Source organism: Azolla caroliniana, unplaced genomic scaffold (genome assembly GCF_043228905.1).
Source record: "Azolla caroliniana isolate FFs.n. ecotype wild unplaced genomic scaffold, voAzoCaro1.0.p SCAF_4, whole genome shotgun sequence".
Classification (NCBI taxonomy): domain Eukaryota; kingdom Viridiplantae; phylum Streptophyta; class Polypodiopsida; order Salviniales; family Salviniaceae; genus Azolla; species Azolla caroliniana.
The window spans coordinates 19,015,818-19,143,272 of NW_028230439.1; the positions used below are offsets into that span (position 1 = coordinate 19,015,818).

At 39.7% G+C, this 127,455-nt stretch overlaps 8 protein-coding genes, 1 long non-coding RNA gene and 1 other non-coding gene across 12 annotated transcripts; 3 read left to right on the forward strand and 7 right to left on the reverse strand.

Moving 5' to 3' along the window:
• Positions 1-28,330: 28,330 nt before the first annotated feature.
• LOC147865249 (putative calcium-binding protein CML28) lies at positions 28,331-29,920 on the reverse strand. Its single transcript, XM_087318038.1, has 2 exons — positions 28,989-29,920; positions 28,331-28,423 (listed from the first exon to the last, which is right to left on the reverse strand). Exons 1-2 carry the CDS (start codon positions 29,773-29,775, stop codon positions 28,362-28,364), a joined length of 849 nt encoding a protein of 282 aa, XP_087174164.1. The 5' UTR covers positions 29,776-29,920; the 3' UTR covers positions 28,331-28,361.
• A 9,932-nt stretch (positions 29,921-39,852) lies between these two features.
• LOC147865250 (uncharacterized) lies at positions 39,853-42,944 on the forward strand. The gene is made up of 2 exons (XM_087318679.1): positions 39,853-39,934; positions 40,748-42,944. Exon 2 carries the CDS (start codon positions 40,749-40,751, stop codon positions 42,807-42,809), a length of 2,061 nt encoding a protein of 686 aa, XP_087174805.1. The 5' UTR covers positions 39,853-39,934; position 40,748; the 3' UTR covers positions 42,810-42,944.
• An 8,904-nt stretch (positions 42,945-51,848) lies between these two features.
• Positions 51,849-63,763, forward strand: LOC147865251 (putative protein S-acyltransferase 14). 3 transcript variants are annotated; one of them, XM_087318041.1, is made up of 10 exons: positions 51,849-51,896; positions 53,005-53,107; positions 53,211-53,483; positions 54,165-54,423; positions 62,141-62,232; positions 62,318-62,444; positions 62,583-62,668; positions 62,750-62,815; positions 62,908-63,284; positions 63,396-63,763. In XM_087318041.1, the coding sequence occupies exons 3-9, from the start codon at positions 53,280-53,282 to the stop codon at positions 63,034-63,036; spliced, it is 963 nt and encodes a 320-aa protein (XP_087174167.1). In that variant the 5' UTR covers positions 51,849-51,896; positions 53,005-53,107; positions 53,211-53,279; the 3' UTR covers positions 63,037-63,284; positions 63,396-63,763. The 3 variants fall into 3 exon arrangements, with proteins under 3 accessions (XP_087174167.1, XP_087174168.1, XP_087174165.1); XM_087318042.1 differs by lacking the exon at positions 51,849-51,896 and having other exon boundaries at positions 52,905-53,107; positions 53,242-53,483; XM_087318039.1 differs by lacking the exon at positions 51,849-51,896 and having other exon boundaries at positions 52,908-53,107.
• A 4,065-nt stretch (positions 63,764-67,828) lies between these two features.
• On the reverse strand, positions 67,829-67,901 carry TRNAK-CUU (transfer RNA lysine (anticodon CUU)). The gene has a single exon. It is a non-coding gene; the product is annotated as a tRNA-Lys (tRNA).
• Positions 67,902-68,986: 1,085 nt separating this feature from the next.
• On the reverse strand, positions 68,987-72,352 carry LOC147865253 (pentatricopeptide repeat-containing protein At5g27110-like). The gene has a single exon (XM_087318045.1). The coding sequence runs from the start codon at positions 72,095-72,097 to the stop codon at positions 69,803-69,805; it is 2,295 nt and encodes a 764-aa protein (XP_087174171.1). The 5' UTR covers positions 72,098-72,352; the 3' UTR covers positions 68,987-69,802.
• A 3,958-nt stretch (positions 72,353-76,310) lies between these two features.
• Positions 76,311-81,964, forward strand: LOC147865254 (proton pump-interactor 1-like). The gene is made up of 9 exons (XM_087318044.1): positions 76,311-76,538; positions 76,682-76,757; positions 77,035-77,621; positions 78,248-78,454; positions 78,565-78,744; positions 78,982-79,176; positions 79,650-79,748; positions 80,010-80,600; positions 81,294-81,964. Exons 3-9 carry the CDS (start codon positions 77,148-77,150, stop codon positions 81,627-81,629), a joined length of 2,082 nt encoding a protein of 693 aa, XP_087174170.1. The 5' UTR covers positions 76,311-76,538; positions 76,682-76,757; positions 77,035-77,147; the 3' UTR covers positions 81,630-81,964.
• A 2,872-nt stretch (positions 81,965-84,836) lies between these two features.
• On the reverse strand, positions 84,837-87,134 carry LOC147865255 (transcription factor MYC2-like). Its single transcript, XM_087318043.1, has one exon. The coding sequence runs from the start codon at positions 87,080-87,082 to the stop codon at positions 84,971-84,973; it is 2,112 nt and encodes a 703-aa protein (XP_087174169.1). The 5' UTR covers positions 87,083-87,134; the 3' UTR covers positions 84,837-84,970.
• Positions 87,135-92,124: 4,990 nt separating this feature from the next.
• On the reverse strand, positions 92,125-98,633 carry PFD1 (PREFOLDIN 1). Its single transcript, XM_087318047.1, has 5 exons — positions 98,510-98,633; positions 98,319-98,372; positions 98,083-98,185; positions 92,713-92,807; positions 92,125-92,356 (listed from the first exon to the last, which is right to left on the reverse strand). Exons 1-5 carry the CDS (start codon positions 98,528-98,530, stop codon positions 92,246-92,248), a joined length of 384 nt encoding a protein of 127 aa, XP_087174173.1. The 5' UTR covers positions 98,531-98,633; the 3' UTR covers positions 92,125-92,245.
• An 8,358-nt stretch (positions 98,634-106,991) lies between these two features.
• GOS12 (golgi snare 12) lies at positions 106,992-111,055 on the reverse strand. The gene is made up of 6 exons (XM_087318046.1): positions 110,803-111,055; positions 108,536-108,723; positions 107,956-108,045; positions 107,813-107,884; positions 107,609-107,738; positions 106,992-107,420 (listed from the first exon to the last, which is right to left on the reverse strand). The coding sequence occupies exons 1-6, from the start codon at positions 110,912-110,914 to the stop codon at positions 107,323-107,325; spliced, it is 690 nt and encodes a 229-aa protein (XP_087174172.1). The 5' UTR covers positions 110,915-111,055; the 3' UTR covers positions 106,992-107,322.
• On the reverse strand, positions 108,842-110,661 carry LOC147865258 (uncharacterized). The gene is made up of 2 exons (XR_015529638.1): positions 110,325-110,661; positions 108,842-110,292 (listed from the first exon to the last, which is right to left on the reverse strand). It is a non-coding gene; the product is annotated as an uncharacterized LOC147865258 (long non-coding RNA).
• Positions 111,056-127,455: the final 16,400 nt, after the last annotated feature.

Consider the following 127,455-nt stretch of genomic DNA (forward strand, 5'->3'; position numbering starts at 1 on the left):
TTTGCATGTGCATTGAGAATTTCGTGCAAATTGATGTTAGAGCGATGAGTTTACATTACATACCTGGATCGCCGATGCATTTCTCGCTCAATTACTCTAAGCTCTATTATGAGTTCCTCATTATGATGTTCTAGGATTTTTACATTGCTCTTGACTTGGTCACATCTAGAAAAGGTCATTTAGGAATCAAGTTGACAATCGATTAAAACAAGAAATAAACAATCAAGGCCATGTATAGTTTAATTTTTTATAACTTAGCACTAAAAATTAAACAATCAATTAGCACAAGAAATAAGCAAAGAAATAAATTTGAAAAATTGAAAAATGAAAATACATAACGAATTGAAAAATAAACGACAATCATAGAACGATGCTCTATAACCACACATTTAATCATATGCTAAGATTTTTGAGCCTACTAAGAAATACCAGTAAAGCAAACCCTAAACTTAACACTTACTCACACAATCAAGAGTTAACCTAACATGCTTGATCACTTACATATCGATCACAAAGCAATTAACACAATAGACAAGAAAAACAATGAAAGAAAATGATAAATTACTCAATTGAGAGTGTTGAGTGAGCAAGCTCAACTTGTGTTGGATCGGCAGACGAAGCCGAGTGTTGGATTAGATGGAAACTGATCGGCTAGGCCCAAATCGGTTGAATAAGCCGAAAGCCAAATCAGTTGCTAGGCCAAATTGGATGATCGAGTCGGATGGAATCCGATAGGCCATTAGGGCCTATATTCCTACTATAGTAAATAGGAATATTATAGGCAGAGTTAGTGTTAGGCTCATCTATGAGCATTAAAGTACTAATAGTACTTGTGTCAACCCACTCATCAGGGCTTATATAAAAAATACTCTGTGAACACATTGTATGTACTGAGTCTTTTTTAATAGAATTGTTTTTCGTCTGTTTGCTCACTTAGTCTCTCTCCCTCTCTCTCTCTCTCTCTCTCTCTCTCTCTCTCTCTCTCTCTCTTACATTCTCTGTGGTTACCTAATTGTTGCATTCCGGATAACTGATTGTGTACTCAGTGTTTTGCATAAGCTTTCACACATATTCTTTTACATGGTTTCAAAGCACAAGGGTTGAGAATCCTCTGCAGTCAATAGAAACGCGACCGAAAGTCAAGACTGTCATGATATAGCATGGTATGACTTCAAAAGGATTTGAACCCATGACCTTGTGTCACTGAGTTGAAGCCCTACCATTAAGCTATATATTGTAATAAACAAAATATTATTTCCATTGATTATTTCACTTAGGAAATCCATACTAGATTTCTCTGGAACATTCTAGAAATGTCAATAGTACTCCTAAGCATACTAGAAAAAGAGGCACATGGCATTATTGAGAACCAATTCGGTTCAACGCTAGTGTTAAGTCTTCTAGCTATTCTTGTATATTCTCTTCATATAATATAATATATCGTTTGTTATCATCATTCTCTCTCTCTCTCTCTCTCTCTCTCTCTCTCTCCTTCTCTCAAGAATTCTACACCCTCTTTTCCTCTTAGTACTAATCCTCATCTCTAGTACTAATTCCCTCTCTATCTTAGTACTATTCCTGATAGTTTGAACCAAATTGCCTTCGTTCTCATCTTCGTATCCCTCATTCCCTTCATACAAATCTTCTTATCCTTCCCTTCTCCAATACTATGGCAATTGTTAGTGCTCAAGAATACCAATTTGTCCTCTCGGCGCTGTAGTGTTTGAAAGAAAAGTACATAGCACTAGAACATGAAAAACAACGGCTGTTGGGGGATCTTCAACAAATCTCTCTAGAGAAGCAGCAAACGCAACAACAACACAGAGAGTTCGCGTTACACGTACAACAGCTTGAAGCAACCAGTGTGTCCTTGCAACAACAAGGACCAAGTATTCAAGGAATTCATAAAGAATCCATGATCGGTCTTCCTACAAAATTCAACGAAACACAATCACAATTCAAAGGATTCCTTAATCAAGTATGTCTCGTGGTTCAAATGCATCCTTCCTGATATCCCATTGATGCATCACGAGTGGGATTAGTAGGCACGTTGCTTAGTGGCCTAACTTTGGCATGGTTCACACCTTTATTAGAACAAAGATCTCCATTGTTAAATAATTTTGAGGAATTTATTAGCGATTTTAAAGTCTGTTTCGGGGACACCGATAGCGTTAGGACGACAATCAATAAAATCCGAAGATTGCGTCAAGGTGATCATCCAGCCTCAACCTATGTTGCGGATTTCCGTCTACTCGCCGCCGATATTCCCTATGATGATCTAACATTGATAGAGAAGTTTCAATATGGCCTTTGAAATGATGTCAAAGATTTACTCCTGACTTTTCCCGAATAACCAAAGTCGCTCACAGAGGCAATCAGTCGAGCGGTGCGTTGCGATAACAGACTTTTCGAACTACGTTCGGAACGTCAATTACAATGCCAAGAACAAGGTCGGAACCCACATATGCCTTAGTCGTAGCAAAACCATTTGCAAGGGATTCATATAATGCATCTCCAACAGTCGACACTACACGTCATCACGAACTGTTATCGGAAGAGGAAAAGCAGCGACGCCGAGCAAATCGACTATGTCTTTATTGCGGTGGACCGATGCATATTGCAGTGAACTGTCCCCATAGGCCAAGAAGACAAGTAAATCAAATAGCCACTAGTACTAATAGTATTAAGCCCGAATCTATTTCATTAGGAGTGTCTGATAGTTCTAATAGCCCAAGCCTATCAAACAAATTTGAAGTCCTTAGTCAACTAGAAGAAGAGTTAAACAACTAAGTTCAATCAAAATAGGAGCCGTTTGGTTGGACATCCCTAGATTTGTGCAACCCATTAGTGGTTCCATTCCCTCTAAGCAAGTTAGCAATGTCTTCCTAGCTCAAGTAACAATTAGTACTAAAACTACTCCTGCAATACATGCCTTAGCACTCCTAGATTCCGAAGCTAATTCTGGCTTCATGGATAAGAATTTTGCCCAAGCTCATCTGATATCCTTAAGAAAACTCCCTTGCCCAACCTTTGTAGTAGTCATTGATGGTCGCCCCATTGCTTCCGAAAATATTGTAGAAGAATCAGAGCCAATTAGTGTTGTCCTAGATAATTTGGCATGTGTAGTATCATTCAATATAATTAGTAGTCCAGAACATCCCATTGTTTTGGCATTACCATGGTTCGAGTTACACAATCCGGACATAGATTGGAGAACAAGAGAAATCCGGTATCGACAACCTTGAGAATCTACTCATAAGGTTTGAACCATTTCACGACATCAACTACGTGAGGAAGGACGCCAGGAATCAATGTTTGTATTCGCAGTATCAATGAAACCTTCCAGCACCACTAAAGAGGAATCCATAGTTCAACTTCTAGAGAAGTATCGTCATTATGCCGACGTGTTTGATAAGGTACAAGCCAATACTCTTCCTCACCATCGACCGTATGATCGTCCCATTGATTTACAACCAGGAAAAGAGCCACCATGGGGACCGATCTACAACTTGTCACCAACCGAGCTAGAAGTCCTTCGAGCCTACATAGAGGAGAATTTGGCAAATGGGTTCATTCGACATTCGAAATCTCCAGCCGGCGCACCCAATTTCTTTGTCCTGAAAAAGGATGGATCACTTCGTCTTGTCGTGGATTACCGTGGCTTGAATAAGGTCACCATCAGGAATAGGTATGCGCTTCCCCTTATCTCGAGTCTTTTAGAACGGATTAATGGTGCAAAGTTCTTCACAAAGATCGACTTACGAGGCACATATAACCTCACATGAATCTTATCGGGAGATGAATGGAAGACTTCTTTTCGCACCCGATACGGGCACTTCGAGTATACGGTTATGCCATTCGTTCTCACCAATGCGCCAATAATCTTCTAGCACATGGCAAATGATATATTCCAAGATCTCGTGGATATCTATTTGATCATCTATTTGGATGATCTACTAGTTTATTCGAAGATTCAAGAAGAACATGATTCTCATGTACTATTAGTACTAAAACAATTTCAAGAACATGGTCTTTATGCAAAACTAGAAAAATGTAGTTTTGAGTGCAACCAAGTGGAATTTCTTGGCTATTTCATCTCCTCGGAAAGAATCTCTATGGATCCAGCTAAAGTCAAAACAGTGGTAGAGTGGCAGACTCCCCGTTCGTTGCGAGATGTGCAATGTTTTTTAGGCTTCGCAAATTTCTACCGCAAGTTTATACAGGACTACTCAAAGCTCATTTTGCCTCTCCCACAACTTACCAAGAAGGGGCATTCGTTTGTTTGGTCTAAGGAAGTGGACACGGCTTTTGTAAGTCTTAAGAAAGCATTTACATCAGTTCCTATTCTAGCTCATGTTGATCCGAAAAAACCGTTCATCATGGAGGCAGACGCGCTAGATTTCGCCCTTGGTAGCATTCTGTCATAACAAGGCGATGATGAAAAACTACATCATGTGGCTTTCCACTCACGCAAGTTTGACGCCGCCGAAATCAACTACGAGATACATGACAAGGAGCTATTGGCAATAGTCGCAGACTCTTTTGCACAATGGAGGCATTTTTTAGAGGGATCTTCTCATCAAGTCGTCATGTATTACAAAAACCTTGCCTATTTCAAGAATGCCCATGTATTAAATCAACGACAAGCTCAATGGGCCCAATTCCTCACTTGTTTCGACTTCAAAATTACATATCATCCTGCGAAGCAGCAAGGGAAGGCAGATGCATTATCGCGACGCTTATATCGAGCACCTCATCGAGGTGATCTAGCATTCGATAATCAAAGGCAAGTCATCCTAGGACCAACACGATTGCAAGCAACGTGGGTTTTTGACACTCCATTGGATTCCCGCATTATCGAGACCATACGTGAAGACTTGAAGACAGATGCTATCGCTCAAGCCATTCTAGCACAAATTGATCCCTCGGGGGCAACTTGTTCACACTCACAACAACCAGGTACAGACTATCGACAATTCAAATGTCATGACAGATTACTATTCTTTAAGAAACTCTTGACATATGTTCCCAATGTTTCTTGTTGCCTTCGGGTAGTCCAAAACTGTCATGACACATATACAACTGGACATTTTGGTAGTACTAAAATGTTGGATTTAGTACAACGATCATTTTGGTGGCTTCATGTGCCACGATTTGTCGAAGACCATGTTCAGACATGTGATACATGTTGCAGAGCAAAGATGCCAAGACATCATCCATATGGTTTATTGGAACCATTACCAATTCCAAGCAAACTGTGGCAGTCCATTTCTCTAGATTTTATCACAAATCTTCCAGCTTCAAAGGGATTCGATGTGATCTTAACAATAGTAGATCGGTATACTAAGATGGCACATTTCCTGCCTTGTACTAAGTGTTACCGGCCGGCAAAGGAGTCCAGAGTGGGAAACGGAGAGTTAATTAAGTAGTAGGAATGTGGTTGTAATTAAGCTATGAGTGTGGACGGACGGACCGGAAACGGTATGCCGTTCCGGATCCGGACCGATCCCGAACAGGTGCGGATGGCACCATTTTGTAATACAAACCGGAAACCTATTTAAAGGCCCGGATACAATGTAATAGTTAGCGGTTAATTAATGAAAGCTTAAGCGTTGTTATCTCTCTGTGTTAATTGCCGTTCTGTCTTAATTGTTATATCTTACGCGTGTTATGAAAGACGATCCTAATAAGTAACTTAATTAAGTCGGATTAAGCATTGAAGTCAAATCCGATTGCCGTAACACCCTTTGGTGAAGTGTCTCCCGTAGACACCCTGTGTTAGGCCATTGTCCGGCCCGAAGAGTTAACACAGTTTTTGGCGACCACGATTCCTGTTTTTGCAGCGAACGACGACACGGATGGATGTCTAGATCAATGCACGACCTGGTTACAGATCGAACTCGACGCCTTGCCGAAAGGCAAAGGAGACGCGAGGCTTTCCAGCAAGCGGCGCAGGAAATTAGAGCGGATCGCTCGTTTTCCAACGTAATCCGGAGAGTAGCGGAGGACTCCCTCTGGTTACAGCAAACATCGCACCCGGACGACGGCAGCAGCCTAAGCAGCCTCCGGGAAACCGAATCCCTTCTCCACACGTTGGCAAACGGAGAAGGCGAAGCAGAAGCCTTTTCAGCATATGAATCGGACTCCGAAGGGGAATACAGCATGCACACGAACTACCGTAGCAGCAACGAAACCCCAGGCGGACCGGAGGATGAAGGATCAGATACTTTACCGACACCGGAACCGGAAGTGCTAACGCTGGAACCCCCGAAACCAGCAGAGGAAGAACGACCTCTGACACCGGAAGTCGAAGAGGAGAGGCCTCCGTCACCAAAGGAAGAGGAAAAACAACCGACGCCGGAAATAAATCGGGAAAGACCACCGACGCCGGAGAAAATTCCGGAACGAGCACCAACACTACCAGCCCGTGCACCGATACCGGACGACGACATGTCGTTCCAGTACTCCAAGTATAGAGATGATTCGGACGCGGAAGCTCATGTGCACGCCTTTGAACAGACATGGGAAGCCAACCATGTGTCCCAGCGATTGACACCGGAGGAAGAAGAACGCTCTAAGATAGCGGAATTTGGCGTCACATTGGAGGGACTGGCAGCAAGATGGCGCCGGACGTAGGACCCGTCTACCATCAACACCTTTGCAGATTTAAAAGCTAAATTCTTGCATTTTTTTCAAAAGGAGGTGGACCAGACCGTAATGGTAGGCTTATTTTATACCATCCGGCAAGAGGCAGGGGAGAGCATTCCCCAATTTGTCATCCGGTTTCAACGGATGCATAGTCAGCTTGCCCGCGCACCTCCGGAAGAGGAATTACGGACTATATTCCTAAACGCGGTCCGAGAACCCCTACGCACGGTTTGCACGGTAATCGACTTTCGCACAAGTACCATCGACCAGGTCATTGACCGGGTGAGAGAGATGGAAAAGACAAGCTCCTGGCTCACACTGGGAGCACTTCAACGGGCGTTACCGTCCGATGAAGACCTCCGGTTTCGGCAAGCAATACAGTGCACAACCTGCTTGAATTCCGGACACTCGGCTCTAGAATGCACTATGAGGACGCAATGTGTAATCTGTCAATCCAAGAGCCATACGACGGATAGGTGCGAGTATAATCTGTTGAATCGGCAAGCACCGCCCGTCCGACAAATTGAGCCACGCAGCAGCCGGGATGAAGAAGACGAACGCTGGCGGCGAATGGACCGTGACCGACCGGCACAGGATGTCCGGTATGGCGAGCGACGGGAAAATGATGTTCGGTATGGCGATTGACGGGAAATTGATGTCCGGTACGGTGATCGGCGGGATAACTATGACCGGCATGATCGGTACCAGGATTACAATAGACAATACGAACATTACGACCGGGAGCACTCCCCCAGGTATCGTCAGCAACAGGAGGAATACGACAGATATAACGGGCAACCCCGTCAAGAGTACCATAATAAGAAGAGCTATAACAAAAAACGGCATTTTAAAAAAGGCGGCTACCCCCGAGATCCGGAACAAGGAGCTCCAAGTAGCCAACCGGTACAAAACCCCGCGCGTGCCGTAGGACCTGCCCTGGGTACAACAGACAATGCCGAATCTAGCAATACCTGGAAGGCCTACTACTACTACTACCGACAGGAAGGCCATTATAGTAACCAATGCCCGGTGAAGAGCTATGAAAAACGACCGGCGGTAAATATGGTAGTCCCTGAGGTGGCGGATCTGCAGCAGGTGACCACAAGGTCGAAGGGCATGGCCAAAGAATGGGAGACATAGGAGACCATCCGGAAACAAGCAACGGAATGGGTAAAGAAAGCAAACGAGCAGAATGTCATAGACTTACAGCAGCAAAAGGAGAACACCGCAGGGCTTGCCGGCGGTAGTCAATCCGAGAACGAGACATGGCAGGCGTTGCAAGAATGCCAGATTACGTTACCACTAGGAAGACTCCTACAACTCGTGCCAAGATTCACGGAAGGACTGAAGATGGCCATGACGGCAGGAGAACCATCACTGACACCAGTACTCTTCTCGAATCCGGAGGAGGGACCAACGGTGGTGGACACCAGCAGTTCGGTAATCACTGCCATTGTGAAAGGGAAAGAACTCCCCGGCACAGTTATAGACGGAGGCTCTGGGGTGAATGTAATAAGCCTCCGGACGTGTGATGACCTAGGAATCCACGAGTGGGAGCCGTTTCCGTTCTGGTTGCGGATGGCCGATACAAGCTCAATGCGGCCGACAGGATTAATACGGAAATTAGAAGTCACCGTCGGCGGTCATACATTTCACATCTCGGCCGTAGTGCTACAATTACAGGCACAAGGCGCATACCCGCTATTGCTGGGGCGGCCATGGTTGAAAACGGCACATATCAAACAGAATTGGCGAAAAAATATAATTACCTTCCGGCGAGGAAAAGCCAAGGTACGGGTACCAACACAGCCAAGGACGAGCACTGGCAAGGAATGTACACCGTTGTATGCGGAATGCGTCAACATGCTAGAAGGGTTAGCGGACGAAGAAGAAGCTCAATACCTGCAGGAAAACCCGAAGATCATACCCCTCTTCGAAATTGACATTGCCGAAGCAGTAGCACCATACTTACCGCAACCGGAAGAGGCTGAAGCAGAACCGGATAAAGACGCAATCTGGGAGTTACGGCAAGCGCAGGAAGCGTTGGAACGGGAAATGGCCGTTTCACAGCGCGTGAAAGCGTCGCAACTGGAAGAGGTGAACCTAGGCACCACGGACGAAGCACAACCGGTGCACATCCTCAAGGAGATGAAGTCGAAGACAAAACGGCGATGATAACACTTCTCACGGAATTCCACGATGTGTTCGCCTGGTCATACGAAGATATGCGAGGACTCGACCCTCAGTTATACCAGCATCAAGTGCACTTGAGCAAGGACGCAAAACCAGTTGCACAAAGACGGTACCGGATGAATCCCAATTATGCCGCCAAAGTCAAGGAGGAGATCGACAAACTACTAAGAGTTGGCTTTATCCGTCCGGTAAAGAAAGCGACATGGCTGAGCCCAATCGTAGTCGTACCGAAGAAGAACGGAAAAATTCGAGTTTGCGTGGACTACCGGAAACTCAATGCGGCTACGGTAACGGATGCGTTTCCACTTCCGTTCACAGATGGAGTGTTGGATGTCGTCGCCGGCCATGAGGTCTATAGCTTCTTAGACGGATTCAGCGGGTATAATCAGATCCGGATGCACCCCGACGACCAAGAGAAAACGACATTCGTCACCGAATGGGGGGTCTTTGTGGCCGTGGTGATGATGTTCGGACTCAAAACGGCACCGGCAACATTTCAACGAATCATCATGGAAATCTTTGGTGAATATATACCGGCTTTTATGCAGGTTTTCCTTGACGATTTCGCCGTCTATAACCGGGAGGAGGACCATTTTCAGCACCTCTGTCTTTGTCTAGAAAAGTGTAGAGCGTACCGGCTAAGCTTGAATCCGGCAAAGTGTGTATTTGGCGTGTCCAGTGGAACTTTATTAGGACATATTGTGAGCCAGGAAGGTATTGCAGTCGACCCGGACAAAGTGAAAGCCATATTAGAAGCACCGGCGCCGGCAACGGCAAAGGCATTAAGCCGGTTCTTAGGCCAGATCCGGTGGCACAGCCAGATGCTCCGATACTTGGCCGACCTGGCTACACCGTTGCATGCCGCCGTACATCGGACACCATTCCAGTGGACCGACACTGAGGATAGGGCGTATAAGGCCCTCAAGGTACTATTGTCGCAGGCACCGGTAGTACAACCTCCGGATTGGAGTAAAGAATTTCACGTGTTCGTGGACGCCTCCGACATCGCAATCGGAAGTGTACTTATGCAGCTTACGGAGCCAAAGTGGTACCGGCCAATGTACTATGCCAACCGAAAGCTATCCCAAGCAGAACGAAACTACTCTACCACGGAACGGGAAGCTCTAGGGATGATCTACAGTGTGACAAAGTTTCGGCACTATTTATTGGGAAGGAAGTTTTCCTTCCATGTAGATCATTCGGCACTCCTTTACCTGGTGTCCAAGGCGTCACTCACCGGCAAATTGGCCCGGTGGACCTTATTGTTACAGGAGTTCGAGTTTGAAATATTCCACCGACCCGGTATACAGCATGCCGTAGCGGATTACTTAAGCCGATTGGAGTTCGGAGAGACGGGTGACAGAGTACCGGATGAGTTTCCGGATGCGGAGCTGTTTCGAGTCACTACGGAGACGGCAGCAGATGAGACGGTGGCCCAGGAAGATAAGTGGCTCACAAATATGCACCAGTTTCTAAGCACAAGACTGCCTCCGGAAGAGCTGAACCGGGACGAACGGAAACGCCTGGCTGCTTACTGCAAGACACACTGTACCACAAGGGCGCGGACGGCATATGGAGACGGGCGGTGCGCAGCGATGAAAAGGAACTGATACTGAGGGAAGCCCACTGCGGAGTTGCCGGAGGTCACTATGCCGGAGATGCAACAGCCAGAAAAATATGGCAAAGTGGCCTATGGTGGCCAACGACATTAAGAGATGCGGTACGGTACGCAAACGAATGTGACCTATGCCAGAGAATGGGCCAGCCAACGGAGCAGGCTCGTATGCCACACCAGCCGGTACTACCACTCGAGCCATTCCAAAAGTGGGGGCTGGACTTTGTAGGACCGTTCAAGCCACCGGCAATGAGGACGGGTAATCGGTACGTTATCGTTGCTACGGATTACTGCACGAAATGGGTGGAGGCCAAAGCTTTACGGGATAACACCGTTGTGTCAACGACAAAGTTTCTATATGAGTACATCTGGTGCCGTTACGGATGCCCCATTGAATTGATAAGTGACCAAGGGGGGCACTTTCTCAAACAAGTAGTGGAAAGCCTAACGACCTTCTATGCCGTTGTACACAAACGGAGCACACCTTACTATCCACAGGCGAACGGTTTAGCGGAATCAACAAACAAGACGCTCCAGAATATCCTCCGGAAGATCGTCAACGAAAACCGGACGGATTGGGACACAAAGCTACATAGCGCGCTTTGGGCATACCGGACGGCATACAAAACGAGCATCCGAACAACACCGTTCCGGTTGGTGTTCGGACTCGAGGCGGTCATGCCGGTAGAATTCCAAGTACCTAGCTTACGGATCCAGCTACGGGAAAGGCTGAACGAGAAGGAGTCGGAGGCAATAAGGTTGACAGCGTTGTGTGAGCTCAAGGAACAACGACTGGCCAGCATCCTACATTTAGAATTGGAGCAACGCAGATGAAAAGCATTTGTCGACCGACACAGGAAAGGTAACGAAAAAATGTTCGCAATCGGCAAACCAGTGTTAGTATTCCAAACTCGGATGGGCAAGATGCCAGGTAAACTACGGTTTAGATGGACCGGACCATATTGGCTAACACGGGAGTATAATGGGTCCTACCAGTTAGGGACACTTGCCGGCGAAGTGCTAGGCAAATGGGTCAACGGATTCCGGTTAAAGGCATATAGAGGACCGATGCCTAAGAACCCATTTGAGCGAAGGACCGACACCAGTGAGGGAAACGGCAACCACCAAGACGGCATAGAAGCCGAGCCGGTAACTGGGGAGAATGAGGCCGGTAAGGGTCCGAGAGGACCAACCGACAAGTGACGTCACACTAATAATAATAATAACTAAATCAAAAAAAAAAAAAAAAAAAAACCATCATGCAAAAGCGAGGAATGAATGGATGAAAGAGTGTGGAGCGAAAAGGTACGTAGTGGGCATTTAAAGCGCCACCACAGGACATAATGCTATTTTAAGTACGCGACATGCACACACTCGAAAAAGGCGCCAGAATGCACAGACAAAAACCATTGCGCGTAGAGACCCTCTACTTTCGCGAACCCAGGAGCACAGAAGCACCAAGACGTTGCAAGATCATCAGACGAGAACCTTCGCACAGAGAACCCCCGCCTTTTGAACTCTCTCTTTCTCAACCCCACTCTCATCACCATCCATCCTCGCCACCGCAATCCGACCCCGACACAGAGATGGACCCGCAAACGCTGTCGGAAGCCGCCAAGACATGGCTGAAGCAACACGGGCTCGAGGGCTTCTTGATGATGATGGAAGTACCGCCACACAAAGAAGCCGACAAAGTGATCAAGGAAATCGATACAGAGGTCATAACGGCAGAGGCGATTCGAGCGTTAACAGGCCTTCCGGAGGGAGGCATACTCACGATGGACAATCCAACCCCGGAGCAACTCATCAGGTATTTTGGTGAGTACTCTCTAGCCAGCAAGGGCTACCGGACATAGGGCGGCGGAGATATGTTGTTCCGCGAAATTGCTCGTGTGCTCCATGAATACGGCCACGTGTACCCTAGACCCCCTGTCATGCCGCAGAACCGGGCAGGGATGATCATCGCCACCTATGAAGGGATCAAGGTGGATTGGCCGGTATTGATCGCAGACGGGTTGTGTGCGGCGATCGAGATCGTCAGAGGCAAAGACGGCAAAGAAGGTCGAGACGGACGAAAGATACGGCACGCCGTAACGCAGTGGCTCACCTTGCTGGTGCCACCCGTTCAGACCGTCCAGCCCAAGAAGCGAGGAAGAGTGCCGGACGGCACCCCAAGGACGGCTTCCAAACGGCAACAGTTGTTGGCCTCTAAGGCCACTAAGGGAAAGGCGACGGATGCAGAACAGGCGGCAGCAGGAAGCGGCAGCCGGAAGCGCCCAACGGAGGCGCAGGAGGAACCACCGGCACGGCCCGTAAAGGTCACACTCCGCCGACCGGTGAATCGAGAAGCGGACCCCTTGGAGGCAAAACTCAATGTCGGAGCTTAGGAGGAGGAAATAGAGGAGGAGCCTACGGAGCACCTCCTGCAACAGTCGTCGGCAAGGACCGTTGAGACAGCCGGGAAACGTTCGGACCCTCAAACGGAGGGAACACCGGATCCCCATACTGAGACTCCCACGCCAAGGAAGGAACCGGAACCGGTGCATATGGCACCGGAAACAGAAGCCCCGGCACCACCGGCAACACCGGCAAGTCCCATCCCGCCAGAGCCGGAAAGGTCAATGCAGCCTCCCTCGGTCAGCCAAGAAGAAGCGCAAGGGGAACCAGGACAGTAGGGTGGTCCATGGGCAGAAACGGAACTGCAACTCGGCGCGACCAGGCGGGACCACCCCTCTACAAGTGAGCCCATCTGTCAAACCTCCGTGCAAGTACAACAAGGCACTGGTAGCCTGTGGCTTCGGTGGATAGGCGAACAGATAGCCGGAGCAGTGGGGTATATTGAGGCGGAAGAAAGAGCGCAAAGCGAACGGTTGCTCGTCACAACCGAACAACTAGAGACGGCCCGGTCCAGAATCCGGTGCCTTGAAAAAGACTTGGATCAGGTCACGACAGAGATGGCCAAAATACGGATCCAATCACCCGTGACTCCCGTAAGTGTACAGAATAAAGAAACGGAACGACCTGTACATAGCAATAAGACCCCGGCAACGGAAACCCTTCCGGCGAGAGATGCGGCGCAAGCTCAGGAGCTTGCGGAATTGAGAGAGGAACTTGCCGCACAAGAAGCGCTAAGGAGCCATGAATGAGAATTGAAGACGGCGGCCGAAGCCGAATTAAAGAAGACTGCTGAGAACCTCCGTCGGGCAGAGGAGAGCCTCCGGAAAGGCCATCAAGCATACGACCGGCTAAAGGAGGAGAAAGACAAAGTGCTGCAGGAAAAGGACAAGCTGCGGAAAACGGCGGAAACAAAGATTGAACGGCTAAAGGAAGAGCTCCGCCAGCAGAAGGACCGCGAGGACCGGGCCCGTCGTCAGATCAACGCACGGCTCAAGCAAAAGACGGATGATTTTGAGCACCTGCACCTGGACTACAAACGGCTGGAAACGGAGCATAAAGAACGGATGGCCGAGCTCCAGCAGGCAGTTGATCGGGCCGCGACGGCGATCGCCGACGAACGGGCGGAAAATACAAGACGCTTGGACGAGGCGGAGAAGGTCCGGATGGAGCTCCAGAGGCAGCAGCAGGAAGACAAAGAGAGAGCGTCAACAGTATTGCAGAAATTACAAAGCACATATCAAAGGCAATTGACGCATTACAAGGCGCAAGCGGAGGACAACGTCAAAATCATCAAACAACTGGAGGAACAGCAAGCGGCGGAAACCAAATCGCAATTGGGAACGAGCCGGATTCAATCCATCCTCCGGGCATGGCTGAATCAGACAAAACACTTGATTGATGAAAGCTCCGTAAAATGGTGGACAAAGTGGGCACAAAACGCGGCTGAACTCCAGTTGCTACGGGCGGATGTGGCAAACCGGCGGAAGGAAGGAGATGACTGTTATACGTTGACTTCTGAGGACTTCACCGCCATACGGGACGAGCTGGCCGACAACTTCCAAGTCCTGGCAGATGAACAGTTGGCGCAGGTCAGGCAGCTCGTAGCCCAGCTGGACGCTCAAATCCAGTTTCAAAGCTACGAGCGGTCCCGGGTGCGGGAAGAAAAAGCACGGGAAGCGGCAACGGTTAACCTTAGTGATGAGGAACCGTCGCCGGCTGAGGACCAGCCGGGAACCAGTCAACCGGAGACCACTACGACGCAGGGAGCAACGACGGAGACGTCAGTGTCAGAGCCACAAACGGAGGAGCAGCCGCAGCAACCACCAACGGACCCGCCGCAGCAGACAACAACAACAACAACCACTTCCAGATGAACCATTGGAGCCTCTCGAACAAAGCATTCTGGACATTTTGGACGAAGAATAGCAAGGGTCGGTTGTGGATTCGACGTACAAGATACTGTCCCACGGGCGTGCCATGTGTTACCGGCCGGCAAAGGAGTCCAGAGTGGGAAACGGAGAGTTAATTAAGTAGTAGGAATGTGGTTGTAATTAAGCTATGAGTGTGGACGGACGGACCGGAAACGGTATGCCGTTCCGGATCCGGACCGATCCCAAACAGGTGCGGATGGCACCGTTTTGTAATACAAACTGGAAACCTATTTAAAGGCCCGGATACAATGTAATAGTTAGCGGTTAATTAATGAAAGCTTAAGCGTTGTTATCTCTCTGTGTTAATTGCCGTTCTGTCTTAATTGTTATATCTTACGCGTGTTATGAAAGACGATCCTAATAAGTAACTTAATTAAGTCGGATTAAGCGTTGAAGTCTAATCCGGTTGCCGTAACACCCTTTGGTGAAGTGTCTCCTAGACACCCTGTGTTAGGCCATTGTCCTGCCCGAAGAGTTAACACTAAGGCAATCACTAGTGAAGAAACCGCCAAAATTGCCATGCGTGAGGTATTTCGGCATCATGGCCTGCCGGATAGTATCATCAATGACCGTCGACCTCAATTCGTCTCAAAATTCTGGAAGCATCTCTTCAAAATGCTCTAGGTCACCTGTAACCTCTCCTCTGGCTATCACCCTCAAACAAACAGACAAGCAGAATGAACAAATCAAACGCTGGAACAGTATCTTCGATGTTTTCTAAGCTATCAACAAGATGATTGGGCGGATATTCTCCACTTTGCCGAATTTGCTTATAATAACTCTATCCACTCATCGACCATTTTATGCCTATACAGACTATCATCCTCGATGGTATGTGTTCGAAACTCCGGAGTTACCCACAAATCCTCGTGTAGAGGATCATTTGGAGTGGCCACGCAAGATACAGGCAGACCTATCTACCCATTTACATCAAGCTCAACAAACACAAAAGGCTTATGTAGATTGTCATCGGCTTCTATCTTGTTTTGACATTGGAAATCGGGTATGGCTATTACGACGACACATCAAGACTACTCGACCATGCAATAAATTTGATTATTGACAATTAGGTCCTTTCCGTATTATTGGAACAGTTGATGATGTCACTTTTCTTCTTGATCTACCTCCGCAACTACGGTTACATCCAGTTTTTCATAGTTCTCTTCTCGAACCCTATCAAGACAACACTATTCTGAATCGCATTATACCACCTCCACCCCCGATCGAGCTTGAAGCAGGACTGGAGTACGAAGTTGATGCCATCCTCGATTCCAAGATTGTTTGCAACAAGCTCTACTATTTGGTCGATTGGCTAGGCTATAATCCAAGTGAGCATACTTGGGAACCAGTCGAGAATGTCGCAAATGTTGGAGCTCTTATTGAGGACTTCCATCGAAAATATTCCGACAAAACAGGTCCTCCATCTAAGACGCCTCGTAACACTCGTCATCTTGGGAGCCGGGGGGGGGGGGGGGGGGGGGGGGGTAGTGTCATGATATAGCATGGTATGGCTTCAAACGGATTTGAACCTATAACCTTGTGTCACATGGGTTGAAGCCCTACCATTAAGCTATATATTGTAATATAAAAAATATTATTTCCATTTATTATTTCACTTAGGAAATCTATGTATATTCTAGATTTCTCTTGAACATTCTAGAAATGTCAAGAGTACTCCTAAGCATACTATAAAAAGAGGCACATGGCATTATTGAGAACCAATTCAGTTCAATGCCAGTCTTAAGCCTTCTAGCTATTCTTGTGTATTCTCTTCATATAATATAATATATCGTTTGTTATCATCATTCTCTCTCTCTCTCTCTCTCTCTCTCTCTCTCTCTCTCTCTCTCTCTCTCTCTCTCTCTCTCTCTCCTTCTCTCGATAATTCTATACCCTCTTTTCCTCTTAGTACTAATCCTCATCTCTAGTACTAATTCCCTCTCTGTCTTAGTACTATTCCTAACAAACACAGAGACATAGAGTTACATTCCAAACAACAAGAACATGGATTGAGGTATGGGTAGCTCCCTTCCAATAGAGAGGTTCGATAAGAGCAACTATGCATCTTGGGTATACAAGATGCACCAGTATCTACTCGTCCATGGATACTGGAGTTATTTGGAAGGAGTGAATGATGTAGCACTAGAGCTGTCGCATAGAGACTTTCCAGTCTGGGAGCAGCCGAGTATTGTACTGCTTCGTGTCCTGTGTGAGTGACCAGATGCTCAACTACATATAAGATGTGAAGTCGCCAATGGATGCTTGGGGAAACTTGAAGAGAGTATTTGCCACAATCACCACAACCCGTAAGTTGCAATTTAGACAAGAGCTCAACAACGTCTGACAGGAGGTATGTCAGTAACTGGCTACACCACAAAGATCAAGGAGATCTGTGGTGCACTTGGGTCCATCAATGTTACTGTGGATGAAGATGAGATGGTGCAGATCTGCCTTAGTGGGTTAGCTCAAGATGTTGTACATGGAGGCAGATAGGCCCCGTGGTCGTGACGAATGAGGCGGATTGGCACGCAATGGAGGCAGCCGACAAGAACAAAACCAGAGGCATAATAGAAATGCTGACAATAGGGGGAGTCAAGACAATGCCGAAAGCTGACAAGGGAAGGCTGCAATGAACTGTTGGTATTGTGGCCAGAAGGGCCACAAAGAGAGCAAGTGTTGGAAGAAGTGTGTCGATTCAGATCAAGCCAAGGTGACGCAAATAGGCATCAAATATTGCACTATGTCAAAGGTTCAGGGTGAGCCGAAAAGAGCCCAACCGTCATAATGAAGACTAAACCCAACTCGATGGCGATGAACACCTCAAAATAGAAAGAGGTATGGTATGTGGACTCCGGCACATCAGACCACATGACAAACCATGAAGAATGGTTCTCCTATCTTGAGAACCCGAAGCAACGGGGGGTCATCGAAACTTGCAACGATACCCCTCACCCCATCGAACATATCAAGGACATCCTGCTAAGCCATGTCGGCCAAAAAGGGATTATGAGAAATGTCTTGCATGTGCCGACAATCACCAAGAACTTGGTGTCGATCAGACAAATTGTCGACCAGGGCATTCAAGTTTGGTTTACTCATATTGGGTGCTTCATAGAGGAAGAAGGAAAGATTATTGCGCAGGGGTGCCAAGAAGGGAGGATGTTTATCCTCGACACAAACGACGTAGGCGCCACTACATTCGTCAAAGGGCAAAAGGCCAAGTTGAACATTGACTTGTGGCACAAGCGATTCAGCCACATCAACTTCTCGTGGCTTCAAGAGATGTAAATGAAAAACATTGTTTTCGCCCTACCGAAATTTAGTGGCCAAAAGGGCCAAGTCTGTGAAGCCTGTCAGTTAGGGAAGCAACACCGATTTCCATTTCCCAATGAGCATAATTGGAGCCATAACAAGCTCGATTTGATCCATTCGGATGTGTGGGGACCAGTGCAGAACGTAAGCATCGGTGGGAGTCGTTACTTTGTAACCTTCATTGATGACTACACTTGACACACCTTGGCATGCTTGGTCAAGAAGAAAGACAAAGTCTTCTCCTGTTATTGAAGGTGAAGAACCTTTCCGAATGGGAGATAGGCCGGAAGATCAAGTGCCTCAGGTCCGATGGTGGAAAAGAGTATTTTTTCAACCAGTTCTCAAGCTATCGGCAAAAGGAGGGAATTCGACAGGAGTTCTCTTACAGATACACACCAGAGCAGAATGGTGTGGCTGAACAGAAGAATCGGCGATAGAGGAAACAACATAGGCAATGCTTGAAGAGAAGCATATGCCGATGTTCTACTAGGCCGAAGCAATTCGGACATCCGCATATCTTCAGAATCGGACAACTGCAACTGGAGGAAAAGTGTCGCCACATGAGTTGTACTTCGGGAAGAAGACGAACTTGGTACACTTGAGGGTGTTCGACAACATAGTATATCTGCATGTGCTGAATGAGAAGCAGAGGAAGGTAGATGCCAAAGAAGAGAAGTGTATATTGGTCGGATACTCAGATGAGCAGAAGGGTTATAAGTGTTATAAGCCCTAATCGAAACAGGTCTGAGTTAGTCGCGATGTCATATTTGACGAGTCAGCTTCATGGTACTTGCCTCCATCTCCAACCCCCATCAACTCCGTTCCAAATTCTGAAGATGAGGCTAGTGAGGCCAACTCTCTGAATGAGGGAGATATCAGAACTCTAGAAGAGAGTCTGATATCATTCCGACTAAGTGGGCCGAATGAGAGACTGAGTCGGAATGACCAATCGGATAATGAGCCGGCAAGCAGTGAAAACTCGGTCGTGCACTACCGGTGCATCAAATCTTAGTGAATCTGAAGCGGCCATGAACGAAGATGGACCTCTGAAAACGAGGTCTGAATCGGTCAAGAGGGCCGTGAAATCAGTGACGTAAAAGTTGTGCCGATCAATCCGCCAGAGGAATCTCGTCATTCGGTACAGATACAACGACTATATGGCACATCGTTATGCATATATGGCAAAGGTGGTGGAAGTGCATGAGCCGGAGAGCTACATAGAGGCGGAAAAGGACGTAAAATGGCATGCTGGCATGGAGGAAGAGATGTGAGCATTAGCGTAAAACGAGTCATGGGACCTGGTTGACGCCCCCAAAAGTGTGAAGTTGATTGGGTGCAGGTGGGTGTACAAAGTCAAGTACAATGCCGACGGCTCCATCAACCGATACAACGCCCGACTGGTGACGAAGGGCTACGCGCAGACACACAGCATCGACTACGATGAGATATTTGCGCCAGTCGCCAAGATGACGACCATCCATGTGTTGTTGGCTGTAGCAACAATGAAGGGGTGGCATCCACATCAGATGGATGTAAAGAATGTGTTCCCACAAGGAGAGCTTCAGGAACGGGTGTACATGGTACAACCCCCCTGATCCGAATTGAACACATCGGTAGTTTGCCGACTGAAGAAGTCCATCTACAGACTTAAGCAAGCCCACATGCATGGAATCAAAGATCATGTAGAGATTGCGTGGATGGAGTTTGCTCCGTCAAAATCGAACTCTTCATTGTTCATTCGGTGGAGTCAGACCGGACCAATAAGCATTTTGCAATATGTCAATGATTTAGTCATTGTCGGTGCCGACTTAGAAGAAATCGGCCAAGTTAAGTCTGAACTTGCCGCATCATTCGACATGAAGGATTTAGGGAACCTTCACTACTTCCTCGGGATTGAAGTGATCCATACCCCTGAATGCATACCAATCAGCCAACGACATTATGTGTTGAGTATGCTCTTCAAATTCGGAATGACGGACTGCAAATCCATCACGACTCCTCTAGATTGAACCGTGAAACCGAATCAAGAAAGGCATGCAACCCGGCACGGTTCCGACAAATAGTCAGAAGCCTTATCTACCTGACCATCACTCGTCCAGACCTCAACTATTCGGTTGGCTTGAGCAGTCAATTTCTGTCACAACCAACAATTGATAACCTTCAGTGCGTGCAAAGAATATTGTGATATGTCAGCAACACGAAGGACAAGACGTTGTTGTATTGACATGACATAGCCGAATTGTTAGTCAACTACACTGATGTTGTTTGGGCGATAAATACCAACAATCGCAGGTCAACATCAGGTTTTGCGTTCTCATTGGGAAGCACTGCAATCGCCTGGAGTAACAAGAAATAGTCGATAGTGGCACTGTCGAGCATTGAGGCTGAATATCTAGGAGCAGTTGTCGCCACATGTGAAGCCATATGGCTCAAAAGGCTATTGAAGGATCTACGTGTGGAGGTGTCCGAGCTGACAGGTATATACTGCGACAACCTCAATAGCATCCAACTTGCGAAGCACCCTGTCTTCCACACTCGAACCAAGCACATTGAGGTGCACTACCATTTTGTCTGTGAGTGTGTCCTCTCCGGTGAAGTGGAACTCGTGTATGTTTCGACTGATCGGCAGCTTGCCGATATCTTCACCAAATCTCTCGGCCTAGACATGTTGCAGAAATTCTCGGGCATTCTTCGCATTCAGGACCTCAACATGCCAAACTTGAGGGGGAGGAGCGCAAACGAGAGGGAGGAGAGAGGTGAAGATGAAAAAACTGAATCAGATGAAGAATTCGATTTTGGGACGACTATTGAGGATCAAGCACAATATAATAATAGGCACATTGGGATTTGAACCTTGTACCTTTACTTTATATACTATAAAACTTATAATAATGATATGTATCCTTTTTTATTATACGATAAACATACTAGCATGTAATGCATAGAATGTCATGCATACATGAAGCCATGTGGCGAGCATGTGGTAAACATGCTCGCATGCTTCATTTTATATAAAGGGGGCTTACCCCCACCATTCAATTAGACTTATTTTTAGAAGATATCTCATATCTAGATCTCAACATGGTATCAGAGCCATAATCAACCGTTTATCTTTGCCAAAGATTCTCCCATAATTTCTCTATTACTTCTCCACAAACTCAACTATCAATATCAATATCTCAACAATAATCGATTTCTTCTACGATTATCGCAACGACATATCGAAAGGCCGTCAAGCATCAAGCTATCACGAACACGCAAGCTCTTCAACAACAACGGTTTTTGGTAAACACTTTTAATTAAGATCCTTACGTACTTGCATTCAATATGTCTGTTCAAGTAGCGAAACTTGAAAAATTAACTAAAGATAATTATGCATCATGGAAGTATAAAGTCATGTTGTTTTTAAAAGCAGAAGAATTGTGGCAAATAGTTGTTAATGATAAACCTAGTCCTACAATAAAAGAAGAAGATAGAAAGGGAAAGAAAAAGAATCTGGTGTTATTGAGGATGCAAAGGATTGGAATAAAAAGGATGTACAACCCATGGTAATACTTTCAAACACTCTTTCATCATCTTTGATTCCACATATAAAGCATTGTAATACTACTAAGGAAATGTGGAATACATTAGAAAAGATTTTTTCGAATGTATCTTCGGCTAGAAAAATGCAACTAAAAGTGCAATTACAAAATGTTAAAATGGATAGAAACATGACAATCATGGATTATGTTGGAAAAATTAGGAAAATTGTGGATGATTTGGCATTGATAGATTGTATTGTGGATGATGATGATATTGTGCATGTGTGTTTGAAAGGATTGCCATCAAACTTTAATATATTTAAAACATCCATTTATGTTGCTGGAATACCATCATTTGATGAGTTGATTCCTAAACTGCTACAAGAAGAACAAATTACAAGTTCATCAAAGAGTGGTAAGGATTGGAGTGAAGAACCATCTTTCTATGCTAATAGAGGAAAATCTCTAAGAGGAAGAGGAGGAAGGTGGCAACAACGAGGAAGAAATCAAGCTCATGGGAGATGGCAAAATGAACAAATTTACAATGAAAATAAACAAGAAGGTGAGAACTACAATAACAATAATAATAGAGGGAGAGGGAGAATGCAAAGAGGACGAAAATTTCTGAATAATCAAGGTCATTTTCATGGTTATTCAGCCTCAACTATTGAGTGTTTTTATTGTAATAAGATTGGGCATTATGTGCAAGACTGTTGGATTCGACAAAATGATATAAAGAATGGAAAATATAGTGAAAGTAATTATGCATCCAATAGTATTACTCAAGTAGATGAACATGATGAGAATACATGTGATAAAAATGCACTTGCAGTTACAATTGGTAAGAATGCAAATAATACTTGGTATCTTGATTCTAGTTGTTCAAATCACATGACTGGAGATTGTGGTTTGTTTGACGCAACAAAGGGTTTGTCCACTCCAATTGAAATTTGTATGGGTGATGATACATGTTATGATGTAAAAACTTGTGGAGATGTTCAATTGCATTTGTCAAATGACATGTCCAAAAAGCTAAAAGATGTGTGGTACATTGTCGTGAAGATTTTCGGCAATAGTGTGAAACTTGTGAGGAATATACGAAATCGAGTGTGGCTCTTCTCATGAAATATAAAACAATAATAGTGAAGATACTATTTAAATAAGTTTAATATCTTGGTACAAACAGATAGAGGTCTTAAAGAGCTTTTGAATGCACTTTACTACGTAGGAAACAGACATCTAAGTGTCAAGTTATGTGGGTATGAAGTTTGCAAAGAAGAAGAGAAAAATAAAACAATGTGATATCCCACATAAACAGGACAAATAAGGATCCCACCATATATAACGTAGAGCAAAAGCTGTTATATTTGTGTCTATGTGTAGACTATAGAAAGGTTAAGTTGTATGACTTAACGAATGGATGTAGCCAAATGCATATAACTATGTGTTTTGGACGGATCTGACGATGGCGACCGACGGGGCCGACGAGACAGGTGACGGAACCAGCGATCGGTGACCGGCATCCGCCATCCGACGACCTCGAGATGTGGACCGGAATGGGCCAAAACCAAACGGATACAAATAAGACGGTTCACGGTGCATGGTGTTTTAAAGATATTTGGTCCAAAAGCCTAATAGTAGTTTGTGCTTTAAAAGGGCTATAAGACTTGAACCTTGCACCTCCAAGATGAAAGGCAATAGACTTACCACTAGACTATGTCATTTCCTTAGAAATGTTTTCCTATCGTTATACTTTCACATGTAAATTCTCATATTAGAGCTTGATTTGTGGACCGGAATGGGCCAAAACCAAACGGATACAAATAAGACGGTTCACGGTGCATGGTGTTTTAAAGATATTTGGTCCAAAAGCCTAATAGTAGTTTGTGCTTTAAAAGGGCTATAAGACTTGAACCTTGCACCTCCAAGATGAAAGGCAATAGACTTACCACTAGACTATGTCATTTCCTTAGAAATGTTTTCCTATCGTTATACTTTCACATGTAAATTCTCATATTAGAGCTTGATTGAGTGACATGTGATACATGAGCGCCAAATGGCAAACATGCATCACATGCATTACATGCATGTCTTGTACCCTCACATGCATCATATGCATGGGAGCATCTATAAAAGGGTGGATGAAAAAGATCAAAGGGGGTGATGTATTAATCAAGAAATTAAAAGTAAGAAACTCGTTATCCAATTGATGTATCAATCTTGTTCTTGAAATCTAAAGTCAAGAGTTCAATCTTAATCTCTCTCAATCTAAAGGCAATCGTTCTATCTTATCTCTCACTCTCTCTCTTTCAATCTATCTTAATTCCTTTCTCGCTAAAGCTTGTGCAAACTTCGAATCCTTCCAATCCAGAACCCCGACGGTTCCGCCTCACAATCCGCGCGTAGTGATAGATATCTTCACGACAATGTACCTGGTGTTAAAAAGAATTTAATTTCTATTGGTCAACTAGTTGAGAAAGATATGGATGTATTGTTTTTGGATGTACAATAACAAGTTCAAACAATTGAGAAGTGCTTGTAACCGGAAGAAAAGTAGGATGAATGTTCATATTGAATGACATAGAAAAGAAATGCATGATTGCAAATGAAAAAACTGAGTTTGAGTTGTGGAATAAAAGATTAGGACATGTGAGTGCAAAAAGATTGCTAAATATGAGTAATAATGATTTGGTTCATGGATTGCCAAAGTTTAATAGAGATTGTGTTCTACCTCTTTGTGACCCGTGTTGTAAAGCAAAGTTCACAAGGACGGTAATGTCGATGAGGAATCCAACTTTCAAGCACCCATTTGAGTTGGTTCATACGGATGTTTGGGGTCCTTCACAAGTAGCAAGCATTGGAGGATCAAGGTATTTTGTAACATTCATTGATGATTATTCTAGAATGGTGTGGATATACTTTGTAAAAAAGAAAAATGACATTTTTACAAAGTTCATTGAATTCAAGCAAATGGTTGAAAATCAATGTAATAGAAAAATAAAAATGCTTCGAAGTGATGGAGGAATTGAGTATATGTTAAATGAATTTGATAAGTTCTTAATAGAAAATGGTATTATAAGGCAAGTCACACCTAGATACACTCCTCAAATTAATGGAGTTGTAGAAAGGAAAAATAGACATATACTAGAGACAACTAGAGCTATGCTATTTGAAGTAAATTTGTCAAAAAGGTTTTGGGTTGATGCTTGTCACTATGGAGTGACTTTGATAAATAGAATGCCAACAGCCATAATTGGTAACAATACTCCTTATGAATTGTTTTATAATAAAAAGCCTTGAGATGATACATTAAAAGTTTTTGGATGTATTTGCTATGTATATGTTCCTAGTCAAGTAAGGAAGAAGCTTGATGAAAAGGCTATAAAGTGTATTTTCCTAGGTATTGATGTCATAAAAAATGGATATAGATGTTTTAATATAGATTATGAGAAGTTTTACATCTCAAAGAGTGTAAAATTTGATGAAATGCAAAATAGGAAAACATTAGAATGTGATGTGCAAATGCCTTTGTCAAGTAAGCTAAGTAGCGTGGATCACAAAAATGATGTTGATACCGAGAATGAGAAAATAGATGATTACATTGAAGAAGTCGACATAATTTGTGGGACAACTTCACAATTAAGAAGATCTAGTAGAATAAGAAAACCTATTCAGAGGTTAATATATGATAGTTGCATTGCACAACATTATCTGTTTATGGCAAAAGTTAATGATTTTATTGAGCCTAATTGTTTTGGAGATGCATATAAGAATAGAGAATGGAAGTGTGCTATGCAAGAAGAAATTGATGCATTATACAAGAATGATACATGGGAGCTAGTGCCTAGACTAAATGATAAAAAGGTAATTGGTTGTAAGTGGGTATATAAGTCTAAGTTCAATTCTAATGGTACTTTGAATAGATGTAAAGCAAGATTAGTGGCTAAAGGTTATTCTCAAACATATGGTCTAGATTATGAGGAAACATTTTCACCAATAGTTAAAATGGCCTCTATTAGGGTTGTTATCTCTTTGGCAACATCTCTAAAATGGAATTTATATCAGATGGATGTAAAAAATGCTTTTTTGAATGGTATTTTGAAGGAAGAAGTGTTCATGGAACAACCACATGGTTTTAAGGATAATGTTAACCCTAATTATATGTGCAAATTGAAGAGGGGCTTATATGGACTAAAACAATCACCAAGAATATGGTTTGAAAGGTTGGGAAACTACTTGAAAGTATGAACTTCAAGCAAAGTTGTGTAGACGCATCAGTTTTTAGGAATGATGGTACAAATGGTAAAATCATTATTGTTTTATACGTAGATGATCTAATTATAACAGGTGATAATGATGAACTTGTACAAAAAATAAAACATAATATGTCAAATGAGTTTGAGATGAAGGATTTAGGAGAGCTTAAGTACTTCTTGGGCATTGAAATGATTAAATGTATTAATGGTTGGATGCTTTCTCAGAAAAATTATATGGTTGATATGCTAAAAGAATTTAGTAGGTATGATTGTAAGCCAATGCAAACACCAATGCAAGAAAGAATGACGTTAGATGCTACTAAAAATGATGCTCTTACAAATGTCAAGATGTATCAACAAATAGTTGGAAAGCTTTTCTACTTGACAATAACAAGACTAGATATTGCATTTTCAGTTGGTATTTTCAGTTGATATATACAAGAGCCTATGAAAGCGCACATGACGATAGTATTTAAAAAATTCTAAGATACATAAAAGGAACATTAGAATATGGTCTTTTGTATTCTAATGATAAGGTGTCTCCTAGTTCTTTTGTGACGCAGATTGGGCTGGAGATAAAGAGGCAAGAAGAAGTACAAGTGGATATTGTTGTTCACTTGGTAGTGGAGTTGTGTCATGGTTGTCAAAGAAACAACCAACTGTTGCATTGAGCACCACAGAAGCAGAGTATAGAGTTGCAACCCAAGCTACATGTGAAGCTACATGGTTAGAGATGTTATTAAAGGATCTTGGAGTCAAAATACAAAGACCATTAGTTATCTATTGTGATAACATAAGTGCAATCTTGTTAGCAAAGAATCCTATTTTTCATGCTCATACAAAACATATTGAGGTTCATTATCATTTCGTTCGTGAAAAGATTGTCGAAGGCATCATTGATTTGAGACATATCAAAACAGAGGATCAAGTTGCTGATATCTTCACCAAGCCATTACCAAAAGAGAAGTTTTTCAAGTTTAGAAGAAAACTTGGTCTTTATGATCTCAATGTGCTTGAAAGGGAGTGTTGAGGATCAAGCACGATATAATAATAGGCACATTGGAATTTGAACCTTGTACGTTTACTTTATATACTATAGAACTTATAATAATGATATGTATCATTTATTATTATACGATAAACATACTACCATGTAATGCATAGAATGTCATGCATACATGAAGCCATGTTGTGAACATGCTCGCATGCTTCATTTTATATAAAGGGGGCTTACCCCCACCGTTCAATTGACTTATTTTTAGAATATATCTCATATCTAGATCTCAACAAGCCGAGGACAAGCTAGAGTCAACCAAACTTGGGATAGGAAGAGCTAAGAAAGGCAAAACTAGCAGTGGAGTCAAGAAGGATAGAACCGACCTAAAGATGAAGGTTAGGACCAGGACATGGTCAGATATGGTCAAGGGCCTGAAGGAGGACAAATTGGAGACAATTAATTCGGACAAGAGCAAGAATGAATCGGAGACAGCCAATTCGTTCGAAGAGGATGATTTGGAAGAGCCAAATCCCATGATGGCCACGTGGACAAGGAGGCAGACGAAACCAACGCCACAAGTGGAAGGGTGCCAATGCTGCGACAACGAGGGAGCTGAGAAGGGCCTTAGCAGCACAAAAGTTGACCGTAGGGATCGAGGAGCGCAAAACTGGAGGGGTCAAGGAGCGTTGGACCAGAGGGGTCGTAAAACGTGGAACCAGACTAGACGAGGGGCACAAGTAAGGCGTGAAGACACCAATAGAAGCCGGAAGCCAGAATCGGCAAATGTTGACACAAGGAGCAAACCTCAAGTTGAGGTCGAGGGGGAGTGTTGAGTGAGCAAGCTCAACTTGGGCCGGATCGGATGGAGACCGATCGGCTAGGCCCGAATCGGCTGAATAAGCTGAAAGCCAAATCAGTTGCAAGGCCAAATCCTATGGCCGAGTCAGATGGAATCCGATAGGCCATTAGGGGCCTATATTCCTATTATAGTAAATAGGAATATTATAAGCAGAGTTAGTGTCAGGCTCATCTATAATCATTAAAGTACTAATAGTATTTGTGTCGGCCCACTCGTCAGGGCTTGTATAAAAAGTGCTCTGTGAGCATATTGTATGTATTGAGTCTTTTTTAATAGAATTGTTTTTCGCATGTTTGCTCACTCAATCTATCTCTCTCTCTCTTACATTCTCTACGATTACCTAATGTTGCATTCTGGATAACCGACTGTGTACTCGGTGTTTCGCATAAGCTTCCGCACGTATTCTTTTATAGAGATACAAGGAATGCTCTCCAAGAGCTACAATCACATGCGTAGATACTTATCCTTAGGTTAAATTATGTCAATGATTAAAGTTATAAGTAATGAGAGTTTTATGATATGAAGAGGGGTTTAAGCTCAATTAGCTAAAGTTTACACGAGATTTTAAGAAGAAGCTTAAAGACTTATTAAAGTGTCTTTTATAGCATTTATGATGCCCTCAAATCTTTTCACTTTGTGCCACAACTCTCTCTATTCTTATGTCCCTTGCCTTCGCACAACACTTGCTTATCTCTTTTTTACCAACATTTAGGTTTGCAAAACCTGATAGTACCCTAGAGTTTAGTACTTCAATATCAAGGATAAATAATTCGCATCAATTCTAGAATTTTATTAAGTGATAGTATCAGTACATCAAGGATTGTTGGAAGTAGCTTTACAAGTGAGTTACCAACTTATATACGTAGTAGGAGTAGTTGGTTTCTTGGATTTGTTTAGTAGTCTCTAAAAATGTTGGGATGGGATGAAACCACTTTAATATACATGTCATAGGGCAATAATTAAAGCATGTATTGCTCCTTCTTCACTATCACACGATTAAATAATTAAGTCACCTAAGCACCGAACTAAGATTGAAGATCATTAATGATCGGTGTAATTAACTATAACTAAATTTGAAGCGATCGATCGGTAGCGATCACGCGCTGGATGCGGATGCGAGCTAGACGATGATCAAGGGATGATGACGACAAACGATGTCTTGGGTATGTATATATGTATGTATGTATGTATGTATGTACATATGTGTGTAAACAATGACCATAGGTATGGTATTGGTGATGATGGTCATGAGGTACCTATGCTTAGCATGGTTTTGAACTCATGTATGTCTACCATGCCATTGCCATCACCATCGACTCGACCAATCAGGTGTCGACACGTGTCCACGGCATGGTTGGAGCTTGGTAGTAGGTCAAGGTCTTGAAGCACTATGGCCAGTTCCCATGCGCTGATGAACCCATCCCCATCCCGATCATACACCCTGAATGCTTCCATCACATCCTCCTCTTCCTCCTCTTCTAGGGTTAGGGTTTGTGGTCGATCCTGCGCTTTAGCCCTGGTTAGGGTTTCTCCTCCCTTGTTAAGTTCTCCTTCCTCTACTACTTCTTCGCGGAAGAGGGAATGATAGAAAGCTTTGAATTGAGCGAGGTCGAGATCGGTAGCTCCTGCAGAATTAGGTCTGATGGATCGAATCAAAGAGGTCAAGCGATCATCAGACGGGAGATCGGGAATGGTGAGCTTTTGAAGAAGACATTGCAACTCATCAACACTGACACGGCCATCTCTGTTCCGATCGAGGAGGCCGAAGAGACTGGTGAGCAAAACGCTATCAGAGGAATCAAGCGCTAAGCTTTCATGGAGTTCTTGTGCGTTACAGGTAGAAGAAAGTGACGATGAAGAAGAAGAAGAAGGAGAAGAAGAAGGAGAAGGAGAAGGAGATGAAGGAGAAGGAGAAGAAGGTCGATGAGGATTACCATACCATATTGTCTCCATCAAGATGCAGATATTAATATTCTCTGATTCTTCTTCTTGTCCGTTGCAACGAAATGATGGTGGAGAAGGTGCGGTGATGGAGTATTCCATTTCTGATTTTCTCTGAAGAGTGAAAAGATTGGATTGGATGGCAAAACGTTAACGCGGCGGTGTATTTTCTTCGTGTTTCAGATTAATACGCAGGGGTATCCTGCAGGTTTTCAAATCGCGACTGCTTCTGCGAGCGGGGAAGGGAAGGCTGGTTTTTTTTTCAAATGTTTACTGTGGGAAATGGAAGTCTGGTTTTCTATATATGTTTTTGTGTGGAGCAGAAAAAAACAAAACCGCCATCAGTTTCGATGGGAGTTTCCTTTTTCGTTGTCAAAGAAAAAAAACAAACTCGGATTCGATCCGTCGTGGGTGAGCTGAGTCAAATAAATGACAAAGTCTTCTTCTTTTTTATAATTATGAAGTGTTGAGTACGGACTCCCGCGAATCGCTCGCATTACATTAATAGTGTCACCACACGACGACTCCACCATGTTTGATGTTGCCAAGGAATATCACAATACGCTTTGCACACTCATTAATCGTCCCGCTCGCCCGCCCAACACATTCTCATGATTCAGTGTGTTTTGGATGCTTTCGCGGGACTTGTGCTTTACACTAGAGATATTTTGTCTTGCTCTCTTTATGATTTGTTGTTGCATTCTCCGACCCTTACGTCGATTAATGCCTCTTATATCCATAAAAAATATAGTTTTTGACTTTGTAGTTTCCCAAAAAAATATTATTTGGAGTGCCGATGGATGAGATATATCATGACGGCTACGATATTTATGAACATGTGGCTGATTGTATAGCCACATGTCTATCATACGTGTTTTGTTAAAATCAAATGGATAGTTTAGAGACTAAAGTAAACAGAATATATATGGGCCTACTATCCTTGACCTTTTCGATGGAAATGGACATTCAAAAGGCATATTTCCTCATTTTCTCCATTGCTTTACTTTTCTGCATGATTGTTATAGAAAATCAAGGATTTACAAACAATTTTCAAAGGAAAAGTCTAGGGGAATGAGCCATGTAACTTCTTGGAACATGATTGCACAATTATATAAGGCATTCATATACTCTTCTTCTGGAAGTAATGAAGTCGTCACCGTGTTGCCACATTATTCCATTCTACTTCTTTTTGTTGGCAAACATTAAGAATGTGAGGCTTTGCATTGTGATAGATATTTTTTTGGTGAAGAATGTTGGGATTTTGTAGGTGATCATTGTATGCAAAAGTTCGTCCACCAATGAGTTAATATTGTTTTCTAGAATGAAATTTTTTAGCAGAAAATTGCTTCTCTTGTGTGTCATATTAATCCTTCCTTTACATTTATGGAGGAAAGTTGCATTTGTCCACTAATAAACTCTAGGCCCAAGACAACAAACAATGTTAGCATGAGGTAGTAATACATTGGAACTTACACTTACCCTCCACCTTCATTATGTGGTTTTGAGGTAGTTTCCATTGCACCCACTAATTACCTTTATACAATGAGCGAAATTGATAAACAATTAATTATAATAAATTATTACTAATTTTCTATTCTAATGCTTAGTGAATGTCTTAAGTAAAAACACAAAGCAAAGAGTTATAGCGTGGTACAAAAAATGTTCTAGGATGTAACATGTTTTATAAAGGAAAAGGCTATTTCTTGAGACTATAATTTCATTCCATCCAAGTCTCTTGAAAAGGAGCAAGGGGGTTAAGGGTTTGGATGTTGGTGTGCTATGCGGTCTCCATGTAAATGGTATCCTAACCATAGCTTCCAAACAGGGCAATTCCCATTCCCTTATCTTATTAATTGCTTTTACACGACAATGATAAAGTGTATAAGACAAATGATAGTCGTATACAATATGAGGGCTTGACCAAACCAATTAGATAGAGTTGTGAATTATAATAGATTATAATTCTCAAAAAATTAATAGGGATTAAGAGATTAAGGATCATATACACGTATATATAGCTTATGACTTATAAATCAAAAAGAAATTTTAAAGAAGATAGTTACAAACAAGTAGAGAAAGAAAAGGATAATTTAGAAATATAGAAGTCTTTCCCTAAGTATAATTTGGAGTGATTTTCTCCACAAACGTTGTGACACAACAACCTTCCTTCAAACAATAATTACTCCAAGAGAGTTGCTTCGTTTGCCTCGAAATTTAGAACATTGATGTTTGTCATAAAGAGGAAGATTTTGACATCTTATATGTCCACATTGGAGTTTGTATGACCTCCGTAGAGTTGTTTGAAGTTTTCCGCTGTATTTCACAAGTTCTTCCACTTTCGATCTCCAAGTTAAGCGTGTAAGGACATATTTGAAGCACCTTTTAACAAGGATATACTATATTAAATAATTAGAGAAACGAAAAATATATAAAGCGTAATTAATTGATTAATGTGGCTGATAAACTTCTACAAAACAACTCAATTCTCTTCAAATCCTTCACCTTCAACAATGATTTTAATGTCAATAGAGCCTACAAACAAAGGCAACATAACTATATAAATCACTAATCTTGATTATAATGAGATCTAATACAATAAAACACTTCTAGCCTCTAGCCTTCCTCCTTAGCCTCCTACATCTCATTTCTTATAATCTTCTTATTCTCCCTCTTCCTCTCTTTTTCACGCTTTTTTTAGAAGTTTTTTATCTCCTATTTTTAACTATGACACAATGACCTTCTCATCGTCATATCTCCCTCATCATAATCCAAATTTAGAGATGTAAAATTCTAAAGATAGATCTCTTCATGAGCTTTCCAAGCCATATTTGAACATGATATTTGGGTTTCAAACGAAAGAGTTATGACCGTTCTTTTTAGACTGTTTTTAGGTGGCCTATTGTTTCTTGTTTTACTTTTCTACGTGTCTCTTGCTTTTAATTTGACTTCTCCTTAAGATCTTGGTTCGTGTTTTTGCCCTCCAAATGTGAATGCTCCATACCTTATATTCTTCTAGAGTTCAATAGCTTGAATTCTAAAAACACTTTCACGTTTATTGTCTTCGAAACCCTATATCTGAGGGATTTTTTGTTGTTCTTTGGTTTTCTGCTTCAATGAGGGAGAAGCCAAGTGGTGTAGGTGTGTCCATGTTCATCGTCCCCCATGTTCCTAAAAAAATTCAATGGTTGCATGTTGGTAAATGTTAGAAAGATTATGGTTAACATTTTGTAGCTTATTCTCTCTAGGTCGTTTTAGCTCTAAGATATACCTAACTAGTGTCTTTATGTCCGAGGTATCTAAGGAATTCTATTAGCACAACCATTTTCAATCTCAAGTTGGTGGGATGATACTCTAAGTTGTCCAAGGACAACCCTTAGTGCATTTGGTAAAAACATATCTAGATATTTTGGTTGTATAATAAATACTAACTCAAAGAAATGCATGAAATGCTCCTTATAATACAACATTTTAGATGGGAGTGGCTCTAATGGGTTGATCCATTTATGTTGAGTACAAAATTGCCAGATTTTTTGGCATATCACTTTATTGCAGTCCCCATGAGAGATTAAAGTTGTATTGGTCTCGTGGTCCCCAGGAGGTAGGTTATTAATGTTTAGGCCGTTTGTGGAAAGCCACCTTACTATAGTGCTATACTAGGAACTAGTATCCCTAGACCCATAGAGTGATTGAGATGCCTCAAAAGCTTGACGAGATATCCTATCTTTTGATTAACTTTTGCATCCTATTAATAAAATCTACTAGTTGAAAAAAGTGTTTTAACTAGACAGGGGTAGCAATGGGCCCGGTTCATCAGTTTCGGTTTTTTGGCTTTGAAACCGAACCATTTATTAATAATAAAATTTGAACCAAATTGTTTGAAAATTTTGAAGCCATTTAAACCAAACCATTTAGAACCGAACTGTTTAAACCAAACCATTTACAAGTAGGAAAAACCAAACCATTTGCGAAAAATTTAGAACCAAACCAAATCAGTTATCATAAATCCAAACCAAACCACTTTTGAGAAAATGCAACAAAAGACATTGCAACATCATAATGTTGTTATAGAGTTGAAACTTGATATAACAAAAGATTATCTCATGTTAGCTCAAGCTATTTGCCTTCTTCATGTTATGATAAACATTGACTAGTATCAAGATTGATTTGTATGCTCTGTCTAAAACAGAACCAAAGATTAGTTAGACATAATAAACAAAAGTAGAGGTTAGATGTAAAAAACTGAACCAAAAACAAATAATAATAAACAGAACGAATAAGAGAAAGAAAAACAGAAATTCACACCACATTTTCAATGCTTTCTGAAGAAGAATATCATAATAAATACAAATTTACACCACATTTTCTAAAAAGTAAGTTTTGTGGAGAATGTTAAGATATAACATAAAAAAGTAAAGGTATTTTGGAATAAAATCCCTGAGCTTATGAGTCATGAACAACAATCGATCTAATAGAGTTCAAGTCTGCATTAAGTTTGTATCCACAACAAATTGAACAGTATAAGAAAAATGTGAAAAACCTCTACATAAACTAATGCTCCTCTTTTAGTTTCCAATGTTTACTTTCAACTTGAATTACAGATTCCTAGAAGTATAAAATATGTAAAAGAAGTAATTCGTAATAAAAAATTCTTAAGAGATATTCTTAAGAATAGGGGAGAGAGATGGATGGGAATTTAAAGAATAAGAGTTTTCATGTTTCCTCTCTCATACTCTTATACCCTAAAAGGGGATTAGATTAATCAATTGAATAAGAAAATATTTCATGTTTCCTCTCTCATACTCTCTTGCTTTTTTGTTTATGTATAAGTATAATTTAGTGTTATTCATACTTTCTTACTCTAAGTTTTGTTTACTCATAAGCATAATTAAGTATTTCTCGATCTCGCATACTCTCTTACTCGAAGATTTGCTTGCACATAAGTATAATTAAGTATTATTCGATCTCTCATACTATATTACTCTTATTTGTGGGAAATTTCTCGTCTTTAAGCTTACAGTGCATTAATCATTGAGCCCCAAATCCTTCTGGTCCAAAACCCTGGCGGTTCCCCCTCATGATCCGCACTAGCTTCCCAATTTTCACGACATCGTCTTCACCAACAAGATCATCTAGATTAAATTTTAGTTCTTCATAAGCCATGCGAAAGTTATCTGTTATCCAAACATCTGATTGTTGCAAAACTTCTATCCATGATCAAATACACATTTCGGCCAATGTGCATGAATGTAGTTTGATCTTATCATCAAAAGTCACTTTTGCTGCTGAATTAGCCCCTTCAACAAGTATTGATGATGTTGGTATAGCAAGGTAACCACATGCCATCCTATATAGTTGTGGCATTGCAAATTTTATTATCATGCCACCATTATAAAGGATCCTTGTTTGCTAGCAAAAGAAAGTCTTATGAAGTGCTCAATTTCTAACCATGAATCAGAAACAATGCTTTTATTATTTACACCCATTAACCTCCAAATTTTAAAGCTATTATCAATTGGTTGTATTATGGTTGAAGGTGGTTCAACACCACTCAAGAATGAGTTGTAATGGGATTTAATCATGCTTTCAACCAACTTAATATCCAACTCTCTTCATGTATGGTCATTTGGAACAAGCAATCTATAAAGGAATGAAAAATATTATTAAACTCAAATAAAATAGAGAAAGCATGAAAACAATTGTAAGACATAAAGGTAAGTATTACCTAGGATCAAGAAACATTGCAATGTGTGATAGAATAGACTTTAATGATTCTTGATACTTAATTAAATATTGTAAGCAGTTCTCAGACACTTTTTGAAGCACCTCTTATGTGAATCTAGATGATCTTGGGTGTGAAGAATCTAGAAACTGATTACAATGATTTAGTAAACAATTATAAGCTAGTGATGCTAGTGATAATGTGGGATATTTTGATCCTCCTTGAAAGGTAGAAACCTCTGCAAGTGTATCTAGCCATTCCTCCATAACATGTATGTGACTCCAATCTTCCCCGGTCAAGACATAACCATTGAAATCACTTGAAATGATTAGAACTGAAATTGTAAAATTTAATATATCTCTATCCTTGATAGCTTGCCTAAACATTTCCATAGTAGAATTCCATCTTGTAACAACATCAAGCCTTGGAGTTTCCCTTTCACGATGTTCAACCATCCTAGCACACTTCCTAAACACTTCCCTTCGAACCTTGCTAGATCTAATAGTATGGAGCATTATTCTCAACTTTTCTGTTGAGGGTGAGATAACCTGTAATGTTGACTTGATGCCCAACTAAAAAGTGTGCACCATACACCTTAACATATGTGAGGGAGCCAACATTTCCTTACCATGTTCATTTTGTAACAACATGTTAAACTCTTTTGCAGCCGCTTGTGCAACACTAACTCCATCAAAAATTGTGGCTAAGAATTGACTAGAAATATCAAAAGATCGAAGTCGACGAAAGAGGGCATGTGCACAACGTTTCCCTGATCCAACACTTGGAAATACATGCACAAAATACAATAGCATTGACCTCGATCTTGTTGTCTCGTGACATGCCCAATGAAGTGTCACTGAGTAGAAGCCCTTTAGACATGCCCACCCATCAAAAGTAATAGAAAATCTTGATTGGCTTTTCGGTAACAAATCTATCACTTGATGGCACAACACCACAATGTCATACATTTCTAAGATGGAATGTTTAATCGTGTGCCTTGTCTTCATCTAATATTGAGGTATAAGTTGTTGTATGAACTCTTTAAATTCATGTGATTTCTCATGTGTATGGGGCAAAGTTCCCTTGACAATATACTTCGTGATGACACCATCAATTTTCTTCTCTAAAACACGAGATACTTTAACAGACTTAATAGAAGATTGAAAGGCTTCGAAATACCTGAATTTTTATTTGGATCGTTTGATAGATGATGCTTTTTTACTAAATGCTTAGCTATAGTACCCGTGGATTTTGTTGAAGACCAATAAACATGACAATGATGGCGTCGTCATCGAGGTGTGCCATTATTCATGTAAGATATGATCTGAGCATCTATCCGTGATGTACGTTGCCTTTTTCTTGATATGCTTGTTGGCCCATGGCTAACATTAATTGACGATGAGTCCATTGCTGCATGAGCTTGAGAAGACGATTCCATTTAATGTTGTTCCTATAAAAACATAAAAAAGAAAGCATGATTATGTATCTAATACACATAATTTGTCCATAAGATAGTAACTACCATGACTATGACTCATATATGCATCCTCTTATTAATTAAAATGGTCATATTGCATACAATCATCTACCACATATTCTTTACCATACCCTATAAGTCATGTGCATGCATGTTCTTATCAATTTTGCATAATTATAATTACACGGGATATTAAAATGTCCACAACCATTAACCCTATGTATCAATGGTCTTTCTTATCTATCAAAGAGCTCATACCCATAATTCCTACAAATCCATGCTATTATCCATGAAAATGCTCATACACACATGCCCTTCTCAATCAAAACAATGATATTCATGACATTCATGTACCTCCCTTTGATTATCAACCAAAAAGCCTATTTGATGCTTCTTATGGTGGCACAAGTGTAAATACATAGTTAAAGTTCTTCCACAATTTAGGATTGAATCTATATATGATTAGGAACAAGATTATATTGTACTATTGCATTTCAAAAACTAGGAAGATGTCCAATATCATCAACATGGCTCTACATGAGCTTACGGTAGTAAAAAATACAATTCCAATGGAGATTCAAGAATGTCAAAGAATTGCCTGAATGAGTTTCTCATCCATTCCAACATAGATGTGTAGAACTAAGTTCCAATGTTTTTGGTTCGCCCATCATCGAGATTGTTTAGCCACCATCATTATGCTCTTCATTTTGCATACATTCTAGCTCTCCAGGAACAAAGAAGCAACCTAATCAAGCCATTTCCATTTCTTTGCTTCCCTTGACCAATTAGAGCATCAAGATCAACAGGAATTAGAGCGTTCAAATCAACAACAATCAGAGCATTCAACAGCACTAGAAACAAGAATAAAGGAACAAGAACCAGAAATGACGACAAAAGAAATCATCATAAGAAACACGAAATTCATAAACTCAAAATTTACTTCACAAATAAAAGAAAACCAATCATGGCCATAGTCGAAAACCCAGACATTGTTGCTGGTACAATAACAACCAAGATTTGTAAATATTGAAATCCCAACGTTGAAGTGCTAGAACAATTAGATGGGATGATTGATGAGTGTACACATAATGTTGGTTAATGGAGATTTTGGATAAGACATAGGCCCATGTGTTCGTGGACAACAATGTGATTGATCTAACGAAGCCGATTATGGTGTCCGTATAAATCTAAGGTTTACTATGTAAATAGACATGGATGCCCTATTACATACACTTGATCTTGTTACTTGTTGATAGCATTCACCTGGATGTCAGCTCTGATATGCCAAGAGCTACATATGTAGGCAAGAATCTCCATTCTAGATATGAGAATGTTGATTTCTCCTCTATATGGTATATAACAAGATGGAGGAGGGCTTTGATCCTTAAACTTTAAACCCTAAACAGGTCGGCTCAAGTGTTAGATGATTGAGTGTCTAATATCTTGCTCCTCATTTCTTATTACTTTCCTCCCTTCTATTTCATTGATATGAACTTGCAATGTGATCCTCTATGATCCGAACCAAGGTAGCAACATGCCCTTTGCAAGGCAGGGCCATCTTCATGTCAGCAGTATGAACAACCAACCAGAAGGTGAACCCAGAAAGATGGAATACCATGGCCAAGATCGGGGTCATGGCCTTCGGAGAGTTTCATGCTACCATCATTAGAGATTAGTTATGGTAACCAACTATGACGTTGAGATTAGGTGCTTTCTTCAGCTTGTGAATCAGAAGAACCTTGGTACATGTAACATGGTTTCTCAGAGTTTTCTGCTAAATCAATTCGAATAGGGTAGTAATGCTGATGATCTTTCTGGCTGTTGTCTTCACTGTGAATTTAGTGTTTAATGGTTTACTAGGTTAGAGTTTAGATGGTCTTATTAGGTTTAGAGTTTTGGGGTTGAGAGTTGAGGGTGAGGATTAAGGATTAGGGATAGGGTTTAGATTTTAGGTTTTTATGGTTAGCAAAATGCATACAGAAGAACAGAAGGCAAACCATCGATAAGGTTATCTACCTAAATCTGGGCACAAACCAGAATTATGTGTAATGGAACAAGTTCTTATGCAAAATTTGCCTCCATTGCAAAGAACCCCAAAGCACCAGATCTTACCAACCTCCACATATAAGGAGAAGGAGCTTTAGAAAGATCGAATCAGCCTCATAAATCTGATGAAATTATGCCAAAAAAGGACTTGTATGTACACAAACGACAGCTTAAGCAACAGAAGATATGGACATGTGTAGAGATGAGATGAGAGATAGAGTGTGTTTATTTCATACACGTGTATTATAATAAACTGTAGGAGGAGGTGGTAATCTGTAGGAGGCACGCAGAAACAGAGTCATGACTTAGAAGTTAGAACAAAAGAGGTAAAAATCTTAAGTTAAAAGTTAAAACTAGGGTCTAAAATTAAAAGTCGAAAGTTAGAGGGAAATTTTAATCATGAAGAGAAACAAGTATGTAAGTTAGTTGGACATCACATTCGTCATTTGCTCTGATAAGAAAGGTTAGGGGATGTTGAGAGACATATTCATGGTAATGTTATGAATATGTATCTCTCTATGTATGTAAAGATGACTAACAAGCATAGTTCCTAATATTCGCGTACGTCCAATTTATTGGACGTACGCGAACGTTTGCAAACGTACGCGTATGATATGCGATATTCGTTTGGGTTTTTTTTTTTTTTGGGGGGGGGGGGTTTGGGTGTTTTTTTGGGGGGTTTTTTCTGATGCGTCGTTGCGTTGTGAGCACTGAGCAGTGAGTCAGTGACGAGTGACGAGTCTGAGTCTCTGAGAGTTTGAGAGTTTGAGAGTTTGAGAGTTTGAGAATCGAGAGTCCTCAGTCAACCGTAGAGAATCGAGAGCTTTGAGTGAAAATCAGATTTCTGTGAAGGACAAAACGAATAGGCTGATTTCTAATTTCTAATTTCTGATTCCCAAATCCCGAATCCCGAATCCCGAATCCCGAATCCCGAATCCTGATTCCCGCTAACCCGCGGGCCGCCTACAACCTGCCGCCTTACCGATTTGTCTCGTTTGATTCTTCTTGGAAGCGTAAAGGTAAATTGTTATCCTGAATTCATGTATTTCTAATGTCTATACAATTGTTAAATCATTCAATGAGCATGAGATCAAACCCTAAAACGAAAATTTGGGAAAAAACCCTCAAAATCTTAACAAAAACCCAAGAACTCATAAAACACTAAATGAGATTATGGAATTATGGATGTTTGTATGTGCAAATCAGCTTTAATTTCAGGTTATACATACTACAAATGCATGTTTTTCTCAAATAATGGATGCAAGGGATAAGAAAACTAGACATGTCGCCCTTCCCCGCCCCTTCACTACCCATTTTTTTGGTTTTTTTAATCGAATAATTGAAAGAGGAAGAGAAACAACAAATTGCATGATGCATCTTTTTCTTAGGTTTGTGATTTGTCTTGCATGGGATTGAGAAGGTCTTAATGTGCTGAAAAGTAATACCTCTTGGCCATATAGGATTCGTAATAATGTAGAGAATTTAACTAGTTGTTCATGTTTTCATCTAATTGAAATTTGGCCTTTGGAGAGAGATAATCACCATTGAACCTTTTGGCTTTTAGCCATAGAAATTTTTGATATTGAAATTTGAAACATAAGATAGAAAGTAACATAGAAAGTGACGTAGAAATGAATTATATTGAGGCAATGTTGCCCGAAATAGAATAGAACTTAATAAACTCTGAGAAGGAAAAGCACCTCAAAAGGATTGTAGTTTTATTAAATCAATGTAATTGTAGTTTTCTAATGTTCTTTTATATATTCATATCAACGTGATTGTAGATTTGTTAAGTCACTTCCTAGTTGATTTATAAATTAATGTGATTGTAGTATGGGCAAACAAAAGAGCTTTTTATGGGACCACATTACTGTCGTGAAGAGAAACGATAAAGGAATGCATATAAATGAATGCAAACATTGCAAACACGTGTTTGCTGGTGGTCCACACCGAATTAAAGCCCATCTTTTGGGGCTAAAAGGACAAGGTGTGGATAAATGCCGCAAAGTCACTGGAGCAATAAAAGATGAGATACAAAAATTGGTATCGGATGTGGATGCTCATGAAAATATTAATGCTAATGAAAATTCTATTACAGAAAGTGAGAATAATGTCGATGTAAGTACATCTAATGCCAATGTTGTGCCATCTACTTGTGCATCTGTAGTTGACATGTCATCTTCATCATGTAAGAAGAGGACAATTGAGAATTCTAGTGGATCCCTACAAATCTCTTGGCAAAAAAGTTTGAATAAAAATGTCGATGAATCAGTGAGAAGATTCTTTTTTGTAGAGGATATTCCACATCTTAAGGTTGATAGTTCCTTTTTTCATGATATGGTTCAAGCAATTGCAAAGGCTGGTCCGTCATATAAGCCACCAAGTTCTTTCCAATTGGGAAAGAGGCACTTAGATGAAGAAGTAAAAATTGTTGAAGATAAACTTTCATGCATCAAAGAGAAATGGAAAATATATGGATGCACTATAGTCAGTGATGGTTGGTCAGATACTAGAAATAGGCCAATAATTAATGTTCTAGCTTCATCAATGTTTGGTTCACTGTTTTTGAGGTCCGTGGATACAAGTGGAGAATGTAAAACGAGGGAGTATATCTTTAATATTCTAAAAGCTACCATTCTTGAAATTGGCCCAACAAATGTTATGCAAGTATGCATGGATAATGCATCAAATTGTGTGGCAGCGGGACATATGATAGAGAAAGAGTGGCCCATGATATTTTTTACTCGATGCACATGTCATTGCCTTGATTTGTTGTTTGAGGATATAGGAAAATGTGCTTGGGTTAATGATGCTTTGAGATTAGGTATGAAGGTTACTACGTTCATCACAAGAAAGCTATATGTGCTTGCAATGTTTCGCAAGTTTAGTAAAAAGGAATTGTTGAAGCCTTCTACTACAAGGTTTGCTTATAGTTTCATTGTGCTATCAAATTTGTTAGATGATAGAGTGTATAGTGGTTTAAGAAGAATGGTAGTTAGCGAAGAATGGTGCCAATGGAAGGGATCTAAAACGCAACAAGCAGAAGAAGTAGTTTCGATAATATTGAATGCTTCCTTTTGGTCAAATGTAAAGATGATAGTGGAAATATGCTCACCAATTTTAAAAGTGTTGCGATTGGCGGATAGAGAAGGTGCAACAACGGGGTTGATATATGAATGTACACGACGAATGGTAGAAGAAATAAATAAAATGCAAGGAATCAATAACATGTTGCTTGATGAAATTAGAGGATTATGCATGGATAGATGCAAAATGTTACATTCACCATTACATGCAATTGGATATCTCTTACATCCAATTTGGTGGGAAAATTCTCAAGTTTTTGATAATGTGGTGAATGCTAGTTGGATAGACACCATTATGCGATATGCAAATGGTGACATTAAGATGCAAGGTAATTTATTAGATGAGTATCATGCTTATAAAACTAAAGAGAAGGGTATTTTTCAACTTCCACCTTCAAATGATCCTACTAGAATGAAAGAAGGTGTTAAGTGGTGGGAATTATTTGGAGGAGAAACCCCAAATTTAAGTAAACTTGTGATACGAGTGCTTTCTCAAGGTACTTGTGCATCTCCATGTGAGAGAAATTGGAGTACCTTTTCATTGATACACACTAAGAGGAGAAATAGGTTGAGTCATGATCATATAGAGAAGCTGGTATACTTGCATACAAACCATCGTCTATTAAAGAAAGTCAAAGAAAGAGATGCATGCCGTATAGAAGTGACTTTGGATATGATTAATAAAGAAGAAGATGATGATAGGCTTTTGGTATTGCAAAGACAACATGCAACTATGGTTAATGAGGATTTCGAAGAAGATGATGATGATGGGCAAGATGTTAACATTGACAATGCACCTCAAGAGTAGAGAGATGAGATTAACTATTAGTACTATGAATTTAGAGCTACTTTCTAGGTTAATGTTCATGTTTGAAGTTTGAACTTTGGATAAATTTTGGTTCATGTTTAGAATTTTGGATGCTATTTTGTTAGTTTTCAATGAATTTATGGTCTTGATTTTTGTTTATAAAAATCTTGATTATTTTTTATTTTTCATATTTTAAATTTTTTTTAGAGTAATAAAAATAAAAATATAGACGAATGGATTCCAATCATACTTGGAGCCATTTCACGTATGAGTATGATACGAATATTCACGTATGAGTATGATACGAATATTCACGTATGAGTATGACACGTTTGAGACGTATGGCTAGAACTATGCTAACAAGTTGTAATAGGGGTTTTTTTTACATGCAATTAATATAATTGTGTGATTTTACCAAAAAAAAAAAAGAGGGAAAATTTAGGATTTAAAAAAAAGTTATAAACCTATAAACCAAACCTTTAAACCGATAAGCTGCTAAACCGCTAAACTGTGAAACCCAAAAATCGAACCGAATAGTATCCTTTGAAACCAAACCAAACTATTTATTTAACTTTTAACCGATAAACCATTAAGCCACGACTTAACTGTTTGGTTCGGTTTGAGCCGAAACCGGGCCCGTTGCTACACGGGGGGTAAAGTGAACTCTACTATAATGATTTTATGTGGCAAAGCAACTAGGAGAGATGAAAGTTGTATTGGTCTCGAGGTCGTACCTAAGAGGAGGTAGATTATTAATGTTTAGGCCGTTTGTGAAAAGCCACCTTAGCACAGTACTATACCAGGAGCTAGTATCTCTAGACTTGTAGAGTGATTGAGATTGTCACAATTCTAACTCTTGACATGACCATATTATAAACAAGTGTTATGTGTTAACTAACATATCTAGTATACAATCATGTGTGTAATTGCTCCTTGTAGTTTTTAGCTAGCATCATGTGCATAGTTGCTCCCTTGTATTACTTACACTTGGCACATGCATGCGTACCTACATGTTCTATTGTATCACATGTGTGCAATAGCTATGTATGCCGCTTAGTATAAATAATTGAGTTCACCTTGAAGGAATTCAAAGTGAACAACACTAGTTATAGAGTCTTTCAGTTAATACCACTTATCCATTTGGTTATCTTCTTTCTAGTCTCTTGAGCTTATGATCTATCCGTGACAGAGATGCCCCGAAAGCTTGACGAGATATGCTATCTTGTGATTGTCTTTTGCATCTTATTAATAAAAACTACTAATTCAAAAAAGGGCTTCAACTAGCACAAGGGATAAAGTGACCTCTACTATAATGATTTTATGTGGCAAAGCAACCATGAGAGATGAAAGTTGTATTGGTCTCATGGTCGTACATAAGAGGAGGTATATTATAATTAATGTTTAGGTCGTTTGTTGAAAGCCGCCTTACCATAGTACTATACTAGGAGCTAGTATCTTTGGACTCTTAGAGTGATTGAGATGCCTCAAAAGCTTGACGAGATATCCTATCTTGTGATTGGCTTTTACATCCTATCAATAAAAACTACTAGTTGAAAAAAGTGCATCAACTAGCATAGGGGGTAAAATGAACTCTACTATAATGATTTTATGTGGCAATGTTAATTTACTTCGGATTTGTTATGATAACATCATGACCAATGGTCTCTCTAATTGTCAACACACGAAAGGTGGTAGAGTTAGAGCTTAATCCTAATGTAAGCAAAAGATAAGGAAATATAAGATAGGAAAATAAAGAAGAGAGAGAAAGAAGGGTGTCGATCCACCCGACCACCCCCGAGCGAAGGGATTGAGATGGGCTCAAGCCTCGATCGGCGTCCCATACCACCGTCATGGCATCGAGTCATACCTGGTATTGCACACTCTGTGTTGGAGTCTGAGACATGGTAAAACATTTGCATTTCGGGAAATGCTCGAAAGACATAGGAAAGCATTTGCATTCTATCCAAATGAAATCGGATGCGCATATCCAAGGATAATAGAACCGATGGTGATATTCACAATACCACATGTGTCGTGGAACCTGAAACAGATACCAGTCCCAAGAACACACATTCTAAAATTAATCAATCTCTTGAAAGAGAAGGTCGAGATGGGAATTCTAGAACCGTCGAATGCTCCTTACTCAAATAGGTGGTTCACGGTACCAAAGAAGAATGGAACCTTAAGGTTCATACAAGGTCTTCAATCAGTGAATAAAGTTACGATTCGCAATGCCAGAATTGGTCCAAGTATCGATGAGTTTGCGGAAGCATTTGCGGGAAGGTCCATTTATTCTATTGGTGATCTCTACTCAAGCTACAATCAATTTCAACTAGCAGTCGATAACAGAGACATCATGACAACAATGAGGACCTCGATTGGATTGGTACAGATGTGCACCCTACCGCAACGTGCAACCAACTTTGTAGCACACATGGTGAATGCCATGAACAAAGTACTAAGAGACTGTATCCCAAATATTACGATGCCTATGAAGATTTGTAGAAGATTTGTTTCAAACCATATTGAAGATTGTGAGATAGTGCTACAAAGACTAGAAGGAGCAGGGCTCACATTCTCCGGAGAAAAGTCGGCATTCGGCCAACGTGAGGTCCTAGTAGTGGGACATCTTGGCGGACCATATGAACGAAAATCCTCTCATGAGAAGGTGAATGCTATTCAAGAGATGCGAGAAGAATGTATATCCCAGACAGAGGTGCGAAGATTCTTGGGAATGTGTACCTTTTATCATATCTGGATTCCGCACTACACTCATGTCATCGAGCCATTATATGGATTGCTGAAAAAAAGGAAGAAGTTTGAATGGCAAGAGGAGCATACAAATGCGATTCGAAGATTGAAGAAACTACTTCTTGAAACTCCAACACTAAGAAAGGCTGACTAAACCGAAGGAAAACCAATTTATGTGATTGTGGATACGAGCCCAACTGGAATTGGGTGGGTCATCAACCAAGAAGGAGAAGATAGCACATGGTATGCCATCCGATTTGGAGCAAAGGTCCTAAGAGAACAACAACGAGGATACGTTGTCGCAAAGTTTCATGTGCGTGTGTTGCTCGAATCGGGACCACCGGGGCCTTGAACCGGGGAGACAAAAGTAGTGAGGAAGTGGGAGATCAAGACAAAGACATGGGCAATTTATACACAAGTTAGCTTTAATACCATGATTTCGGTGGGTTTTTTTTACATAGAATCCATTTCATGATTAATAAAAAGGGTTTTTGTTTTTCTTTAGAATTGCTAGGCTTGACACCATGATTTTAGTGGTTTTTACAACGATCAGTTATCAAATAATCAAAGGCTAAAATAATCTAGCAAAGGCGAGTCTAGTGGGCTCCGAGCTTGACTACTTCCAATGGCTATGTTGCCTCGATTCGGAGTAGCCCTCGTGCCACTACAACCTCCCTTACACCACTGGCCACCGAGTTTACTACCACCGAGATGCCGAAGAAGTTGATGTATAAGGAATCAAAGCCCTAAAATCTATAGAGTAAGAAGTATAATAGAGGCAAAACTCTCAAACCCTAAAATCCTAACTCCTCTAGTATGTTGAGGAGAAAAGAAGAAAAGTAGAAAGAAGAAGCTCTCAAACCCTAACCCTAGAAGGAAAAGAAGAAGGAGAAAGGGATAAGGAGAAAGGAATGCTACAAAACCCTAACCCTAGAAGAAGAGGAGAAGATGAAACCCTAGTGGTACACCCCTACGGCAAAATGGGCGACCCCCAAATAAGCCCTATCCCTCCTCTATAGAGGAAAGAGGAGCTTATTTTAACATTACATGCTCTTCTTCTTCTTTTTACCTTTATCACAAAAATGGAAGGGGAACAAAATATTCCTTGATTTGTAGGAAAAGAGACTCAAACTCTACACCTCTCTAGATATACTTATAAGTTTTAACCACTACGCTACTACAAGTTACTTATTGTTATTTATTTATTTGTACATTATTTCATGAGATGTGAGTGGAACCTCGGTTTTTCTCACGCCACACACGCCACACCACAACAACGTCCAAGTCAAGCGGGAACTCTAGGGTATCGTGTCTACAGTGAAGGTAGACAAGGACTACATGATCGAGTTGGAAGTGATAATGGAGACAGATTGTCTCCCAATCCTTAGGATGATCTCAGGATGTGCAACACCAGATTTGGTTATGCTAAGGTGGATCGCTTATATCAAGTCTTTGAACCCAGAGATCCACCACATCGTAGGAAAGAACAACGCCATGGCTGATATGCTGTCAAGAGCAAGATTCGAGAATGAAAGTGACATGGTTTCATAGGATGAAGACGTCACCCTCGACTTCTTCAAGACGGCCCCGATTGTCAACGGAAGACAAAGGCACGCCAACCCTCCACGCTTTCAACGAGAACGAGTATGAAGGAGAGGGTTACTGATCGGCAGGTTCTTGAGAACAATGACGACGGATGCCTCGTGGTCGAAGGAGGAGGCTCCACGAATCCGGAAGAAAGCTTATCAGTACTTTCTGAAGTGAGGATTTCATTGGCACGGGAATGCCACGTTGAGTAGTGGTGAAGAGAGAGGACCAAGCAATGCTGATGTCTGAATTCCACGAGAGTCCTTGGGCAAGTCATAGAGGAACATGGGAGACGTTCGAAAAGCTGAAGGAGAAGTACTGGTGGCTGAGCATGTACAAAGATGTACTTCATTTTGTGTCCACATGCGAAAACTGCCAAGTACATTTGAACATACGTCACCGTGATGAGTTGCGACCGACATACCCACTCACCATACATTTCAAATTGATGGTGGATATGGTCTCGATGCCAATGGGAGTGGGACAGATGAAGTACTTGGTACTCGCAACAGAAGACCTGACAAATCATGTGGAAGAATGAGCCTTGGCAAATAAGACGATGTCAGCCATTTGCAAATTTCTACTCGATACAGATGTGTGGGAAAGATAGTGGCCGACCAAGGGGAGCTGGATGCACACAAAGCAATGGAGCTCTTCGAGCAACTAGGCATGAAGCTCTCCCTCACGACTGCCTACAATCCGGAATCGAATGGGAAGATCGAGCGAGGGCATGGACCGATAGTCAAAGCCATCGAATGAGCATGTGACTGTTGAGTTGGGAATTGGCCGCGACTATTGCTCTATGCCTTGTGGCCCGATAGAACTACGCACAGTTTTGTGACAGGGTATATGCCGACAGAGCTTATGTATGGACGGAAGCTGGTAATGCCCATCGAAAGGGCGATCGCCTCATGGGTAGCGATACCATGGGAGAACAATATGAGCCGAGAAGAATTATTGGCAGCACAGATAAGGCAGCTCGAAAGAAGGCCCAAAGATCTAGAAAATGCACGAAAGATAATGGAGGTAGCCCGAGTGAAGAACAAGATTCGGTTCGATAAGACGCATCGACTACGTCCCAAGGAGATCGAAGAAGGAGATTGGGTATTGGTCTACGACAACAGCCTTGACAACCAACACAAGACGACAAGAAAGTTCGCAAGAAGATGGTTTGGACCGTATGTGGTGACGAGTGCCAATGACAACGCCACCTACCACCCATCGCAGGGAAAAGAGTAAAGATCTTCAAGAAAAGACAAGACGAGGGTCGTAACCTCGATCACCTCAATGATGAAGATAATAGGGCGGAACCCGCAAACATGAGCGAGGGTAACGAGGATGTGGAGGAATTTGATTGATCACCATAGCCGAAATCTCACACTCTCTTCTTAGCACATAACATAGGACGTGCGGTTTGGTGGGGGTGGATGTAGTGAAAATTTCGGCAACAACATGAAAATCACGCAGAAGGGACAAAATTGAGAAGGTGCAATGTGCGCGCGTTTGGAAGGGGTGATGGTCACACATGTTCTCTAGCATGTTGTAAATAAGACTGAAATGAGAATCGTAAAAGGAAGGCTAGATGTAAAGTTAAACATATGCACATTTCTCAAACACTTGTAAATATAAAAATAAGACTAAAGCCTATTAACATTTGAGTGCATACAGAGGGGTGCAAGCAAGGTTTAAACCTTACACCTCCAAGATAGGAGACAAATGACTTATCACTAAAGCTACTATTGAGTGCTTTAGATTTTATATATATTTTTCTCATATTGAGTATTCTATAAGAATATAAACGTATAAAACTGTGTGCACAAAACCATGGTTTAAGCCTATGGTTTTGTGCATGTCATAAGCAAACCCATGTGCACAAAATCATGGTTTTAGCCCATGGTTTGTGCATGTTACAAGCATGGAGAGACCTATAAAAGCCTCTAGTTGGGCTTGTGTAAAGGGCTATGTATTGAATCAAGAACTTAAGAATAATAAAATCATAGTAATGTCATTGGTCTTGTCTCTCAAAACTTGAAGTCAAGGGTTCAACGTCAAAATTGGAATCTATCTATCTTAAATACTTTCTCTCTTATGCTAGTAAAAAAGTTGAATCCTTCCGGTTCAGGACCCCGGCGGTCCCGCTTCATTTCATGAACGCTCGAAGATTTCTTCGACAATGTTTTCAGCCTCGATTGAACTTCCTTAGACTCATCTTTGACGAGCTGGAGGTTGAGGCCATTTTGATGTGACTCAACTAGTTGGAAGGTTTTGTCTAGAGGTGGCTACTATGGATGCAATCGGCTAGTTCACCCAAATTTGATCTAGCCAAATTGGGCACAAACTTGGTCGATTGTTCGGTCAATTTTGCTCGAAGTGGCTACGACCAAGTGTGGAGCAGAGTCGACTGGTCTCTCCATTGTGATGCCTAGCCGATTTGAGCATCGTGTTGATTGGATTGTCGATTTTGATTTGATCGCCGATCCTGCTTGAAGTGGCTACAACAACTAAAGGGACAGAATCAACTAATCTTCCCGAATGTTGCTTGGTTGAGTTAAGCACAAATTAGACTGATCAAAGTGCCAATCACAGTGTTTGTGTGTGCCATTTTTAGTGTCAATCTTGCTCCGAGTGGCTACAATAGAGGGAGTCTCTTCTAGCCAGATAGAGCCGATTTGTCTTCGTGAGTCTCTTCTAGCCAGATGGAGCACAAATGATGTCAGATTTGAAATCTATTCTACTTCGATTTGTTACAACAATTGAGTGGGCAACGCCGACTAGCCCGTCTGAATGTTGCTTAACCTGATAAGGCACGAACAATACTTGTTTGAAGTAGGTTCCACTCCAAGTCGTTGCGATCACAGGAACCATGTGTGGCCAACTGGCCTACTTGGGAGGTGATCTAGCTTAGTGGAGTGCAGACCAACTAGTGTCTTTCTTCTCTTCTCTTGATGGTTGTTGAACTTCGTGCCTTCAAGATGACAAGGGCAAGGATACTGTTAAGGATAGATGACAACCAATAGCGAGTTGAAGGACCTCTGCTATGATACCAGATGTTGGATTCTGAGACCGTCAATGCGGAAACATGAACAACATCTATGCTAAGAAGATTAACAAGTTAAAGCAAGATCAAGAAGGCAGAGAGAGAGAGAGAGAGAGAGGCACACAATGGAGCTCAGTTGGTATGTTGCCCAATGGAGACCAGGTGGTCATGGGTTCAACCCCTACATTCCACAGTGGCATCTAGTGAATTAAGAGATATATAAGAAGTATATGAGGAAGTTGGGTTTCAAACCCAAAATACAGTGCTTGTAATGCTAACAACTTACCACTAGGGTAAGGTAATTACAATAAGTAAAAAAGAGAGAGACACATAATGTAACAGTCTTATTCCAAAAATAGTTACAATACAAGAATGACACTATCAACCCCATGAGCTAGGTTACAAAGCCAATTATATACTAATTGGGCCAGGGAAACTGCCCTTTGACATAATTACAAAATTCTCCTAAACCTAGTTTGTCCAAAGGAATAGTGTGAATACGACCATTATACACTCGTATTCGACTCACTCGCTACAAGAGTTGATCACCACAATATTAGAGTCTCAACATAGTCGATAATCCATCAAATGAGGGTAGTTAGGCCTCATATCTATAGCCAAACCTAAGGCCACCAGGCAAGTTCACACTTGGCCTTCATGGGCTGTCTCAATCTCTAGGATTAAAAGTAATCCTCCCTTCTTTACAATCTTGGTTAACCCTCACAAGTTATCCTCGTGTGTAGAATACTAAGGTACAACTTCCCATGGGATATTATATAGTCATGCCCGTAATAGGTATCCTCAGAGCCCAAACCACCGCTGCATTATGCACACGAGGGATATGCAATGTATTATAATGTCAAGCGTTATACTCTCATTCCAACGACCTCTTTTCATAAAGAGTATTGTTATATTGTGCCCTTGGTTCATTTATTGTTAGTATGTTTTCGCAACAGTGTTACTGTGGGAGTATATATATGTATATCATTGGTGTTCACACTCTCATATAATTTATCTATGCTAAGAGCAATCCTATTACAAGGAGTATATATACGTATTATCGTTGGTGTTCATACTCTCATATATATATATATGTTAAGAGCGAATCTTATTAAAAGTTTAAAGGAGTATAGTTGTTGTATGATTGATTACATGCCCAACCATATTTTTTTCTTCTTTATATATTTATGATGTCTCACATGGAATACATAATAATATTCACATGAGATCTTGCGTGAAGAGGAAGGTGGTTTTGTGTGTATTTATTATTATCAGACACTACCCCCCCCCCCCCTTCTTCCAAAACAGTAGTTTTGAGTATTTAATTACCAGATGCCCCCCCCCCCCCTTTCTTCCAAAACAGTAGTTTTGAGTATTTAATTACCAGATACTGCTGCTATCCTTGACGTGAAAAGAGTAGTTTTTGTGTATTTTTAATTTATTATCAGATTCTGCCCCTACGTGAAAAACAGTAGTTTTCTTTATTATTACTATTAACCTCTCTCAGAGCTTTCTTTCACTCCTGCTTTCATTCTCATCTTCTTTCTTTCTGCTTCGTCTGTTCTCCGTTTGGATCCAACAGATCATCGACCTTCGCCTCCCCCACAATCCATTCTGCTTCCCAAGTTTCTTCTCTTTTGCTTTCTCTGAGCCCCTCCTGCCATGTCTCAATTTAGATCCAACTGATCAACCACCCCGCACTTGCTTCTCAGGTACGACCTTCCTAACCTAAAATTTTCTCCTTCAAAATTTCTTTCTTTCGATCTTATAGAAACGTTTCTATTCATTTAACTTTTGGATGTTCTTCGGATCCTCTGTCTTCTGAATCTTGATATTTTTTATATGCATTCGTCATTGACGCGTGATTTTCTGCTTCATGGGAACATAAGTATTTCTCGAAAAAAAATGAAACTTGACTGCAACGTTTCCACTGCTAGTTAGGAAAATCTCTTCTTCAATCAATTATTTCTTTGTTAGGACTCTCCCTTCTTCAATTAATTATTTCTTTGATCAACACGATGTGATTTTCTTATTGGGTTTCATTATGTAGATCTCATCCCTTTGACGTTTCTTTTGTTTCTGTCATGTGATCTAAGAGCGTTACTACCTTTAAGAATGCATTATATTGAATTTTTAATAGTCTTGATCAAAATGTCGTCTTTTTGTCATGATTTTTCTTGTTATGTAGATTTCAGCGTTGTTATCATGATCATTATGATGTAGTTTTGTTACGTCTCTTTCTGTGCAAGGTTTCAGCTCAGTACAACGGTCTATGCTTCTTTTATGGTTTCTATGCGATTAAAAAATTGTACAACTTCCGTGAATGCATTATCTTGATCAAAATGTAGTCGTTTTTGGTCTTCTTATACAGGTTTCAGCACAGTGCAGTTTCTTATGCTTTTATTATTATGTTTTTACCTGATTCAAGCATTTTACTACCTCTAAGAATGTATTACCTTCATCACAATGATGTGTTTTTTTTTTTGTTTTTCTAATGCATATTCAGCACAATCAGATTTTTTATTCTTCTGTTACATTGTTCTTGTACGTGATTTTAAGAAAAATTCCTGCCTTAAGATTTTCATGCATTTTTCTATGCTTATAGTTATGCATTACCTTGACCATTTTCAGAGTGTTGATTAAATGATTAGTTAGTTTTGCAATAACTTTTCTTATGTAGATTCAGCATAATGTTGTTTCTGATGCCTGTGTTATGTTTTTGTATAATGTTTTGAACTCTTTTCCTAGCTTAAGCTTTTATGAGATTTTGTAATGGCTTCATGTACGCTTCTAAGGGTTCATTGCTGTGAATGTTTTCAGAGAGTTAGGAACATATAAAAGCATCAGAATGTGTGGCACCATGATCGTCAGCCACATGGCTGGTTCGAGATATTCATAATTCTAGAGGATTAGATACTAATCTGTAGATTAACATCTAATGAACTTCAGAAGGTTCTAATAAACTGTATGCCTTGCTTAACTGACTAATGATGTATCTCATGCTTACCAAAATTTGTTGGATTTAGGAGGGGTTTGCTGCTATCCGTGTTTCTTTAGGCAAATGTAGGACACCAGAAGAGAGAAGATAAGCACATATGATTAGAGGTGTTTATATGGCATGGAACGTGTTCAAGTGGTGCAAAGGGCTCAAAGCACTTGGCTCCTTGATGATAGTTGCAGTTCTTGCCATTGTAGCTGTGACATATTATTCTATCGTCATTCTGATCTATGGTCCACAGCTTGTAAGGGGACATGCATTGTTAGCTGCAATACCGATATTGTTGTGTTTCCATGCACTAGTAAGTTTTCTTTGAGATGTTAGAAACCCTTGTCTTTCTGGACCTTATTTTATTTTGAATCTTTGTGCTTTTTCTTGAGAAGAAAGATTGAAAACCTTAATTTATGTCAAGAAGGATGATTGAAAACCTTATTTCTTTACAAACTGTGTGCATCGTATCGGCAGAAATACTTTCTTCAGTTCTGTATATCTATCGCTCATTATAATTAAAAAATAATTACCTGGGTTCCCTAGATTTATAGGAGGCAAAGTTATTAAAAACCTTATGTCATTTACAACCTTTATTCTTTTTATCTCAAGAAGAATATTTGAAAACGTTATTTCCTTTACGACCTTTATTATTCTTATCTCAAGTAGAGTTGATTGAAAACCTTATTATTTACAGCCTCTGTGCTTTTTATCTCAAGAACAATGATTGAAAACTGCATTTATGTAGAATCTTTGTGCTTTTTATCTCAAGAAGAATAATTGAAAAACTTATTCTATTTACAATCTTATTAGAATACCTTATTTTATTTACAAACTTTGTGATTTTTATCTCAAGAAGACGATCAAAAACTTTATTTGCATTCTCTGTGCTTTTTATCGCAAGAAGAGTTGTTGAAAATCTTATATTATTTGCAATTTGTGTACTGTTTATCTCAACAAGAATGATTGAAAAATTTCATTGATTTCCATGAAGCTGGTGATGCTTTTATGGTGCTACTCAATGGCTGTATTTACTGATCCTGGGAGGGTACCAGAAAACTGGAGGCCAATTATTGATGAAGAAGAAAATGAGGCACAACTTGAACCTTTATCTGCTCCACCTTCGCTAAATGGAGGCAGTGCTAACACAGCTGATAGAACTACAGAGAATGGGTCAACTCGTTTGCCAAACATTCGATATTGCAGAAAATGCTCTTGCTTCAAACCGCCACGCAGCCATCATTGTTCTGTGTGTGAGTATTGTCTATGGAAAACTATTTTTTGTCTTGACTTTGTCATTTTAAAGCTTGATTTTTGTTTATTGTTTCAACTTCAAGTTCTCGGGTTGCTGAGTTGGGTGTGTTTTTAGTTTCAGAGAAAGTTTTAGGGGTCTTGTTGAATCTCTAGTAAGGTCGAAGGGGTTGTGGTGGCTATTCATATGGTAAATGAGAACTAAGATTTTAACTAGCATATCCTTCTGTCTACCATCTTGAGACCATACCTAACAACTTTACCACATGTAGAATGATTTCAGCATAGAAGCACGAGCAAGAACTTTAGCAGCTCTATTTTTTTGGATTCTGATCTGGAAGGTCTTGCATAATGGTGCTTTTCTTTTTGGGATTGAATTTGACAGCACAATGACGACATTGAACTTATTCCCGTGCTAGTTTTAATAGGACCTTCTATGTGTATTATATTTGCACACAAGTCTGTCCCTTCGCACATCCTCATGTACATTGTTTCGATAGATTTTTAAGCATATTCTATATGTTAAGAACTTGGATAAGTTCTGCCTAGGATCTTGTTATAAATGTTGTAGAAGTGCACAGAATGAAGAAAGTTGTGGTTATTTTATGTTGATGTGATGTTTGTAATTGTTGTTGTCCTTCAATAACCTCTCTTTATGTCTCATGAATTCTAGCAAGAAATATTCCAAGCACCGTTCATCTTCGTATTCCATTGCCTCAGTGGATCAAAGCCTTGTTTGAAGAGACAGTGGTATCTTTCTCCTATTTCATAAAAAACAGCACAATTGTAAACATTGTGTTTTTCCAATGCCAACCCTTGATGGCACAATTGGCATATTGCATGCCTATCCACCGATCTCAGTTCCTAATTGATGTGAAATGATCCTGAGTTGCCTTATTGCACCTTGGAGTACATGAGGTAGACGTCTATCCATATAAGAAGTCTTGATAATAAATCTGTTACGGGCATGACCATATAATATCCCGTGGTGAGAATTTACCGTAGTATTCTATACACGTGGATAAAGTGGGAGGGTTAAACGAGAGTGTAAAGAAAGGGAGGATTACTTTTAATCCTCGGGATTGAGACAACCCATTAGGCCAAGTGTGAACTTGCCTGGGGGCCTTAGGTCTGGCTATAAATATGAGGCATAGCTACCCTCATTTCATCATCTTTTGACTACGTTGAGACTCTGACGTTGTGGTGGGTCTCCAGGGAGCTCGGTATTTTATGAAACTTGATCTCTGTACGAGCTACCATCAAATTCGTATAAGTGAGGACGATCTTCTTAAAACGACATTTCGTACGCACTATGGCCATTATGAATTTTTTGGTATGCCTTTTGGTTTGACTAATGCTTCGGCCACATTTTAACAAGAAATGAATGACATTTTCTGAGAAAAAATTGGAAAATTTGTCGTTATTTTCTTGGATGATCTTCTAGTTTATAGTCGTACATTAGAAGAACATGCTAAACATGTCCTCTTTGTTTTACAAACATTGCGTGACAAACAGTTTTACGCGAAGATCTTAAAATGCGAGTTCTTCAAGAAATCAATTACTTATCTTGGACATCTCATAACCAAACGAGTTGAAATTAATCCTTCTCGCATTGAGAAAGTCAAACTTTGGCTCACTCTTCGGAATATTCGAGAAGTTCGATCATTCCTTGGTTTTGTTGAGTCTTTATGAAAATCCCTTCGTAATTACTCCCAATTGATGACGTCGTTTACTGATCTTCTAAAAGGTCAAACGCGTAAGTCTACAAAACCTATTGTGTGGAACGTTACACTAGACCTCGACTTTAAGGAACTCAAGGACTTGGTGTGCAAGGCTCCTTCGCTTCTTTTACTCGATCCTTCAAAACCTTTTGAGGTTGAAACCGATACAAACGATTATGGTATAGGTGTTGTCTTATATCAAGATGGTAAACCAATAGCATTCGAGAGTAAGAAACTTGATTCTGCTCAATGTCGGTATATTGTTCAAGAAAAGGAATTATTTGCAGTTATACATGTGCTCAAAACATGGCGCCATTATCTTTATGGAAATTGTTTTGTGGTAACTACGGACCACGAGTCCTTGAAATATTTCTGTGACCAACAAGACTTGAAAGGTCGTAAGGCACGATGGGCTGATCTCATCCAGGACTTTGATTTTTCCATACGATATCATAATGGTTCCATGAACATTGTCGCTGATGCACTAAGTTGCATCTGTGAAGTTAACATTCTTAGCTTCACTAAAATAACATCAGATCTTTATGATCACCTTTGAGGAAAGTATCCTGATGACAGTTATTTTGTGAAATATTGGGCAAGAGTTGAGTTTGGAAGAGACACCACCACATCCTCGAAGGAATCCTTCCACATTGCTAACAATTTGCTCTACCGTAATGCCATGATGCACCCTCAGCAAGGCACCCTGGAATACATCGTACACTCATTCTCATCTCCACTCAATTCTATTGGCCTAAGATGCGTCTTGACAGACATAGCTATATGACTAAATGTCACCAATGTCAGGTTAACAAAGCCAAGCGACTTCAAGCTGCAGAACTTTTACATCCCTTGGACATTCCCAATAATAAGTGGGAAAGTATATCCATGGATTTTATTGTTAGCCTTCCTCACACCCAAAAAGGCCATGATGCCATTTGGGTTGTGGTTGATAGACTAACTAAAATATCCAGATTTATTGCTACTAAAACCATAGTAACAGCTCCTAAATTGGCTTACCAATTCGTTGACAAGTTATTTCGTTTTTATGGGTTACCGATGGATATCGTGTGTGATCGAGATCCAAAGTTTACTACTGACTTCTGAACACAAGTCTTTAAGAAGTTAAAACTACGTTGAGCATGAGCTCCACGAATCATCCTCATTCCGATGGACAGACAGAACGAGTAAATCAAATTATTGAGGACATGCTTCAAGCATACGTTGGTGCAAAACCAACAAAATAGGAATGTTATCTCCCAATTTTAGAGTTTGCTTATAATAGCTCCAAGCATACGTCGACGGGATATAGTCCTTTTATGTTGATGTATGGTTTTCAACCACAAGCCTCGATTGATGTTAATATACATCATGATGAGTTGCAAAGTACGCAAAACTTTCTTCAGGATATGCAAGATATGTTCTTTATTGCACGAGATAATATAAAAACAGCTCAAGATAGAGCGCGTTTTTACGGCGATCATAATTGGCAACATCATGTATTCAACCCTGGACAGAAGGTATTTTTACATGTACCTCACAATTCTAAGACATTGTCTACGAGTAAGTGCGCTAAGTTAGCACCACGGTTTTGTGGACCTTTTCAAGTCCTCAAACTCATAGAATACAGTTACAACTGAAACTCTGGTTACTTCTGAAGAATTATCTTTTAAACCACATGTACCACATTTATAAATGGATAGATAAATCTATCAAAGATGCCACATGGGAACACGAAACTACTCATAGAACTAACTTCCTTAACTTTCCATTGCAAGAGTGCAATGTTTTAAAGAGGGGGAGTATGTTACGAGCATGACCATATAATATCCCGTGGTGAGAATTTACTGTAGTATTCTATACACGTGGATAAAGTGTGAGGGTTAAACGAGAGTGTAAAGAAGGGGAAGATTACTTTTAATCCTCGAGATTGAGACAACCCATTAGGCCAAGTGTGAACTTACCTGGGGGCCTTAGGTCTAGCTATAAATATGAGGCCTAGCTACCATCATTTCATCATCTTTTGACTATGTCGAGACTCTAACGTAACTCTTGTAGCGAGCGCGCCAGCACCAGGTACGACTCGACGCCACGGTGGTGGTATGGGATGCCAATCGAGGCTCGAGTCCGTCTCGATCCCTTTACTCAGGGGTGGTCAGGTGGATCGGCACCCTTGTTTCTCTCTCCCCTTTCTTATTTCATATATACTATATCCTTATCATATGCTTACATTAGATCATCACTCTAACAAAATCCACCCTAGGATGCATGTAATGAGAGTTCCTTATAGTGGGCTATCTTCCTACCAAGAGTTGTTATGGGGCTGATCCATGTTCTTTCATTATCCAATTTAATCATATCGGCTGGGATCAACAAAATGTCATTAGCTTATAGTAATATCGGTATAACTACCCTTGCTAAACATGCCCATGAGACTCCCAATTTCTCTATGCAATTAGATATCTCATCTATGTAAAGGCAGAAGAGTGTGGATGATCTTGCACATTCTTGTTTTACTGGCGTGCACTTTCCCTGACATTGATTCGTGGTTGCATAGATTACCCATTGCATATTTACTAGAACCCCAAGGAGTTCTAGGTGCTGCATGAGCCAAGCATGCAGTACGATGTCGAAGGCTTTCAGGAAATCCAAAAGTATTAATTGCAAATAATAAATAACATTAATCAGAAAGGGGTTGAATTGGCAAATATATTAATGGTGAGGATTGGTTTATATATAGTATTTTGTGTATTGCACAAATAATATTGCCAGTGAGTTATGATGAGAGTGAGGGAAATAACAGTTGGCATTTAATTCAGCTGCTCTTTGATCACATGAGCGAATATTCTTGCAAACTATCCTACTCTTATTATAAATTGGGGAATGTCAGTACATAAGTCTCACAAGCATGTTTACACAATGTGCGTTTGAGCTTCATTGCTTAACACACGTCCCCTAAACCCAACTGTGCCATATACTCATCTCTACGACTAGTTCGCTTTTTTCACACTCTAGGTTGGTGGATTAAGTGGACATAAGGCAAGTACTTTTAAAAACTCCTTCAACTTAGAAAGTGCCTTCATGAATCTATCCACCATCTGATGATCTGTGCAAATATGTTGGATATCCATGCTTGCTACTATGGCTTGCTTGTGGATATAGTGAGACTGCACCTCAATATGTTTGGTGCATGCATAAAACACTGGATTCTGCACCACTTAAATACTACAGAGATTTGTTACAGAAAATTTGCACTGGTTCATTGATGGATGTAAAATACTTAAGTACCTGCTTGAGCCATACTGCTTCACATTTGGCAATTGCAATACCCCTATATTATTCCTCTGTTTTGCTCTTGCTGCTTCAAGGGATTCCTATTGCATAAGATATGCTATGATCAACAATTCTTTTGACATACTGCAAAACTCTTTTAGCGCACTGCATGTGCATCATCCAGTACTTAATTGAATTTGATGGTTAGACCAACTTTATAGCTCGGGGTGGGTTATAGTCAAATAAATTAGGTTGCTGATAATCCACATGCATAGTGAGGGATTTTAGATGGCAGTTCCCGATTCCATTTGCAGCTTCAAGTTGCAGTCTTGCAGGGTTTTTATTAACTTGCATTTTTCCATTCCAAACATAAACAATGAACTCAAAATGTAAGGGCATAGAGAGCAAAATTCCTGAGGGGGTGCAAATTGTCTCAATGCCAAAGAAGTATTGAAGCTTGTTCAAAATTCTCACCTCAGATCCGCCAACTACCGAAGCATTCACTTTCATTATTGCAGCTAAATGTTCCCCTTCCACAAGCAGGTCGCCTGCGTATACAAGGATGAAAATTGTACCATTAGAGTCATTGTGCTGATGAATGGAGTTGTTTGCTTTAGACATGTGAATCCTACACGGCACAAATATGTTGTGATCTTGGAGTGCCATACTGTCGACACTTGTTAGGGGCTTTCCATCTGTTTCTTCAGTTATCATACCATGTTTGTTGCATGTATACTTTGCTACAGCTTGTGCCAATGCTACGATCCTGACAATGATCATCGTTGCCACTGGTTCAAGACTCTCATCATAATGGCACTATGTGATTGGGTGTATCCCGTCACTTTTTGGTGTGGGTTATGCTTGTTTACAATTCTGTAGTTGTACTTCACCTCGACACTCATCTACACCCAATGGCTTTCTTCTGTGGTGGTAAGAGCAACCAACTCCTACATTCCATTGTTATACAAAGCCGATAGTTCCTCATTCATGGCATCTTCCATTTTGGTTTGTACACCAGTATTTTCATCATGTACATGTAATGTGCTGATGTGTTGTTATACCTGTATTGGTTTATCAGGTTCTTCTCTTTGGTTGGCTGTCACTTGTTGCATAGCTTTCTTGACGCCGACTATCCTCATTAGGGGAACACCAAATTCTTCATCCAGAGACTGCTTGTTGAGGATGCCATGTTTCATGCACACACAAAATACATCGGTATCACTTCATGACTTAGATAGTTGAGGATGGTCTCATCTCCTTTATCAAGATCAACCAACCACAGAATCCTGCAGAATCTTTCACAACATTGATATTACGTAGAGATAATTGGATCGATATAGCTTAAAGGAGCATCCTTGGCTCTTTAAGTGGAAGGTTGTGTGGAGGATAAAGGTCCCAAGGACTGTCCTCAATACACTTCCTAGTTCTCTTATCCGAAGCTCTCTAGAGATATTTTACTTGTACAAGCATTATAATCTTTTGGTTTTCTAAGTAAACACTTACCTTTGTACACACCATCCAAATGGCCAAAGTGACTTTAATAAAATAATGTCCCGAAACCCTAGATTTAGAGCTAAAACTTGTATGAGCACTTAGTTTGCCTGCTTTGTCTCTATCTGTGTGTGAATTCTTTACCTTAAACAAAAAAGAGTGAAAAATGAGAATGTCAGCAAACAGGCAGTTGGATACACAGAAATTCAAAGTTTTCAACAGTAGGAGGGCTTGGTACAAAGTTTTCAACAGTAGGACTAGAACTGTTTGGGTAGGGGGTATCCAGAGTGCTTTGTACACACAATGTTGGCTCCCAGGATAATTGATTTGTGGGATGGTTTAGGTAATTGTTTGGATGGTGGAACATCTTGATTAATTAGATTTGGTCTTTAAACACGAATCAGCCCCCATTGCCATAATTGTTGATTGCAGATTGGTGTCATTGACGATTAAGCCATGTAAGCTTTTGGATACTGCTTGAGAAGCTGAAATCAGCATGTTGAACATGTTAAAACTTTTGGATTTATTATATGCAGGATCTTGGTATGGATGCTAAAATGTAAAATTAGGTGCATGAGGTTAGCCACATAAGCAATTAGAAATAAGAGAATTTCTTGATTTAGAGACCACATGTTGGGCGTTGTTTATGGTATGCCCCAGAAAAACACTAAAATAGCATGAACTGATAGAGTTTTGATGAAAGAGGCTATGCAAGCAAATGAAACACTTATCTATGGTGCAATACCGAGGTAATAAACTTGTTTATATTTGTGAGTGAGAAAATTCGATTTGAGCATTAAATGTCTTCTGAGTGCTGTTAAACTTAAAATCCTCATACTCTTATAATTCTTTGAAGTAATAAGACTGTTTGAGGAATCAACACAGTGATCAAGGTCACTACACTTTTAATTGTCCTCAAGAATTCTCATTCACAACATTCCATGAGAGTTGCCATGAAGCAGAGAAAAACAACATGTGACTTCAATAAAGAAGGATACCATGAAGGTTTCCTTCCTTGCACAGTTGTTCTGCAGATCAAGCTCTCATGCCAAACTTTTTATCAATTCCTATTCATAATAACATTGAAGAAACCTTCATAGTAGCAGAAATAAACTACCTGCATAAGATGATACAATTGTATGACTTAGTGTAGGTTGAATCAATAATTATTTCTAGAAAGCACTGTGTGTATTTATTAATAAACTTTTCTGGGTTCTATGTGGTTGGCTTGGAATAGGTGGTCGTTGTGTGTTGAAGATGGATCATCATTGTGTATGGGTTGTGAACTGCGTCGGGGCATACAATTATAAGTTTTTCTTGCTGTTTCTGGTGAGTACCAGAAAATATATCATGTATTATAATGATGACTAGCACTTGCATGAAAATAATGAAAACTTAAGTGATGCTTATTCAGCTTTATACATTCTTGGAAACCACACTATGCACATTTGTACTGCTTCCACACTTCATTGCGTTCTTTAGAGGTATTGGTAGTGAACGGGATTCTGCTGGCTATCTTGCTACGACATTTCTTGCATTTGGTAAGCCATTTTTTCGTACATGATGCATATACTAAAGTTTCTGTGCTGTAAAATCACATATTAAATTTTAGGAAAATAATGCCCTTATGGAACGTTGGTCAAAACCTTACCTGACAATTTTTTTCTTTTCTTTTACAGTTCTAAATGTGGCGTTTATGTTAAGTCTGCTTGGATTCCTTATACTGCACACCACCTTAGTGGTTAATAATACAACTACAATAGAGGTAAAACTTCACCTTTTCCAATGGTTTGTTTACACAGTCGAATTTATTGTGTTTGTGTAATAACTTTCTTTCCCAATTTAGGTTCATGAAAAAAAGAGTACACCAAGATGGAGATATGATTTAGGTGCACGAGAGAATTTCGAACAGGTTCAAATTGTTGACATGATTTCATGTTTACTCTTGTGAAGTCCTATGATATTATTTATATGATATACATGACTTGGCCTTGCAAAACCCAGGTGTTTGGAAAAAGCAAGTTGTATTGGTTGATTCCTGTATACTCCGAGAGAGACAAACAGAACATGCATGTGCTTGAAGGATTAGAATATCCAGAGAGGCCAGATAATGAAGAACAATACTTCAACTGATTTTATATGTTTCCTTTGTCACTAATCTCTCACTTTTCTTTGCGGTAATGCATTATTGCCTCGGTGGGTAGGGCCTCTCTTTCTCTTTCACTCCCTCCCTCTCTCTCTCTCTCTCTCTCTCACACACACACACACATGCACGCAGTGGGACAAGTTGAATCGACTAAAAAGCTTCATGTACCAGTCGTGCTTTTTCTCAATCAACCATATCACTCTGAATCCATTTCATCATATGGAATGTAGACAAGGTAACCAATCTCTATCCTATTCATTAGTAATGTGGATAACAATTTAACTTAATGGGGATATGTATATGCTGTGATGACATGATTGGATTATTGTTTTTTTCTTATTTGTAGGAAGCTGGTTGGATATATGTTATGCATAAATTCAAAGGCCATATTTTCGGATGAGAACAACATAATGCATATGAGTTAGTTGAGGAGCAACTAAGGTGTCTAAAATTTATAACAAGGTTTTTATTGCATTCAAACATATTCATACATTTTAACAGTTTTGAGCTTCTTTAGAGAGAACAGGCTAGCTACTCCATTTTGTTTCCAGATTCAATAAGCAAACAAACTATTGTGTTTGCAATTGTCACCTGCCCCTCAAAAGTTGTATACATTCTTGATGCACTTAAATTATTCTTTACTACTGTAGAATACAACGATAAGACTATTATAGGCAAGAATACTAACGATAATACAAGGAATTGGTTTGATGATTTTGGGTATCAAGGTGTATCAATACAAGAATGACTAGAAATATTTTGAATATATGTTGGTGTATCAAAGGCAATATGGTAGTGTTAATTCTTGTTTGAGTGCTAAACTGGTGGTGTAAATTATTAGTCTAGAAAAATATATATTTAAGAATGTGAGAGTAGTAAGAGCCCAAGATGATTGATATATGAAATCCTAAACTTTTTGTAATGACGTAAATTATTATTTCCAATAACAATGTGAACAGCACTCATAATGCATCAGGAGACAATTTATTATGAAGCCTCAACGTTATTAGGCTAGTTATTTTGAAAAAAATGAACAATGTTCATGTGTGGTAACCATTTTGAATGAAAATCGTGCAAATTATGTAGAGCTGAAACTGATGGGATTAAGCTAGTAATTTTGAAAAAAGTGAGCAATGTTCATGTGTGGTAACCATTTTGAATGAGAATCATGCAAAATATGTAGAGTTGAAACTGATGGGATATTAGGTGTATTACTGAAACTAATGGGATATTAAGCAATTGTTACTCATTGAAATGATTATTTTTTATTGCTATTTTTGGGAGAGTCATGCTTTGAGAACAGGCTTCTAAGACCCAGATCTTATGCAGAGATATTGTGCAAGAGCTCCCTAGACTCCTCCAATAACTTGAATCGTCATACGTATCTTTCTCTCTTGTTTCCCCTTGTTATCATATTTCCCGTTGGATGCAATTTGCTCTGATCTCAAAACCATTTATTTTGGTCTCTCGCTCCCATTTGCGAAGCCAAAGATTTTACTTGCCCAAGAGCCTTGGTTCAAATTTCGGTAGGTGCACTAGTACATTAGATGCCAATGCGGAATGTAGGAGGACAGCCTTAACAATGGAGCTGCCCTTAACAATCTTCATACGTATGGTTCTTTAGCAATCTGCACTGTCAATTTGTAGCATGAATCATCAGGCATACGTTATATTAACACTTCGGTTCAATGGGTCATATTGGAAATCCGTCGTAACTAATAACTACTCTCTCTCTTTTCTATTACTAGCGTGAACTAATAATAATAGTATTAGGACGCGTGTGTCAACAATCTAACTATATTATATATAGGTAGGTGGTAAGGATATGGTCTTTCTCTAAAAGGAAATTGTAGACCATTTTTGGTGTTGGTTATTTTAGTTCGTAATTGAGAACATTTTTATATGAAACAATCATTCCATGTGTCAGTAATAGATGTGTTATACAATCTGCTGCTAGCCATGTATTCATGGATGGAATGGATCCAATATTTACACACACACATGTAGCTTGCAAGCCACAGAAAATATAATTACCATATAATTTAGAAGAGTCTCAGGTTTTTAGTTCATTAAATTTAAATAAGTAATTGGGGTAATGGCACCCCCTTTCTTCTATAGCTGTTGTGATTGCAGGAATCGGCTAGCATACCACCACGACCTCACATCCAAAGGATTCCAAGTATTAACTTCATTCTTTTATGTTTTCAAGTGTTGCTTTGTTTGTTGTAACCATTTTCTTCTGTTCTCATGTTTCCATTTTTGCTTTTGTCTAATTTCCATCGCTTTTTATTATTCTTTTCTTTATCTATCCTTTTTGTATATATATAGTTTCAGTTTTTCTGCATATTGATTAAAAAAAAAAAAAGGTTCTATTGAATTTTGATGAATTAATGCTGGCGTTGTTTTCCTTCTTTGGAAGGCGGATAATCAAATCCAAATCATGTGCTCATGATATCGATTTGAATTAAATTAGTTTGAATCCATACCTATCTATTATTATGTCATGGCAGTCTGCAATCGATTGATTTTTTGTTATGAAATAACTTCAAATTGTTTCGTTTGCTTCCAGGTCTGTCTGGGTTTTAGGTGTTTCGATCATTGATATTGCTGTTAGGTTTTGTCTGACTAAACTAAACTAATATTGATTAATTTAGGGTTTAGTTTGATATTAATATGATTGTTGGTTTAGTTTCGTTGCAATGTTAGTTTTAATGATGTTATTAGAATGCTAATCTTATTTCTGTTTTCCGAGTTTATGCTGTCTTAATTGGAATCTTGGCTTCTTAATTAATACTTCTTGTGAATGGGATACTTATAATTGAAGTGTCCTTTTTTATGTTTGTTTGTATCAAACTATTCAGTTGAGAATATTTGTATTTTGTGTCTTCAATCATTTAGTGTTAGCAATCATAATGAAATTTTATATGAGGTTATAAGGAAGCTGCAATTTGATTATAGAAGCTTGTTCTAATTTTCATCTTTATTAAATGAATGTTTGGTCAATCCTAAATTCTCTTGATTGAAGGGAAAGTCGGGGCGAGCCTTCCTCTTTTGGAAAGTCGCCAATATATCGGTCGGCAAACAAGTCGATCGTGAGCTTCGAACTGGGCTCCATACGGTAGCAGACATTAGTTGTCGTACGTGTAAACAAGTCCTTGGTTGGAAGTATGAGAAGGCATATAATGAGGCGGAGCGCTATAAGGAAGGTAAATACATACTAGAGAGAGCAAAGCTCTACCGAGAGGAGTAGAACACCTTCTATTCCAAACTTATAGAAAAAAAAAACAACGTAGTTTTCGTGATCCATATCTTTTGTATGAAGACCATGTTTATTTACCATGTGTATTGACGACAACAAACATACTCTTTCCCATGTGTGAAGATAAAGAAAAGTTTACCAGCATATGTTGTATGGTCACTCAAAACTCTCGACTTAACGTGATGAGGACATAGTTTGTCCTTATTTTAGGTGTGCATTTGATTTTAATGTTCATGTCAATGTTCTGCCATTGTAAATAAAGATGTCAAAAATGTCATGGTTCCTGAGTATTGACCAAATCATTTTAGTTGGTGAGTTGTTCAACTAGCATTTTGAAATTGGTTGCAATACTAAGTAGATATCGTAAACCTAACGTTTGCGTGGGTCCAGGGTCGACTTAAAATAATTGGTGTTTTCTTAGTTCCAAATCAATACCTTATTCAAGAAGAATGTGAGGGCATGATATAGCAAACTATTTGTATAGATGAAGGGTTGGAGTTAGCTAGTTGTCTTAACTAATATTTTTGTGTTCGTAAAAGAGTGATATGTAGTTTGAATGGCTTATAATCCACAACTTTCTAGTGAGAAACATAGATGGGAGAACCTAAATTCCTTACGTTTTGTAATATGATGATGGGGAATCATTTGGGTATTTGACAAATCTTGAATTGGAAATTAAAAGGGGGTTAAAGGTACACAATTTTGATCGTTTATTTGGGGGCACACTAGAAACTAGATCATGATTCTATAGACATGTCAAATGTTGATTTTTGTTTTCCTATTTCTATGCATTCACATTCCCTTTTTAATCTCACATCACTCTACTTTGTATAGGGGTTGGAACAATGGCCTCCTCTCAAACAAGTTTTTAACCCTTCTTGGATGGCGATTCCAATGTACATTGTTTCTTTGATGATTTCCTTTTATTGCACTGAAGATGTAGAGCGACTATTCCTCTAAAGAAATTGTGACTTTGACACATTTTGATATCATTATTCGGAGGGGCAAATTTGGATGTTTGCACACCCTCCTCCCCCAATATTATTCCTTTTCATGGATCACATAACACATTACCTCGGTATTTAAGTCTAATCTCTTCCCTATATTTATACCTCATGTGTCGTGAGTATGGAATTTGATCTCTTTCTTATGTTCTTATACCTTATACCTATCACAATGGTTGGCAACAGTTTTTAGTAATTTGCTCGAAGCATGGTTTTGACTCACCCCACAACTCTCTTGCTTCCATCCATCTCACACATAACTAAACAAAGGATCGAATGTTTTACAAAATGGAGCCCGTCACAAATATGTGATCAAGAATCAAAGTTGGAGGAATTTTTGGAAAAAAAATAATTTAAAAAAATGTTGGAGGAGTGTGTATCCTAGGTCCGATTGATTGGTGGGTGTGTTTCATGGTTTGGGCTCACAAAATTCGAAGAACCTTTTGCGGTTCATAAACGGGAGGAGGAGGTTGAGAGTTTTTAAAGGTAGCAACAAATTAACATATATTTTAAAAACGCCGGCCATGGGGCTCGAACCCATGACCACAAGGTTAAGAGCCTTGCGCTCTACCAACTGAGCTAGGCCGGCTTTGATATAGTCTGTCTTAATACTACTTATCTATACATAATATATACAATAGAAACTCTACCACATGAAATGGAGACGATGGGGATCCATCAGATACATGCTAATTCTTGCTCATTTAAGCGTGTGGCACTGAGTCACCAATATATAATTTCCATAGCTAGTGTTTGAATCATTCCTAGATAGGTTAGTGGTCAACGACAACGGTGTGCATTCAAGCCATGTCTTCTTCTCACTTCCTCAAAAGTCGGTCAATTTTAATGAGAGTTCTTGAATGGTGCAGTGCATATAACCTTTCATGATAGGAAGCATTTTTTTTCTTAGGCAAGACATTGCTAACGATTCTAGAAAGATTGCACGCCAATGTATGTGTGTATGTATTATATGTATATGTGAAAGTGAAAGTGTGTGTGAAGAGTGTGCCATTGTGCACATCTATGTGTGTGTATGTTCATAATGTACATAGTGTTTGGACGTATGTTTATGTGCACATCAATGTGTATGATACCTATATATTTGTGTATATATAATATCTTTGTGCATGTATAGGTATACCTATGTATCCTTTTGTATACACATATGTGTATGCATATACATATGCAAGGTATGTCCAAACTCTTTAGGGTTGCATGCATGTGTTGGCATTGTTATTGTTCTCTCTTTATAAGCGAGTAATGTTTTGATCAATTATGAACAATGTGTTTCTGAGGTTTTCTTCTTTGCAAATCATGATTTTACCTCATGTGGGTTTTATGTGGTTCTTCAATTATATGTTTCAAGATTTTTTCTTCTTAATTAATGATTCCACTTGGTGTCAAACACAAATTTGCATATTGAATTTTGCTTTATTGAAGTAGATCTGGTCTAAAAAAGGGTTAAAAGTTAAATGCAAAGGCCAAAGAAAATGAAATTGTGGAAAAAACTTGACAGCCATCTCTTTGTTGGGTTGTTACCATATCTAAATTTGGTTAGGATACAAGACTTTGTGAAATAGATGGAATGAGATTTAGTTTACTAACATATGAGGGTAACCAATTCAAAATGCTTAAGGTTAAGCACATACTAATCGCAAAAGCTTAAAACATAACATAGGCCAAGTTTATATGATTTTCATTGCAGTATTTACATCAGGTCATTTCAATACAATGTTCAGATTTCGTTGTTCCTTTACAATATTTTAATGTGGAAGGGGGGTGTTCATAGATTGTTTAACCTCCCAAGAATGCAGGATAATCCTGCATGAGCATACGTAGAAAGTTTTTACAATGTTGTTTTTGTGTAGGGTAGAAGCTAGGATGCCCTCATGGATCAGGGATGGTTGTCGAAGTATCATGTCTTTGTGCATTTTGGCATCTATATTGTTGCTCAGTTCCCCAGAAAGGTGCATTCCCTTGATTGTCCATCCTAATGTTAGTGCCACCATCAAAAGAATGTTACATCAGTGTTAGATTGTTTCATGTCAATCAATTGTTGAGCACATCCAGGGCTACATATCACTTCTTTTTGCATGTCTTAGTGATTGCACCATAGTAGTCTTCCGCAAACTCGAGGTTTTGCATTTCTGCCCATTGCATAATTTAGGAAGACCAATGTCCTAATTTATTGGCAAAGCATTGTGTCAACCTGTTAAGAGTGTCATAGACAAGACACCCTGCAGGTGGCTTCTAATACGCATCCTTCAAATTAGGACGTTTGTTAGATACAACATTTAAATCTCAGGCTATATCAAGTATGGCATCCTCTCAGGAAACCGTGATTTGTCATAGGATATATGCATCCTTCATTTTGGGATGTCGTTTATTGACATGAATACAATATTATACACTTCAAACCCAAGATTCTGAGCATGCCACCTTTTAAGATAACAAAGATTAGTCATAGGTTGCAATCAGAGAACACTGTTTTCATAAGTCCATCTTTATGTACCTTGCATTTGAGACTGGACTCAAAAAAGTGTCAACAAGAGAGTTGTACCCTTCCTCCTCAAAGTACATATTTAACGCATACAGTTTATCATATATATCCTTTCTTTGAGGATGTCGCCTGTCACTAACAAAGAAATCGTACACTTTATTGTCCACCTCAATGGCCGCTTGTCCAGGTTTCTTCCATGCATTTGCAGACAAGCGCAGATTTTCTATAAAGCATGCTTCGTCTTTCATGCCAGCACTCTTATATAAGTTGTGCATAAGCATATAAGCACCAGCTTTCTTTCCATTCAATGCCACAACATGATCAAAACAGTGTCTTCCAATCTCCACGTTGCATTGTTGTCTGCAATGAGTAAGCAAAGATATCCATCCAGTCACATCAAACATGAATGGCATGCATTGAAGTAAATCAATTGCTTCTTCCAAGTGTCCAGCATGACCAAGGAGATCAATCATGCAGTTATAATGATCTAGCGTGGGTGCAACATTTTGACTGTTCATTACTTCAAAGTGCTGGCAACCCTCGAGTAATCGAGCTTCTCGACTACAAGCAGATAACACGCTAATCAAAGATACACCATCTGGCTTCCACCCCTCTTTTTGCATACCTTGGAAATATTTGAGTGCTGAGTTATAATTCTTCGCTAGTGCATAGCCTGATACCATTGTAGTCCAACTCACATTATTCTTTCTTTGTAATCCATTGAACACATTTTTCCCATCCTCTATACACCCACATACAGTGTACATGTCTATCAGCGAATTACCGACATGCACAATAGTTTCAAGTTGACTTTCAAGAATATAACTGTGTATTAGTTTTCCTTCCAATAAAGCTCCTAAATTGGAGCACGACTTTAATGTGCTGATAAAAGTAATTGTATCAGGGACAAATCCTCCGTGTACCATTTCATGAAAGAGTTTGATGGCATCTTGATCATATCCATGCACAACATAACCAGAAATCATAGAACTCCATATCACCATGTCACGATGCTGCAATTTGTCAAACATATTGCGTGCATCATCAATGTTTCGGCATTTCGCATACATATCAATAACACTGCTTATAACAAACTCGTGACACTCAAATCCTGCCTCAATTATGGTGAAATGAAGTAATCTACCATGCTCAAGCGCCTCAAGGTTTGAACAGGCTTTTAAAATGTTCACAAAAGTAGCAGTATCAGGTGCTATGCCTTTAGATTGCATTTCCTGGAAAAGTTGCAAAGCTTGCAAACCATGCCCAGGTGTATGAGCACAACCTCCAATTATTGCACTCCATGTAACCACGTTTCTTTCCCTTAGTCCATCAAACACACTGTACGCATCTTCAATGCTACTATGTTTAGAATATGCATCAACAAGTGCACTACCAACCACTAGATCTGACTCAAAGCCCTTCCTAATGGTTCCAATATGGATTAACCTTACATAGGCTAGATCTTCTCCACTAGCACATGCTTTCACAATAGTAGCAATTGTGATTGCATTTGGTTCTATACCCTCTTGTAGCATTCTTTGAAAATTTTTGAGAGATTCTTCACTGGCGTCATGTTGTGAATATCCTGCAATCATCGTTGTCCATGTGACAACTGTCCGTGTAGACAATTTATCAAAGACACTTTGTGCATTCTCTAGGCTTCTACACTTGGCATACATATCCATGAGAGAACTAGACAGAATTGCATCTCTCTCGCAACCACATTCAACGCAATGAGAATGTAGAAGTTTTCCATCACAAAGAAATGATGATGCACAGCAGGTTTTTAGTATACTCGAAAAAGTGATGCAATTAGGCATTACTCTCTCTTCTAGCATCCTTATAAAAAGATGAAAGGTATCTTCAGAATGTCCACTCAGTGCATGACCCGAAATCATTGCATTCCATGTGACCACATTTCGAACCTTCAAACCCTCAAACACTTCACAAGCCTCCTTTAGACTGCCACATTTCATGTACATATCAATGAGAGCATTATCAATGACAATGTCCGGTTTCAAACCACTCTCTTGAACTTTCCTATGTATTTCTCTTCCATATAAAAGGCCTTCTTTTGAAGCACATGCTTTGATAACCGCAACGAATACATGGCCATCTGGCTGGACATGCGTTTTGATCATCTCGAGATACAATTCAAAAGCTTTCTTTTTGCACAGAAATCTAACATGTGCATTGATGATGGCACCCCATGCATATACATTAGGATTAACTAAATTTCTAAAGGCCTTGTTAGCATCAACCAAGCTACCACATGACGAAAACATGCGAATGAAATGGCAAACCAGGTATGGGTCGCCGGCGAAACACCTCGTAAAGAGATTGTATAAACTTCTACCTGAAGCAATATCTTGCTTATCGGTGCAACATCGGAGGAGTCGATAGAAAACAGACTTGGGTATTGTCGCGGGAGCGGCGTGGTGTCGAGAGAGAAGGTGGATGGTCTCTGAGAGATGATGGGCTCCATGGGAGGCGCAGAGGTTGGGGGTAGCTTGAAGGGCAGGGGTAGTATGATGTGAAGAAGAAGAGGCAAAGCTCATCTGTGCCTCCATCACCATGCAAGCTTTCAATTGTGTTCTAATGATTTGCTGTTTTGTTAGGTAGTATGTGAGGGGGTCACTCAATTGACTCGCTCATTTTAGTGGCTTAAGTTTTAACTAATTCATTCCATTTTAGTTCCCTGGGTGTCCATGAGACCACCGGTCTCGTCGATCCCTGTCCATGGACTCCCGGACATTTGCGTGAACCATCTCTCCATTTCCCGACCTGAGACCACTATGCAGATATATACCATATCATAGTCAAAGGAAAACCTAGTAGTTTCAAAAGTCGGGACCAATAATTTGTATTGCCCCCATGATTTGTGTCATCTCGTAAAAAAATGTGGTTTTGCACAACTATGCATAATAAGCCACAAAGGTCTCGACAACATTGCCGGCTCCATTAGAACAACCATGTGTAAGTGACTACGCCTAGGCAACAATTGTGTGGTGTGAGAAATTGTTGCTTGATAAGGGCGTAGTTTGCACGCTAAGTGTAAGCCACACCAATCTTAGACATTTTATGCGGATTAGTGCTTGATAAAACTACAAATCATGTGTAGGTTCCAAAGTTTAGACAACCATGTGGATTGCCGTTCAACAATACCATAGTTAATAAGTCACAGACTCTGGATAATTGTGAATATTATGGCATGATAAAACCATTGTTGAGACAATTATGTGTAAATCATCGAGTCTATACAATTGTGAGTAAGTCATAGATTCTAGACAACTATGAGGATTGTCATTTTGATAAAACCATACTCTTACTTGAATATGTGCAAGTCAATGAGTATGGACAATTACGTGGATTATCATTTGATGAAATTATAGTTTATACAATTATGTGTAAGTCACAAAGGGCATGAGCAACTAGTATGTGGATTATCATTCAATGAGTATAATTTACACAACTGTATTTAAGAAATTACGACGCAATGTTTGGACATCTATGTGGATTGTCATTTAATAAGGCATAGTTAATAGAGTCTAGACAACGATGCAAATGATTGATCGATACAATGCATTAGATTAGTCTTAGATCTATGTCCCAACCATAGTTCTCCCGTTTTTGGCTTTGTGGAGTTGATATCATCTTGACAAAAAGGTTGTACCATTACAAGAAACTCGTTATTGAGGGACATGTCTACTATAGGTGTGTGCCATATACTTCAATTAAAAAATGAGCACCAATTCTAATGGTAGTTAAGATGAAGCACTGATAATAATGTTAAGTGAGCTTGTGATAATAATGTTAAGTGAGCAAGCTGTAGCATTCTGTTATATGTTTTAGGGTTAGGGTTAAGGACGATGATAATCATGATAAAGATAGACATGGTGGTTATGATGATGATGGAGAGTATGGATTGATGGCGAGAGAGATCATGTGCATTGAGAAGCATTGCGGGGTGGGGGATTCAACGTTGAGGGGGAGAGAGAGAGAAAGAGAGATGACAAGAGAGAGTGAGATTGAGAGAGAAAATGGTCATTCATCTTTCATTCATTCCCCATAAGGGGGTTAAATAGTACAAGAGGGGGTAGATACATAGGGGTGTAAGCCCCCTCGAGCATTCATACTGGACACTCACTCACACCTCCTCGTATCCATCCACATGCACACACGTGTGCATGTGTTCACATACGTATAGACTCACAATTACATTTATGTCCCCTACACATACACAACAACATCATGATAACATTCGACCCTCGCTCATCACACTGACTCTCCGTACATCTCGTACGGGGACACATTCAAGAATGCATGCCATAATAAACAACTTGCATTTATGAAATTGTAGCCACCATCGATGTAGACAAGGTTAGTAAGGTGACCCAAGTAACGGAAATGAATTTTTGTGGCCTCATCTCCGTACTACATTTTTTTATCCTTGTTCCCTATGTTTTTGTACTATGTGTTTATTTGTTCATGCTAATATAACTAGTCCAATGCATTCATCTATCATGTAGTTGTGTGTTCTATCCATTTGGAATGCAACTATCCTTTTGAATTGTAAGTTTTGTCTGTACTCATATGTCTAGGCGAAAAAGCGTAAAGCCATTATTTGATCGTGCCTCTCTTGTCTACTTTGTCTTCCCAATAAAAAAGAAAGTCTACTTTTGTACTTATGCAAACAATCAACTTATGTGAAGGCTCTACTAAAAAATTTGTACATGTTTCTATAAGGTGTAAATGGTTGCCACCTCTACCGCACTAGCATCAATACATTACCAAAGCTTGAAAATGCACTTGGGTCGGAATAGTATGGGTGATATTCAAGAATTCCTATTGCCACAACTTTTTTATTGTTATAAGCAACTAACTTCTTGTGTTTGAATAACATTTTTCCATCTTAATTCTCAATAATATCTACTTTACTTACTGCTAATCTTCAACAACTAATCATCCATAAGGATGTTGTTTGTATCGTGATGATCCCAAGTATGATCATATGTGGTGAATATTGAAATCCTTTGCTTTCTCGTATGTATTCTACATCTATTTCTAAGGGGCATGCAAGCCTTTGTGTTTTCCACCATAGAAGTATATTTTGCAAGTGAGCACGAAGGGTAGCTAGCGCACCATGCGTGATCATATATTAAAAGTCATTCTGAAGGATGTCACACCATCATCTTCCATGACCCAATTAACTTTTGCCAATTCTACACTAATTAGGCAAGGGATAGTATGGCCGCCCAAAATAAACTCTTGTAGCCTCATCTCCTTACAACATTACTAATGCTTATTCCTATGTTTATGTAATCAATATGTTTTTCTTTCGCTTATATTCTTTTGGACCACGAGTATTTTCGTTGCACTATATGTCCTTTTGTGATCGTAAGTTTTCATATGTGTCGATAAAGGGTGTTGCAAGCTACTTATAGACATTCTTCGCGCGTGCCTCGATTTGCTAGTTTGTCTACCTCTTGAAAAAGTCCACTCTTGTATTTATACAACAAATATGTAAACGTTTGTATGCTTTAGGAAAATATTTCCACATGTTTCTAAAGTCGGGGATATTTGTTTTTTGCCATCATAGTCATAGTAGCTTTACATACATAAGTAAAACTCCAATGTTAATTGCACTTGGATCCAAAACAGTAAGAGGAATGGTGATTGTTGTGTGAATCCTAATGTCCCAAAATTTATTTATTTATTTGTTATAAGGACACCAAACGTGTTTTCCATCATGCTCCTAAATTATAACCAATTTATATTGGTACCACATCCATCCCACCCCAAAGTATCCTGGCTAGTCGGGCACACTAGTACGAGGACAAAAATACCTATAGGATAATACATATATATGTGGTGTGGGTGCCAGCATGCTAGTTAGCTAGCTCTAAAAACGCACTCGAGGAAACGAAAAAGCCCATAGAAAAGAAGGCAACGAAACACTTGCCGGGTAATGATATGGCCAAAGGCGGAGATATAACCCCCCGGATGGCCGTAACCGCACCCCAACCCATCTCTCTCTCTCTCTCTCTCTCTCTTATAATGTATAATCTCTTGTTTGGTCTTTCTTATAGACCATTTGGGCCCTTCTTAAAAGAAAGTTAATATATCTTTCTTTCTTTCTCTCTAACTTTGGTTGGCCTCTTTCTTAGTTTTTAGCCCTCCCTCTATTTTTCGTTTAGTGAAAACATTGAACCCTTCATTTTCTGTCTTTCTCTTTGTTTCTCTGTCTGTCTCTGTTTCTCTCTGTTTCTCTCTGTCTCTGTCGATCGATCGATCGATCGATCGAGAAGAATAAGACCCAAGAAAGAAAATCCAGAAACGCAGAGACAGAGAGAGAGAGAGTCAGCGACAGAAACTTAAAAAGGGAACCAACTTAACAAAAAGGTCTGATATACATACTCCCCCTCCTTCCTCTCTCTGCAAATCAACACACATGTTTCTTGCTTGCTTCTTTTCTTCTTCTCCTTCTTTTTCCCGTTTTCAGATCTCTCTCTCTCTCTCTCTCTCTCTAGCTGAGTAATTCCTTCGTGTGTAATACTTCTCCTTCTTTGTAGTTTTCTTTCACCGTGTAGATCTTCACATCTCTGCCCCTCACCTCTCGCTGTCTCTGTCATAATCTTGCGTTTATCCTTCACCATTGTTTTTGGCTCTTTTGCAGAGCATTAAAGTCTGCAGATCTCCATCGCTAATTTGGGCGCTAGTTCTAATGTGAGTAAATTTGTTCTCTTTCATTGTTGGTTAGTACTATTGTCGTCTTCTAGATTTAGCAATGTTTTTTTTTTCTATCTGTCCTTTGATATTTCCAACAGTATCATAACTAATATCTGTTTCTCATCTTCCAAATTTGGCAGATTTTGTTCCGTACTTATCAAATTGTCTCTAAATCTGAAAGCCCATTCAATTCGAAGGCTTGACCTTTTCAAACTGGTTAGGTTTTTTGTTCTAGATTTGAATTCTTTTTTTATTTCTACAGCTAATTATATCTCTTTAATTTTTGCTAATTGTACTCTCCAAATTTAGCAGAATTTTGCATAGATCCTATCAAAGTTAGCCAGATCAAAATTTTAAATAATCTCTAATTTAGCAGGAGTGCAACTTAAGGATCTAAGGTTTGTATTTCTTCCCTAAATTTAGACATGATTGAAGCTCTTTAATGTGACTCAGATTTTACCTAATACTATCCCATTTCCTCTGAATTTGGCAGATTTGATTTGTTAAATCCCACCAGAATTTTGTTCAATCGAGATAAATCTTCTCTCGAATTGGAATTTGCTCTAGGATTACCAATTTGATCTAGAAATTAGAATTTAACAACAAATGGATCTTGTTATCGAGACCGCAGTACCATATCAAAATGGTGTTGTAAGCAACGGGGAATCCATTCAAGATCCCATCATAGATCCCAATTTTGCATCTGCCCAAGATTCTTCTGTGGATGACAAGAATAGCGTAAAATCACATCAGGAGAATAAAGAAAAAACCCATGGAACAGATAATTTGCATTTGAACAGAGGAGTTCATGGTGAAAAAGAGATATCTGAATGGATCAATGGTTCGAATAATAATGAAGTTAATGGTTCTGGTTGGATTAGTGTAGATGGAGCTCCTGTTGTTCTCCCTGCTGTTCCTGAGCAACCATGGATAGCTCCAAAAAGGCATACTTTTTACCTTATCAGAATCCCTAGATCTGTTGATGAGAAGCTAAGAAATGAGATCAGATTGGCTGAAGCAAAGCTAGAACAGACAATTAAGAAGAGGGATGCACATAAGGTCTCTATGCAAGAAATTAAGGTAATTTGTTTCTGCAACCCCCCTTTTATATTTGTGGATATAAATTTATCATCTCATTGGAGGCTTTTATGTAGCCACGTTTTTACAGTATTTAGTTAGTCTCTATGAGTGAGGATGATGATGCTAGGTTGGTGATCTGAGAGGCTTGTATTAGCTTTATTGTTTGCATATTTGAGCCAATAATGATGGTGGCAGGTTTAAGATCTGGAATTTTTTTTGTAAGTCTGTGTGAATAATGGTGGGTTTACGATCCAAGAAGCCGTGTATCAGCTGTATTTATGAGTATTACAATCTGTGTAAGAAATGCTGATAATGGTGGGTAAGTGATCTGATGAGGCTTGTGGTAGTCGTATTTTTTTAGTGTTTCAGCCTTTAGGAGGGATAGTAATGATTATATATGATCCGAGGTGTGTGTGTTTAGCTATACTTGTGAATATTTCAGCCCGTTTGAGTGGTGATGGTAATGACTTTTTTATTATATTTGCTCATTCTGAGGTTCAGATGGAAGGTTTCAGACTTTTTCTCTCTTCCGTTGATGATTATAACTGTCATTGATGATAATTTCAATGTATGTGAATGACGATGATCGTAGTTTTTGATTATTTGTTTCTCATTTCGAGTTTCAGACTCGAAAGTTTGAGCTTCTGGACAAGTTGAAACCCTTGAGAGAGAAAGAGAGAGCATGTTTTGCTGCTATCCAAGGTAAACGCACAGAAATGGAGCCCTTCTCCATTGCTCTGAACAAGTTTCGAAGTGCTCATAGCAATGGTAATACCAATGTTCGAGGGAAAGGTCAAGAGATTTGTTCCTCAGAAGAGGAACTCAATGAGAGGGTAAGCTTTTAAGTTTCCCTGGAGTAAGATTTTGCCCCATTTATTTGTTTATTTATGTCGAGATGTTTTTCATATGTTTGTTTTATTCACTTGGAAATGTTGGTTTTCAGATTGGAGAACTTGAGTATAGGATTGAACATGAGAGCATCTCCTTAAAAGAGGAGAAACAGTTAATGAGGGATATCAAACAATTAGAGTCTACCCGCAGTCAAGTTTGTGCTAATACTGTTTTACAACAAGAGCTCACAGAAAGCCTTGGACTGAAGGAGAATATCCAAGACCAGTACAAGGTACATTGTAAATCCTTTCGTAATGTTTCCTATCACATATCTTAACATGCTTATTAAAAGGCTTTAGGCATCTATCCAGTCACAAGTCATTGTATACTGCAAGGCTTAACATTTCCTATCACTTATTGTAAGGCTTAAGGTTTCTGATCAGGTGTCATTTTATAAAAGATTTAGAGGTTTTGGATCATTTATCTGTATATGTTCAGTAAAATATTTATTGGATCTGTTTTTGTGCAGTTTCTGCGTCAAGACATGGATGGTATAAAAAAGGAGCACAGTCTAGCATCTGCCGAATGTCATGCCATAGATAAAGAAATCAGTACACTTAATTCTGCAATTGATGAATTACGTGAACTGTATGACAAAGCAAATGCTGCACAACAAGATGCCTTTGCAGCTCTTAGGGAATTAAAGAAGCAAGAAAACGCCAAGGTAATATGCAATTTGATTCAACATGGTGATACCGGATGGCTATTTATTAAGTTTTGCTGTTATTTGCTTTGCATATGGTTTGTTCTCAGAAGGATGCTAGACTTACATAATAGTTCGTTGGATTATGTTTAATAATGTCATACTAGGTCATATTTGTGTGCACATACTGTAATATAATAACCTTTCAGGTTATGCATTATATATAAATGTGTGTATACACATATACATACATGTGTGTGTTCCTAAGGCAATGCTGTGATGCAGCATTTGTGATTCTAAAGTGAGAATGCACTCCGAATACCTTAATATATAATCAATACTGTATATTAGTTTATTTGTGATGTCCATGAAAATAAGAAGGGATACTGCACTTGCCAGAGAATTGATGGTTGTGTGTGCTTGCTTGACTTAAAAATTCAAGTATCATGATTTAGGGAGATGTGATGCTAATTTCTTTGCATTTGTTTTATTAGAATGACCCATTCTTCCAAAATAAGCGTGACATTCAAACAGCTAAAGAGCTTGCTATGCAAAGAAAACCGGAGGAGCTCGAAAAGTTCTGCTTAACGAATGTATGTTTATTTTATATCATTGACAAACTTGTTTTGTTTTACCCCTAGCTTGTATATTTACCAGAATATGCCCAAGTTTTAACAATTATTAAGATATATTAATTTTTACTACAAAACTTAGTCCTTCATAGGAGCATTCAGATAATGTCTGAAACTGATGGCTATTCTTGTGAATATTCAAAACATTAGTGGGTATTTTGGTATTTTATTCAGAAAATAATAACTGACAATAACTACTTGGCTAAAATTTGAGAGCTACAGGTAGAGGTATTCATGGGTACATGGAACAATAACAACAAGTTTCGAGCTGATTACATAAAAAGCAATGAAAGAAGCACTATTCGGCGGTTGGACACTTTGGATGGAAGGTCATTAGGTCCAGGTGAAAAACCGCCTCAGATAATTGACCCCGACTATATCTTGCCTAACACGGCTGGTGTTAGACCAGTTGCAGAGTCACCCTTGATAAAACCTCAGATAACAGGTTCGAAACCACCTAGTGCCATACCAGTAGTGGAAAATTCTCCAATACCAAAAACCGATCCAGTACTGAAGACTGCTCAAGTCCCCAAAAGCTCTCAAGTATCAAAAACCCATTTGGATGTTAAAGAAGATGTTGAAGAAAATGCTGGTTCCCATGATATAAGCAATGAAAAGGTGGTTAAATCGAGGCAGATTGATGAGGAGCCTCCTGTTGATCTTGAAGCTCAGGCTCTCAAGCTTAAGGAGACCCTTAGGCAGGAGCAAATAGCGAAAGCTAAGGAGGCGGAAGAGAGAAAGAAGAAACGAGCCGAAAAATTGGAACAGAAAGCTCAGATTCGAGCCAAGAAGGAAGCAGAGCGCAAGGAAAAGGTGAGATATTTAAATCTCCATGACATTTTGGTTCACTATTTTGAAAATTTAATGAAAAATTGTTATTTTTTGGGGGGGAAGAAGGGAGCAATGGATAAAGTGAGATATCAAAGTTCAATCAAAATTTACATTGAAACATTGAAAATTGAGTGATATTTTGTTTGAAAGATTGACATCCCAGTGCTCGTTATGAAAGACTATATGTGTAGGCTATGAAAAAGAAAATGGATAAAATATTCGACTGCTACTTTTTACTTCGAAATCTGCTGCTTATGAATGTCCAAGCACTTGAGAAATTTGGTAGCTTTAGAGAGTGCATAAACACGCCAAATTTTATGGAAACGTAAAAGCCAGTATGCAACTATCTCTTGATAGTTTTAAACATAAATTGACAAAATTCTTCCCATCTGAAACTTGATAGATTTAGAGAATAAACATGCTAAATTTATGAAAACACAAGAACGTGTGAAGAATGTTTTTATAGATCTTGGAATTTGACATAGATTATCTAGAAATCCTTAATAATACTTATGGAAAATAAATAAGTTTAGTAGTGTCGCAAAGAATAAACATGGAATATTCATAGAACATGAAAACAAGTGCATTTTCATACATTTAAAGAAGTTATACATAATCTAATGAAGACATGAATCTTATGATTTGAGTCTGTTTCCTTGTTAATGCTCTTTACAGAAAAAAGTTCAAAATGTAGCCAGAGCCACGGCAGTTAATGACTCGATTTCTCAAGATGAAGAAGATACATCTTCAGCTGCCGAGAAGCAAGCTATACCCAATTTAGATGAAAGTTTGAAGAAACCAGGAGTTGAGGTAGTTCATACATCTAATAGAGGACAAAAAGGAAGCGTACTTGGTCGTAGGAAAATACCATCAAGAGAGGTCAAAGGGCCTAGACCCAGTTTTCCACCCAGAGCGAATAAAAAGTCGGCATTTCCTATTCATCTTTGGGCATATATTGCGGTTGCTGTTGTGGCTTTCCTCCTTGCCATCTTCCTCTTTTTGAGAATATAGCTGGGCCCAGATGATTGTTGGCTTTAGTGGTGGTTCTGGCCCTTTCTGTGGTAAGTCACAATACGTCATGAGTTTGGCTATTTGATGACAACACAAGTCCTATTGGTAGTTGAATTGAGTTTTATTTTATTTTTTTAACTGGATTGCCTATCCTAGTCTCTTTTTGTGTATTGAGTTGTCAATGACATTAGTTTATTCTTTTGATATGTTACTACTGAAAAATGGTGTAGATGGTGGGAACGGAGTGAGTGACTCAATTTTACGTCCACTCCAGAGATGATCATGAGAAACATATGAGGAGCGTTTTTTCTCCATACATTAACATAATTTTGATAGCTAAGGTGTCCGTGTATTATTATTTTAGTGCTATTGTCATTGTCTTCTTACTCAATGTATATATTGTGGAGTGTCATATTTAATGGTTGTGTCGAGCATGAATTAGTAATTGGCAATGGCTCTTTGTGGGAGACTGGAGTCTCAATCTCAACTTGTTTCAAACCAAACTGTTCACAATTTTTGAAACACAAACCAAATCAAACCTAGCCGGAAAACCTTCAAACAAACAGTTTGAGGTAGATAGTTCAAGAGCTTGGCAAATAATTTAGTTATTAAGTTGTGGTATCAGCTCAAACTGGTTTGTTGACTATTGTACACCCAGTTCTCAAATTGTATTAATATTTTGCATAATTTATAAAGTTAATTGCATGTTCAGTAAATATTTCCAACATGTTCTCTTAAGCCAATATATTGGTAAGTAGATACAGGCCGAAATAGAATGCCTAATGCCAAACTGAATAATTTACAAATTTATTAACTTCAATTGATCTAAACTGAATCAATTAAGCTGTTTACTTGTTTCATGGGTTGGTTCAACTTCTCGAACCATTTCCTGATTACTAATGAGAAGCTGAATTAGTCGAGACAATGAATTTTGTTATCATTACTAAATTTGCACAAGTTAAAGTATTCAAGCATGCATTGAACCTAGATTGTTTTTGAATTATGAGCTGTAAAAGCATGATGATATGATGCTAACCATGACCAAGTAATAAGCTCTAGGGTGTTTAGTTTTTTGTCTGATTTAGATATTGATATTACTACAAATAAAACAAAACATAAGAGATTTCTTTGATACACATGGTTATTGCCTGTTTTTGAAGTGCAATTAGTGAATCTCTCTACGCTCTAATTCAATGACTCTTGCAAATAAAGAAAAATTAAATGGAAAGTTTTTTTTTTTAAAAGAAAAAGAGAAAATTTAATAGGTCCAAAATACTTTTGTGAAGTTGCTAAATGGCGTGACAAAGAAAGCTGTTTTATAGGTATAATGTTTTTGGGAAAGGATTTTGGTAATTTTATAAGAACATGGAAACCTTAACGTGAATGTGGACAATGGATATTTAAAGCACAAGGTATTTTATAGATAAAATGCTTTTTGGAGAGGAAAAATTTGTAAGAACATGGAGCAAAACCATGATTGCTATTAGTGAATACTTTTAGAACTTATTGGGATGTGGATTTCAGTATAACACTCAAAAGAGTTTATGATGAAATCTCATTGATCCTTATGAAGATACCCATCAATTCACAATAGTTGTATGGCTAGTAATCCTTGTAATGTATCCTCATTTGTAACGAGGTTAAGAGGTCAATTTGTAGTTGTGCAAACCTAGAGAACCATAGGGTAGTGAAGGTTAAATGTATCAGGCTAGAAAATGTACACTTGACGGCGTATGTGGCATGTGCCATACTATACAAGGAAACATGTGGACTTCAACATGTTCATGGTCTCTCATTAAAAGGAAAAACTTTCTAGTACAAGATCGTGGTATTTCGTGGACGTTCAAGTTGGCAAGTATCTCCAAACCATCCACAAACACAAACGTGTTATAGAAAAAGTGGGATGATGCAAAGTAATACATTTTATTTTCTTATATTGTTGTACTCACAATTTTCTAGAAAATGCATAGAAGCCTAAAATCATGAGAAAAGCATTTAAAATGATGATATGTAGGAACTAAACAAATGTGGTTTAAGCCAATATTGTAGCTAAGTGATATTGCATGGGATAGAATGGAAGTATTTTTGAATGCAATGGTATGTGAAATACCGACAACTCTCTCAGCTCGATTATGACCGTCTAATCTTAAATCATCCTTCCAAACTTATTATATTACCCAAAATTTAAGCAGAATCTTGCAAAAGACTTATAATAACCTAATATTACTGACATTTTTACATTTAAGAGATGGAGGCATTGAATGTGACCATAAATAGAGGGACAAGATCATGAATAGACAGATAGTGGTGATAACTTCTGTGCCAACCATATTGTTTTATAGATGAGACCCAAAATGTTGGAGTATGGGCCTTGTGCACAACATAATAGGTGCTAATGTTATGTCTCTTCCATTTTGTTAATTGGCTTCGTATCATAGCCACATGCACCACCATCATCATCACCATTAGTATTGCATGTATGTATATGCTCTCTTCACCTTTTGATCTACTATATGTTCTACCGAGCCGCATCCTATATTTCCATTTCTTTTCATCTTTCTAGAGAAGTTGTATTTTGATTTACGAGAGCAACATAGAGATGATTAAAAATGTGCACATATGTTGGTGTGTCACTTGCATTATAGGTGGTGGGTACATAAATGAGTCTTCTCATAAAGCAATGGTCGAATCTCATAGAGTTCACAAATAAATTCATGTAACCACTAGGCTTCCCATGAAGCTGAAGGGTGAGAGAACATCAACAATTAAGAAAACTATGTGCATGAAGAGTCCATGAAATCCTTAGATTCTTTATCGAAAGAAAGCATGTGGTCAATGTCATAAGTGTTGGAGTGTGCTAAAGTGTGAATGGGGAGATACAAAGAAGAAGATATACGGACAAACACGTACACTCTTATCCTCTTCCTAGTGTCCAAAAGGAAATGATATTAAAGAAACATTTTACTTTTAACTATGATGATGTACATCCCTATTTTTGTTTTGGATAAAGTCTCGGAATGCTACTTAACTATGTTGTAGTTCCCGAAATGGCCCTTGATTTTAAGACATGCCTCAAATCTTGAGTACTCATAGATCAATGCCAAAAACTATTGTCCCACAACTAGAGCCAAATGGATCCGAACCTCTATTCTATCTTTTCGTAGCAACTATTACAAAACTTTCAAGTTTGTTAAACTTCAAAATGTATGATAAATCAATCGTGTAGTTTCCTTTCCTTCTTTAGAGACCTTTCATGAATGAATGTTAAAAAGTTGTTTCTTAATTGGTAAGAAAACTAAAGACCTTGGGGGTCTAAATTCTATTGTGTAGAGACAATCATCTTAGCAACAACTACATTTCCTAGAGCCCTTAGAGAGAGCACCCATGACTTGTTGCTCATTCATGTTGGGCTTTGAACCTCTCGTGCTTGCAAGGATGTTATGGCATAGCATACCTTGAACAAGGGCTACATTTGATTGATAAACATCCATATGAAGCTCATGAAGTAGCATCATCATCTTCGAGATCGAATAATTCTCGCTAGAGCACTCTACTCTTACCATGGCATGCTCTCCGAAGAGGAACTGAACATTGATAGCCATCTTCCCATGAGGACAAACACGAGAGGACGGACTCTCGGTCGAATGCGGCAATAATGCGTTCACATGTGAACCCCCCGGACCTATACTACCTTCATGGAACTCTGGGACTCTCGTATCAGGCTCGGGCTCGGGCGCTCCACTCGCCAGTTGGGTTAGTAGGACCTTGTTTTCTAGCTCGAGCCGATCGACTTGTGCTTTAAGGTCCTCGATGCAAGCGGTCGCATCCCCTAGTAGGGACGCCTTGTCCATCCTCGACACGTTGGGCACGACGGCGCGCAACGCATAGAACCTCTGGTTCATCTTGTCTCGCCGTTGCCTTTCGGCTTCCACGTGGTTCAAGGGGGCATCTCGGCCGTTGGCCGGTTTCCTACCTCTCCTCCGGCCACCGGGCAACTTGACTAGGACCTGGTCCACGGCGACCGACTGGCTGCTACTCTCGGGGCCAGGGTTCCTCGACAACGACACTTCGGCATCGGAATTGTGCTCCGATTCGACCCCCGAAGGGACTGGAACCGGTCGAGCCATCCTGGTCCCGGTCCCCACCACCATCGTGCCGCTACATTCCTCTGGCCGATCCTCGATGATGATAGTGCTGGTGGTGGTCATGGCATTGGCCTTCTTCTCTTCTACCACATCATCCTCATGGAGCTCCTCCCAGGATCTGCCATGTTTGCCCCGGGTTTCCCCCGGACATACCTTCTTCGAGGGAGTAGGGTTGTGAAGGAATGGGAGATTGTCAACGATCATCTTCGGCATGGGATGGTCGACATTATCGCCGGTGAAGCCCGGGATGCGGTCGGTCATTCGGCCGAAAAGCCGAGAGACTAGGTTCAAAACCAAAGGATCCTCGGGGATGAGATCGGTCGATCCGAGCTCCACAACCCCTCTTGGTGTGGGGACACACACGAGTGTTCGGATCCCGAACCTCCCCGCAAACTCGACTCTCGGGCAGCAGGAGCCGCTCCGTCCGGACACAGACGCGGACGCGGACATGGACTCGGAATGGGCCGGCCCATCTTGGACCCACATGTGGCGAGAATCGGAGAATGCGCGGCTCGGGGTTGTCGAATTGCTCCCGATCGGGAAAGAGCAAGTCATCGACACGAGGAAGAACCACTCGGTGTCGGTGACCTCGCTGTCCGCCAATGCTGGGGGATCGGCACAGCCACCATTGTCATCTGGGCACACAACAAGCGCTTGGAGCTCTCTCAAGATCCTCCTCCGCACGCTTTGTTGATCTCCCTCCTCCTCCGAGACCAATCTCCCACCGCCTCCTCCTCGATCATTAGGAGTGGGTTCCGATGCGGAATTAGTGGCATCACTATTACTTCGATTATCGCCACTAGCTTTGTGAATAGTAGTAGTACTAAGCTTGTTGGGATTGAAGTAGCCATCACCCCATCCTAGCACTGCTTCATTCTTAGATGAGTTTGTTAGTTGCCAAAATATAGCATAGGTCCAATGTGGGATGCCAAATCTAGAGCCATGGGGTGTCCCTTCAACAAGGGTTTGAAGAACATGATTATCTATACTGTTGTGATTCATGTTGGTAGGAGGAGGAGGAAGAGGAGGAAGAGATGGAGGAGGAGGTTCATGGTTACTTTGAGCTTGAGATCCTACATGAGGATGTATGATGGATTTACTAACATTACTAGGCCCAGAATTAGGGTTACTGTTAGGCATCTCATCTTTCAATGGTTCATTAGAGGAAAAGGTTATGGAGAATGCCTCAAGGATTGCGGCATCATCGACGACGACGACACCGGCTGTGGAGTTGGAGTTGGACCATGGATCTCCACTCATCAAGTAGCTCTCAATTACATCCATGTCTCTTGACATATCTAGCTGCATCAAACAATCTATCAATCAATCTATCTATCAGATGGTGTAGGGATGGATTGGACTATGAAAAGGCAAGGATAAAAGCTTCATCTGCATGTGTGTGTGGGGTATGACCACAATAGGGGGGTTTGCATAGATCTGGATTCTGTATGTATATGACTAGGCTAAAGTGGTGATGATGTAGGCATTGATGCAGGGAAGAATATATCAGGCATGGTTCATCATCATGGATGACTCTTTACATCCTGAAGGCTGAGCTCATTCTCTCTCTCTCTCTCTCAATGATTTGAGAGCTAAAGGAGAAAGAGAAACCAAAAGAAAGGTAATATAAGAGGAACAGAGATTATGTGGTGAGTTACATGAGAAGGTATGTGATGATGATGATAAGAGACATTGCAGATTTGCCATGTCACCATCATCTTTTGTTCATTTTGTTATCTCATGCTCAGGAGTCAGGACATCCGGTGCCCTAAAGTTCCCATCTACAAGAAGAAGAGTACACACACACACACACACACATATACATGTGACACCATCACCATCACCATGGCCCGACCCCGACACACGGGTTCGGCGCATCCTCCCCCCCACCACACGATCACGAAGGTGTCGAAGCCTTTTCACTTTAAAAAACATCCCGGCTTTGGTGTGAAACGTCTGCGGAATAACGTGTCACGATAATAAATAAATAAAAGGATCAGAAGGCTATATACACATACATACATACATACATACATACATACATAAATGCACGTCCACATTCTTCTGAAACCTTTTCACGATGTTTGAGACTTTCCGAAACGCCCCATAACTTGCTTTCCTTTCCTTTTCCTTCCCCCCTCCCGTCAACCTCCCAATCGAGGTGCGTGAAACTCCCATGTGAAATGATCCCTTCGCCACGTCGTCGTTCCCACGTTCCCATTCTCTTTCTACCTTTTCGTTGAGCTTCGCTAAGAGGAGCAAAATACATATGGAGTAGGGCCAATGACCTGGACCATGATCGCAAACAAACAAACAAATATTTTGTTGAATGTGTTGAAACTTCTACATCGATGGTCTACATGGGTGCCATCAACAAGAACGCATGCGTTTTTTGGAGCCTTTGTGGTTGTAACCTCTAGCCTTATAATGTGGTTGCAATTTCGTAAGATTGGATGCATGTCTCCATCAGAGGTTAAGGCACTTGAGGGGAGTCACAACCCTAAAGTTTAAACCCTACTTACTCTCTTTAATTGTCAAAAGATCAATTCTATCCCTAGTCAAAGAGGTAATGCAAATAATATAGTATTATGTGACCATCTGGTCGACCAAATATTTTTTAAAATTGTCTTGGGCTACTAATCCCGGGTCAAATTCCTACTTTCACACACCTTTGTTAAAACCATACATCACATCAATGCATCAAACTCATCCTCTCTCTCCAAGCTAAGATCAAAAGGTCGTGTCTCTCTTTATCTTTCTCATACACAGATGCGCGCACGCGTGCATGCACACACATTTAATCAATATGACATCATGTTTTCTATAAATTGAGACCGGATGGTCATGCATTAAGCCTCTATGTTACATTATGCGGGGTTTTTTACATTACATTACCTTTTACGACAAAAAAGTAAGTGTGGAGTACTCTTGATAATGCCCCTAATGTGAGGGATTTTTTACAGCTTCCAAGCATGTAAACAAATATATCTTGATTGTAGAAAAGTGAATTTCTCCCTTGACCATATATTTATATATTGTGAAGGCGCTAGGAAGGATTTGATAAATGTCTCGTCTTTCATGGTCATGTGAATTGGGGGATCTTAGTGAAATGCCACCAAATTGCATTAACTCTCACTAATGAATGTGTCACATCTTCCTACGACTTCAGAACAATCAATAATTTGTTATTTAATATCTTCAACATGCACATTATACTCAAATGGTTGTTTAATCTAACTTAAGGGGACCTTTATCTTCATTGGAAATCAAGAAACACATCCTCTACATTCAGGTCCTCCTTCCATTTCAATCTTGTGATAACAACACATTTGCCTTCAACACATGTTGCTTTCAAAGAGATAGGGCGGAACAGCTAAACCCACATGGTCATGGATTTAGAGTGTAGGGTGGCAATGTATTCCAATGTGTTGGAGTGAAACCTGGCACAAACTTTGGTTTTTTTGAGGAGATATGGATGTTGGTGGCATGTTTCTCGGTTTGGCACATTTGGACTAGGCGATGTATGTTTGTTTTTCAGCAACGAAAGCTCCCAAGCGGTGAGGTGTTGCTAAACATTTGGTTCGAGCTGGTATCTTGGCTACGCGGATGATAGGACTCAATTGAAGGGAACTCGGATGAAGTAGAAAGGGCTTGGTCAAAGTTTCTGCTGAAATGGGGTGGTTCTCCTATGATGGTAAAATCATCGTCTGGGCCTAAATGGAACTACCAAGCATCGAGATGGTTGTTTCCACCAATGGCTTCCATTAGTGGACAGGAGATGTAAATATGTATAGCTATGGTACAAGTAAGTTACCATGTAAAAAGAGTCAGTGGGATACTTTTGTTGTAAATGACGGGGTGGGGATTATGATTAGTTTTGTGTGGAGAAGTGTGAGTTTTGTTGAGTATGGTTGAACTTTGATGTACTTCGTTTGCTAACTAATGGGAAGTAGTGCTTTTTCAGAAAAAAGAAAAGAAAAGATGTATTGTCTCTTATGAATAAAATTGAATTGCAATTGGCATAAGTTCTCTATCCTCTTTTAATCTTGTATGATTGGATTTCCATCCTCTACATGCACTTTAACAATATGGGTGCTGCATAGGTGCTCTTATGGGGATTGAAGTTAGAAAAAGCTCGATTTTGTTTTCACGCCAGTTGTTTCAATTCTTTATTTTCCACATTTCCTTGTTATGTATGAAATTACGCCTTGGTGCCCTTGTTTCATGTGTTCCTTCACCACAACTTACTCTCTTTCCATTGTTATGTAAAGATGATGTTGATGTTGATAGAGTAAATATTACTAAAAGAAAATGTATTTATATAGAAAGAGTTAGGCCATAGTACTAGTATGTAAATAAAAAATGCATTGAAATGTATATAGTACATAACATTAAGAGCTTGGAAGATAGTGTATATAGATTTGACATGTGCACTATACCTAATAAACTAAGAGTGTTATCAATGGCATTATATCATGAGATTACAACATGACCCATTGCTAAGGAATAAAAATTGAGCATTGATCTTTTGTGTTATCGAGAAATATAATGTTTTGGAAGCATTGTAGACAAGCTACACGTTCTAACTGACTTCGTACATTATGGAATCATAATATGAAATAGTGTTACTCGATGACCAATGGTATAAGGATGTATACATATATACTAAAACCAGGAAAACTTATCCCAAACTCCATACAGAATCCATACTTGCATTCACAAATGTGTGTGTGCATGTTTGTACCTCTTCATTCACAAACACCCATAAAATCACGAGTAACCCTCTTCATGTACAATGGTTCTCTTGTCTTAAGGGCATTATTATAAAAAAAGCTACCTCCAGTAAATTTGAGATCATAAATCTTACCCATAGGACAATCTTTTATAGTTTAACAATAATCCCATAGTACTCCTTATATTACAATTTACAGTTAATATAAAAAGTAATGTAATATGATGGCAATGACAACCATGATCTATGAAATCCTCTCTCTTCTTCGACTTCATCTTCAAACACGCTTCATCTTCAACATGCATGTTTGGTCCCTATCTATCTAACTATACGTCTCTAAAGTTCTACCTTTTAATGTATATTCCTATCAGAAAAATTAATGTATAGTCTTTCTGTAAAAATCTCTCCTAACTAATGGGAAAGTAGCTCTTTTTTGGAAAAAAAGACTACAAATATTGAATTCTCTTTTTGTGAAAGAGTTGCAAGTTAAATCATTCTTATATTTGAACTTTTGCCACTAACAATTTAAATGAGAATATGTACCGTAGAAAATGAATAAGTGAGGATCACTCTATTTCAACATATTATGACATTACAAAAAACCTCCGTAGCTACATTGCGATTTTGTCTAGATTGAAGAATGTGTAATTATAGTCTTTCTAATTTTAGACTGGTTTATGTTCCTATTTAAATTATATTTGTGTGACTACATGCCTAATTATGTCCCTACATAATTTGAGGAGACACACCTCTCACATATAGCATTAGGGAGAGCTCTAATAAGTTTCACCCTAATGTTTATAGTGATAATTCTATTCATCAAAACATAACGCTATTTCAAAGCGATCAACTCTTCACTTGCATGAGTCTATTCCAGTCTAAATGTTTATAGTAAAATAGCATTATTCAAAATATATCAAATATTCACCAACATGAACGTAGTCTAATTTACAAGAGGGATTGCCACACTTATTTATTTGCAAACTAATGAATGTGGGTAATTTAGTGTGGTTCATTTTAATTAATTAGAACATGCAAATTAGTAAGGTTAACATCAAGTGTTTTGATACATTAAATTGTGAGGAACAGATTGCCTAAGAAAGGTGATTTGTATTTTGGTTGGGGCGACAATTGGGTTACACAATTTTGATCTATTCAACTTCAGCCTAGGGAAGCTAAATCATGCATGGATGACGATGACCAATAACAAGAAACATGAATACCTATATATTTTATTTCTTCCACAACATTAGGTTTCACTAAGATATTGACAAATCCTATGAGTAGGAATCCCCTACAAATGGAGATTAGCATAAGTCCTAAATGTGGATTTCTTATGCTTTTTTATATGAAGTAATTACCATTTTGGACTGTGCCATTGAAGTGAAGCGATCACTATCAATTGGGGGTTTGCATCCATCCATGTAATTTTGGTGGGTAATCAGTAAAAGTGATATCACCACATACAAAGATAAAGTATATTCACAAATGCACATACATCAAATTATAGCTAACATAAGAGACTTGGAATGGCATCTGATTCATCACAAGGCCTTAAAGACCTTCCAACCACAATTTACTATCAACATCCTTGGAATTAAAATTCGTAGATGACAAATGGATTCATAATCTTTGTGAAAGATATTAGTCAGAATACAAAGATAGACAATCACAAGTTATGAGTATGATATCCTCTTCTCTCTCATTGATGTGGAGGCTGATCATATCAATAGACTTCGCTAAACTGACATCGACATCACTTCTTGTACTAAAGCTGGAGTTTGTTGCAACAACTCCTTAAAGTTATTCTCAACCTCCTTCATCTGTCTCTGTAGATACTCTAACGATGCCTATAGATAACAAGTCCCAATATAAGCTTACAAGCAACTACTTCCAAAACATATGATCTTTACACTTCAAATATAAAACAAAGGAAACTATTAAAATATACCCGTAACAGTTGGACATCTACCAAAATACCGTAACCCAGGGTTTCAAAAATCACCAGAATACCCTTAAATTTTCAAGTAGTTCACCAGACTACCCCAATATTGTAGTATAAAATGGAGAACATCGACAAATACTTAAGAGCTACCAGAGTAAAATAAAGTGAGGAAACACCAAAGTACCAATATTATTCTAGTACAAAATTTGTAAAGGCAGAGATTTATAGTTTCAACTGATGCAAAGAAAAAAAAAAATGGACCTGTAAGGAGTTCAGTGTGGTTTCACACTCCTTGCTTCTTGTCTGATGTTCCTTGATGAGGTCTTCCTTGGGCTCTAGAATAAACCTACAGACACCTTACGGCAAAAAATCAACTCTTGAAGACCAAATGTAACCAGACAAACACAAAATGGAGAAGATATCAACGATCTGAACATGCAATATACTCACGCTCTTCCTGCATCAGAAACATACAATGTTACATCCACCTAATCTCTCTCTCTCTCTCTCTCTCTCTCTCTCTCTCTCTCTCTGTGTAGCATCAAATTCATAACATTGAGAGAACCCAGGTTCATTCCTTGCCATGGGTTAGGCCCCCTCTCATAGATCGCAATCAGTTTCCTATGGATATTAAAAAGATATCTCTCTCTACGGACAAAAGTCTGTCGGTAAACATAAATAAAACAAAAGATGGTGTTTAACACCACTCACGCATTGTAACAAGATCAGAACCAGAATTATTCTTGGGATAGGAAAAGGTTGCATGTACAGGATCCTACATGTATCTAGGAGTAGCATTCCAGAGCCACGGTTCTCCTTATGGTAGGCAGCTTATGCTTGACTTTTCATGGAAAGACAATGTGCACATTAACAGTTCCGAGAGCCATGAACTAAATTGTGGCTATTTGATACAATTGTGACACCAACTCTTCTCTATGGAGTAGAAACCTAGGGACCAAGTCTTAACAAGGAAAATAGATGGAAATGTTTAGAGAGACCTTCAGTCTCAATTATTAGTGCCTGCAAGATAAGGAGCAAAGTGTCAATGCCCCATAATATAATCTAGCCAGAGATGGGAGCAGCCCCAATAACCAGCAAGGCATTCTTCCTGTCAAATGATCAATATCCAATGGCTTTGGGAGCTACCCAATCAAAGGCATTCAAGGTTGGCACTATGTCATCAAAACAACTTGCTAAACATGGAGATATTCGTTGTTGGTATGATGAAATGCAACTACGGTTTGAGTCAGCATGGCATAGGCATAAATGCACTATATCCACTCCAATATAGCTTGGGTTGTCCCCATCCAACCATGACCAAAGTAGAAAAGAATAGAGTGATTCAAACTGATATTATCAACTTCGAAAACAAAATAACATGTAACAGCCCCACAACATCTCTCAGTAGGAAGATGGCCCATTATCAGACACACTTCTTACACACTAGAGGATGGATTCATCATCAGGCCCTCTTATATGGACATACATGTATCCTATGCACTACACAGAGTGATAGGACAACTAGGAACTTCTTCACATTAGTTGGAGAATTAAGTAGGCAGATATGCATAAACACCTCTAGGAATTTGCCAATTGTGTCATTGGGGTGTGAAAAGCACTATGTTCGTCATTGTACTTTGAAATAATAAGAGCGAGATTTGCAATATGGTTACTATCGATTGGGCAATATTTGTCGTTCATCACAATCTCACCGACCTTGTCAGACATAAAGGACATTATCTCCCACCACTATAGGTGTTTCCCTTGCTTCAGAGATCTCTCCATTCTGGATCAACATACGCTAGAGACCTTTTGAAGACAGACTTGAGAATCTTACAGGCATAGATGATAAGATTATTTAGTCATGTCTTATTCTATTTCGATTTCCTTTTTACATAGTTACATTTATTTCAGTTTGTTGTTCCCAAAGACGAGACAACATTTTAAGATGTAATCTCTTGCTTGGTCTCATAGATTGCAATCAGTCTCTTGTTGACGTTAAAAAGATATATATCTATCTACAGGCCATTTTGCTCTCTCTCTCTCTCTCTCTCTCTGGGTATTGCATGCATACTAGGTTGGTGCCAATAGCTCTAAAATGAAGATTATGCTTGTGAAGAGCCAGAATAACGATAAACCATGCATAATGTACAATAATGAACCACTTGAAAACGTGGAAAGGTTTAAATACCTTGGCCTTGAAGTTCCTTGAAATCATAAATGGAATGAATGTGCTACCTGCCACTTAGACACCAAACTATTTTGGATATATAATGGAATCAAAACCAAGTGCATGAACTGAAGAAAAGGGTGCAGGGTCTTACAAACAAGCTAGCTTTTTAATACATCTTAGCACCATCAATGACCTTGTCACCCTTTGAGTGTTAATGGAAGAAAGTCACTTTAGAGGGTTTATATTGTTGCTTCCTAAACTTCAAAAAATCTTTAGATATGGTAAGTTGTGATCATCTTTGGGGGCACATTCGGGGTACCTAATGATATATGTGTGCGATTGCTTGAATCTATAACAAGCTTTTATGTCGTGCATATAGGTGATGAAATCTCAAAATTTTCAATAGCGCTATTGGTGTTAAGCAAGGATAACTACTCTCACCAACTCTACTTGTTCTAAGCGTTGCTGAATTAGATCAAATGGTTGCTAAGTTTGTAAACAAAGAAGGCATTGAAGAAGTTGCCATTGGAAATGTAGCCATTATTGCTTTTGCTCTATGCAAAAAATCTGTTGGTTTTGACACATACTTTAGAAGTTGCACAAACGCTTATGAGGTGCATACAAAGTTTAGTGTCAATAACTCTAAAAACAATAATGCTTATAAAGGGCTCAAATAAGGATAAACCGCGCATTTGTACAATAATGAGCCACTTGAAACTGTAGAAATCTTTAAATATCTTGGCCTTCAAGTTCCCTTAAATCATGGATAGAATGAATGTTCTACATGTCGCTTATAGGGGCCAAAGAAAGCTTATTATGCATTTGAGAACTTATGCAATGGAAGAGAAATTAAATGTTACGACCTCATCAAACACTTTTTCGATATTTTGATGGTATTGGTGCTTCTCCAATACGGTGGAAATATGGTGGGATAACATCCCTAAGACTGCTTAGAAAGAGTTTGAAATGTCCACTTTCTTGCAAAGTTCCTCTAAGTTGAGAAACAAATACCATACACCCTCCAAATGTGCTACTAGTCACTTAGCGGCGGGAAAGAGAGCTAATTATACATTTGAGAACATATGCAATGGTAGAGAAATTCAATGTTGTGTACTCAAGAAATACATCTTTGATACTTTGGTGACACATGCGCTTCTCTATGGGGTGGACATACAGGGGGATACCATCCCTTAGTCTAATTAGAAAGAGTATGAAAATTTCCAAAATCCTTTTCCTACAAAGTTTCACTAAACCAAGAAACAACTACCATACACCCTCCTTCAGGTGGGAAATCTTCCCATTGAGATCATGTCTGTGGAATCGGTTGACAAGTACATGCTTAAAGCGCAAAAAATCCCATGTAGGCAAGCAAAAAGATCCAAAAGACACATAAAAGCAAAACTTTGTGTTCAAATTGGATGTAAGATATGAAAAAATGGTTTGGATAATGGGATGCAACATGCTTGATTCTCAATGCATCAATATTTTCATCTATGAACGAGGCCTTTCCCAACATCAATGTATCATGACATGGAAAAAATGTTGAGAGGACTTTGCTTCACACCTTGTACTATATATGATGTGCATAACTACAAAATCATATTCTTCATTGAACTAGGGAACCAGAAATTGCATACAATGATTAGCGGTTTTCATCATCTGATGGAACTGAAAAGAAAAGTTAGGCCGGGAGGTAGTCTGTATATTTTGTTTTCTTTGCTTAGGCAGTTTTGTTTTTTGGTGGTCCTAAGCCCATAAGGCAGCATTAGGTAAAGGGAGTTCTCACTAGCTGGTATAAAGTCTTGATTCGCAGAGTGGCCTAAAGGGCAAGGGCGGGAATGGGTTTCTTTTTTTCTACAAGAAATTCGGATTCATTAGAGAGATAAATTGCTTGCTTGCTTGTGGGGTGAAGTAAATGGCTCACTCATCAAGCCCATGACTTGATTACTACAGGTTTAAACCCTACCCCCACCGAGTTTGGCACGTAGCCGAAAGTTATGGAAGCATTTCATGGCACATTAAAATTGACGCCAGAATAACATCGTCAAATTCCCGCTTTTGCATAATTTGGACACATGAATGCTTTACATATGAACTAGTGTGCTTGTCCTTAATGCGATAAAATGAAAATTCATACAGGTGTTGCATGGCTGTTGTCAGCTTGAGTTGTGAGACGTTTTGAGCCCGTCTTAATGTTCGCCATCTGAACCGTTGCTTCCATATGGCTTAGTTCTCAGTCCCTTCAGAGTGAGATAGGATATTGAAGTGCATGTGATGAGCTTTTCAACTACCCAGATTTATCATTAAACAAGTTTGGGAGATTGAGTATCATACTTTGATCAAATGATTTGTCTTTGAATACATTCAACAATGCTTTCCAAACATATTTGACCCAACCCCATACAGCATTAATTTTTTCTAAGGTCAAAATCTGCACTCTCAATTGCACACAGGTATTTACTAGCTCATGCACCCAGGTCCAAATATCACTATCTACACTACTTTACTAGTGCCATTGAGGAATGTAGACGTCTCTCCTGGACAAGCCTACCACCTAAGCTACAACTGCCTAGGCTGCCCTTCACCCCCAATAAGAACTCCAATTTTCATACCAATGCAATAACAAGTGGTTGTGTTGTAAAGAATCCTTCAATTGTATACATGCACACCTTATTTATAAAAGTTAATGATTATGCCCATTGGAGCATCTACATATATAAGCATCAATATTAAATATAAAAAATCTTTCTGCAAGCAAATCAATATGAAAACCTTTCTACAATAATCATAACATGAATTCATAGAACCTGAAGCCACAACTATGGAAGAAAAAAAAGGTCCTACTTTGGAATGTAAATTCAACGGATGTGGGTCTCAAATGAGTTCATCTTAATTTGCACTATTTTAATGGTTCCAAGTGAGAATAAGAAATAATTTACATCCCTTGGGGTATAAATTATATTCTATTGCATACGTATAAAGTAAAACATTAATTTGAAGGCTAAAATAAAGTTTTCATGTGAAAATTTTGTATTTGATCATCAAGGTCCAAATTTGAATGAGCCCTCAGAACTTACCACTTTTTCATAGATAGTTTATGTAGAATTTTTGTAGCATTGGTCTTTAATGCTACATTTTTGCAAATGTCAGGTTTCATGTGGAGCCCAAGTGAGCTTGAAAGTTACCACTGATATATGTATGTACATTTCCAAAAGGGGGAAAACATATACATACAGACCTGTACTCATAAATATACCTAGACATATATACACATACATATAAAAATGTTTATGTAGATGCAGAGATATGAATAAATTACATGCACAGTGCACATCATACATAAATCAACATGCACATATATCTATGAACAAATATACATACATAGCAGCATTTCATTTTTAGGTTGTGTACATGTTCTACAAAATTTCAAGTGTACATTCTACTCTTCAAGAGCTTACCAACAGATTTATAGGTATTTGCCTCAGAAATCCTTTCAAGCTCCTCAAGTGTAAGAATTATGCGTTTCTTCTCTGCTTCTTTACTCCTGATTTGCATCTGAACCTACAACAAGTGCATCCAAACAGACAATGGAATATACAATATAAAGGAAAAACGTGATTTGCATATATATATATATAACACAACAATATGAAGGGAATGGGATGTGCATATATTCCCACATGTTATGTTTTACCTGCTTGAGCTTCCCTGTGCATTCTACTAATCTTGATTGAAGTTCCAGGAAAGCCTAAAACCAATCAGAAAGATCATCACGATGATGAGAAGAAGAGGAAGGTGAAGGAGAAAGAAGGAAGGACGAAAAACATGCGGAAGTTTTGCATTTTCTTGTCTGAAGAATGTTAGAACACTGTAATGTTTTCTTACCTCCTTGTTAATTTCCGCCATTAGTTACTCGGGAGAAAGAGTGTGAATAATCGAGGGTTCTCAAGGAAATTACCCAGTTCAGTTTCCTGAAGAGGAAGAATCACAGCAGCCCGCCCCTCCCCTGCGCCTTCTATTCTTGGTGCCTTCGTTTGCAGAGAAACCATTACCAGAATAGCCCTGAGATTTTTTATATTTACAGAAGTAGCCACCCTTTCCCATTAGGGCCCAGAAAGTTTAATATTTTACCTACAAGGGTTCGTGTGGCCCATGTGACAGAAAATGCACTTAGGATGACCCTATGGAATTGTAATGGCGCACTTTGGGCACACCCCGGCCGCCTAGAGGAGATACTAAAGGTATCTGATATACTTTTCTTGGTAGAAACACATCAGAGCCCAAATAGAGGACTCCCACGGGTCGAAGGATTCCGTTGGGAGTCCGCTTTTAGACAAACCTCACGTCGACACACTACTAGGGGATCTGGAGGTGTCGCGATACTATTTCGTAGAGAGCTACATAATAGGATAGAAATAACGAAGATAGACCCAGAAGCTCGTTTTATGTGGGTGAAAGTCTCCACAAGTAAAGACCATGCAGTATTTTTCGCCATTTGTTACTTTCCTCCAAAAGGATCCCGTTATAATATTAGTGGCTTGACGAGATTAGTCGATGAAGGAATGTCACATGGGCCTTCTCCATACGAACCCCTATCGGATGACATAATCCGATATTCTTCCCAAGGAGAAGTATTTCTTGTAGGAGACTTCAATGCGAGAACCCAATCCCGACAATGCACAGTATTTCAGATGAATAGAAACCTAGAAATGGTAAATGTTGATCCTTTAGACATAGGCACCACATGTAGATCAAAGGATCAAGGTGCGGACGCCACGAGCTTTGGCCATCATCTGCTCGAACTTGGCAGTCGGCACCAGATGGTCATATATAATGGTTTAGCTAAGTGGTCGGGCTCGGAAGAGCTCACATGTTTCCCACATGGAGGAGGGGAAAGCACAGTTGACTATCTAATAGGGCGCCCTGAAGCTACCCACATGATTAACTCTTCCGAGTGGCCCCATGCCCTATTGGCGTAGACCATAGTTTCTTATACTTCGAGCTAAAATGTGATATCTCTAAGGTCACCAAGTCTAGTCAACCATGCCATCACACCACAATACATTTCACACATGAGCTCTCTGACATATACTCTCAACATGTTCAGGCCCATCTCCCCTCCATTGATCCCTCCCTACCGTTAGAAAGCCTTAGTACAAAACTCACACACATCCTTCACTCCGCAGCAGCTAGCAGTTTTCCATATACAAAACACTCAAATCAAGGTAGATCAGGATCAATGCCACAAAATAAATGGTATGACGAGGATTGTAGGGACCTACATAGACAACTTACAGTATCGCAACTCAATGGTAGTATTACCTCCATACAAGCTCGCAAAGAAATGCGTAAGATGACACGTCGTAAGAGACGAGCGTGGGAGGCATCCCAATACTGGGAATAGGGATCGGCAACGGTTCGGTTTAGGCTTAGCCGGTTTGGCCTGATCCAAGCCAAACCGGCTAAGCCTAAACCGTTTACAGGATCTCAAACCTGAGCCGAGCCAAGCCGAGCCGGTTCACAAACCGGTTTAGGCTAAACCGGTTTATGCTAAACCGGTTTGTGAACCGGCTTGGTAAACGGCTTGTAAACCGGTTTCCAAACCGGCTTGGAAACCGGTTTAGAAACCTCCGTCTCTCTCTCTCTCTCTCTCCCTACCTCCCTCTCTCTCTCAGATGATCCCTCCCACTCTCTCTCACGTCTGTGGTCTCGACTCTCTCTCCTTCTCCCTCTCTCTCCCCTCTATGTAAATCCTCTCTCTCTCCCCTCTATGTAGTTCCTCTCTCTCTCTCTCTCTCTCTCTCTCTCTCACGTCTATGGTCTCGACTCTCCCTCCCTCTCTCTCTCTCTCCCCTCTATGTAGTTCATCTCTCTCTCTCTCTCTCCCCTCTATGTAGTTCCTCTCTCTCTCTCTCTCTCTCCCCTCTGTGTAGTCTCTCTCTCTCTCTCTCTCTCTCTCCCCTCTGTCTCTCCCCTCTATGTAGTTCCTCTCTCTCTCTCTCTCTCTCTCTCCTTATATGTTGTCTCCCTCCCTCTCTCTCTCTCTCCTCGTTTGTGTAGTCTCTCTCTCTATCTCTCCTTATATGTTGTCTCCCTCCCTCTCTCTCTCTCTCCTCGTTTGTGTAGTCTCTCTCTCTCTCTCTCTCTCTCCTTATATGTTGTCTCCCTCCCTCTGTCTCTCTCTCCTCGTCTATGTAGTTCTCCCTCCCTTACTCTCTCTCTCTCTTTCCCCTTGTCTGTTGTCTCTCTCCCCCTCTCTAAAGTTTATAAACGGCTTAAACAGTTTATCCGGCTTAGCCGGCTTGAGCCGGTTTGGCAAGGCTCAAGCCAAGCCGAGCCGAGCTCAAACCGTTAAGGCAAGTTCAAGCCTAAACCGAGCCGAGCCGAGCCGCTAAGCTGTTTTCAAGCCGGCTAAGCCAAACGGTTTAGGCTTGAGCCGAGCCGTTGCCGATCCCTAACTGGGAACTCTACCATATGCTCATGAGTAGCGATTGCGCCACGGCATGGAAGAGACTACGGGAGCCAAGACCACAAACACCCATCGAAGATCCCGAAACTTGGCACACATATACAGAGAGACTTTACCAAATCCCAAACCAACCACCCTTTCCAATGCCTTCCACACCCCGGCCTACCACGGGGACACTTTTCACGACCTCTAGGGTCATGAAGGTCATAAAGAAATTACAACATAGGAAGTCCATGGACCATACAGGATTGCGAGTAGAACACATTATATATGCGAGAGAGTGCCTAGCTCCCTTGCTAACTCTAATCTTCAATCGTGCCCTTGCGGAGGGTTTTCCACCACAGTGGACTATGAATACAGTGGCCCCCATACATAAAGGGGGGGACCCCATGGACCCAAATACATATAGGACCATTATGATAGGCCATACCCTTGCTAAGTTATATGGTGCAGTAATGGAAGCAGAGCTTAGCGACTACATGGAGACCCTAAACCTTCGTGCACCTGAACAAGCTGGCTTTAGACGAGCCTTTTCCACTATTGATCATATCTTCACACTTAGATGCCTAATTGACCAAACTAAGGCTTGCAAGAAGAAATTATATTGTTGTTTTGTGGACTTCCGCAAAGCCTTTGACACAGTCCCTAGAGAGCGGTTGTTTGATAGACTTAAAAGCTTGAGGATACCAGATGATATGGTATGGGCCATCTACACACTATATGAACAAGTGTCCGGGTGTGTCTGATGCCCAGGTGGCCTATCCAATCGTTTCACTAGCACTATTGGTGTAAAACAAGGTTGCCCCCTATCACCGACGCTTTTTGGGATCTACATTGATGAGATCACAGATTTTATTGCTCGTGAGGGAGGCACCGGAGTGGTCCTTGGGGATACGCAGGTTCGTATCTTGCTCTATGCGGATGACATAGTTTTGCTCTCTGAATCCGAACACGACCTACAGAGGCACCTTAATGCCTTAGATGACTTTTGTGTACAACAAGGATTGGTAGTGAATCTAGGGAAAACGAAAGTCCTTATCTTCCACACATCGGCCCAAGTTAGAGCTAAGTGTCACCTAACTATCTCCCATAGCCTAGTCGAGGTGGTTGAATCGTACGTCTATCTCGGAGTCACTTTTAGTGCCCGCTCAGGTAAATTTTCGATGACACAGGCAGCGAAGGATAGACTCACGAAAGGACATGCATCCCTCTCACTCCTAGAGAGACAATGCCACCAAGCACACTTTCAAGAGCCACGGACTAAAGGGTGGCTCTTTGACTCATTAGTGACCCCCTCCCTCATGTATGCATCAGCGGTTTGGGCTCCAGGATTACCATCCTTCATGTGGACGCAATTAGAAAGACCATTGGTGATGATGCTATCACGCCAACTCCGAAGCAAATCGACTGTACCACATGACATTATTAGGGCCGAGTTCACGTTACCCCCAATGCTAGTAGAGGCACTTTTTCAACTTGTAGTCTTCATTGATAGGATACATAGCCAACCACATGATAGAATATCTCATCAAGCCTTTAAGGCCTCTCGATCATTGTATGAGTCCGGCTATACTAGCTCATGGTATGGCATGATGGTGAGTTGGCTTCTTGCGAATGGTCTAGACATTAATAACCTACCTCCCCTTAGGTACAACCACACGAGTGATAACACCTTAATCTCTCATGAGAACCGCAATAAAGTAATACGCCAAGAAATATGGCAAATTTACACTCGGTGTAAATGGATCACCCCACTAGAGCCACTTCCATCTAAAATGTCGTACTATAAGAAACACTTCATGCACTTCTCTGAGTTAGGTTTTATCACGCGGCCAAAATATCTAGATGTATTCTTACCACATGCACTAAGGGTTGCCATTGGACAACTTAGAATATCATCTCACCAACTTGAGATTGAAAATGGCCGTACTAGTGGAGTCCCTAGGGAGGAAAGGATATGTAGGTTATGTCACATAGAGATAGAGGATGAGTACCACTTTACATGCAAGTGTCCAACCTATGCCGAGATAAGGGCAAAATACCAAGACATACTTGGTCCGTCTCCCACCCTCCCCAAACTATTAGATACTCTAGATATAAAGAAATTAGGCAAATACATTCTAGAGCTAAAACAACACAGAGAGAATAAATTACAAAATGATGACAATAATGTTGCTAATGATCACGAACATGTAACAAATGCAGTTTTTCAGGAACCTGAGGAGACAACGAATGCCGACACACTTGCACCACTCGGCCTTTCCATTGATGAGGCAGAAAACCAGAGAAGAACCAGACGTCCTCGGGTGCCGGGTTTCAAAGCAACTCGACGTGATGTGGAAGCAATATTGAAAATAAGGGAACGTGAGCTACACCGCCTAGAAGCCATGGCTAGGGCACTCTCTACATTGGAACCCACATCAAGACCCTTTGACCCCCCACTTCTTTTCGAGAGGCTTGGGTGGAAATAAAATTAGGCTTAGTGTATAGTCACTTTCGAGTATACTACATATTGTACACTACTAGAACTCTTTTAGTTTAAGTTCTATTTTTTTACTTAATTTTATTTTAGTTATGATGACTGGATAAATACTCTATTGTTGTAAACCAATTGTCTCATGGGCCAAATTTGGCCTTAGAAGACGTTAATACATCTTTCTTTCTTTCTTTCTTCTCTCTCTCTCCCTCTTTTTGACACTTTCTCTCTTTAATATATCTCTCTTTAGAAGACGTTAATATATATCTTTCTTTCTCTCTTTTTGACACTTTGAGGAAACTTTTGGAATCATGTGCAAAAATGTCCCGAAACATCGTTAGCAATACCTATTTCATTTGTCTTGATCAATGTCTCAAACTACGTTGTCGCGGTGTGTCGGATAGGACGGGACCACGGGGGTCTTGGACTAGGGAGTAAGAGGAGGGAGAGAAGCTTGGGAGTTCAACCGAGAAGGAAGAGAAAGATTAAGATTCAAGAGAATAAGATCTAAACAAGACAAGATACATTATGGAAAACACCACATCAATTACAGTCGTGGCCGTGTAGGCCGAATGTAAACCATCTAGATGAAATCCTAATCGGATAGGGGAAAAGAAGAAGAAGAAGACGAATGAAACCCCTAAAATGAGATCCTAAAACCCAAAATTTTGAAACCCTAATGGCAACCCAAATAAACCCAAAAAGTGGAAGCCCTTCAAAAGTGACCCCTCACTCCCTTTTATCGTAGTAAGGGGTGAGGCACATTACAAAAAGAAGTGGTGAAATCCCCTTTCTTTCAAAGGAGAGTATTTGACCCCGATCTTAGGAGGTGAGATTGATGGGTCTTAACTCCCTCTCCTCTCACCGACATACTCAATGCCCACTACTCCCTACACTCATCCTTCATGTGCCTCCCTCTAGTCTACAAAGTGCACATCACCTTTATACCTTTACATCTTACTTTTCCTCCTTACATTTGTCTATTATTCCTATGTTACAATTTTCCTAAGTTCATGTGCAATGTTACACATCTTGTTTTATTCCTCCCGCTAGGGTTTTCTCACCATGGCTGAAAATCCTCACGACAACGTTAGCCCGTTTGCAGCCTTGGACCTTTTGTGTCGTACTTTGTGTAGGCATCTTGTTGGCCAAGCATAATACAATTGCTCGCATTCAACACCGGAGCATGTAATAACTATCTTGGGTCTTTCAGTGTGAAAGGTCTCGCATAAAATGACTGGTTGCATTGAAAGTTAGGATCCATTCTAGTCATTCTTTTTCCTTTGTGATAACAAAATTGATCACCGGAACTTTGGCTAATTTGTTAACCATCATTAACTAGGCCCTTGCACCCACACAAGAACTTTGACCATCATTTTATTTTCTCTTCATGATTTTGAGGTTCTAAGCTATCAATATCAATGTATTGGATTTTTCTAGGTTTAACACTAAAGTGACGTTATGAGTGGGCGCTATTTTCAGCCAAACCAAATTCATGTGTAGGCAAATATATGTATATCCCTTGTGTCTTTCTTTGTCTCAACGCTACACAAACTAGAAACAAGGTGTTTCAAGCTAACTTCTCTCTATAGACATGGACTTTGACAATTCATTTTTTTCTCTATACAAAACAAGTGTGTTCTTAATATCTATATCAAATTTTAATATAGAAAATGACGATGATAAAGTGGCATTATATTGATCCCTTTATTGTAGAGTGTGCACTTAGTTTTTTGCAATCCAAGGTCATGAAGTCACCCTATAATGAAAGTTTATATTCTAACTAAGACAGGGTTGGTTGTCTACCTAAAACATGGGGGTCTTGAAACTCAAGGAAACATGGTCGAGAGAGAGAGAGTATGCAAAAGAGAGGTTTCATTATCATTAATAAAATGTGATTACAAAGGTAGATTAGTTACAAGCTCATTAGAGCCAACATGATCAAGGAGAGTGAGCAAATCAAGGAATGAGGGCCAAATGAGGCATGGTCTTCTTTTATAGGCCAAATATGGCTGTTGGGACTAGCCATTGGGATAGTCCCTTGGGATTGCCCATTGGAACTGGTTGTCCCAACCCAAGGGTGGCACTCCTTTTGGAATTGGAATTGGGATTCGTTCTTGTCTTGGGTCCCAATGCAGATTGGGACTAGGAGGGTGCATGGGACTATCCCAACTCATATTGGGATTACGTGGAATTGTCCCAACCTTGCATGTTCCTCCTCAAGCTTGTCCCAACTTCGATCGAGACTCCTTGGGTCTCTCCCAACTCGTTTTGGAACTTCTTGGGTTCATTCCAACTCACTTTAGAGCCGCATTCCGGTTGAGACTTTTGGGTGCACCACAAGGTTGATGGACTCAAAACAAGTTTCCATCATGCTACAATTAGATTATACAAGACATAGTGAGTTTCCACACAATGAGAAATGTTGATGTTTGTCGCCCAACTCTCAATCATTGGCAACAACACGTCACACATGGGGCTACAAATTTTTGTCTCAATTGTTGATTTTTAGATGCAAATCGTTTCGCAATTGAATAAATCAAGTTCACCTTCACAAGATATAGAAGGTAGAAGAATTAGGAGGAAAACAATCTTGAAGTGAAGCTACATTTAATGAATGCCTTGGTTTCTAAATAAAGTGAAAAATGTTGATGGTTTGACAATACATCGGTCAAACTAAATGTGTTTGGTTCTAAAATGTAAACACTTCTTGGTTTAACAAATAAATCTAATGTTTACAAGATATAGGTGGCAAAGGGTTGGGAGGAAAACAATGGACCTTCAAATGCGAAGAAAATCAATACATTGTCATTAGTTGCATAAATATTAAGTTAAGGAAGAAATGTAACACAAAGCATGAATAATAGTATATTTCCATACATATATCGGTGATATTTGCTCTTCCATTCTCTATTGGGGGTGTCATAAAAAGTCTCTTTCCATCTATGTAAAGTGACAATTGAGTAAAACCTTAAGGCAAATAAAAACAAAACCAATGTTCTCAAAAGTATGGTACGTGGATTAATTACAAAAAAGTTTGTGATCTCATTTATTCTACTTCATAGAAAATGACCTTACAAGTAGGAAGACAATTTGTTTGAACAAATAAATGTGTGAGAATTCCTTTCAATCATGCCAAGCACCACATATATTGTTGTATGACGGGCACCTTCATCTTTTGGTCATTTTTAAAATTACAAAAAAGCTTAAGATGACATAGAACACTGAAAATGCTTGCATGCCATTGAGTGGGCAATTAATTGTAAGAGCATGGTATATTGATGGGCAAAATGATGCTCATGTTGGTTCTCTACTTGAGAGATGGCCACCATCATGAATAGATACGGTATTTGGAGGATAAAACATTTTATGAAATCATGGGATTTGGACAAAATGCATTGTGTTCATATATACCTGATATCTAAAAGAAATGTTTTATTCTTTGTTTTCAGAAAAAATCAAATATTTCACAATATTTTGAAACAATGTCTACTTGCTCTTTTCACAAACTCGATTTCTTGTCATACAATTCATGATGGCTCTGTTCAAAATGCTCTTTGTTCATTCATGTAGGCTCTGAATGGTTCTCGCAAATCTTTGTTCAAAGGTTCTTTAAAACTGAGCACATCTCATGCTGACGCATTAAATACTATCAGATTTAATCATTCTAACTACTTTGGGAGACCCAACTCCTAAAGGTTATTTAGAATAAAGATTTCACCAGCCAAAACACTAGGACAAGGGAATAAAGAATTATTTTGATAACCAATATATTATAAGGAAAATCGTGCAAGCGGCAATCACAGCAGATAGAATTATAGTATCCTTTGACTTCTTTCGCTTTATGGCACCTGAAGAGATAAAAATTAGCTTTAATCACATTTCCTGACATATAACCGAAAGCTTTGCATGTAAACATCACATTCTAGAAATCTTATCTAATATTGCACATATAATCTGAAAGAGAGTCATAAAAAGCTGTCCCAGTTACAAAGTAGTATTATCTAAAATTGCATATATAACTTGTGAGATCACTTACCCAGTATGCCACGGATTGCAGGGAATTGATCACCTAAATGCTTCAGTCTCCCTTGCATATCTACAAACATACTCCTCTGTGATGACAAGGCTCCTCTTGTTATTTGTGCTTGATTGATTACCTCATCTAGCTGAAAATACATGAACCCACAAACTTACCACACATAACTAAACAGAAGAAGTTGGGAAAACTGCATTCCCATACCTGATTGATGTTTCCATAAATTGCAGATCTCTCTCTCAGCAAGCTTGCCTCTGGTGATAAGTTTCCTGATGCCTTTCAAATGGAGAATGTAACGAAAAATCCAGTGATGTAAATGCCACAAAGTTATCTAGGAATATAAGTACCTTAGAGTCACTAATATCATTGCGAACTGATGCCAGAAGTTCTGTGTGCTCTCGAATTGAATGTATATTACCTCTGGTTCTTTTGAACTCCTGTAATTTTGCAGATTTTATAGAGAAAATTTCTCTTTAGCTCCCTCTTGAATCTACACACGCATGCACACACACACATATCTAACTTCTCTGTATTATTTTGAAAAATTGTAAACAAGGATAAGACACCAAAATATCCCCAGCTCTTTGGATATCTTTAACCAGCATATTCCTATGTTTCGAAATTTTAGTTCCATTGCAGAGAGGTACTGCAATTTTTCAGAACTTACGAGGTATTGTTCTGCTTTTCCCTTTGAAACAATAAAACTGAATTGCAGAATTACAATAAAATCTGACTGACAATGTTTGGCTTTTAATGCATGTCATGATTCCCAAACTACATGATGGTAAGCATCAAGTGTTTACAATGCATTGCCTCACAAAGCATACACATAAAGCAAGTTCCAGAAGTTCCTTTGATTTCTTATTCCAGAGACAGAACAGGTAATAGAATTCACAAAAAATTCAACTCTATACAATGAAATATAACCTGATTAAACTCGTGAAGGATATCTCTATGTCGTGCAAGTTTTTGGGTCACTGATGTAGTTATAGCTCCTTCCGATGTGATTCGGCTCATGGAGTCATTAACAGCAAGCAACCTCTTCAGCAGAGACTCTATTTCAGCTTCCATAGACTTCCATGAAGCATCAGAATCGGATCTTCTTTCATTATATTCTGCATAGAAAAAAAGACTTACATTCATCATAGCCACTAATATTTTTCTACATTTTTTCTTATAGTTATCCCACATATGTACAGTCAAGTAGCTTTCCCTCTCCATGTCTTGCCTATCAATCTATCTTTCTTATAATTTCAATTTCAAATTGGGCTTCACATTAGAGTTCTATCTTACAATCTGACCCCACCATAGGTTTGCAGCTATTTATCTGGCCCTCTTTTAAATTTTGGACTGATATTGTAAAGCTGGTCTAGGGTTTCCGCGGCATATTTTATGTGTTTTAAGGGTTCCATGTTAGAGACTTTAGGTTTTTAAGTCATGTACAGTAATATTTTTAAGACTCTAATTGTATCCGATGACATATAGGATTTTACAAACAGTAATACATGATTACATGAGATGTCGTGTGTCCAACAAGAGAGAAAAATTGCACAGCATATTTACAAAACTAGAATCTTTTTTTGCATATAAAGAGAATTGATGCAGTTTCCAAGTTAAGAACTACTAGTGGAACCCATGTAAATAAACACTCAATAGCAATCAACTTAAGGTCATGCTATGTATAGCAGCCAAGAAAATATAGTGTTGCAGAAACCAATATGATAGATTCCAATGCGATCATTGATTCTCTTCTAGAAGCATACACACACAAATCTGAGTCCTATTTAAATAATTTCAAAGTCTGTATGTCTAACTCAGAGCCTGTTAAGCAAAAGCCAAGTGCAGTGGATACAAATTCTGAGGATAAATGTAATTTTGATGCTACACAATATGCTCACAAAGGACTAGAAAATCCTTTTTATTTCACACTTAATTCTGCTCCATTACCGATAAAACTTTCTAGAAGGCATTACCAAGAATAAAAAACTCTCATCTAAAAATGTTTAGGAGGTGAACTCTAAAAAGAGATGTAGGTTATGCAACTGAAATGCAAGATGACTGATCAATCAATAAGCACGGACATTACAAAAGTGATGGCAAGTCCAGAAAAATGTGAGAAATACACAAGACAGGTTAGGTGAATAGGCAAGGCAGGGAAATGAAACATGTTTGATGCAGTACAAGAGTAAAAGGAAAGAAAATGTATCTGATGACAAGCGTTGATCTGCTGGAGGTCAATCATTACATGATCCTCTCCACATTCTACATTTCTCTATATTCTCCATCAAGCTTCATATTCAAACATTTATCAAATCTTCTGCATCAAGCTTCACATATTCCAAATCTTCTTCATCAATATCCGAACATTTATCTGGTCACTTTCGTCAAGCTTTACAATATTTTCACTAATCTTCTCCATTAAGCTTCGAAAATCGAGCATAGAGCATTTATATAGCATTTAAAACTCTTTTTTTATTTTCTTCACCAAGTTTAATAGATCAAACATTTCTCTAATCTAAATACTCGAGCTTCGCAGATCAAGCAGAACACGGCTGCTTAACAATTCAAGGGAAAAGTTACAAGGAAAAACTGTCACTAAGATCAACCAGAATCTTGGATAAAAACTGATTTTCTCCTCAAAGCTAACAGATCAAAGGTCTCTCTGTTTCTTTCATTAATGTTTACTCATCAATTTATCAATCTTTGCAGATGAAACACAGGAATGCTATTTTACGATTCTGGGGCAAAAAGATACCCGAAAAACACGTTTTTTTCTTCACTGAGCTTAAAAGATCAAAGGTTTCTTTAATTGTCTTCTTCATCAAGCTTCCCAGATGAAGCACTAGTACCTAACAATTTCAAAAGTAAAAATCGACAAGAAACAATAAACGATTTCCTTCACTCGTTTCTTATCCCATGAGATTGATTCCTAAGAATTCAGAAGCAACCATCTACTATTAAAAAACTTGGCATTCTCTTATTTGATCGCCATACAAAAATAATACCAAGATCAAACAGAAAATAGACTATCACCGATGAATTTGAAGGCGTGAGGTGTGAGATAAATAGATAGATAGATTATATTATCGCCTTCGGAGGTCAAATATGACCTATGAGAGAGGGAGAGAGGGAGAGAGAAAGAGAGAGATACAGGCGACAAGGGATGAGAGAGAGAGAGAGAGAGAGATACTGACTGCCATTGACGAGTGTAGAGGAAAGCTTGGCGTAAGAGGAAAGCTTGAGGTCGAGATCGCCTTCTATCTTTCTCGCTTCTCTGCGGAGGTCTTCCCAGCCTGAGACCTCCATACCCCTGCTATGACTGTGCACAGATCTGAATCACGTGAACAGAAAAGCATCAACATACAGAAGAAGACAAGAACGAGAACGAGAACAACAACTCGCCATAGCCATGGCCATGGCCATGGCCATCGCTAGGCAATCTTCTGGTGAAATTCTGAAGACTACCCCCCACCAAGGGTTTCCAAAATTCGAACGCCTACCCCTCTAAATGTGAGGTCTCCCATATCCATTTCCTCTCTCTTCTCGTTAAGGCAAGCAGGTGTAGCAATCGGCAACAATGAACCAAACCGAACCGCGAAACCGTGCCTTAATGGTTTAAATGGTGTTAACAATCAAACTCAACTTCTCGTGTGTGGGAACACACTCTAGGTTACTCAAGTGTGTGACCACCCCACCTCCTTGTATAGTAACTAGTGTGTCATAGAAGTTAATATCCTATGACACATATTCTTTAAGTAGTTAAAACTCGAACTCTTTCTCCAGAGGCAACTCTAGTGAGAGAACCTAGAGAGAAGGTGACTAAATAAGCACCTTCTCCTTCTCTTTGTAAGGATGGTTTTTTTTGTTTTTTTCCCTTGTAATACAATTTTTTCTGTAATCTCTCTCTCTCTCTCTCTCCCAGTTCTTCCGCTGCACATAATCCCTCTGATTCTTTACATGGTATCAAAGTGCATGGTAGCTTGATCCAAGCCCATCGCCTTTAAGTGTGTTGTGCCCAAGCCCACATTCAGAAAGAACCGATTGATCACTATAGCAACAATCTGCACAGTTCGTATCAAAGAGAAGAAGAAGTTCGACAATGAACACTCATATGGGAAGCGCTCTTCCTACCGAGAAGCTCGACAGAAATAACTTTGCATCTTGGGAGTACAAGATACACCAATACCTTGTCGGCCAAGGCTATTGAAGTTATATCAAGGGAGCACAAGAATTGCAACCCAACCCAACACATATCGACTACCTAGCTTGGGAGCAAGTCGTGAGTCGTGTGTTGTACTACCTTGCATCATCTGTCCATGATCACATGCTTGGCTACATCTAAGAGGCCAAAACGCCGAAGGAGGCGTCGGGAAACCTCAAGAAGATTTTCGCGACCAACACGATCGCAAGAAAGCTTCAACTCTGTCAAGAGTTGAACGACATACAACAGAGGGACATGTCAATCGGCAGCCACACCTCGAAGATCAAGGAGCTATGTGATGCCCTCAGGTCAATCAATGTTAGCATTGACGACGATGAAATGGTGCAAATTTGCCTAAGATGCTTAACACCTTGGTTCGGAGCCATTCGGTCGGCAGTCCTCGCGAGGGAGAATCCTCCCTCCTTCGATCTCTAGTCGATGTTGTTGGTCGAGGAGAATCATGTTCAAACAAGAAGCAATGCGCAAGAAGGACACATGCTCTATTCGAACTTTGATGGAAGAAGAGGACAAGGTCGTGGGAGAAGAGGCCGATTTGGCCAAGGCTGACACAACCAAAGCAACCCCGAGAACATACTTCTACTACCGACAAGACGCTTTGAACGTGTGAGGCGGAGCGTTCAGAAGAAGGGGGAGCAACCATACCGGACCCAACCGACAAAACAATCCTGCCTAATGCGGATACCGTGGTAAACTCAACCACTAAGAAGCAAAGTGTCGGAAAAAGAAGAGTGAGTTGAACTCTACAATCCGACAACTCCGACTACGAAAATGGTGGCGGAATGTTCGTGATGAGGCATAGAATGAACTCGATGGCAGCCTCCAACCCGATCAACACCTCCAAACCATAAGATGTATGGTTTGTCGACTCGGGTTCATCCAACCACGTGAAATCCCACGAGGATTGGTTCAAGGAGCTACGAAAGCCCGAACAACCCGACTATGTGGAAACTGGGGATGACACAATTTACCCCGTTCAGCATGTCGGCAATGTCCCATTTGGGGAAAAAGGCAACCAAACCTACATCAAAGACCTACAATAACGAATAATTTGGTCTCAGTTGACCAAATAGACGAACAAGGGATGCAAGTCTGCTTCAACGATGGAGGATGCTTCATCGAAAAAGAAGGTTGACTTATCGCTCGTGGTTGGAGAGAAGGTCGGATGTTCATCCTCGACTCTCATGAGATGAAATTGGCAAGGTATGCCAAGGGCCAGAGAGCCAACACTGACATAGAGTTGTGGCACAAGAGGATAGGCCACATCAACCTCCAAAAGCTCAAGGGAATGTAGTTGAAAGGAGTCATCATCAGACTCTCGACTTTTACCGAAAAGGAAATTGTAGGCATGTGCGAAGCTTGTCAATTCGGCAAACAACATCGACAACCGTTCTCAAAGGAGAGGAATGTAAGCAAATGGATCCTGTATGTAATACATTCAGAATCCAGATGTATGGGGACTAGCCCAGACCGCAACATTCAGTGGTTGCTGGTACTACGTAACGTTCATCGATGACTTCTCAAGACATACCTGGATTTATCCAATGCTCTCGCACTTCTAGAAATTCAAGAACGAAGTCGAAAAGGCAACCAATCATCATGTACGATGCCTTCAATCAGACAACAACAAAGAATACTTCTCCGATGCCTTCAATCAGACAACAACAAAGAATACTTCTCCGATGCCTTTACCACATACCTTCGACAAGAAGGAATCCGGTGGGAGTTTACTTGCCGACACACACCTCAGTAGAACAGAGTAGCCGAATGCAAGCCCCGACACATACTCGAGGTGGCAAGGGCAATGATGAACGAGAAACATTTGCCAAAATCATATTGGGCTAAAGTGGCGAATACGACGGTCTATCTAATGAATCGTTGCACAACATCAGGAGTGCACGATGTTGCCCCCTGCGAAAAGTTCTATCAAAAGAAACTGGATCTATCCCACGTCAGGATATTTAGTTCAATAGCATATGTACATATTCCCGATGAGAAGCGGCAAAAGCTCAATCCCAAGTCGGAGAAATGTATACTCGTAGGGTACTCACTTGAGCAAAAAGGGTATAAGTGCTTCAATCCTTCCACCAAGAAGGTACGAGTGAGTCAGGATGTCGCATTCAACGAGTCGGCATCCTGGTATACAGTCGAATCAGCCCATCCGACACAGTCAAAACCGAGTTCAAAACATATGCGGAGGAGGAGGATCGACCGAGGCTCACATTAGAGGAAAGTCCAATCTCAACCAGGTTGAGTGGACCACAAGAACCTCCAAGCGACCAAAGCACATCACAGTCGAGTCCGAAACAGGACAATGGAAAGGCCAAAATGCTCGAGTACGAAGACTCAAATGGAAATGAATCGACTCACTCACCTGATAGTGAGTATGGTGGACTAGATATGCCCATCATGAGGACAACAGGAGAACCACGTCGCTCCACCCGAGAAAAGAACGTAGTCAGCTGATTCGGCTACAACAACTACATGGCATATCATTATGCATTCATGATGAAGGTGGCGACAGTCTGAGAACCGGAAACCTTTTCCAAAGCCACGAAGGATCCTAGATGGGTCGAAGCGATGAATGAGGAGATGCAAGGACTCTCCAAGAATGAGACATGGGATCTCGTCCCTTCTTCACACCACCAAAAGGCAATTAGATGCCGGTGGATCTTCAAGGTGAAGCACAACGTCGACGGCACTGTCGATCGGTACAAGGCCCGGCTTGTGGCGAAGGGCTACGCATAGGCACACGATGTCGATTACAAAGAGACCTTTGCCCCGATGGCAAAGATGACTACAATTCAAACTGTGATCACACTTGTAACAACAAAAGGGTGGAACCTCCACCAAATGGACGTGAAGAACACCTTCCTCCAAGGCGATCTAGAAGAGAAGGTGTACATGGTACAACCACCCGGCTTCGTGTCAAGTACGTATCCAATTGTTGTCTACCGACTCAAGAAGCCTCTCTATGGCCTCAAGCAGGCACCTAGAGCCTGGCATTCGAAGATAATGCAATATCTTCACCAAATCGGCTTTCGAATGTCCAAGTCCGACAACTCTCTCTTCATCCGGAGCAACTCCAGAGGACAAGTATTTATCATCATTTACGTGGATAACTTGGTCATAGGAGGAGAGCATCTAACAGATATTGAGCACATCAAGAGGCTTCTCTCCAGCCGATTCGAAATGAAAGACATGAAGGAGCTTCATTACTTTCTAGGACTAGAAGTAATGAAGATAGTGTGAATCGACACTCTATTGACAGCTAGTCGGAAGCTTCATCTCACAATTACCTGACCCGACCTGAGTTACCCAGTTGGCCACCTCAACCAGTTCATGCAAACTTCCCGAGACATCCATCTTGACTAAGCTAAGTGAGTGCTAAGGTATGTGAGTGGAACCTTGGATTTTGGCATCTTCTACATATTAGACACACCGATTCGACTCGTAGGGTATACTGATGGCAACTGGGCCGACTACAGAGCCGACCAACGATCGACATCCGGATTTGTTTCCTCTCTCAGCAGTGGCACCATACTGTGGAGTAGTAAGAAATAGCCAACAGTCGCACTATTGAGCACCGAAGCCGAATATAGGGGCACAATCGTTGCCGCATGTGAAGCCATTTGACCCAAGAGAATCTTGAAGGATCTGGGTGTTCCCATCAAGGATCTGATTCTCCTCTACTGCGACAACATGAGCAGTATTCACCTCGCTCGGAACCTAGTCTTCCATGCTCGGACTAAGCACATCGAAGTGCACAATCACTTCATTTGAGGGTGTGTCTTTGTCGGGGATGTCGACCTGCAACACATGAGCGCAAACCTATAGACAACCGACATCTTCACCAAGGCCTTGGGAGTCAACAAGCTACGACAATTCACGACGAACTTGGGTCTTTCGATCGTCGACCAACCGAGCTTGAGGGGGAGTGATGACTAGCAGGAGTGAACCAATCATTCGAAGCTGAAGCCGGAGTTGACTCAAAGACGACCCGAAGATCAGTCAGAACCAACCATTCAACGACCGGAAGTTGTGTTTGAAGGGGCGTGTTGAGAATCAAACTCAACTTCCCATGTATGGGAACAAAATCTAGGTTACTCAAGTGTGTGACCACCCCACCTCCTTGTATAGTAACTAGTGTGTAATAGAAGTTAATATCCTATGACACATATTCTTTACGTAGTTACAACTCGACCTCTTTCCCAAGAGGCAACTCTAGTGAGAGAACCTAGAGAGAAGGTGAATAAATAAGCACCTTCTCCTTCTCTTTGTAAGGATGGTTTTTTTTGTTTTTTTCCCTTGTAATACAATTTTTTCTGTAATCTTGCTCTCTCTCTCTCTCTCTCTCTCTCTCTCTCTCTCTCTCTCTCTCTCTCTCTTCATACACACAGTTCTTTCGCTGCACAGAATCCTTCCGATTCTTTACAAACGGCTTAGACAGTTTTGGGTTGCCACTTGATTATTTTCTTAAATAGTTTTTGGACAAACTTTTCACTTTTATGTCTAATTCTGACATTTTTAGAAAAATCTGTAATACTTTAAAAACTAAATATTGAAAAATATAAATTTTTAAAAAAATAAAAAAAATCCTCCATTGGTATTAAAATTAAAGTGGCCAAAGCCAATATGTACACAAATAGTCTAAGTATAGATCATCCGAGAAAGGACCAAAGGTAAGTGTTAGCATGAATCTCAATGTTCATCACTGAAAGAGATGTTGTTCTAGATTTAATCTCAATGTTCATCACCGCTGCCAAGAACAAATATTGCTTAAGATGTATAGGAGAACTATTATCTTTGGTTCAGCTTCAATCTTGCCCTTATTATCCAACAAAAGTAATATTGTATTACCGTGTGAACTGATCTGATCTTAAATCACTATCAAGAAGGAAGAATGCTATAGCAAGATCACGACGGTGTTTTCCATTAGAACATATGTATTTTTATGCAACAACCTGTTTTTTCTACTCCTAAAAATCTTGAGTTAGAAATACATATAAAACTTTATCCTTCTCATCTCTACTTAGCTTAAAAAGACTCACTAAAACATTCTTCTATTGTAAAGCAAGGTATAACAGTGTACAATTTTTGGGATCCTTTTCAGACAAGTATTGCACTCTAGCTAGCTTCTCCATCAGTTAACCAAAAACCGATTCCCAATTCTTGCACTGCCTGCCATGCGTGTTTATGTAGATGCACTTGATATGAAAGGTCACCGCTTTGTTGAAAGCTATGGTCTCTTTCAACTGCTCTTGGATTGTTATAGACATACGCATGTCCCAAAGCATTAGTAATAACAGTTATACATGGGCACATGCCTCATGTCGGTGGAGGAAATACCCAGAGTGGTGGCTGATACCTCCAACGTATACCACCATTAACCATGTAGAATACCTTCATCCTTTCCCATCTCTTCTTAAAAACCTCTTGCTTTCGAAAGACTACATCTGAATCACCTTTGATAGCACCATATTCTCCTTTAAAGAGTGTATGTACCAAGGTCACCCAAATCTCCTTGACTACATCCACAACATTCCATTGAATTTGCTTAAATATCCTTCGACATCTACTAGTCCACAAAACCCATATGGTTATTGAACTAATCGTCTCCCAAACACTCCATTCTAGACTGAATTAATAGGCATACATGGTGACACTTCCTCAACATATCGACCTCTTGTATATAATGCAAAGTTAACCTTTTCTTTTTGATAATCTTGTACCTCACCCTTAATATAAGCCCACATCATTACCCCCCATTTATATATTCTAGAGCCATAAACCTCATGCAAGAGACGTAAAAATCTTTTCCAAACCAATTTGGCAGTCGTGCATGACCAAAATAGGTGATGAAGTGACTCCACTTCTAACCCACAAAAATCACAAATTTTATCCACTTATTTATAATACATCCAAACCCTAATAGGAACCGCATAATGAACAATCAACCATCTAGATAGAATAATCTTCTCTGGAATTTGCATAACCCATAGCCATTTCCAAAATGTTGTCATTTGAGTAGGATCAACATTATAAGTCAATCATGTTGTAGCTGTTGTCGGCCAATGGGGTACCCTACATCTTATCATCTCCCTTCCCAATCGAACGGAATACTGAAAAAAGGGAATCGGCCTAACATCCTCCCCAGAATATGATGTAGGTAGCCACTTCCATTCTCTTGGGTCCCATTCCAATTGACATAATGGTTTTTTCTCCACTACCCATAGATCCCACCATGGATGAACATCATTAGGATTAGGGTCAAGGACCCAAACCTTATCTACCTTAGCTAGAATTCTAATAGGTTTTAATATAGCCTTAGCCAAACATTCATCTTCCCAGGGAATCGTCCCTAATCTTCCATCTTGTAGAACATCATAAAGTAAGAAAGTACCATCATCTCTAAGGCCACAGACTCCAATTAAAACCTGAAATTTTGAAAATAATCCCACCCACTTATGACAACTAGAAAGTATATTAATTATCCTGCAAGGGTTACTACAACTTCCTTAACTCATCAACTATCATCTTTCCTCCACTTATTCCTCTATACTTTTGTTGAATAATATGAGTAGGGTTATGAACAAATTGTTGCCAATTACTATGTGATGAGGCAAAAGATGAATCCACTTAAGCCCAATTTAATCTGACTCTCCTCCCCAACATAGATCCTTCAACATCTAGAAATAAAGGATTCCAAATGAAGGGCTAATGTAACCATTCATCCATCGAATTGGGTCAGACTTGTTGCAAATTATCCTTTATGGACCACCAGGCTCGCTTTATCACGGCGAATAATCTATCATGTTGAAACACTATCTTATGTGAATAGAAGTTAGGAATAAAGCACCATCAGAGAGACCTTGTCCATTCACCTCCAGTTTTCGGGAAGACCTCTTTCATTCTCAAATAAAGAAGTATCTTCCACGGCTCATTTCTTGGCAATAATCCTCGTACTACAAATTTTGCCAATGACGCCTTACATTGCATCAGAGAATCTACCAAATTTAAACCCCCTTGAGAAGTCAGCGCTAGGTTTTCCATGTTACCTTTGGTCTAACATTCTAAAATCAGTAGATCCCCATAAAAAATTCCTAATCAATCTCTGTAACTTTGACCCCAAAGATCTGTAGAATAACCAAGAGGATAGAATATACCCCATTGAGGAGAGTAATGCTTGATTAGAAATAACTAGCCTCCCCGCAAGTGACAAATTCTTAGAACTCCAAAAGATCAACTTCTTCCTCAAAGAAAGTTGTAATGGTTGTATATGAGCTTCTGGAGGAAGATTAATTCCCACTTTGCACCCTAAATATCTCGCAGGAGATCCCTTTGGTATCCAACGAAATCCATTGTTTGGACACCAAGTAGGAGTAAGACGTTTCCCAACCCAAAATCCCACTGATTTATGCCAATTAATAATAGCACCTGAAGTATCACAGAAATCATGGATCATATTTTGCACATTACATAGATTTCTATTATCTCCTACAACGTATAATGCTATGTCATATGCAAATTCACAATCTAACACAACCTCCTCCACACTTGGCCACTGTATTCCCTTAATTGATAACCTATTCTTATGCAAGAATGCACTAAAGGAGTCTCCTACAAATAGAAATAAATATGGAGACAAAGGATATCCTTGCCTCACCGATCTAGTAATCGGAAAAGTATTACCTAGTGCTCCTACAACAAGAACTTGACTAGATGTTGAATTATATAATGCAAAAACAACCTTAACATAGTCACTTGGAAGACCTAGACGACCCATAACTTCGTATAAGAAATTCCAATCGACTCTGTCAGATGCTTTCTCAAAATTCAAAAGCAATATTGTCAATTCTTGTTTTGTTTCTTGCACTATTGCTATCATCTCCCAAAACATGAAAATACTAACAAATATGCTCATTTCCTATATAAAGCCTGTCTGAGTTTTATGCACAATATGTGGAAAAAAAGGTTGCAAAAGTGTTGCTAATAATTTAGCATAAACTTTATGTATAGTATTTAAAAGAGTTATAGGCCTCCATTTCTTAATATCATCCACCGCACCTTCTAACTTTGGAATCAAATTGAAAAATATAAAATTTTTAATTTGAAAATTGAAAATGTGAATTTTGACCTAACTTGAAAACTGAAACCGTGGTTTTAACGGTTTGCTTTAAATGGTTTCGTGGTTCGGTTCGGTTTAAGTTTCAAATTTATTAAACGGTTTGAGTTTGACACTCAACACCGGGTCATTTGAAACAGGTAATATGTCGCATTATGAGAACACTACGTCGAAAAAGGGCACAAAAGCACACAGTTTTCAAAAAGACACGACGCATGCGTAAAGCTTTTCAGAAAAGGTGGCAAAATATATTGAATTTCAACATGACTACCACTTTGAGGCATAAGTAAAATGCCTCCAAAAATACATCACCAAAATTACAAAATAATGTACAACATGTCTACCAGTTACAATTATACATATTCGTGAGTTTACATCCAAAACAAATTTACAAAGTTTTCGATCATGTAGTAAAACAATCCCCAGCTTGAACCAAACCAATATATTAAGACATGTCTGATGGACTAGAAGAGCATTCTGACGTCTCATCCTCATCATCAGTGGCAATCAAAGCATTATCCTCATCCAATTCCAACCCAACATCTTTGTGGTTATGAGAATTGCTTTTGGTTATTCTCTGTATTTTGTTTGACACCATGTTTGGGATTTTCTCCTTTATTATCTTGATAGTTGCTTGTCTTAGATGACCTGATTTTGTCAATGAGAAGTCATATACTAGTATGTCAACACGGTCTAGTGCGAGAGTAGCCGTGCTCGGTATATTCTTTCTTCTTCTCTTTCTGCTTGAACATTCGACATCCTTAACCATCTCTAAAGAATACTTTCCTATAAATGCATCAGGTGAATTTGTCTGATACCAGTGGACTACTATTGACTTTGTCTGACTACTTTCTTCATCCCTTACTAATTCAATAATTTTTGCAATCTAAAATGGATGGCCCAAGGTATCGTCCCCTGCTAATGTTGCAACCAACATTCCCACTTGTAGTTCTTGCAAATTACCTTGCCATCTTGCCTCAACAGTACGTGACTTTCTTGGTCCCACATAAATATCTCTTTGCAGTGGCTGAACTAAATCATGAAGCTCCATATTATTCGATTGTTGGTGATGAGTCTGCGATATCGTTGATGTCATCCCAATGTTCCATGTGAATGGGATATAGATTGGCCATAAACCGGCGATGTAATTATCTAAAATGGTGCGTTGATGGGTGAAGAAAATCTCCCACCATTCAACATCCTCATCACCGGCATACTTCTTAGTCCGATCAATATTATTTTGTTTCTCTGCTAGACATCTCAACCAATATGCCCTTTGTTCATCAATAGTACTATTTGGTGCTACATTTTTACGATCATCATATGGCATTTGTTGTGCACCATGTAGAGGTTCATCTGGGATATGAAGAAGGAACCTACAACCTTCTTGGGGCTCCCATTGTGCACTAGATGAGTATTGTTTCGCAAACAACACCGTCATCTTCAGGTGGGCCGATCTTTGTTTTATGAGGAAGACATGGTTGAAACTTATATTATTAAGACGTGCAAGCACCTACCTTTAGTCCCGTCACTATCCATGCAGAAACGTTTAAAGTCGTATACTTCTTCCAAGTGTTGTACTTCAGGCTTTGGTGTATATGCTTCACTAATCAATTTGGATAGCGTGGGAAGTGTGAAAGCATTATAGCGAGCAAGTTTCTTTGAGAACCTACTGAACATTTGATCTATGTGATCATGGGTATGACCAACCAACAAGAAGTTAACCTTTATCTTTTTAAATATGCCCCTCTCTACTAACATGCTTAGATAGCCAAAGACAGTTGAGTTCTTATTCTCTCTTGCTGTGTTGTCTAGTTGCACATATAGAACTGGCGGGAGTATACCTAACCATGATTGCAATACCCTGTGCATGACAGTGACAGTAAGATTAGGGTCGTTGTGGATATTGGGATAAGTTAAGAACACTTGCGGTCTTATAGTTTGACAATATGTCAAACAACCCACTAGATGCATTTGCACGAGACACTCATCTCCAATATCCTTGGGGAGTCTTTGAAAATGCGGCAAACAAGTTTTCTTTTGATCCATGCCGTCAATAATCATGCACATATACTTTTCGGGAGATTGAAACGCTTTTTGTCGGTGATGCATAACCTTAGTACGTTCCAATGCCTGACTTTCACGATGTTCTTTTAACAGGTTCTTGTAATTCTTGATCTCTACATCTGATTTTCCACCCTTGGCCATACTTTTTAAACTCGCACATATTGAGCAGACTCCCATTCGCACCGTTCGTGGGATAACCACGTTATTAAATTGTAACCTCCATAGTCGATTAAAATGCTTGTACTGTATGTAAGGCTCAACATCGGAAGACATGTCGTCCTTGTACGATTGGTAAACTTCCCTTCGAGTAAAGTTATCTGACAAATGAAGTCTTCCTGTCGTTGGCATAACTTCGCACTGTTTTGAAAAATATACCTCCATCCACCTAATTGCATGTTGCCCAATTTGACCCTTACATCCAGAACCATTTTGATCGAACTGTACCCAGGAGCCCTTCAGAAGTCGCTCTTGAACTCGTTGTAGCCACATATTTCCAATGCTATGAGTGATTTTAAAAGCTGCTCGACAACACTTGGTATTTAGTCCAAGGAAATATTCAACTTGCGTTGAATTAGGCCCTGCTTTGTGATCCAATTTAAGTTGCATATGCGAAAGAAGAAATGTATCTTGCTCTTCCCCATTAAGCGACAAGTATTTTTGTCGTGTTTCACGTAACCTTGACTTTCCATAAGTTGATAGACAGAGATTCGCACAACACGATTTGTTCAAGTCGCATAGAAGTTGACGATCAGAACATAAGAAATTAAATCTCTTTTCACTAACTTGTCGAGGAACTCTTTTAAATGCTAGAGGTTTAGTAATGCTATTGTTATCTATCGACGAAGAATCGTCCGCTTGTAAGCTTGCATGAAGAGGGCCATCAACAGGATCAATTGAAAACAGAGAATTCGAAGTACTAGGAGCCACACTTTTCTGTTTAAGCCGCAAATGTTTTTTGTGGTCGTACTCTTCTATTGAGAAATACGAGTTGTCTGACAATGAAAAGGGGGCAATAGAAAAAAGAGATGTTCTACTTGTAGAAGAAGACATTTGAGGGAGTCTAACTGTATTCTAAAACCTTCTTTTGAGAAAATTAAGGAATGCTAAAGCCTAACTATATAACTACCCGAACACTTAGATTAACTATATTATTTTCCGAAATTTTCCTAAAAAACAAATAATTAAAAATTATTTTTTATTTTAAAAGGAATGCTAAAGTCTGATATATAAGGAGGTTAGAAATTTCATTTTCATTATCACGTGAAAGAATCCATCGAGCTCAGAGCACAGGCCAATTTTCGAGCACTCAGAAGCACATCGTCGACAGCACTACCTCCGGCACGAACCATGAACAAGGGAAAGAAAATCGTCAGGTTAGTAATATTCTTTACATTTTTTAAGATTCCTAAAGATTCCTTAAAGATTCATTTCCTCAACACATAGAAATTTTATTTTATTTTGTACAACGAACTTGGAAAGCAATTCTGAAAGGCAGGACCTTCAACCCAAATCCGATGCATTGCATCGGATTTTGGTTGAAGGTAGGACCTTTCAACCAAAATCCGATGTAGTGCATCGGATTTTGGTTGAAAAAAATGTTGTTTTTGCGATAAAAAACTATCACATGGGACCATAAAATTGACGTAATTTAAATGATAATTTGCGTGATTTAGATAAAATTGTAGGTTGTTTCTATGTTTTCACCAACGTTTTTAATTTCAGTGAACCCAGACAAAAAGTTCCTTCATTTAGATTGAAGATTCGATCTCCGACAAAACGAGAATCTGGCTCCTTCATCAAGGACACGAGTAAAAAGATTTTATTTGACTCAACGGGGGAAGGAGGATCCAAGTCATCTGTGGCTACTACCAAAATCAACAAAGGTAGTACGCAAGAGGAGAAAACGGTTGAGGTGAAATATAAGGATTACCCCGAACTTGAATGGTGTCTCTCTTATGTCGAGGAGGATGGGGTGTTGTTATTGATAACGGCAAAATCGGACGGGGAAGGGAAACTTTAGCTTGGAAAAACATTTAATTACGGGCATGTAACCAAGCTAGAGTACGAAGACATTGACTCTACAAGTATTTTAATCGACGTCTCGAGCTCAGTTGGCAACAGGCGATTGCGACTTGATGAGGGAAACCTAGTACCCGAATCTTGCAATCCCAAGGCTTTGTGTAAAGACCTGCAAATGAAAAATAACTTGTTGGTAGCTCTTCGGCCGTACGTGATAGGAGAGATGATGACCGGTGAAGCAGAAACTCTACCGAAAAAGTCTAGGAAGACAAATCCTGTTCAAAAGAAATATACTAAACGACCACGACCCGAAGAAGAAGAAGAAGAAATATTAGAGTTCGTGGAAGAAGAAGACGACCAACAAGTCGACGTCGTGGCTCCAGGCGGACAACTATCTTCTGGTGTCCTGACGTCAGAACAAAATAAAATAAGAGAAAATATTGTGAAGACTAAACTTGTGCGCAGGGGCCAGCTATTTCATTTGCCCATTACTTCTATCCAAAGGCCCCCCATTGACCCCGTGACTGGAAGACGTCCCTTGGAAATTAGGGAGCCGCACTCCGTCCATGTGCAAAACCTGAAAAGCAAAATGAAAATCAATCCTCACGCTACTACGGTGCCATTTTTGGTAATGGTTGATCAAGAACAATGCCCAACAGTAGCAGATTTCAAGTATAGCTCTGCAGACGATTACACATACTATGTAATCGGAGGATAACATTCGGCCGAAGCTCGACGACAGCTTGTCAAAGAATATCCTCTCACGCCGTTCTTCAAGTACGCCGAATGTAAGGTATATGCAGGACTAACTCACGAGGAGGCGAAGCTGCTCGCATGGGACCATAACAATGACAACGATTATAGGCAAAAGATGTCATGTATAGAGAGGATAAGATTTTTTCATCATGAATACCTGGATGCCTTGAATCGTTTTGGTCCAAGATTGTGGCCTGGATTGCGACGCTAGTGTTTATTGGAAGTAGGGATTGCAGTGGATGAGAGTACCAAATCCGAAGGTCTCCGAAAATATGATTCTTGGTTTCAACTAGCTTTTCGAACCGGAGAGGTGTGGGATCTCCAAGACAAAATATTCTCTATGTGGGAGCGGAAAGAAGTCAAGGGGCAAAGATAAAAAAAGGGAAGAATTGATCCACAAGTTGAGATGAAATCAAAGACCAAGGGAAAAAGCGACTTGGTAATCGAGGAGTTAGCAGAGGACATGAAACTTTTACCTTGGAGATCATTACAAGGTATCAAAGATGATAGATTGTTAATATCCGTGCTATCTCGAGTGGTCGCCAAGGAATTTAGTTTGGACGAGATGGTAACAGACTTGCAAAAGTAAGTGTTTATAGTATACCTTTTCATGAAAGTCTTCAATTATTTTGAATATCTTATTTCTAATTTCATATTGATTGTGCAGTCACAAGGTATACATGAAGATTCAGGAGTTGATGATGCAAAAACTGAGTTTACCAACATGGGAAGAAGTTGAACAAGCCTGCCCAATAACTTCTTCCTACAAGGCATTGGAGGAATATTTTATTGTATTTAGAGAATGGGTATGTGTCTTTTGAATGTTGATATGTTAGAAACTAATGTTCCCTGCTAACAACAATGACACTTGCAGAAACCATCAAAATCGAAAAAGAATAACGACAATAATGACGGTATTCCAGCGGCCTTCATCACGCACTTAGAACGTGCGAAATATGAGAAGAGAATGACCAAAGGGAAGGAAATGGAACTGCCCGAGGATTCGGAGATTGTAAAGAGTTTTTTGCATAGGTCCGATCCTTTCAAACAGCTTCATTATAGTGTTTTCAATGGCGAAGTATCCCAGATGCTCGAACTGTTACCGAGAAGGCACTACACTTTGTTGATAGCTGACATACCATATGGTTTCCGTATTGCGGGATCAACATATGATGATGTGCCTTTCAAGTACCCTCAGATCGAGAAAATGGTAAAGGATTTCGCAGAACTCACATTGGCCCCCTTGTGGAGGATAGTCATATTTCATAGCATGGGGTAATCACTGTCAGTCACAACAGCTTTGAAGTCCCGTTGTCATGCCACTAAACACATGCATTGGTGCGTTATAGTTCGCTTTTACTCATTACAGTACTTCTTATTATATGTACACATTTACACCTCTAATACTTGATTTTCTTTCTCTATATGATCAAAACAAATATTACACGTAGCCCTGGCGATCCAATGGTTAGTGCGGTCGAACATTTTTGTGTGGGCTACTATGATTCAATTACAAAGAAGAAGGCTAGAGCACATGTCAATGAGCGTAACGTGGTTAACTACATCATGTGCCCAGCTGTAACCAAAAAATTAAGACATGTGTCAGGGGATAAAAGTATGGTGAACCCTTATCAAAAACCTCAAAGATTGATCAACCGCCTCATAGAGCTCTTCTCGAATCCAGATGATTGGGTCCTAGACTTGTTCTCTGGCACAGGTATAATATATATATATTTAATTTCAATCCTGTCGATCAAGTTTAAGACGTTACTTCTTATATATACTTGTTTGTGTTCATGCGACCATTAGGTACAACGACAGCTTGTGCATTGAAGATGTTTAGAAACTGTGTTGCATTGGAGAAGGACCCTGCTCAAGTTAACTTCATCAAAATGAGAATCACAGGAATCTGGGACTGTCCAGATCAGGATCAAGAAGTCGGAGCAAAACACATCAACGAGACAGAGATGTTCCAGATGACTTCACGAGAACCAATGGAACCAATTGATGAAGAAGCAGGGGAGCTGGTGGACCTGGAAGATGTAGCACAGTTTGACCATACATCAGATTTGGGAGAGCTTGGAGATGACACAAATGAAAACAGTCTAGAACAATCAGCGCCAGAGGAGCCTGCTCTGCCTGATTTGCTTATAGATTGATGTAGATGGCGTAATGTAAAAATTGAGGATTTTGAGGCATAATGTTCACCATCACTTCATATTATATTTGTATATGAGAACATCTGTAATTGTTTATCGTTTAATTAAATTCACCTGTTCATAATTTCCCTTTTTAATCATTATTGGAACCGTAGTTTGTATTTACATATAATTGGTCACCATGCTCTTCTTCAGTTTGAGATATTAACATGATATTGTAATTTCTCATTTCCGTTAGCATGACTGTATATGAAAAGGCAAATGTTTTTGATAATAAGAGGTTTTTAGTTACCTACGGTTCAAGTCTACTGGTTCCACATAGTATAAATGAATGTCGTACATAATTGTTACTCTTACCAATTACATTGTCATGAACTATATGACATTATACAATGAAACTATCGATATACCCGTCCAACAAGTGGGGTACTACTTTATTCCTAAACCCAAAACCACATATTTATAATTACGGTTTATGTAGTTTTACTCTACAATTTGAATA

Bases quoted from the DNA above. Each gene is read 5' to 3' on its own strand.
- LOC147865249 (XM_087318038.1), bottom strand. From the start codon at position 29,775: ATGGAATACTCCATCACCGCACCTTCTCCACCATCATTTCGTTGCAAC. The intron at 28,424-28,988 runs GTACCTCATGAC...GGTAAAAAAGAG, and splicing joins CAAAACCATGCTAAGCATAG to ATAAGCAAGTGTTGTGCGAA.
- LOC147865250 (XM_087318679.1), top strand. From the start codon at position 40,749: ATGGGCAAACAAAAGAGCTTTTTATGGGACCACATTACTGTCGTGAAG.
- LOC147865251 (XM_087318041.1), top strand. From the start codon at position 53,280: ATGATTAGAGGTGTTTATATGGCATGGAACGTGTTCAAGTGGTGCAAA. The intron at 54,424-62,140 runs GTGAGTATTGTC...GGCTTGGAATAG, and splicing joins CAGCCATCATTGTTCTGTGT to GTGGTCGTTGTGTGTTGAAG. The intron at 62,816-62,907 runs GTTCAAATTGTT...TGCAAAACCCAG, and splicing joins CACGAGAGAATTTCGAACAG to GTGTTTGGAAAAAGCAAGTT.
- LOC147865253 (XM_087318045.1), bottom strand. From the start codon at position 72,097: ATGTTTTCGTCATGTGGTAGCTTGGTTGATGCTAACAAGGCCTTTAGA.
- LOC147865254 (XM_087318044.1), top strand. From the start codon at position 77,148: ATGGATCTTGTTATCGAGACCGCAGTACCATATCAAAATGGTGTTGTA. The intron at 78,745-78,981 runs GTACATTGTAAA...GTTTTTGTGCAG, and splicing joins ATATCCAAGACCAGTACAAG to TTTCTGCGTCAAGACATGGA. The intron at 79,177-79,649 runs GTAATATGCAAT...TTGTTTTATTAG, and splicing joins AGAAGCAAGAAAACGCCAAG to AATGACCCATTCTTCCAAAA.
- LOC147865255 (XM_087318043.1), bottom strand. From the start codon at position 87,082: ATGCAGCTAGATATGTCAAGAGACATGGATGTAATTGAGAGCTACTTG.
- PFD1 (XM_087318047.1), bottom strand. From the start codon at position 98,530: ATGGCGGAAATTAACAAGGAG. The intron at 98,373-98,509 runs GTAAGAAAACAT...GATTGGTTTTAG, and splicing joins TGGCGGAAATTAACAAGGAG to GCTTTCCTGGAACTTCAATC. The intron at 92,808-98,082 runs GTAAGCTCTTGA...TTTTGCCGTAAG, and splicing joins AAATACCTATAAATCTGTTG to GTGTCTGTAGGTTTATTCTA.
- GOS12 (XM_087318046.1), bottom strand. From the start codon at position 110,914: ATGGAGGTCTCAGGCTGGGAAGACCTCCGCAGAGAAGCGAGAAAGATA. The intron at 107,885-107,955 runs GTACTTATATTC...TCCATTTGAAAG, and splicing joins ATGATATTAGTGACTCTAAG to GCATCAGGAAACTTATCACC. The intron at 107,421-107,608 runs GTAAGTGATCTC...TTATCTCTTCAG, and splicing joins TGCAATCCGTGGCATACTGG to GTGCCATAAAGCGAAAGAAG.